General features: G+C 28.5%; 3 protein-coding genes across 6 annotated transcripts; all 3 read left to right on the top strand.

The window, feature by feature from the left end:
- Positions 1–28,446: 28,446 nt before the first annotated feature.
- LOC127278551 (mucin-17-like) lies at positions 28,447–97,651 on the top strand (the record flags this gene model as incomplete). Its single annotated transcript, XM_051300313.1, has 7 exons — positions 28,447–28,570; positions 76,444–76,660; positions 80,642–84,171; positions 86,109–86,273; positions 89,024–89,156; positions 91,664–91,922; positions 92,720–97,651. Coding segments are annotated over 7 exons (4,675 nt in total), but the record flags the coding sequence as incomplete, so codon positions are not given.
- Positions 97,652–99,902: 2,251 nt separating this feature from the next.
- On the top strand, positions 99,903–106,673 carry LOC127278548 (mitochondrial sodium/calcium exchanger protein-like). 4 transcript variants are annotated; one of them, XM_051300309.1, is made up of 10 exons: positions 99,903–100,285; positions 100,721–101,093; positions 101,781–101,847; positions 102,423–102,748; positions 103,479–103,559; positions 103,705–103,818; positions 104,469–104,795; positions 105,105–105,223; positions 105,444–105,597; positions 106,312–106,673. In XM_051300309.1, exons 2-10 carry the CDS (start codon positions 101,057–101,059, stop codon positions 106,668–106,670), a joined length of 1,584 nt encoding a protein of 527 aa, XP_051156266.1. In that variant the 5' UTR covers positions 99,903–100,285; positions 100,721–101,056; the 3' UTR covers positions 106,671–106,673. The 4 variants fall into 4 exon arrangements, with proteins under 4 accessions (XP_051156266.1, XP_051156265.1, XP_051156267.1 ...); XM_051300308.1 differs by having other exon boundaries at positions 100,718–101,093; XM_051300310.1 differs by having other exon boundaries at positions 99,913–99,950; positions 100,718–101,093.
- A 1,756-nt stretch (positions 106,674–108,429) lies between these two features.
- Positions 108,430–134,065, top strand: LOC127278550 (protein timeless homolog; the record flags this gene model as incomplete). Its single annotated transcript, XM_051300312.1, has 16 exons — positions 108,430–108,644; positions 108,996–109,146; positions 109,208–109,361; positions 109,712–109,892; positions 110,088–110,219; positions 110,323–110,418; positions 110,512–110,675; positions 114,167–114,284; positions 115,525–115,639; positions 115,909–116,056; positions 118,357–118,489; positions 118,602–118,756; positions 121,483–121,607; positions 122,099–122,258; positions 122,352–122,432; positions 133,945–134,065. Coding segments are annotated over exons 2-16 (1,986 nt in total), but the record flags the coding sequence as incomplete, so codon positions are not given.
- Positions 134,066–144,179: the final 10,114 nt, after the last annotated feature.

The raw sequence follows: 144,179 nt of genomic DNA, 5'->3' as shown, positions 1-144,179 counted from the left end.
AAAAAAACTTTCCGTCTGTACTCGTCCAATTATTAGAAATTGAGCGTTATATTCACACCTGTCGTTATTTTTTTTATAACGAACGCATGTAGTACCGGACAACGATATTATTGATTGTTTTATTGACTTCGAACGAGGAGGGGGGGAGGAGAGGGGGGCGAATATAAGTATTCTTTAATGGCAGCTGTTTTGTTACGGTTTTTTGCACAAGAACAATATTGCGTTACTGTTCATTGATTGGTGTAGCATTTTTCCAGAATAGTGAGCTCAGTTCCCATGGTAATCTGTTCTTGCTGTCTATATATATATATATATATATATATATATATATATATATATATAGATACAAAAAAACAGATTACCCTGGAATATATACATAAAGAATTTTTTACTTTTTTAATGATTTGCAATTTAAAAAATGAAACAAATCGTCTTTTATATGACGAGCAATTGATTTTTTTTTTTTTCATGTTTTGCAATAGTAGAAGCGCATTGGAGTGTATCTCTCGAGTGAGAAGGACGTGTGCTTGAAAAATAAATAGAGGGATAAAGAAGGTAAAGCTTGCTCCGACAGCATTCCATCTCTTTGGTTGTATTGGAGAGAGAGACGTAAGAGTACAAGTAACAAGCTTAAGGGCCACGACACACTGAAAAGTGCATCCTTATATATATATATATATATATATATATATATATATATATATATATATATATATATATATATATATATATAGATTTTGTTAAGTACCTATTCTAACAGGCAATAAAAGAGTAAGGATTGCAAGTAAACAAATAAAAGGAGTTTGGAGAAAAAAAATATGTTTCGAAAACTCTTTTTTTTCATCTGCATACCATTTTTTAGGTCCTATAAATATTTCTGATATATATATACCCTCTGTAAAACCTTCTGTAGAACTTTTTGTGGAAAGAAGTTGATTTTGCACTTTCCCCAATGGAAATAAAAAAAAAAATTCCCAGTGGAAATGAATATAATTTGAATTGATAAAGTGAGTTTCTTTTGTTTTATGGCGGATATTGAGCGCACTTAAATTGATAGGTTGAGGGGGATGGGATTAAAATCGTAAAAAAGAGAAGACGAGTTGACCTTCGAGGCGCCATTAAATCTAGAAGTCGTAAGAGTATATACTTTGACAGACGTATAGAACCATAAGTCAAAGAAAGCACAAGGCGTCAGTATGTGTTTAGCGATGAGATATGTATATATATATACAAATGCCCACGCGTTTCACGAGAATGAATTGAGAGAGCGTGGGCAGAGAGAATGGGAAACTGCACTCTATCGACCAAACGTGGACGAATTGTTATTACCAGTGTATATGTACCATGTCGTATATATATATATATATATATATATATATATATTCCTTATATAAAATGAGATTTCGATCTTGGCTATTAAATCGTTTAAACTTAGCCACACGACTTCCGTCCTCTCTCTCTCTCTCTCTTTTTTTTTCTCTCTTATATGCGCACTTCGTTACGTGCTGTTAAATTTTTACTGCCATATATACGCCATGATGTCTTGTACGATAGAATAAAATTGCAAGAACATTGATTCTTTCATTCTTTTTCTTTTTTCTCGTTCTTCTGTAATTTCTGATTAACAACAGTAAAACAAAGTTGGTATTATCAAAAAAAAAAATATCAGTTTCCATAGTAACCATTGCCATAGTAACCGTTGCTATGGATACTGTTGATGTAGAAATAGTAGTTAGGTAACCGTTGCTATAGTAACGGTTGATATTATAGAAAATTAAAAGGCATTTAAATAAGCTGCAACCCCAATGGGAAAAATACCATTGGCGTATTAATGGCCCAATAATGGGAGCCAGGGATGCCAATATAATTCCAATAATGGCACCCAATAATGGACCATTATTGGTAAAGTCATGGGCTGTCCACGCCGATGCCAATGATTGGCAACCATCATTGGCAAATTATTGGCAACCAATAATTAGCCAATATTAAAAATTTTAATAATAATTTAAAAAATCAATAATTAAAAAATAAAATTTTTATTTTTATTATTTTTTAATAGTTATTATTATTATTATTTTATTTTTAATAATTAAATTAAAATAAGAAAATGGTCATCAAAGTATTAGTGAAACTATTTCTTCCAAAACAGAGTTTGTCTCAAATCCAATTAATAGGAGAGACATCGGACAGAAAAAAATTTCGACGAGAAAAAAATTTTAGATCACTGCTTATATACCAATCAAGTGGCATCTCAACTGCGAGAAACAGTGATGTTCGCCCTCCCTTTGCGGCGTTGAGTGAACTAAAGTCCAGAGCTAAGCCATCAGCGCAGCGCGGGAACATTTGAAAAATTTGATTTTATTAGATATTTTATTTTATTTTAAATATGACAAATAATTAACTTAATAAATAATTAATGTCATTAATAATTATTAATAACATAATGTCATACTTAATAATTCGTTAATTATTATAAAATAAAATATCTAATAAAATCAAATTTTTTAAATGTTCCCGCGCTGCGCTGATGTCTCAGCTCTGGACTTTAGTTCACTCAACGCCGCAAAGGGAGGGCGAACATCACTGTTTCTCGCAGTTGAGATGCCACTTGATTGGTATATAAGCAGTGATCTAAAATTTTTTTCTCGTCGAAATTTTTTTCTGCCCGATGTCTCTCCTAATAATTGGATTTGAGACAAACTCTTTTTTGGAAGAAATAGTTTCACTAATACTTTGATGACCATTTTTTTATTTTAATTTAATTATTAAAAATAAAATAATAATAATAATAACTATTAAAAAATAATAAAAATAAAAATTTTATTTTTTAATTATTGATTTTTTAAATTATTATTAAAATTTTTAATATTGGCTAATTATTGGTTGCCAATAATTTGCCAATGATGGTTGCCAATCATTGGCATCGGCGTGGACAGCCCATGACTTTACCAATAATGGTCCATTATTGGGTGCCAATGGTTTTTTCATTGGCTCCCATCATTGGGCCAATTAATACGCCAATGGTTACTCGTGGCAGTTTCCCATTGGGACGCTTATTATTTTTATCCAATTTTGCTTATTTTAATTCATTTTGGTATTAAAATAAGCAAAATTGGATTAAAATAATAAGCATTGCAGCTTATTTTAATATCTTATAATTTTCTGTGATGGTAACGGTTACTAACAAAACTGTTGCTATAGAAATATATTAGTAGCTAGGTATCCGTTTCTATAGCAAATGTTGCTTTGGTAACGGTTGCTAAGGAAACAGTTGCTGTAGAAATCGTATAGTTAGGTAACCGTTTCCATAATATCAGTAGCGTTACTATGGAAACCGTAACTAGGGAACCGTTTCCATAGCAACGCTACGGTTGCCATAGCAACCATTGCTATGGTATCCGTAGCGTTGCTCCGGTAACAGTTGCTATGGAAACGGTTATTACCATTTGCTATAGTAACGGTTCCTATAAAAATCGTTGCTATAGAAACCATAGCTTGGTATAACCGTTTCTATAGCAATCATTGATATACTAAACGTTGCTATAGCAATCAATGCCATATAGTAACCGTTGCTATGGTAGACGACCTATATATAGTATACGACAGACTGAAATACATTAAAAATCATCATTATAAGATTGCAGCTAACGAAATAGATGCAAAAATAATTATATATTTTGAATCGATAAGGTAGATTTGATTATTATCAGTGTGTTTATTGTTCTTTTGATGAATCGATATAGAGTCTCGCGATAACGCGATACTCCTATACACTGTATATATTCGCATTTAGTGAAAAGCCATAGTTGGCTATGTGTCACAAGAGTAATCATTGAATCACATATAAACCTCGCACTATATATATATATATATATATATATATATATATATATATATATATATATATATGTCCTATATCTCATTTCCAGTTGAATTCATTGAAAAGCGGGTGCCACTGATGCAAATTAATTAACTTCAATGTTAATTACAATTCGAGAGGTATTAGAGCCTATTTGTTTATTTGCTGGTTAGTTTATATATTATAAAATCGTTGACTTTGCACTTAGAATTATAGTTTCTGTAAATTTAAAAATTTTCAATGCAAAGTTATCGGAAGGATGGAGGCTTAATATTGATAAAGATTTTTTTTTGATGATGATGATGATGATGATAATGATAACAGATATAACTAACGAAGAAAAGGGAGCATTGCTATTCCCTCATGATAATCCGATCGTATTTTAGTTGTGTATGTGTGTGAGTGTTTAATCAAGTTTTCCGCATTGTGAGCAGAAACATTGAAAGCCCGTCAATCTCACTCGCGGGCGAATGCTGATTTACTGCTTTTGCACGCTCATCACGCCCTGATCAAGGTTGGAGGAGGAAAAAATTTTGATGCATGTTCGCGCTCTATATGGGTGTCGATCACACTTGGACGCGATATACAACCGATCAAAGTTTTGGTTTTTTTTTGTAGATTTTAAAGAGAACTAAATCAAAGATGCGCAACTTATGTTTAGTTTGCTTTAGTTACGTTTACTTTAATTATGTTTACTTAAGTTACATTTACTTTAGTTAGGTTTACATTAGTTATGTTTACTTTAGTTATGTTTACTTAAGTTACGTTTACTTTGCATACGTCTACTTTAGTTACGTTTACTTAAGGTACGTTTACTTTGGTTATGTTTACTTTAGTTATGTTTACTTTAGTTATGTTTACTTTAGTTATGTTTACTTTAGTTATGTTTACTTAAGTTACGTTTACTTTAGTTACGTTTACTTAAGTTACGTTTACTTTGGTTATGTTTACTTTAGTTACGTTTACCTTAGTTACGTTTACTTTAGTTATGTTTACTTAAGTTATGTTTACTTTAGTTACGTTCACTTTGAATACGTTTATTTTGGTTACGTTTACTTAAGTTACGTTTAATTTAGTTATGTTTACTTTAGTTACGTTCACTTTGAATACGTTTATTTTGGTTACGTTTACTTAAGTTACGTTTACTTTAAGTATGTTTACTTAAGTTACGTTTAATTTAGTTATGTTTACTTAAGTTATGTTTATTAAGTTACGTTTATTTTAGTTACATTTACTTTAGTTATGTTTACTTAAGTTACGTTTACTTTAGTTAGGTTTATTTAGTTACATTTACTTTACTTACGTTTAGATGAGTTATGGATTAGTATACTTATGTTTAGTTTAGTTTTTCTTAGTTTAGTTTAGTTTTCCAAAATCAAGTTTAGTTCTCAGTTATGTTCAGTTAATTTTAATTTAGTTTACTTAAAAATTTACTCAAAGAAAGTTTGTCACCATCGAAAAAGGAAAAGCAAAAGAGAAACAGAGGAGAAAAAATTTAATCAGTGCGGTTTATTGGATGAAAAGAAATCCTTGACGAATCAATGATTACGCGGTGAATTCCAAGGATCTAAATTGTATCCTATATGTCTTTTCTGGAAAGTAAAAAGAAATTCTTTTTAGTTAGAAGGTGGTTTAGCAGAAACTTTCTTTTTTTCCGATTTTCCGCATTATAACTATCGACAGAGGACGAAGAAGAAGAAGAAGAAGAAGAAGAAAAAAGGACCTTTGTCCCTCCTGAAAAAGGTTCTTCTATAGCGATAAATCTCTCTTGCATTGTGTTAACAGGGTGCTTTTAGGTAACACCGTATGTCGCTTCCTTCTTCTTTGTGTCACGTCCACAAGAAGACGTGCTCGGACGATTTTATATTCCCAAATAACTGTTTCAACGTCCCTTCTTCTTTTTTTTTGACCCTCTGTGTCCCTAATCTTATATAACATATATTGACTGTATATTTCTAAAAAAAAAAAAATTACTTTTTTCATTCTCTAATTTTGTTTGCGGAAACATCAAATTTATCGTCTACCAAAGAAAATAGAATGTTATGATTCTTTTTTTTCATATAAGGTGCACTGAACAAATTTTTGGTGCAGCAGCTGCCCCTAAAGAAAAATTTTTATATTCAATTAACTTCACTCATAAAAAAAAACTCTTGATGAATATTAAGTATATGAAGTTAATTAATATACAGGGAGCGTTCTAGATTCCTGTTACCGACACTTGAGAAAAAAGTGGTTCTGATCCGTGCTAAATGTAAAGAGCCATAAAAATTAAAAGGAGAAAAATATTCAGCACTGTTTGTTTTTTCTTTACAAAATAGCGCTAAATATTCTCCTTCCTTTAATCTTTATGATTTTTTACATTTAGCACGGATCAGAATCACTTTTTTCTCATGTGTCGGTAACATGTCGGTAATAGGAATCTGTGCTTAAAACGCTCCCTGTATATCAAACTTAGATATTAATGAGTATAAAATGACGAGCTTATGAAAATAGAATCCGATTTTAAAGGCATATTGTGTATATACATAAATAGAAGCCTATATAGTGTGTAGAAAAGAAGTAGTTGTACCTCTCCGCTTAAATCCTGTGCAAGAGGCTTTAGCTTAGAAAAAAAGAGCAGGTTTTTTCTAGCGCGTTGTGTTGGCCATCCCGATTTCTTTTTGAACACACGCCACAGGTGGCTCAATATACGAGGTCAGAGAACTGTGTGCGAGCATGACGCTTGTCCCTTCCGTATTTTTCGTCCCTAGAGGCTTTTTTTCGAGCCCCGTTTGCCAACTTTCAAAAGATCATGGAAGGCCTTCCTTCATTCTCAACTGAAGTGTGCGCGACGCCACTCTGGAAACAATTTTTTTTTGTTGTTCATTCACAACTACCTTTATATGATATGTTCCATTTGGAGTTTTAATTTTTCTTTGATTAAAAATAACTCATTATAAATTAAGGATTTTTTGGTAGATTTTGAAGAGAACTAAATCAAAAATACGCAACTTCTGTTTGGATTCTTAGTTTAGTTTAATTTAGTTATGTTTATTTTAGTTACGTTTACTTTAGCTACGTTAACTTTATTTATGTTTAATTAAGATACGTTTACTTTAGTTACATTTACTTAAGTTACGTTTAATTTAGTAATTTTTCTTTAGTTATGTTTACTTAAGTTACGTTTAATTTAGTTATGTTTAGTTTGCTTTAGTTACGTTTACATTAATTATGTTTACTTAAGTTATGTTTACTTTAGTTACGTTTACTTTAGTTACGTTTACTTTAGTTACATTTGCTTAAGTTACGTTTACTTTAGTTACGTTTACTTAAGTTTCGTTTACTTTGGATACGTTTACTTCAGTTATGTTTACTTAAGTTACGTTTACTTTGGATACGTTTACTTCAGTTACGTTTACTTTAGTTATTTTTACTTAAGTTACGTTTACTTTGGTTACGTTTACATTAGTTATGTTTACTTAAGTTATGTTTACTTTAGTTACGTTTACTTTAGTTACGTTTACTTTAGTTACATTTGCTTAAGTTACGTTTACTTTAGTTACGTTTACTTAAGTTTCGTTTACTTTGGATACGTTTACTTCAGTTACGTTTACTTTAGTTATGTTTACTTTAGTTATGTTTACTTAAGTTACGTTTACTTTGGTTACGTTTACATTAGTTATGTTTACTTAAGTTATGTTTACTTTAGTTACGTTTACTTTAGTTACGTTTACTTTAGTTATATTTGCTTAAGTTACGTTTACTTTAGTTACGTTTACTTAAGTTTCGTTTACTTTGGTTACGATTACATTAGTTATGTTTACTTAAGTAATGTTTGCTTTAGTTATGTTTATTTTGTATACGTTTACTTTGGTTACGTTTACTTTAGTTATGTTTATTAAGTTACGTTTACTTTGGATACGTTTACTTTAGTTACGTTTACTTTAGTTATGTTTACTTAAGTTACGTTTACTTTAGTTATGTTTACTTAAGTTATGTTTCCTTTATTACGTTCACTTTGGATACGTTTACTTTAGTTACGTTTACTTTGGTTACGTTTACTTTAGTTGTGTTTACTTTCGATACGTTTACTTAAGTTACGTGTACTTTAGTTATGTTTACTTATGTTACGTTTACTTTTGTCACGTTTACTTTTGTCACGTTTACTTTTGTTACGTTTACTTTAGTTATGTTTACTTTAGTTTGTTTAGTTATGTTTAGTTGTATTTACTTTAGTTATGTTAAGTTTAGCTACGTTTAGATGAGTTATGATTAGTTTACTATGTTTAGTTTAGTTTTTCTTAATTCAGTTTAGTTTACCGAAATCAAGTTTAGTTCTGTTATGTTGAGTTAAATTTAGTTTAGTTTACTCAAAAATTGACCCAAATAAGTTTTGTTACTTTCAACAAAGAAAAAGAGCATTCAAGAGAACTTGGAAATAGATTTTAAAATTTAGAAAAGAAAAAATTTTTTTTTCAACTTTATATTAATTTTTTTTTTTTTTTTTTGATAAAAAATAGTTTTATTTAAAGAAAAACAGTCATTGAAAAAAGAGATATTTCATCGTCTTAAAATAGAGCTTCTATGTTCTGAATGAAATAACAACATAATATTTTCTTGTGACAATTTGTAATGACTGACAAGTGTGTGATGAATCGCCTTTAAGAAAAAAAAAAAAAAAAACTAAATATATATTTTTTCACGAATAAAAGACGTTAAATATAGAATAAAAGAAACGCTTTTATTTTAAATTACTAAAAATTTTAATTATTTTCAAGAACAAAATTTTTAATGAGAATATAATCTTTTGGGTAAAAAAAGAAAATCTTGAATGATGGCTCTTTTTTTTTCTTTAATTGTAAAAGTAACGTCTGGCGTAAATTAAATGGTTATCAGTAAGGAGCATTCTTGACTTTAAGAGAGAAATCTTGAAGAACTATAAGAGACTAGAGAGAGAGAGAGAGAGAAAGAGAGTAAGGAAGCTCATTAGCAGCAGACAGTTGACAGAACAATGCTGAATCTCAGATTCTTCTCTTTTCGTGTTTCTTTTTCTTCTTTTGCTCGTGCGGCCTTGCCAGTAAAGCATAGTATATATATAAACCAAAGAGAATCAAGAACCAGGTGCGTTTCATACATTTTTTTTTTCTGAAAAGGCGCTTTAAATCGTCTTTTACTTGGTTCGGTTTGTTACTTATAAAAATAGCCTTTGTCTCATCGAGCAATTCGTAAAGCTCCAAAGTGTCTTTATAGTCTTTAAAAAATGTTTCATAAATCGTTCTAAAAATAATTCATAAATTGTCATCACAAGAAATTTATTAGAAAATTATTTTTGTAACCTAAAAAAATAATTGATTTAAAAATAAAAAAATTATTTGATCCAATTAAATTAGTTTTCTATTATCCATTAAATATACAGTTGAACCAAATAAATATTTTATTTTAATGTAAATTATAAATAACTTTTTAATTTTCAAAAATTGTAATTAATTATATTGATACTAAAGATTCTTATATCTCTAAAATGAAAATAAGGTAGTTCAATGAAAATTAGTTTGCTTCCTGCGAGAGAGAGAGAGAGAGAGAAAGAGAGAAAGCGCTAAAGTCTTAAGCAAATAAGTCGTGCGACAAAAGGCGAGCGCACGCTAATTTATTAGCACTTGGAGACACTAGACATTGTCGGCAGACGTTTCAAGAGAGTTTCGGACAAGGGAACAACCAAAACGCATTAGTCACTCGTCTCATAATTTGTTCACTTCTATATTTAGACACGTCGCACTTTGCCAACGTTGTCGTGCGATGGAAAAGACAACCTCTTCACAAACATTGCACGAAATCAAAATAAATCTCAATTCAACATGAAAAAGCTTATACAGAAGCGTTAACCACTCATATTGTCAAAAAAAAAATTTTTTTAATTAGATTAAATTTTTATTATTTAATCATCTATAATTATTATTATTATTATTATTATTATCATTATCATTATTATCATTATTATTATCAATTTTATTATTACTATCATCATCATTATTATTATTATTATTATTATTATTATTATTATTATTATTATTATTATTATTATTATTATTATATATTATATTAAAGTAAAATATTTTATGAATACAGTATCCGATTTAACGTAGTTTTCAGAATTGTCAATTGCGCGCGCAACGCTTGAGAAGAACACTAAAGATGCGCGCGCAACGTGAGTGTTCTTTTTAAGCGTTGCGCGCGCAATTTAGGAACACTAAAGTTGCGCGCGCAACGAGAGTTTTATTCTCAAGCGTTGCGCGCGCAACTTATAACGAAAGCGATTTTCGAAAAAGGAAATGTAAAATCGATTCTTTCGGTATAAAAAAAAAAAGAAATAGAAATATAATTTTCAAAGCAGGCGAAAATTAATTTTTTAATATTTCTAAATTTTAACTTTTTGGGAAATTTTTTTGTGAAAGAAAAAATTTAATTATATTCCAAAGTTGTTTATATTCTTGGATGAGTTTTGTAAAGACATGTTTTTTTTTTATTTTTCTTACTTTATTCCTTTTTTTTTTTTTCTTTTCTTTTCTAAATCTTGCAATATAAAATTTAATCACATATAGGAGCAAGGGCAATTTACAAGTTTAATATCAGTTTTACTCAGTGGCATGCCTAATTGAAGTTTATTAACCACAGTACTTTTTCTTTCAAATTTCCTGATCATAACCTGTAAAATCATGTGAAATGGGAATAAGTATTGCGACAGTTATGGCCATTTGGCCACCCCTTTCTCGCGTGTGAGTCATTTGCGAAAAAAAAAACAACACACACACTCACGCAATCGCCCTTTCATTTTCTAGGTATTTAAACGACTTTGCTTTATGCCCTTATTTCCGAGAATTATGTTTTAATTTCACACAATATCATCCCCCTCGATCTCTTCATCTATAACGACACGTTCTTTTATACAGTCATATTGTTTTTTCATTTTTTTTTTTAATTTTGTATTTTTTTTTTAATTTTATTATATGCCTTTTTCAATTGAACATAATAAAAGTGGGGGAAAAAAAAATATTCATTTTGTTTTTTTTTTGTGACATAAACAGATTAAACATTTAATCTGTGTTTTGTCGGAGCGTTAAATAATTAATGGAAATAGTAACATTTTCAATTGGCTCACGCGAGTTAGCCGCGAAAAGTGCCATATATTGTGCAAGGACACGCAATCTCTATACTTGAAACCCACCTCTCTCTCTCTCTCTCATCCTCCTTTTCTTTCTCGTTTCTATCTTTTCTATTTTGCCCTCTCTTGCTCTTGTTAAACTAACTTAATAACCGCGAACACGCCCTCATTTAACCGCGTTATCTATGAGTCTATGGCACGCACCAATGAAATTCTAAACTTTTTTTTTTTTTTTTGTTTTTTTTTTTATATCGCAAAGGAGGTGCGAAAGCCTTCAAAATTACATTACCTATATAAAAAAAAAATAACACTTCTGTAAATAGATTCGATAAAAAAAAAGAAGAAACAGATAATGCCCTCTTTATACACAAAAAAAGAAATACTCGGCATATAAAAATTATCCGTGTGTGTGACTAGATTTTGACTGATCAGGAAGTCTGAATTCGTCCTAAGTAAACTTTTCCGCCAACTCAGGCACTTATGTTCTCATGTGTATACATCTCGGAGGATAAAGGGGTCTTTCCGGAAATTCAATAAGAAGTTGGCAAATGTAGCAAAAAAAATCGTCTTTCAATAAAAAAGAAAGAAAAAAAAAAACAAATTTACATCTCTATGAGTTTGCTTTTTGTGTCTGTTTAGAAAAAATGTTTTCAAACAAATCTAATTTAATTATGTAAATTGATAAATAAATTATATTTATTTATTTATAACAATAAAACATAATTTATAATTATTTTTTTTTAAAGTCCATTTACATGTAAATAAATAATTCGTTACTAATTTTTATTTATTCTTTATTTTTTACTTAGTATTATTATTATTTTCCTACGGCTTTATTTATTCTTTAGTTCTTACTTATTATTATTATTATTATTATTATTATTTTCCTCCGACTGTATTCTTTGATACAAAAAAAAAATTGTTATTTTATATTTATTTTCCTATTTATTTTTCAGTCTCAATAAAAAATAAAAAAAAAAAAATTGCTATTTTATCAGATTTCGAGAACAGTAATAAAATTATATTTCTCTTTTTTGTTGCAGGTGAGAAATCGATAGTTTTTTAAACATGTAGCCAAAAAAGGTATTTGGAAACCACCTAAATGATACACGCCCTGATGCGGTGAGAAAAAAAATTATTCTTTTTTTCCAATTAAAGTTATATTTGAAAGGAAATTATTTTATTATTTATTTAATTACTTTTATTAATAAAAAGTTTAATAGAATCTTTTTTTTTAAATTAATATTATTAAATTTTTTTTTAATATTACACTGAAAAAAAAATTTATTTGATTCAAATACCGGTGTATTTGGTTATTATCAAATAAATATTTACTTGAATCAAATATTTCTTATTTGAATCAAATATATAGTATTTGAATCAAATATTTCAGTATTTGAAGCAAATACCATTTATTTGATTCAAATAAGAAATATTTGATTCAAGTAAATATTTATTTGATAATAACCAAATACACCGGTATTTGAATCAAATAAATTTTTTTTTCAGTGTAGTAAAAGGTTTTTGATAATTAAAATTTTTTTTTTCAAATTAATATTACTAAAACGTGTGATAGGGAATGAAAAATGAATTATTTAAGGGTTTTTTTTTCGAAAATTTTTATTCGATAACTATGTGGTATAGTTAAGTTAGGTAAATATATATGTGTGTTCCCGACCTAGCGCAAGTAAACGAACCCAACCTAATCCGGTAGGTCAACTCTCAACAGGCACGAGCCAATGTAACCTGTAACCTTAGCAATTCACTTACATATATATACTTACAACTTGTTCCATGCAAGCACCTTTTCAAACCTCTAATGCGAATGCATTTATAAAATCAACAGACGCGCGACAGTAATTATTTTCCGTTTTTAATAGCTTTCAATATTTTATTACATTTCGTCCCTCGACAATTTTTTTTTTTTTTATATTAAGGAAAGTGGGATAAAAAGCGGTAGCCTCTGTGTTTGAGGAAAAATCTATCAGGGCCTTTTGTCAGTTTTCCTTTAAATTGACAATTTTTTTTTTATTTTTTAAAATTTTATTGTATTTTGTTTTTTAAATACAGTTTTTGTTTTATTTTTTTTTACTTCTGTTTTAAACATAAAACACTTGAAAATAATTTTTAAAAATCTCACACCCATGGGGGATCGAACCCAGGACCTTTGGAACACAATCCGTGTACTCTAACCGCACAGCCACGTTGACTTACAGATCTTCCACCTATAAAACTTCTTTTTGGATATTCAGACTGTACTAACTTCTTTTTTTGATGACAAAATAACAGTTTATTTGATGATAATAAAAAAGAAAATAAAAAAAATAATAAAAATAATACAAAAAAAATAATAACCTAGTCCCTAAGTAAAAAAAATTAATAATAAAAATAATACCTACTAATAATAATAAATACTAGTAAATAATAACAATAATACAAATTTGTATGTATTTTTTAATGATCATTAAAATCTTTCTGATTTTATAAATAAACTCGCGAATATTAAACGGGATAATAGAGAGTAAATTCTTTTTTTAAAATATATTTTCCCTTGGATATATAATATGATTTTTTATATCAGAGAGATGAAAAATTAAGAATTGAAAATGCAGAGAAATAATTCGGATTATATTCTTTACCATTAGGGATATATATTTGCGAGTCAGCTTTTTTTTCCTATTCGAGAAAGAGAGAGAGAGAGAGAGACGACGCCCCAAGCGAATGTAAAATTCAACCCTGGCGCGCAAAAGGAAGGGTAGGTCGCGTAATCTGATTGAGAGTGTTCTGTTAGAAGAGACAGCTGGTTAGTGGATACACATATACTTTTCATTGCTTCGTTGTTACGAATACATTTTTTTTCTTTCTCTTTTTTTTTTTATTCTTTTACTCATTTCAAATACAAATTTAATTCACTGCCTCTGACTAATCAATAGACACCTTTCTTCTTATTTAAAAAAGAAAAAAAAATAAATAAAATAGAAAAAAAGGAAAATTATTTTTTTTATTTTATTATTTAATTTATTTATTATTAATTTTTAATTTATTATAACACATTACACTGAGAAAGAAAAATTTATTTTATTCCAAATAATTGGTTATAAATATTATCCAACTATTTTTATTATTATTTTTATTATATTATTATTATTATTTTTATTATTATTATTATTATTATTATTATTATTATTATTATTATTATTATCAAACAACACCCAGAGAAATTATATATTTCTTTCAGAGGCAAATAAATTTTATTTTATTTAAACAAAAATTTTTATTTGCGTTAAATAAAATTTTTGTTTGTGCTAAATTAAATTATTTATTTGAAACAAATAAAAAAATGAGACAAATTTTGTATTTTGATTCAAAAATTTTTTTATTTGTTGCAAATAAGTAAAAATAAAATATTTCTCTTGGTATATATTATTACTATTATTCAAATAAATATTTATTTATTTACTCAAACAATAATAATTGTTTGATACAAAGAAATAAACATAATAATAATAAAAATATGTTAAAAATATATATTTATTTGTTACGAATAAATATTCATATGATACATATAAATATTTATTTGTTAAAAATAAATATTTATTTAATAATATTTTATTTTAATATTTATTTAATATTTATTTGTTAAAAAAAAATTTATTTGTATCAAATAATTATTATTTGAGTCAATTAAATAATATTTGTTTTAAATACAGAAATTATTGGTTCATATATAGATTACTTAATTCAAATAAAAATTTATTTGATTCAAGTAAATATTTATAGTGAAATCAAATAAGATTTTGTCTTCACTGTAAAAACCTACAATTAAAGAAAAATAATTTCATAATTAAATTACAGTTTAATAAACTATAATTTTTTTTTACAATTTTTTTCATCAAAAAAAAGTAAAATAAATTCAAACTTTGAATTTGTTATTTTTTTTTTTTTAATAATTAAAATAAATCTGATTTAAAAAAAAATTAATTGATTAGAAAAAGAAAAATGATACTTTGTTTTTTTTTCTCGAAGAAAAAAAGAATTGATTCGCGCACGTAACATATAAGGGAGTCTTGTAATGAATTTATATATATATACACGAGAATAATAAATTGAATTTTGACATTTAACATTTGTTGGATTGAAAAATTGATTAAGAAATAAGTATAGAGAGTTAATATATATATATATATATATATATATATATATATAACAAGCGCGGGAGTTCATGTCTTCCGTTTTAAATATTTATAGGGAATATAAACCGGTTGTGGCAGCTGTCACACAAGACAACTTATCCGAATTCCAATCTGTTCCATTTCTTTATGTTTCTACTTATCATAAATATGCATCGAGCAATTTAATTGAGTTCCTGTGAGAAAGTTCATTAACGTAAAACAACAGACCTGTCATTAAATTTTTACTCTCTTTTATATATATATATATATATATATATATATATATATATATATATTGGTGAATCATTAAATTGACATTAAAATTAAAATGAGAAATTTTTTTTGAAACAATTGATATTCTATTATTATTATTATTACTATTATTACTATATTATTATAACTATTAATATTGTTATTATTATTATTATTATTATTATTATTATTATTATTATTATTATAAAATTAAAATCCGTTGAGAATTTTTATTATAAAAAATGAAAGAAACATTTTTCTCATTACTTGTAAATGTTTTTTATTTGTTGCTTTTTTTTTTTTTTCTATGAGAAGATTTTCACCGTGTGGTTTAAATTTAATCTTCCAAGAGGTTAAAGGCAGATGATATATTCTGCGGCTGCGCAGAAGCTATATACAAAAATTCTGCGCAAACGCAAAGGCAATAGATATATTCTGCGTCTGCGCAGAAGCAAACATTCTGCGCAGACGCAGAATATATCTACTGCCTTTAACGTGTCTCAGAAGATTAAATTTATTCACACGGTGAAAATGGACTCTACATAATAAAATTGAAAATTACGCAACAAATAAAAAAAAAAAGCTATAATATAACATGCTTTTATAATTTTCATATTAGAAAAAAAATAGTTATTTCATTTTCAAATATACAATATTTTTGCATTCAAAAACGGGTTTTCCATTCACTCGCATATAATAATTATAGTAATATATAATATAATAATTTTTTATATAATTTTATATTATATTATTTATATTGTATTATATAATTTTAATATTTTATATATTAAATTATATAATATTTAATTAAATATTAAAAGTAGTGTTGTATTAATTTAGTAAAAAAAATTTAATGTGGGACAAATTTATTTTAATAATTATAATTTTTAAAAAATGCGAATCAAAAAGATTTTTATTTTTTATTATTTCTCATAAATAACACCTGAATTAATTATATTCACTCTCAATATCAATGAAATGTAATTGTTTACATTTTCAGGGGCAGATGTTTTACTTTCTTCCGGAAAAACTGTTTCAATAAGAAGCTTATTTGTCCTCTAATGAAAAGTATAGAGAGGGGTAGAGGGAATTTTCATTATGCTTTTATTTTAATGATGTTTTATTATATTTACGAATGTCTCACTGATTTAATTTTTAAGCTGGTTCATTAATAATTACTTTTTTTGAATACTTGAATTAAAAGAGGATTAGTTTTCAAAACTAAGAAAATTTTTTTTTTTTTTTTAATAAAAAATTCTTTTCTTGTTTCCTTTAAATATATTTAAAAAATCTTTATTTGGAACAGCTATTTGTTTCGAGAATAGCGAAAACTTTCTGTTTTAGCGAAACATATTGCTGTTCCAGTGTGAAACAATGAAATTATAAAAAATTACCGATATAGAAATCTACATTACCGACTGATTTTTTCCCTTTAAGGATAAAGAAAAAATATTTTTAAAATAGTTTCTTTTGTTTTTTTTTAAATAGGGTAAATGCACTAAATAATTTAAATAATTTAATTAATAATTGTTTAAATGTGCATCTTTATTAGTAATTGTATAAAAAAAAAATTAAAATAATTTTTTTAAATCATTTGGCAATAATTATATTAAATATAATAGTAATAATAGTTATTTTTTATGAACGCGCCGTAATTTATGCACTTACCCTATCTTTAAAAAAAACTTTTTTTTTTCATCTTTGTGGTATCACTTATTTATCATTTTATAATAAATAAGATTATTAATATTAATTATATAATTAATTAATTAATTATATTATTAATATATTAAATTAAATATAATATTTTTTTTAAAAAAAGATAAAAGAAAGAACAAATTTTTTTTTGAAAATCGAAATTGAATTTTAATTATATATATGTATAAAATCATTTTATTTTGCAATAAGACTCGAGGGGGGAAATAAAAAAAAATTTAAGAGGACAGCGGTTCCAATTTTTAAAAGTGGATAATCACAGGTTTCATATATACATATATAAAAGAATGGTATATGAAACGCAAGTTATTTTTAAAGTCATCTTAACACCCATTTCTTTGGTCGCATGCACACGGTATATAATTGCGCACAATGTGCGCTGACGATGTAGGAACATTGGACTGTACCATAATTACCCATGGCTATATAGACTTGCCTGGAAAATGTTAACCGTGCAAGATTGTTGTTTTTGTTCGAGTTTATGTTTTTTTTTTTCTTCTTCTTTCAATAGCATACACACAGTTAATTTCACGTAATCGTCTTTTTGAGAGTTCTCCAAGTTCACATGTCAGGAGAGATATGAGAGTGAAAAAAAAATTGCATAAAACAAAAAAATTTAGTTAAAAAAAAAGAATATATAAAATATGGAACGTATATAACTTTTATTGTGCCACATTTTATTTTTTTTTCGAATTTTTATTTACTCGACTTTTCGACTTTTTTTTTTTGGTAAAGTGTCTTTCATTTTATATAACACGTCAATACTGAATATTTATTTACTGAGGGAAAAATATTTTTTTTATCGATTTATTTAAATCTCTTTATATAAATATTAAATAAAATAAATATTGTAATAGATAAAAAAAATTTTTATTAATGCTGATGATTGTAATAATTAAATTATTAATAAAAATTAAATATATATATTAGTAAATAAATATTAATGAATGTGATTAGTGCGTTGTATTGGATTTAGTGGCTAAAAGCAAGTGTTTCATACTAGATAATGAATAATTGGGGAAAATATATGAGGGAACAGGGAATTTCACTAAAAACTCAAAATGAGTAAAACTAGATAATTTTTGCTACACTTCAAAATGAACTATGCTACTCATTTTGAGTTCAGTTTTTTTTCTGTGCTACATTGCAAATGCTCGAATAATAAAACGGCAAAAATATTTTGGCGCCAATTTTTAATTTTTGAAATTGGCGCCAAAATATTTCTGCCGTTTGATTATTCGACCATTTTTGCAAATTTATAAATGAAAATTCTGAGTTTTAAGATTTCTATATTAAAGTAACATTTTGTATTAATAAAAATTTGGAAAAAATAAAAATTCGTTTTTAATGAAAATGGAAATTATATTGAAAAAATATTTTGTTAAATAAAAAATTTGATTACATAGAAATCCTGTTAAGTATAAATTCCGATTAATTTAAATTTGATTAAATATATTAATTTGAATAAAGTAAAATTCTAACGTAATGAAAATTTGTTAAAATGGCGATATTATGTTAAATGAAAATTCGAGCAAATGAAAATCCAAGTAAATAAAAATTTTGATAAATGAAAATTCGAGCAAATGAAAAAAAAGTATTGACTTCTGTTTTTTTCTTTTTGACAATTAAGTATAGAAACAAAAAAAAAATTGCAAATAAAAATAATACGACACAGGAGATTATCGAATTTATACACGTGTGCGAGAGGGTCAGGTGAACAAGTTACTCGTCCCTTTTGTATAGTTTTTTGTGAAATGAGCAGGCTACAATTTAGGGGTAATTATTTCTGAAGGTGCGCAGGTAGTCCTTGTGAGCATATGGCGACCGCTCTCGCAAAAATACTTTACTGTATTTATTTTTCTTTTTTTTGTAAATATATATGTTTATTTTTCTTTTTTTGTAAATATATGTAGTACATACATATTTATTTTTTATTTAATTTTAATTTATAAAAAATTTTTATTTAAGTCATGACATAATTATAATTTTTAGATTAAAAAAATTTCGTTTCTATTTCAGTATTATTGATTTATTATTTATTCGCATATATATATATATATATATATATATATATATATATATATATATATATATATATTGAGCGGACTGTCCCTTTTGAGCTTCGAAACACGTACCACACGCGATGCGCGACTTAATTAAGGTTAAATGCTTATTCAACACAATGCATTGACGTCTCTCTTTTCCGATCTATTACACAGTGAGACACAGTAAATAAATCCCGACATTGATTTATATAATTCCCGTTTTATAAGTAGAAATCTATTATGTAAATGTTAAAATTAATCCTTCCTTTTTTTTGAAAAAAAATTTTTTTTAACTATATAGAAACATAAAGAAAGTATATAGAAATTATATAAAAATTATTGTATTACAAAAAAAAGGAACTATATAATTGTATAGACAAAATTCTTAATTAAAATTTTTAAATTAATTATATAAATTGTCATTTCACACTGAGAAAAAAAAATTTTTTTGATTCAAAAATAGAGTCAATTTTCACAATGTAGATATAAAATTTTTTTTGAGAGGTTAAAAACGCAGTAGATATATTCTGCGTCTGCGCAGAAGTTGTATACAAATATTCTGCGCAGACGCAAAGTCAATATGGATATATTCTGCGTCTGCGCAGAATATATCCACAGCCTTTGCGTGTGCGCAGAATATTTTGTATACAGCTTTTGCGCAAGCGCAGAATATATCTGCACCTATCAAAAGATAAAATTTAAATTTGTTTCAAAATACAGAAATTAATTGGTTCAAAAATTATTTATTTAATTTAAATAAAAATTATTTGATAATAATAGTAATAATAATACCTAATAATAGTATTTATAATAATAATAATAATAAAATAATAATAATAATAATAATAATGCAAATAATAATATAGTAATAATAATAATAAGTAAACAATTATTGGAATCAAATAAAATTTTTTTTTTTCACTGCATATAGGAAAACCAACAACTTTTTGTCAGCTATTTGTCTAATAAGGCGCCGACTGTTTGTAATTGGTTTAAAATAAATCTACTCTGTCTCTCTCTCTCTCGAAATCTATTTGGAGATAAAATTGTGTTACTTGCACGCATATAATTATAACTACTCTAAAAAAAAATATGCTCAGAAGCAACAAATAAATATTTGAACTTTTAACGCATTTGACTTTAAATGTGAAAGACTATTTTTTTTAAGGAATATATTGCAAAACCGGTTGCGTCATATTAAAAAAAAAAAAGAAAAAAAAACATTGGAATAAGGGGTATTGATTATAATACACACAGAATATGATATCGCTTGCGACATATATATATATATTTATAATCAAATCGAGGTTATAATAAAATACCAATCGAAATTGGCCGGCCCAACGTTCTCATGCGAATTCCAATGGACATGGCGGAATCGCTTCGATAATTGTCAGTCAACGGTAAATTTATGATGAAAATTGCCCCTTTATGAAAATGTTAATTCGAGCGTTCACACATGTACGGAAATTCCAATATACATATATATATATATATATATATATATATATATATATATATATATATATATGTATACCATGTAGATAGTCAAATAAATTCATTGAATTCCTACTTTTATTATTAATAGTGCCAATTACTATCTTTCTCTTTGATAGATGTGATTTTAATTTGTCTATTTGTAAAATAATTATATTTTTTACATAAATTTGAAATTTTAGAATTTTATATTTGTATGAATTTTTAATTGACAAAATTTTTAAGACTCCAAATTGTCATTTGTTCGAAATTACAAATTTGTCAGAACAAAACAATTGACAGAAAGATTTCGGAGCAAATTTTTGGAAAATTGACAAATCACGATTTTCTTGATAATATTTTTAATTAATAAATTTTAAAAGTAGCGCTGAAATCTTTCTGTCGATTGTTATTGTTCGGTCATTTGAAATTTCGGACAAATGAAAATTCTGCTTCATAAAAATTCTATCAATTAAAAATTCGGTTTATTTCATGTTTCTCTTTTTTTTTCAATTATTTTTTTTTTTTTTTTTACTAAAAATTAGTTACTTTTTTCTAAGAATTAGTGTTTATTTTACTAATTGCGGAAATAAAAATTTAGCCAAAAATTGTACTAACAATTAGTCATTTTTAACTAATTTAGATTTATACTAAAAAATTTTTTCTTGATTCAAATAATTGATTACTTTACTACTATATCAAAATAAATATTTACTTGAACTAAATAATTTTTATTTGCTCTCTAAATTTAAATTAGTAAAATTTTTAACTAATTTTAATTAGTCATTCACTTGTTGCTTTTGAATTAGTTAAATTTTACTAATTAGATAGTAACAAAATTTTTTTACTACTACTAATTAGTTAAATATTACTAATTAAAACTTTTACTATTAATTAGTTAAATTTCGCTAATTAATATTAAAAGAGTGTGTCACTAATTAAAATTAGTTAAGAATTTTACTAATTCAAATTTAGTGACTGAATTAAATAAATTGTATTCGAACCAATAATTTCTGTACTTAAAACAAATACAATTTATTTAATTAAAAAATATTTTTACTTTTTAATTAATTAAATTTTTCTAATAAGATAGTGACAAAATGTTTTTTTTACTACACTGAGAGAAAAGATTGATTGGGGTTACCATTTTTGACCATTTTTAGTTAGTAAACTATACTGAAGCTAAATTATTAGTTGTGGTTACTATTTTTATTGGTCGGCATAACTATTTTATTAGTTGGTTTTACTAATTAATTTGTTGGAGAACTATTTAATTAGTTACATAACTAATGAAATGGTTAGGCTGACTAACTAAATGGTAACAGAAATTAATTAAATGGCAACAGTAACTAATTAAATCGTAACAGTAACTTACTAAATAGTAACAGAAATTAATTAAATGGCAACAGTAACTAATTAAATCGTAACAGAAACTAATTAAATGGTAACAGTAACTAATTAAATGGTAACAGTAACTAATATAAATTAGCAAAAATACTCTTACTAAAGAAATGGTAATCGCAACCAATCGTTTATCTCAGTGTATTTGAGCCAATAATATCTATACTTGAAACAAATACTCTTTATTTAATTCATAAATAAAAATTTTTCGATTCCAGAAAATATTTATTTGATAATAATAAAGTAATCGTCTATTTGAATCAAATAAATTTTCATTGTAGAGAGTAGTACTTTTTTAGTGAAAAAATTTATAATCGTTTTCTAATTAAAATGAAACTTATACAATGTAAAGTATCAGGCTTTCAATATAGAATACTAGTATCACATAACTATAATATGAAAGCAGTGGCAGATCTAAGAAACGATTAAGAAATATCATTTCCTCCTTTCTACAAGCGAGAGAGAGAGAGAGAGTGAGAGAGAGAGAGGGAGACGTATATCATAATTCAGATTTCTCATTTATAATAAAGGCTACATTGTGTTATGACCTATCATGTAGTTTTGTAATCCATGAATTCTCAACTCGGCAATTGCAAAGTTTACATATATATACTATATAATATATCTATAGAGTGTCAGTCAGAGGTTATGGGAAAGCCTAGTCGCATATAATGTCACGCCCTGTCGGTCAATTGAACACATGTGTTTTATAAACATTTACTTACACACTTGTTCTTCAAAGCATGATAATATTTTAATACCAGCAACGCCCATATAGAGCTCTCTCCATGTACTTTCCAATCATTTTGCTTTCACTGTGCGCGCGCGAAAGAGAGTGCTGTTGATGCTCTTTTACCGCGTTTATTGAATCGACCCAGCCAAGCGCTATGACGTGTTTACTTTTACCGCAGCCATAAACAAGCAAGTTCAGAAATGATCAGTTTCCTCTGCTGTGGTCAATTTTTTTTTCCTCTCACACACTTAGATTATTTCCTTTCTTTTTTTTTTAAAAAAAAAAAATAATTTATTATTGGGGAAAAAAAATTTTTTTGGTGAAAAAAATGATCTGGACGCAGTTTAAAAGGGACAATGCGAAAAATTTTATTTTTACAAACCAATTTGCTTTGATGCTACCAAAATTTCATAATTCAAATAGTTTTTGGAGACAGAATCCAAAAAGTTCGAATAGTTAAAAATGGCATTAGTTTCCGTCGTAATGGATCCGCTATTTAAAATTTTAAAATAGTAATCATGTCTTTAATATCAGCTGCCATAGTAAAAAATTACTATAGTGATGGTTAATATGGTAACGGTTATAACAGCAATGGTTACTAAAGTAAAGATTAATAGGGTAATGGTTACCATAATTATAGTTACTACAGTAACAGTTAGCATAGTAATAGTTACTGTAGTAACGGTAACCATAGTAGTGGATAATTTGGTAACGGTACCATAGTACCATCGTTAGTTCTGCCGCACCAACAAGAATAACCGTATCTGCATTTAGGATGAGTCACCTACTTGCCACTGCCACTGCCACCAATAAGTGACTTAACCAAAATGTAGTTACTGCTACTCTTGTTGGGACGGCAGAGTTGTAGTATTACTATAGTACCATAGTAATAGGAACTATAGAAATGGTTAATATGGTAAAGGTTTCCATAGTAATAGTTACTATAGTAACGGTTACCGTAGGAATGGTTAATATTATAATGGTACCATAGTAATAGTTACTATAGTAACGGTTACCGTAGGAATGGTTAATATTATAATGGTACCATAGTAGTAGTTACTTTAGTAATAGTTAGTATGGTAACGGTTACCATAGTAATAGTTACTATAGTAATGGTAACCATAGTAGTGGATAATTTGGTAACGGTACCATTGTACTATAGTTAGTAGTAGTTATATTACCATAATAATAGTTAATATCGTAACGGTTACCATAGTATTCAGTACAATAGTAATGGTTATAAGGTGACGGTTACTATAGTAATAGTTACCATAGTTATCATTACTATATGGTAACGGAACCATAGTAACGGTTACTATAGTAATGGCTAATATTGTAACAGTTACCGTAGTAATAGTTACTTTAGTAACGGTTACCATAGTAATAGTAACTGTAGTAATGGTTACCGTAGGAATGGTTAATATGTTAACGGTACCTTAGTAATTGTTAATATGGTAACACTTACCATAGTAATAGTTTCTATAGTAATTGTTATCATAGTAGTAGTTAATATGGTAACGGTACCATAGTTAGTAGTAGTATTACTATACTACCATAATAATGGTTAATATCGTAACGGTTACCATAGTATTCATTACTATAGTAATGGTTAATAAGGTAACGGTTACTATAGTAATGGTTACCATAGTTATAGTTAATATGGTAACGGAAACATAGTAATGGTTACTTTAGTAATAGTTACTATTGTAACCGTTACCATAGTAATAATTACTACAGTTATGGTTAATATGGTAACGGTTACCATAATAATGATTATCATAGTAACGGCTATTGTTACTATGATCTTTAATGTTTACCGTAGTAACAGTACCAAACTAATGGTTATCATAACAATAGTTATCATAGTAATGGTTATCATACCAGCAGTTACCATAGTAATGTTTACCACACCAACAGTAAATCACTTCAGGAAAAATTTTTCAACCTTGCAATAGTGACACTTGTTCCATGTTTTACGTAGAGGAAAAATTCGACCAATTTTTGTGGTTTAACTAAACGGAAAAAAAGCAATTTAAACAATTTAGATAAAAGAGTAATTTCGCAGTTGTTATCTCTAAAGACCAATCTAAAATTTTAAGGTATCAAAAGACTCCTTAACGTCGTAACAATTTTAACGAATGACATTAAGCGACCAGAGTCTTGTGGAAAGAGAAGTAGAAGTAGAAGAAGGAAGAATTGTTATATAGAATAAGAGGAGTGCGGGAAGATGACTCGACGTCTGGGACAAGCATGATTACGTAATTTCGCGGAAGAAGGAAGCAGAGCCAAAGAAATGGTAGGTTGAGGGGTCCAACCCAAGGAGATGAGGAAATGGAGGTTGAGGATGAGTAGGAGAATGAGAAGTCGTATAGCACTGAAAGAGGAATGGAAGGGGTTCAAAAAGGGAGAAGAAAGAGGGACGACGAGGAGCAGAGGGTGGACTGAATAAGGCTGACACTGGTTTGTGTATAGTCGGTCGACTACTTTATGAGGACAAGCAGCTTAGGCAAGCCCTTCCTAAATATAATTCATTGCGCATACCTCGCTACACAACTACTACTACTACTCCGGAGGAAAGTGGAAACGGCGCTCCTCTCTCTCTCTCTCTCTCTCGTTATTTATGGAATCACAGCTGTATTCTGATTCGGTTGCGGCGTGTTTCGCTTGCGCGGCAGAAAATGGGTTGCCGCGGTTACAGGTATATGTGCATTATCTATATACACGAGATAAGAATCCCCTTTCCTCTCTTTTTCCCTCCACCACTCTTAAAAAAGATGCCCCCCTCTCTTTTTATTCCAATACCAAATCCGCATATTCACTTCAACGGAATGGGACACCCAATGAACGGAACGACGACTTATTTCGAGACCCGAATTCCCCTTTTTTTTTGACTTCAATTTGCCCTCTCGCTTCTTTTTATACTGTATTTTGTTTTATGCACGACTGCCACTTGGAGAGAGATCCTTTTTTCTGCCTCCACGTCCTTATACTATCGTTGCTAAAGTGGAGAATGGGGAAATTTATTTCAAATGGAAAGCTTACCGATTTCTTTACAATATCCTGAAAACTTTTGCTGCGACATCAAAAGCTCTTGTAGGGCAAATTTACTCATATTACATTTTAGTTGAATCAAATAATTTTTATTTGATACAATTTTTTTGGTATAACCAAATAATTACTATGTTACTGTAGTAATTGTTACCATATTAACCATTATTGTGGTAACTATTACTATAGTAACCACTACTATAATTCCGTTACTTTATTAACCATAACTATTTTGGCCTTTACTATAGTAACCGTTACTATTATAATCGTTACCATATTAACCATTATTATGGTTAACGTTACTTTTATAACCACTACTATGGTACCGTTACTATTATAATCGTTACCACATTAATCATTACAATGGTAACCGTTACTGTAATTAATATTACTATGGTAACCGTTACCATATTAACCATTACTACAGTTACAATTACTGTAGTAACCATTACTATAATAACCTTTACCATATTAACTATTACTATTGTAACCGTTACTATACAGTAACTATTACGATGGTAAACATTATCATAGTATCGTTTTCATAGTAACCATTACTATATGATAGTATCGCTATAATAAACATTGTCGCAATAACCGTTACTATGGTTACTGTTATTTGATAACCATTACTATGGTAACCGTTACTTTGATAACCATTGCAACAATAACTGTTACTATTGTAATGGTTAGGTATGGTACTCATTAGATTGGTATTCGTTGCTAATGTAACTATTGCTACAGTAACCGTTACTTTGTTAACCGTTGCTACATAGTAACATGAAAAGTCTGACTGAAATATACTTTTACTACTGATATTTTAAATTGCAAGTAGTAAATTGTTCTATCTAATTTATAAATTAAAAATTAGATATCAAAAGTAATTCCCTGAAAATTTACCTCTGCTTTAATGAGTAAGTAGTAAAAATCGGTTTTCAGTCAGACGATACTTGAAAACTCTAAAAATTAAAAGTATTTAAGTAGTAAAAGTCAACGTCAGTCAGACAACAATTTAAATTCTTCTGACTTAAAATATCAGTAGTAAAAGTGTATTTTAGTCAGACTTTTCATGTTACTATGTGTCAATGATAAATATAGTAACTATCATCGTAGCTATGAATACTGTAGTAACAGATACCACAGTAATGATTACCATACAAACCATAACAATAGTAATGGTTATTATTACAATGTTTACCAAAATAATGGTTACCAAAGTAACTATTACTGTAGTGACTGTTAGTATAGTAATGGTTAATATGGTTACGGTTACTATAATAATGATTACTTTAGTAATGGTTAGTATGGTGACAGTACCATTGTAATGTTTAGCAAAATAACGTTAACCATAGTAATGGTCACTATAGTAATGGTTAATATGATAACGGTTACGATAGTAATGTTGACTACAGTAACGGTTACCATCGTAATAGTTACTGTAGTAACGGTTAACATTGTAATGGTTAATGCGGTAACGGTTACAATAGTAACGGTACTATAGTAGTGGTTATCAAAGTAATGTTAACCATAGTAATGGTTACTATAGCAATGGTTACTACAGTAAAGGTTACTATAGCAATGGTTACTATAGCAATGGTTACTATAGTAATAGTTATTTTAATAATGGTGAATTAGGTAACGATTACTACAGTAACGCATACCATAATAATGGATAGTATGGTGACGGTACTATAGTAACGGTTTGAAAAGTAACGTTTACCATAGTAATGGTTACTATAGTAATAGTATTAAACATATTATATATCAGCTACTTGGAGGGAAGTGAAGAAGAAAAATGGCCCTTTAATTGACATCTAATTATCTTGTTTTGATATATATTTATACGAAAATACGCTGACTATTATATATATATAGTGTGATGCGAGGGTAACAAATCCGAAACCTGTGAAAGGGAACTGAAAGGGTGGTGGTGGGGGGGATGATGATCATAGGGTGTCGAGACTCAATGACCGACTATAACGCCAGAGGTTATTAGTTTAGGAAACTCTGAAAGTGCCTCATCCCAAACAGAGTGAGTCCCTCTGCATCTAACAATCTTTCGCAAGTCGAGTGTAATCGGTATAAACAGGCAAGAAGCCAATGAACCCGTGTCTGTTTTTTATCGCCTCCCTCTTGCCCTTCGCTTTATCCTCTCGTCGTCGGCTTTTTTTATAACCCCCTCCCCCTCCCCCTACGTCTTCTTACAATTTTCCACGTCAAGGGAAATCTTTTTCATGATTATATATATATATATACTAAAGGGGGCTACGCCCATGATTTTCCACTTTTTAGGGTTAATTTTTTTGAAAGCTTGGAAATATTAAAATTATTAAATTTTTACCTAAATTTTTAAGGTTATGTTCGTTTCTTGATTAAGGAAATTTAAGGTTATGTTTGTCGGACATAGTCTTGAATTCAATGGTCCCTGGGAACTATATCTTTGAAATTTTTTAGGTTATGTTTGACCTATGACATTGAACTTTGAGGTTATGTTTGAACTATTTCGATAAATTGCATTTTTTATTTTTTTTCTACTTCGATAAATTGAATTTAAAAAAGAAATTATGATTTTTAATTTGAAATTATTTTTTTTTTCTTTTTTATAGTCCAAGCAGTACGGCGCTGGGTTCGCTGGATCAATTGAAGGAGTACCTGACAACAGCGGGAACTTGCAAATGCGGTCTTGAGTGTCCATTAAGGCCTGAGCAGGTCTTCAACTTTGACCCCAAGGTACGTTTTCTCAATAAGAACTTTTGACACTGCAATTAAATTATTCACAACTTTCTGCTGTCATGGCTCATGAAAATCATTTCTGAGACGCGACTCTTGAGCTAATATATATCACAAACAATGCGGGGTGGGGGAGGGGAAGGAGAAACTTTATTCTAAATTTATTTTTATTTGCATATATTTTTTAAATTAATTTATAGAGCAAAGGATTTTTTTTTTAGATTTATTTACTAAATTTTGGGCAGAAATTTTAAATATGGGCCTAATGGGGTACTGGCTAGTTTTTTCTATTTGGTCCTTCGCTAAGAAACTAATTTTTAATTTCAATTTAAAATTGTTAATATAACTTTTTGTAACAGAAAGTTATTTTTTTTAAAAACTTAGTTTATTGGGAATTTTTTGAAACTATGAAAACTGTTGAGTCCCTGACTAGTGCCCTATTTTGAATCTAGTAAACATTCTGTTAGGGATTTCTGCGGGGAATTGTAATCAAATTTCTAAAATACATAAAATTAAATGAAATCTAAATATTATGACTATATTTTAGTTTTTTCCAAACTAGGAAAACTGTTGAGGCTCAGACCAGCGCCCTCTTTTGAATCTAGTTAGCACCCGGTTTCAGATAATAATTCTGATCAATTTTAAAATAAACAAAAATTGTTAAACTTAAATATTCTTTTAAACTTAGTTTATTTTTTGAATCTAGGAAAACTGTTTAGCCCCTGTCCAGTGCCCTATTTTGAATCTAGTAAACATTCTGTTAGGGATTTCTGCGGGGAATTGTAATCAAATTTCTAAAAAAAAATAAAATTACATGAAATCTAAATATTATGACTATATTTTAGTTTTTTCCAAACTAGGAAAACTGTTGAGGCTCAGACCAGCGCCCTCTTTTGAATCTAGTTAGCACCCGGTTTCAGCTAATAATTCTGATAAATTTTAAAATAAACAAAAATTGTTAAACGTAAATATTCTTTTAAACTTAGTTTATTTTTTGAATCTAGGAAAACTGTTCAGCCCCTGTCCAGTGCTCTGTTTTGAATTTCGAGAAATTTCTTTTTGAAATTTTTACCAGAAATTCTGATCAAATTTCTAAAATAAAATTAAATTATTAAACGTAAATATTTCCTTTTTTTTTAAACAAGGAAAACCTATCCTTGCCTTGATCCCATTTTAAATAGGATCAAAGTAGAAAAATTTCTCAACAATACATCACTTTGCGGTATGAAAAATTGTGAAGTGACAATAGTGATGTGTGTGTGTGTGGTTTTTTTTTCCTTTTTTTGAGGGGATTTGATGTAAATAGATTGGATGACAACAATGTTTTGGATTTTCTCCCTTGTTGTGTTCGTGTACCTCTTGAAGTGATCTCTCGCTCGTCACCCACAGTCCGGCTTTTGAAAATAAGCCTTGAAAAGGTGCTGCGGATTGATCCGATAGTATATATATATATAAAAGACCCTCGATCGAATTATTCCACTTAGAAGTGAAGGCACCAAACAGAAACATGTAATTATCAGCTTGCACCTGCTCTCTCACCTTCTGTCACCTTTCCACCTCTCGCAATTAGAATTATCACGATCAGGCCCTAACAGACAGACAGACAGACAGACAAGGGGTCTAAAACATTGTATAGTAACACATGTCTTACATGTTTATAAATTGCAAAAAAAAAAAAATTAAAATAGTTTTTTTTTCTTGATTTAATGAAAGTCAATTTATAATTGGATATTCTGGATAGTTTTAGTTTTTTTTTTCTTAATTGAGACTATTTTTTATTATAATTATTTTCCTCAAAATGTCAGTATTTGAAATGGTAAAAAGATTTACCTGAAACAACGAAACATTTCACTATAGGGAGGAATAATTTTATTTGTTCCAATGAAACCTTTCGCTATTCCAGTGAATTCTTTCGCTGTTTTAGATAAATATTTTTTTCCCTGCGCAATATTGTTTTTAAAGAGGATTGCTGTATATACGGGAAAAAAAAATTTACCTAGAACAGCGAAATGTTACACTTTAGTAGGAATAATTTTACTTGTTTCAGTTAAACCTTTCGCTGTTTCAGGCAAATATTTTTTTCCCGACGATAAATTGTTTTCAAAGAGGATTTTTGTATTAAATAATTGTTGTTTGTATTAATAATATTAATTATTATTATTATTATTATTATTATTATTATTATTATTATTATTATTATTATTATTAGTATCAAATAATTTTTATTAGCACACGGAAAAAAAATATATTTGGAACAGAGATATGTTTCTCTAGAATAGCGAAAACTTTTGTTGCTTTAGTGAATAATTTCTGTAGTAAAATTTAATTGTACGAAAAATTTATTTGGTTCAAGTAAATATTTATTTGATATAATAGTTAAGTAACCACAATTATTTGAATAGAAATAAATTTTTTTACAGTGTAGAAAAAAAGGTGTTAATTATTATTATTATTATTATTATTATTAGGTATTATTATTATTAATATTATTATTACTATTATTTTTATTATGTAAATAGTAAGATATATCCCACGCATTTGACCCCTAAAATCGTGCAAGTGTATCGTTGCATATAGGAAGTTTGATAATGAGAACATCACCATTAATCAGAAGGCAGAACTATCTCCTGATCTTATTATATATTTAAGATATATAATGCAACGTTTGCACTGAGACAAATGATGTCTTTTTGGGAAAAGAAAGAAAGAGAGAGAGAGAGAGTGTGTGTGTGAGAGAAGGACCCCTTTTATTCCGTCTGTTCTTTAGCAGCGGAACCTGCTCTTCCGTTGAATATTTATGCACCCCTAAAATTGACCTCTTATACTCGAATTAATGCCGCTCTTTTAGATACTTTACTTTTGGGAATATTTCACTTAAAAAAAAAAAAAAACAAATTATTATTAACTCAAAGAAACCGGATGGAAAAGTATATATTAAAAACAGGTTTCTTATTCTAGACTATATTCTACATTTCTACAGAATTTGTTAGAAACAACCAAATTTTTTTTTTTTTTTAAACAAAATTCTGATTGAATCAACCAAATAAATCAGTAGAAACTTTTACTAATTTTTTAGTAAAATATTACTATTTTATTTAGTGATAATTAACAAAAAAAAATCGTTTGTTTTGACAATTTTGGATGTCAAATTTTGGATGTCGTAACCAAATTTTGGTTGTCGTAACCAAATTTTAGAGTTATTTCAATGAAACATTTAGTTAGGCGAACAAAATTATTTGGTTAGATATTTTTAAATTCCTACCCAACCAAATGATTGTTAAAAATCAAAAATTTCGTTACGACAACCGAATAATTTTGTGTTAAGCATAAAAAAATGTTACTAAATCAAATAGTAATATTATGCTAATAATTTGTGAAAATTTCTACCAAAATTTTTAGTAATATTTTTTTTTTTCATTAACTAAAATAATTGGATTGTCGTAATCAAATTTTGGTTACGACAAGAAACGATCATTTGGTTGATTGGAATTTAAAAATGTTCAACCAAATAATTTTGTTGGTCTAATTAAATGTTTCATTGAGATAACTCAGCAACTTTGTTTCAGTCAACCAAATTTTGGTTACAACAATCAAAATTGTCAAACCAAACGATTATTTGTTAATTATTATTATTAATGAAAATAGTAATATTTTACTAAAAATTAGTGAAAATTTTCTACTGATTTTTAGTTATTTTCTTTACTTAACTTAATTATTTGGTTGTCGTAATCAAATAATTTTGTTGGCCTAATCAAATGCTTCATTGAGATAACTCAACAATTTTGTTTCAGCCAAAAAAAAATTTGGTTACGACATCCAAACGTAATAAGTAAATTTGGTTACGACATCCAAAATTTGATTACGACATTCAAAATTATGACTAATCTAACGATTTTTTATTATTAATTATGACTAATTTAAATAATAATATTTCACTTAAAATTAGTGAAAATTTCTACTAATTTTTAGTCTTTTTTTTACTTAACTAAATTATTCGTTTGTCGTAACCAAATTTTCATTAGGACAACGATCATTTGTTTTTTTAGACTAAACTATTTTATTGTGTTAACTAAATTATTTTGTTGTCGTAACCAAATTTTGGTTGGAATTTAAAAATATTCAAACAAATAAATTTGTTGGCCTAACTAAATGTTCTATTGAGATATAACTGTAAAAATTGGTTACGACAAATAAAATTTGGTTACGACAATCGAAATTTTGTTTACGACATCCAAAATTTCCTAACCAAACGATTTTTTTGCAAATACAAAATCTTTTTTCTAAATTTTTTTTCCCATATTTAAAAACCAAAATTTATTTTGGTGGTACGTTTGGTACATTTTAATCATCCTGTATAAAATGATATATAATATAGAAATAGAAATTTATATCCATTTGGAAATATGAATTGAAGTTGAAAACAAGAGCATAGTATGCGGTACAAATGTACAACGGATATGCGTCGTTATCAGACCTAAATTTTCAACAGGCTGAAATCCTATTGGACGAATGTTTTGGTATTCGATGTAACGAGAAACCGATAACTGCTTGATTTACGCTTTGACGATACGTTCCATTGTTTCCTGTTAGAAGGAAACAATACGAACGTAAAATGTATCTATATATGTATATATGTATATACAAAAGGCAATAGTAAATATAAACGTCACTTTTGTAAATGTATATATGAGAATTGCACACACACACACACACGCTTATATTATATTGCCAGGTGGAAAACGCTTTACTCGTTTTTCCTATCCTCGGAGAGTTATTTCAGTTCATTAGCATCCCTGAGAATGAGAATGACATGGACAAATGCATTAGCGAGAGCTTATAAGTAGGCGTATATCGTTGGAAGTTAACGAAACATATATATATATATATATATATATATATATACAACCCCTCGTTACTGGAAACTCCTCCATATATCTGTGACTTGTTTCAAAACTCATTCATAAACTCGCGTCACATTTTCTCTTTTATATTTATCAAAATGTGTTGCGAACTTTACTTCTTTTTTTTCGTTTCACATTATTATTTTTTTATTAATACAAAATATTATTTTCTAAAGTTTTAATAAATTTTTTTTTTAATACAAAGTATTATTATTTTCTAAAATTTTAGTATTTTTTTTTTTTTTTTTAATACACGAAAAAATATATTTATCTAAAACAGCGAAAGGTTTCACTATAATAGCGAAAGATGTTTTACTAAAACAAAGTAAATCTTTTGCTACTATAGTGAAACATTTCGCTGTTCTAATTTTGAAATATTAAAATTTCCAATTCACTGAATATTAATTTTTACAAATTTTCATTTGTACAATTTTTATTTAATAGAATTCTTAAAAAGCCGATTTGACCTAAATTTGCAAATGTCCGAACAAACATAACCTATACAAAAAAAAAAATAATTTCCTGCACGATTTTTAAAAATTCACTAATCACGATTTTCTTGATAATTTATGATTAGTCAATTTCAAAAATCGCGCCAAAATCTTTTTGTAGGTTATGTTTATTCGGACATTTTGCACATTTCGGTCAAATCGGCTTTTTAAGAATTCTATTAAATAAAAATTCGAACAAATTAATATAATATGGTGAATTAGAAATATTGACATTTAAAAATTTTTTAATCAGAAATTTTGTGAAATAAAAATTCTGCAAAATTAAAATTTTGGTAGCTAATAATTATGTTAAGTGAAAATTCGTTTTAAAAAGAAATTAAATGCTATATGCGAAAAAAGAAAATTTGTCTAAAAAAATTAATTAAATTTTAATAAAAAATTTTAAATTGAAAATTTTAAGTAATTTTTTTTTTTTTTCGAATAGCCATGCGTCCCAAAAATATTATTTTCTAAAGTTAATATTTTTGCTTTCAAATAAGAGAGATATGTCGAATAAATTCGGTTCTTTTTTTTTGACCATATAGCAAATATCTTTCCAACCCCATTGTTTCACAGGCTGTATAGATATTTGATCTACACTCTCGCCTCTTTCTCTCTTTCATTTTTCCCTGAATCGAAGCAATGAAAACAATAGGCCTTTTTTTATAGGGGGACACACCCTAAACTAACGTATATATATATATATATATATATATATATATATATAGAATAAATATTTCACTAGTTAATTAAAAGGGAAAAAAATGTTTCGTCATTTCTATTTGTATTAAGAAGAAAACATTAAAACCGGTGAAATTTATCAATATTTTAAGACAATAACTATGCAAAAAACGGTGTCTTATTTTGAGACATTTTCAATGATTTTTAAGACATTTTAGTGTCTTAGATTCCGAACAATTTAATTATTATTATTATTGTTTATGACTGTCTTATTTTAGGACACTTTTGTCCTGATTTTTAAGACATTTTTAGTGTCTTAGATTCCGATTATTTTACAAATTATTATTAATATTTATGACTGTCTTATTTTAAGACACTTTTGTCCTGACTTTCAAGACATTTTTAGTGTCTTACATTCCGATTATTTTACGAATTATTATTAATATTTACGAATGTCTTATTTTAAGACACTCTTGTCCGAATTTTTTAAACATTTTTAGTGTTTTAGATTCCGATTAATTTAAGAATCATTATTATTACTATTATTATTATTATTATTTACGAAAGACTTATTTGAAGACACTTTTGTCCGAATTTTTAAGTCATTTTTTAGTGTCTTAGATTCTGTATATTTTTCTCATAATCATTCTTATTTACGACTGTCTTATTTTAAGACACTTTTGTCCTGATTTTTAAAACATTTTTAGTGTCTACAGCAAAATTTCTTCTATGGGTATATATATTAAGACATTTACGAAATGTTTTAATGTTGTCTTATTATGAAAATATCCAACACCTTCCGTTATTGCTTGTTATTTAAGACACTAAAATATCTTAAAAGTGTCTCAAAATAAGACATTTGTAAAATTACGTGACATCCTTTTTTTTTACACAAATAAAATACAAGTCAATTTCACGAAAAGAAAAATTTTTCTCAAACCCCTTAATATATATATATATATATATATATATATATATATATATATATATATATATATATATATCTTAAATTGCAGCTACGCGTCTTGTGAAAATATTTTAGCTTAGAAATGGCTGTTTATAAAAATGACACCCTTCAAATGTAATTCAATGAAAGATATTGCTGAAGGATATTTAAATTTTTTCATGCGCAGAGGGTGAATAGATTTATTCCAGTCTTTTTTTTTCCTTTAATAAAATGTCGCGCGTATTTCATAATCCAAGAACCGCTGTGAAAACTCCGCAGGGTTTATATGTATATATATATATATATAGTATTGAGAAAGTTCACGAGTTCGCAACACAAGGCAAAAATAAGAGAAAGACAGAGACAGAGAGAGAGAAGAAGAAGGAGGGAGGAAACACGAAAGAGTTTCTGACAGCGGATCCTCTTTGTATTTGCTTAAAAAGGGGTCCTTCACCCCCCCCCCACCTTTAGCGAGAAGTAAGGGAACTATAAAAAAAGCTCACAGAGAGGGTAAACTCGAGAGCATCCCACAAACGCAAAGGGATTTGAAATCCCGTATTCCTACCTCGATTTTCTTGAAAAACCCATGTTATTCTCTCGACTTCTTTTCCGGCGTTTTACGCGATCAAACATAGAAAAGTTATACCGAGATGGCCAACCAGAATGAGATAAAATGGCAATAAAAATTTACTTAAAAGTAATTTTTCTTAGGCGTTGGACATTCTTTTTTGTAATACTATTTTTGTGCAAAAAACTGTCCAATTATCTGAATGATATTAGGAACCAGGTGAGGGCCACACTAGAAACTAGTCAGAGCCCGATTTGAATGAAATTGAGGCTCTTTCTCTTTCCCGAGTGGATTTATTGATACACTTTTTCAATTTGGGGCTTCGAAACTTGAGCCCTATCAAAGCCCCAATAGAGCCCTACTAGAACCCTACCAGAGCCAGACCAAGGCTGACAATAACTTTAAATTGATTTTCATTGGGTTAAAATAGAGCTTGCTTTGTGGTTCTGACTGGATTAGGTATTTCATGCGGATTCGAGACTTCCCGACGTGAGCCCTGACAGAGCCCCACTACACCCAGGTTGTAACTCAGTTTTACATTTTTATAGGGCTAAAATAGGTTGTAATTAAGCTAAAATAGGAATTCTATTGTGTCCCATTCCGGATTTAGTGTTCAATGCGAATTTGAGGCTTCCTGACGTGAGCCCTGACAGAGCCTCACCAGGCCCATAACAGATCTTGACCGGAGCAAAGTTTGCATATCTTTTAATCGGTCTGAAATAGAAACTATTCTTTGGCTACGAATAAAGTGCGTGTTTATTTTGGATTTGAAGATTCCCTAAATGGGGCCTTGTTAGAGCCCCACTAGACTCTAACCGGAGCCTTGTTAGAATTGTTTTTTAATCGGGCTGGAATTGGTATTATTTTGTCGCCTCTAACGGATCGTATTTATAAGGAATTTGATGTATCTCGGTATGAGCCCTGTTAGGGCCACATCAGGTCCTGGTCTGGGCCAAAGTTTAAATCGATTTTAATTGAACTAAAGTAAAGCTTTTTTCTGCTCCCGAGTGGATTTATTGATTTATTTTCAAATTTAAAGCCTCCTAAGGCGAGCCCTAGCAGAGCCCCGATAGTCCCTGACTGTGGCCCCATTTAAATAGACTTTAATCGTACTAAACTAAAGCTTTCTTCTTGTTCTGAGTGGATTTATTCAAATTTGGATCTTCCTGACGCGAGCCCTATTACAGCCCCACTACAGCCCCGACTGACTCTGACTGGACCTGTTTGCATAGATTTTAATCGGAATTTTTTTTGTTTTCTTCGACTTAATTTAGAGTTTAATGCAAATTTTGTGGCTTCCCCACTTGGGCCCTATCAGAGCCCGTTTAAAATTTCCACACAATTTGCTATAAATTTATACTCTTCGCATTTAATTTCATGTTTTTATGTATAGTATATATATATATATATATATATATATATGTATTATCCGCTGATAAATAGAATTCACTTGTTAGGTTGATATGAATGACGTATAAACGATCTGGAAGTTCCGCTTTGGGTCCCGTTTCCATGTTGAACGCACACAGGCATATCCGATAATTCCGAAGATAATTTGATTTCCTTCGAATTGCGGAGGCTGCTCCACGGAAATTGAATTCCTATTAATAAAAACGATATCGCTCGTTTTCTCTCTCTCTCTCTCTTTCTCTCCTTCCGTTTTTCTCTTATTCCTTCTTTTTCCAACCGATCTGTGGCGCACTATAAATTTATTATACTCATTAAAAATGAAGTATAGCACCAACTCTGTAAGTGTTAATGCAATCGTAAGTTTTCCAAGCTAAATGCACTCAATTCAACGAATATTTATAGCGCGTAACTTCCGATGTTTGCCTTATTTAATATTACAAAAATACTTGGCAAAAATTCTGATGTTAATAAATTAGAATATTATTATTATTTGTTGTTTTGAGAAAAAAAATTAGTTTAGATAAATCTAATTCTTAAAAAAAAAAAAAATAATCAGAAAAACACACCCTTTTTTAGAGGAATGGGGGAAAAAAAATGTCGCACACCCTTATCGACGAACGTCGCTGCTGCAACTTCTTCACATCCCCCACCCCCTCCTTTCTCTCTCTCTCTCACACTCACTCGCTGAAGAACCCAATTAAAAGTCCGACGGCCTTCGTTTCACGCTCGGCTTTCTTGGAGGTCTTGAAAAAGCCGGAAACCAGCGAGAAAATGCTTCTCCTGCTGCGCACGTGGAGTGTCATTAATAGAATTTTAGAGGGCTGGTGCCGAGAACCTCTGGTTAGGGGATTGAAACGACACAACCGGGAGTGAGATCTGGCTCGTTGCCCTAGGGTTGCTTATCTTCACGCGAGTTTGAAACATATATATATAGCTCTCTTCAATATAACTGAAATTTATCATCATTATCGTTATTCAAATAATGAACAAGGAAAAACATCATTGTTAAACTTAATTTTGGACTCATTGTTTTGACTTTTGGGTCAAAAAATTTTTTTTTTTCGGGACTATAAAAGTTTTTTGGAAGAACGATATTAGTGGAGAAATTGGGTAGAACTAGACAGAGCCCTATTTCAGCCCAATTACACACAGATCAGAGACTAGTTGCCAAAAACTAGATAGAGCCCTATTTCAGCACGATTACACCATGACGAGAGGCTGGTGTGGCTCTGTTGGCAAAACTAGATAGAGCCCTAGTTCAACCACATTACACCCCGACTAGAACCTGGTAAAAAATTGTTGTCAAAACTAGATAGAGTTCTATTTTATCCCGATTTAAAACTAATCATAGCCTAGTGTGGCCCTAGTCGGGTTACAGGACTACTTCTGTCTCCATACCAGGCTCTAATAAGGCCTTGTTTTAGCCCCAGTTTAGTCCAATTAGGTTCTGGTATGGAAACAGAAAGAGTCCTATAACCCGACTAGGGACACACCTAGGGTATGATCGGTTTTAAATCGGGCTACCTCTGTTTACATAACAAGGCCTGATTGTAGCCTCTTTTCAGCCTGGCTAGGACCTGGTTGGGCCATAGAATTAGCCCTATTTCAGACCGATTAGGAATTGGTGTGGAGATCGAACTATACCTATTTCAGCAGTTAGCACCTGATGTACAGACCAAAGATGCCCTATTTTAACCCGGTTAACACCCGATTAGGGCCACTTCAGGCTCTGGTCGGGTTTTAACCAGGCTCTATCTAGTTCTGGAAATAATTTTTATTAATATAGTTCCTAAAAACGAAATTTGACAGGGTATAGGACTAAAATTGAAAATTATTTCTCTCTGCAATCGAATTTAGTGTTTTATATGGATTTTTGGCTTCCTGACGTGGGCCCTGTTGGAGCCACACTAGGCCCTGCCTGGATTCAACTTTTTTATCGATACAGTAGTGTATCAGTGGACCAGATGTAGAGACCGAAGCAGCCCGGTTAAAATCCGACCAGGGCTACACCGGGCTCTAATCGGGTTTTAATCGGGCTCTATCTAGTTCTGCCAAATTTATCCACCAATATAGTTCGTAGAAATCAAATTCGATGGTTTCCATTATATCATTCGCCCACCAAAAGAATGAATTTACCAAATAAACCTAATTTTAAGATCAGAATAGAGGGTAAAAAACAAAAATGTTTCCCAACTTAGTTTATTTAATCGAGCGAGGACAGTTGAAGTTAGTTCTGATCCGAACCTTAACCGCCTTAATTAGGTAGAAAAGTAATTCAGAGCTCGAGTTTCAAATTGGATTCCCTGGGTTTGAAAAGAGGGGGGGGGGGGGTTCCGCGCATTGCAGCAGCAGCAGCAGTAGGAGCAATGACAGTAACAACGTATCGGATCTAGAGGGTGGTGGCATTGCCGGGGACACTTGAGGTGAATGTTTTGCGAATGGTCGGTAGATGTCTGGTTTGCTCGAGGCTGATATCGACCTAGGTCTCGGGTCTGGAGCCGTATTCTCTCTCTCTCTCACTCCTCTTGCCTCCCTTCGACCACCGTCTCCGTTTTCCTCACGCGCAACCCCTTTACTTCCCTCTCTCTCTCTATTCTCCAACGCTCAAAGTTCATGTCCGTTTCATATGTCTCACCTCGTCCCATCTCGGATTCTCAACTCTTCGTGTCTCACTCCCTCGGGAGCCGTGGGCGATCTGTTCTCGTTCCTATATACGAGTCCCGGGACCCTGTTCCGCCCTTCCTTATACCAACTTCACCCCTTTCTCGCTTCTCTTTCCTCTGGGATCTCAACCCCCCCCCCTCTCTCTCTCTCCTCTTTTAACTCCCGCGACTGCTCCTTCCAAGGGGTAAGGGGGGTGGAGGGGGGGGGGGGAATTCTCGCCTTCGTCTTCAATCCATTCGCTTGTCTAGAACAATACGACCTCTACAAAGCGAAACCAACTGAATCTCTGCGAGGATACATGTCATCTCATTCTCTCTCTCTCTCTCTCTCTCTCTCTCATACTCTTTGGAGATCATGCGCCCTTGCCGTCGACTTTATTCGCTTGAATCGACATTTTCTATGTTGAAGGCATCCGGTGTATGGCGTCTCACGCAAATATTTGCAAAACCTTTCCTCGTATATCGACTGTTCGAAAAGAGAGATAAAGAGAGAGAGAGAGAGAGAGAGAGAAAAAAAAGAACATCGGAAAACAGTTGGCGTTGTCGTCATCCGCTTTTTTCACCGACCCTTCCCTAAGGGTCAGAAAATAGGGTTTCTCGGGTCACTTGAAGAACTAGAATGATGGTGTTTTCGCTTTATTGGAGAACAAATAGATTTTAGTTTTGTCGAGGGTATATATATATATATATATATATATATATATAAAAGGAGGCTGTATTTTCCACATCATCGCTTTTCAATTGTCCTTTATGACCATCACTTTTTTTTGGCTTGTTTATTTTTTTCCGCTTATCTATTATTTTTTAAAACAATTTTTTCTTTAATTTTAAGAACAGGTGAAAAGTAAAAATAAAAATGTAATTTTGTCATTCTTTTTCTTAATATAAAATAAAAAAAAATTTTGTTTATATAAAAACGGAAAATTGATATTTAGAACTACAGAATAAGAATTATTTGGCGAATGATAGATATATTAATAATAAGTATATATTCTAATTAGGGCCTCTTTTTAAGCCCGGTTAGAGCCTGGTCTGGGCATAGATGTAGCCTTGTTTTAGCCACATTATGTCCTAGTCGGGTTCGGATCGAGGTTGCTTTACTACATAATAAAACGCCGGAACTGATGTGACCCTGATTAGGAAATATACATTTTCTGGTCGCCCTGATCTGGCTCTAATCGGGCGTGGCGTTTCATTGCCTACTAGGGCCCTGGTAGGCCCTGCCCTGCCAGGGCCTAGTTTGTACTTGTTTTGAATCGGTATATGAAATAGGTCCTCTTCTATTGCTCTAGCTCGTTTTTTTTTGTACGGAATTATGGCTTTCTGACGTTAGAGCCACACTAGGCCCTAGTCGGGGCCTAGACTGAATTGACTGTAGTCCAATGTAATCGGACTGAAATGGGCCATTTTCTGTGGCTCTGGCTTAATTTAGTGTTTATTAACGGATTAACGGCTTCCTGACGTGCGTCCTGTCACAGCCTGACTTGGTCCTGATCGGGGCCTAGTTTGAACCGATTGCAATTGATTTCAATCGAACTGAAATACGTTCTCTTCTGTTTTTCTAGCTGGATTTAGTATTTGATGCGAATTTTAGGCATGCCGACGTGGGCCCTGATAGAGCCATAGTAGGCTCTTGTTTGGGCCTAGTTTAGGTAAATTGTCGATTTTAAACGGACTGAAATAGGTTCACTTCTATTGCTTTGGCTTGATATAGAGTTTTTTTTGCAGATTTACGGCTTTCTGACGTGGGCCCTGACAGAGCCACACTAGGCCCTGGTCGGGGCCAAGTTTGGGCCAATTGTAATCGATTTTAAACGGACTGAAATGCGTCGTCTTCTGTTTTTCTAGCTGGATTTAGTATTTGATGCGAATTTTAGGCATGCCGACGTGGGCCCTGATAGAGCCATAGTAGGCCCTTGTTTGGGCCTAGTTTGGGTAAATTGTCGATTTTAAACGGACTGAAATAGATTCACTTCTATTGCTTTGGCTTGATATCGAGTTTTTTTTGCAGATTTACGGCTTCCTGACGTGGGCCCTGACAGAGCCACACTAGGCCCTGGTCGGGGCCAAGTTTGAACCCTGGTTAACGCAGTAAAATAGTATAAATTTTTATAATTTTTTTCTAAAAAAAAACTAAAATGATCTACTATTGTCCACTCTCAAACAGATCTAATATAATAAATCCCGTGGCAAAAAAGTGAATGCAAAAAATGTTTTACTGACTATAATTTCTAATTGATAATATAATTTATAAGAGAGCGTAATAATATGATAACTTTTTGAGTAATCCTTTGTAAGCCCCTAATCGAGTCAAGGTTAATGGGAAACGAGAAGTGCGCGGCGTTGGACCGCAATGCTGTGGGCGCTGAGACACACAGAGTCAGAGAGAGAGAGAGAGAGAGAGAGCGAGAGGTACTTTAATGCTCCACTATATAGCGAATAATTTATAGCCTAGATGAAACTTTTGGGAACTGAGATTGTTTTTACGGAAGTAAAAAACCATCATCTAGCTTATTAAATTTCCCCTTTTATTCCCTCTATATTATACATAAATAAACGGTAATGCAATTTTTTTTTTTTTTTTTTTTTTTTTTTTCTTCTTCTGAAATCGCAAAACACTCTATCAAAAAGTGTCGGAATTTAATGGGGAATATGCAAATCGCGTAAAACCGGAATGTTAATTAATGCAAATTATTCAAGAGGCTCGGAGACGTTCTGAGAGACTCTGACGACATCTTTCAACGTTCACGGCTCGCTAATTCCTTTTTGTGTGTGTGTGTGTGTGTGTGTGTGTGTATGCCTCTCTTGACAAACCTATATATTTCATGTATTATATATACTCTTCAGACTCTTGAGATCGATTTATAATTTTCTTTATTTTTTTCCTTCATCACTAAAGCCATATATATGACGACCACCAAAAAAGCTGAATGAAAAAAAAAAAAAAAAAAAATTAAGTAGCATAAATCTTATCTATAGACATGTCGTAAATTTATTCACGGCTTTCATCTCATTTTTAGTAATTATAAATATTATAGTTCGAAACATTCAATTTTTGATAAATTATTTTTAACATAAATAATCAAGTTAATGAGGGGGGTGCAAGTGATAATGATGCGATATGAAAATTTGGTTTTGGTTGTTGATAAGTCAAAAGGGGGCGAGGGGGGGGGTGGGGTGGAGGAAATTTTTAATTTTCATAACCCCGCGAGCTCACCTAGATTCATTTTTCGATCGAGATAGCCGAATGTGCAAAATCCGGATTCTCTCTCAACGTACTGGGATAATTTATGATGAGCCAGAGAGAAACAGTAACAGTCTGCTTCCGCTCGTGAAATATAATTCCCTGCACATTTACGGTTGGATAATCCTCGTTCGCTTTACATGAAAACTTATTACGAAGCCGGTAGCACACACAGGTCCGACCACCCATTGTTACACATAGCGCTCCACTTCAGCATGGAGCATGACAAGAGCAATTACATTTTTAAATTACGTTACACGATATTAAGCCCTTTCTTTCTTTGCTACTATACCACCCCCCTTCTTCCCTAGCACCGTTCCCCTCCCCCACCCTCATCATCAACACCCCACCCCATTACCCCATCCTTACCAGCAAACCCCTTTTCAAGCGGACCTGACGCTTTCCTCCCGCACACACACTCTGTGATAAAATTACTGCGCTACCTTCGTTTCTCTCTTTTGAATGCTGTCACACTTTTCTCGTTTGAAACGTTTCACCCTTCTTTATTTTTTTTTTCTCTCTGTATTTTACAAGAACAGTCCTCGACTTTCAATCTTGTGTGCGACACTGTCTTGTGCGCCACGAATAATAATTACATTTTTTAACGTCATTTGCACCTTTTTTTTTTGTATCTCTTATTTTCATCTTTATTTAGTTTCCGTGGAGGAATTTAAAACTGGCCCCGACGAGGCCCACGACAAGCTGAGCGAAATTTTTCACTAAAACGCTAAACTGTCCTGTGTAGAAATTAAGCTACTAGTGACCTAGTAGGGAATCAAACGCTGATTAGGGGCAAATCAGGACGACCAGAAAATGTGGATTTCCTAATCGGGGCCACATCAGGCGTGGCGTTTCATTCCCTAATAGGACAGCCTGATCCCCGCGGCTCCGGTCTGGGCCCTAGCAAAATTTTTATACACGGGTTAACAAGAAACGCGCTAATAGGGATACACAAAAAACTTATTTTAGCCAAATAAATATCAACTGAAACTGTGCCCCGACTAGGGCCTAGTGTGGCCCGGCAAGGCCCACGTCGAAAAGTCCGAAATCCGTATGAAAATCCAGTTGGAGATGAAGCCCTATTTCGGCCCGATTCGAACCAGGGCACGATTAGTATCTGTTGTGGCCCCGTTTGTATGCCCTGTTTCATCCAGATCAGAGCCAGGTTAGCGAATTTCTTCTAGGAATATTGAATGTATTTCCGTGACATAAATTCGCTAACCTGTCCCTGATATTGATGAAACAAGGCATACCATCGGGGCCACATCAGATCCTAATTAAAAAACCCTGTTTTAGCCCGATTACAATTACCAAGTAGGGCTGTGACAGGGCACACGTCAGGAAGCCCTAATTGTGTATAAAGCACTCGGACATACCTGTCTAGAAATTTTGCTTGGGCCCAAACCGGGGACGGATCAGGCTGCCCTATTAGAGAATGAAACGCCCCGCTTGATGTGGCCCTGATTAGGAAATCCACATTTTCTGTTCGCTCTAATTTGGCCCTAATTAGGTATGGCGTTTCATTCCCTACTATGGCCCTGGTAGGGCAATTTCTACACGGGATATACATATAAAACCTTTTTTCATCTCGATTAAAATCAACTGAAACATTGCCGAGACGAGGGCTCAGTGTGGCTCTGGCAGGGCCCACGTCAGGAAGCCGTAAATCCGTAAATAAACACTATATCAAGCCAAGAGTAACAGAAAACGACTTATTTTAAAATTCGATTACAATCGGTTCAAACTAGGCCCCGACCAGGGCCTAGTGGGACTGTGACAGGGCCTCCAAATCCGCTAATTAAAATGTTTGCTATGTTAAATAAAATTCTTTTTTTAAAATAAATAAAAAAAAAAAAATGATTAGACTCTGAGACAAAATTATTTTCATTTTCAAATAAATTGTGTCTTAAATAAATGCAACTAAATTTATATATGTACATAGGAAATTCTTGAACATAATATCAGATAATTTTAATTCATCATTATCTATTTATTATATTGTGAATGTTGAAGTTGAAACGTTGCAATTTAAAAAAAAAATCAATTACTCCCCTCTTTGATAATAATTCACTATTCCAATAAAACGACTATATATATATATATATAATGCGCCTTAAGAATTTCCCCGAGAGTGATTGTGTATATGTCCATATAGGGGCAATGACCAGTACTCAACCCGGATCGATTGCCCGTGAAAAAGCGCTTTAGCTCAGCGCATTAAATTACAGACTATATATATATAAATAAAGTAGAGTATATAAAAATAGAGTTCAATCTCTACTAAATCTAAATTTAAATCAGTAAAAAGGTCATTGATGTCAAATCAGTCACAAAATTCCAGGCATTTGAATTAGTGCATAGGTATAAAGTAACTTTTACTATACTTTTAAAATAAAACCTTAACTGTCCAAAGTTTCTGCGCATTTCTGGTAATTTTTACTCTAAAAGTAGTAAAATTTTCTATCCAGAATAATTTTTACTATTTTTTGTAGTAAATTTTACTATTTTCGGAGTGAAAATTATCAGAAATGCGCAGAAACTCCGGACAGATTAGGTTTTACTTTTAAAGTATAGTAAAAGTTACTTTATTCGTTTTTCAATTTTTCTTCGTGTACTAATTGAAATAGTAGTCTTACTAATTATTACCAGTTTTAGTAGTTTAGTAATTAGTAGTTTAGTAATTAGTAGTTTAAATTAATAAAAAATTTCATTAATTTTTTTAGTCACTTTTTACAAAAACTTTACTCTCTAAATCTGAATTAGTAAAAATGTTTACTAATTTAAATTAGTGACTCACTTTTTGCTTTAGAATTAGTTAAATTTTACTAATTGTTAGTAAAAGTTACTAATAATTAGTAACATTTTACTAATTCAGAAGCAAGAAGTGAGTCACTAATTTAAATTAGTAAAAATTTTTACTAATTCAGATTTAGAGAGTAGTACACTGAAGGATACGATTGGTTGCAATTACCACTTCGTTAGTAAGAGTATTTTTGCTAAATTATATTAGTTACTGTTACCATTTAATTAATTACTGTTACTATTTAGTTATAGTCAGCCTAATCATTTTTGTTAATAAGGTAACTAATTAAATAGTTAATCCAACAAACTATTTATTTAAACTAACTAATAAATTAGTAGCAGTATAGTTTACTAACTAAAAATGGTAACCCTAACCAATATTTTCTCAAAAAAAATTTAAAACTACTAAATAAAATTACTAAAAACTACTAAAAAATTAGTAGAAAATTCTTACTAATGTGAAATAGTACATTTTACAAATTTTAATTTAGGGAGAATATTCTAAATTACAGAATATATATTATTTCGCTAATGAAAAAACAATTATTTTCTAATCATTTTTTTTTTTTTTTTACACATGAATTTTAAATGATTCCTGTTTGATGTCACATGAAGATAACCGGAAGTAAAAAGAACTGTTCCACAACACAGTCTAATAAATCAGGCAGACGCGATGTTCATAGTATGAGGTTGGTGGTAGTGGTGCGGGAGGGGGGTAAAGGGGGGTTTATTCGTTGGTTCGTTCCGTCGGCATTTCCTGTAGCTATTCAATTTGCGGGCGTTTCGCGCCCGGTAGACCACCGCACCGTCCCGGACAAATGATTTCACGGTGGAATGACCCCCGCTTGTAGATGTCGTATACATAGTGAGTGAGAGAGAGAGAGAACGTGTGGCTGCGCTTTAAGGTGAGGGTTTGGGGGTGGGGTTGAAAGGGCTGCCGGGAGGGTGTTTCAGAGAGAGAGAGTGAGGGAAGGGGTAGGTACGCGAAACGAGAAAGAGATGCCGTCTATCGGATTTCCACGAATCGGAGAAGAATGGATGGTATATAGTTTGAGAGAAGAACGGTTGCTGGCGCGACGGAACGTCGTTCTGTCTCGTTGCGAATGTTACTCGATCAATACCGATCCTTTATCCGCGCACAGACAGGATTTTCGCTGCGACTTGAAGCATTACCTCCCCCCCCCACCCCAACCACTCCGCGACATCTTTACCCGAATTCAATGGAGGTATATTGGCACTTAATTAACGGTTTTGCCTCTACAAACCCCCTACTCCTTTCTCTCTTTTGTCTTTCGATCCGTGAAACTTGATGTCAAATGCCCTCTAGATAAATGCATTTGTTAGTAATCGAGATGGCTTTTATTGTTTTATCTCAGAATTAGAGGAAAAATATGTGCAGAAATTTTTAAGAAGGAAGCTTTATTTAAAATCGATTTTAATTGGAGCCTGGTTTGGCCCCGGTTTTCTATATTAGCCAGGTCAGAGCCAGGTTGGAAAATTACTGCACGGGACTAACTTCAGTTGAGATAGCCCTATTTCAGCTCGATTAAAATTGATTAGAACCGCAGCCCGATAAGTGCCATGTTTGGCCCCGGTTCTCTGTTTCGGCCAGGTCAGGGCCAGGGTGGAGAACTTCTACACGGGACTTAATCCAGTTAGGGCAGCTCTATTTCAGTTTTTTGAAAATTGATGAGGGCCTGGTGTGGCCTAAGTTAGGTTCCTAGTTTCAACCAGTTCTGAGCCAGTTCGGAAATTTCTCCACGGGACTACATCCAATTGAGGCAGCCCTATTTCAGCCGGACAAAATCAATTGGTACCGATGCCCGACCAAGGCCTGGTTTGGCCTCGGTGTCCTGTTTCAGCCAGGTCAGGACCAGTTTGGCAAATTTCTGACTAAATCCACTTGAGGCCAGCTCTATTTCAGTCCAATTAAAATCAATTATAACAGAAGCCCAACCAGCGCCTGGTTTGGGACCAATGCCCTGTTTCAGCCAGTTTAAGGCCAGGTTGACGAATTTCTGCACGCAGTAGTAAAAAAGCCATTTATAAGTTAGACTTTTAAATGTTCCCATTTGTAAGTATCGCGTCAGTAGTAATAGTCAGCTTTAGTCAGACTTTTGAATTCTTCTAAATTTCAGTCATACAAATAAAGTTCCTAAAATTTTTCCTCCAGTATAGTAAATTCAACTTTTATAGACAATTAAAATTCATAAATTCAGTTTTCTCCTTAATAGTAAAAGTTATTTTAAGTTAGATAACGAATTTAAAAAATTTCAATATAAAAATAATTCCTTCTAAAAAAAAAAGAAGGAAAATGCGAGTTATTTAAGTAAATTTTTTATAGATAATTTTTCGTAAAACAATGACCATGCGGATAATATGGAAATGTTCTTATAAAGCAGTTTTTTTTTTTTTTTTTTTTTTTGATGAAACCCCTCGCTTGTTTCACAGTTCACAAAAGCTATCTTTGAAAAGCAGCAGCTCTCTTTCTCTCACTCTCTCATATGATATTTTATACCAAATGAAATAAAATAAACGCGAGCATATTTCCCATAGAATGTTGAATATCCGAATACAAAAAAAAAAAAAAAAAAAAAATGAGAGAGAAAGAGAGGGAGATTGAAAGAATGGCTGGAAAAAAAGTAAAATAACGTTGGCATAACAATTTCCACCCTTCCGTGAAACTGTTCTATTCAGTATTTTTTTTTCAGTTGCAGTATCGTAGCGAGTTCATCCAACTTAAAAAGCATTCACTCTCCCACAATGAAGTTTTACATATATATACACACACGTTTGCGATTTTAAACTGTCATGCTGTTTTAAAAACAAGTTTATAGGTCATATATGTGACGTTCCACGAGAAAGGGGACTTTATGTTAAAAAAATTTTTAGGTTATGTTTTGATAATAGTTTTACTTTGCCAAAAAGTTTCTTTTTCTCTAGATAAAATCAAAATTAGTTTTTATTGCATTTTTCGAATGTTAATGGAAAATTAAACATAAATGTTTGGTATTAATAGTTAATTCTCTGTGAGTATTTTTACTTTAAAAATCAAAAACATTACCAAAAAATTTTTTTAACATATAAGGTCGTTCCTTTTCTCGTGGAGCGTCACACTAATTTTTAGTCAATTTTTACAAAAACTTTAATAAAAAAAAAAATTTTTTAACTACTAAATCAAAAATAGTACACGAAGAAAAATAAAAAAAAAAAAGAATAAAGTAACTTTTACTATACTTTAAAAGAAAACCGGAATTGTCCGCAGTTTCTGTCAATTTTTACTCCAGAAATTTTAAAATTTACTATTTTCGGAATAATTTTCACTCTTTCAGGAGTAAATTTTACTATTTTCGAAGTAAATTTTACTATTTCTGGAGTTAAAAATTGCCAGAAATGCGCAGAAACTGCGGACAGTTTAGATTTTATTTTTAAAGTATATAGCAAAAGTTACTTTATATGTTTTTTTATTTTTCTTCGTGTACTAATTGAAATAGTAGTCTTACTAATTATTACTAGTTTTAGTAGTTTGGTAGTTAGTAGTTTAGTAATTACCAGTTTAGTAATTACTAGTTTAGTAGTTTTTTTTTTACTAAAAATTACTCATTTTTAACTAAAAATTACTTACTAATTTATTCAATGAACGAATCGTATTAGAATTAGTCAAAAGTTACTAATTCAAATATAGACTCTCTAAATCTGAATTAGGGAAAAGAGAGCTTTAAATTGATAAGAATTTTCACTAATATTTAGTCACTTTTTAGTAAAATTTTAGTAAAATAAAATTTTAAACTACTAAATCGAATAGTAATATTTTACTAAAAAATTAGTAAAAAATTCTAACTAATATGCAAATGAGTAGCTCACTTTTCACTGATTCAAATTCAAAGAATGTATATAAAATTAAATTTTTTTTTGTTTACCATTGTTACTAAATTTAAAAATTAAAAATATTGTATCTAAGTTTAATTTAAAAAAATTTTTTTTTTTAGAAAAACCCATAAAACAGAAAGTAATATTAAAATCTGCATATATACACGAAACGAGAATATAACAATGGAATAAAAGTAATGAAATTGACAATTCGAGTTTTGATTCAGTTTACAAAAAAAAGCAGAGGTAAATTTCAATAACTCTGTTATTTTACTCACTCCTATGATTCTAGACTTCCCTCTCTCTCTCTCTCTCTCTCTCTCTCTCTCTCTCTCTCTCTCTCTCTCTCTCACCCCCTCTTTCCCATTTGACTTTTTTCATGCCCCGATTCTCCTCGACATTCACGTACATTTGGAATTAATTGAACTGTAGCGTGTATCCAAGCACAATGCAACATTGTACGCTCGAGATTAATAATACCCGGCGCTTTTCGTGAGGCGTGTGACGCCAGGGGCGTTTGGGATTTTCAGAGAGAGAGAGAGAGAGAGAGAGAGAGAGAGAGAGAGAAAGAGAGGGAGGGATGGAGAGCTTTGGCGAGAAAGGAATTAAATTGCTTTCAACCGTATAAAAGTGGTGTTTCGCGAGAGAATCCGCGCAAGATCAAGTGCGCTGGCAAGCTGCCACACAAGAGTCGACCGGTGTAATAAACGCTCATTCAAGAAAAGAGAGAGAGAGAGAGAGAAAGACCGGTCGACCCTGAGATGTTTTTCTCTCTTCCGATGCAAGATCCCTCAAGTATTATATATATGAATACTCGCGATTCTCTATCTCTTTCTCTTCTGTCTGTCTGCTTTTTGAAACGTCAAGACGTTTGGAAACAGGAGCTGATTTACGATTCCAATCGCTCAGAGACGCTATATATACGAGTAGAAGTAGGAAAAAAAAGCAATTTTAACTTGTCGCGACGTGAAACGAATAAATGAACTTCCAAGGGTAACAGAAATCACAGTTGAGAATTTTCTTCAATGATATGGACGCCATTTTTTTTTTAAATAGAATGATTTTTTTCGAAAAATTCACCCTGACATTTTGAATTTTAAAAAACTGACGTCAGATTTGTATTCAGCGAGCCAGAAAAATCCCCGAGTAACAAAGTTTCAAGTGAATTGAATCAATTTTTTAATTTTTCCGCCATATACTGGATTCGCCATTTTGAAATACTGACCTCGGATTCATATTCAGTGAGTCTAAAAAGCCCACGAGTAACAAGTTTCAAGTGAATTTAATTGATTTTTAAAAAAAATTTCCGCCATATTGGATCAGCCATTTTGAATTTTGAAAAACCGACCTCGGAGATTCGTATTCAGCGAGCCCGAAAACCTCCGGGTAACTTCAAGCGAATTTAATTGATTTTTGAAATTTTTTACGCCATTTTGAATTTTTGAAAATTAACACTGGATTTGAAATCAGCGACCCCAAAAACCCCCGAGTTATAAACGAATTCAATTAATTAAACAAAAAATTTTACGCCATTTTGGATCCACCATTTTGAATTTTTGAAAATTGACCATTTTGTAATACTCCAGCATTTCTAGTGCTCAATTTAGAGATAATTTAAACATTTTTTGTTACTTTTATAACGTTTTAATTGTAAAAAAAAAAAAAAAAAAAAAATGCATCTCATATAAACTTTCGATAAATGTTTCGAAAAGCATTCCAAAACAAAGTTTTGCTTTTAAAATTGAATCGTTGAATATTGCGAGCTCATAGCAAGTTTATTGATTAGTTTTCCCGCTGACGTAAACAATTTTCCAACGAAGTAATGATATGATAATTCAGTTATATAATGTACGCCACCCTCGATAAATAGATTACAAGAGGTGGTTGATCCAATAACGACCACTTTTCGCATATATAGTATAAGTGTAGATATACAAATTTGACGTATTCATAGATTCTATTATATATATATATATATATATATATATATATATATATATATATATATATATATATATATATATATATATATGTGGCTATTGACGCAAGCGAATTGGCGACAAGAGAAACTGGGATGAAGAGGACCGGTAATAGTGGTTTTAGGTTGGAGGGTGCCAATCTATTGGTTCGTCCATCAGTCTATCCGGCACTCAACTTACCACAGAGAGCAGCCGACTCCCAGGACAATTTCCCCGGATAATTAGATCACCGAGATGAGTTTCACAATACTACATATATATATATAGAGAGAGATCCTTTACCTTTGTGTTGTGTGCGGACAAAAACAAATCGAATTCAATATCTTTTTTTTTCCTTTGGACAATAAAATATATATTTATTCCAAAGACAATAATACAATGATGAAATTTGAGGCAAACTAGTTTGTTTCTAAAGAGGAAAATGGGGTTTTTAAAATATGTTTGTAAAAAAGGGAGTTAAATTTTAACTCCCACTCTATAAAAAAAGGAGTTGAATTTTAATTCCCTAGGGGATACTATAAAAGTCCCATCCTTTTTGGAGTTAATTTAATTATTAACTCCCTTTTTTGAGTTGATTTTTAACTTGAAAAATTTAACTCCCAACTATCGGTGGATATGTTCATATGAATTAGAAACATAAATATCGCAATACTATTTTGAAAATGAAACATTTTTTTTATATGATTTTCGCATATTTTCTCTCACCCTCGCATTTCAACTAGGATTAAGGACTGCGAAAATCGGTTTGGGGAGTAACTTGAACGTGATCTGTTGCCACGGTTTTGTTACATATATATATAGAAATAGCGCGTCCCTTTCACACGTGCCTTTACACAACTCCTGAGGGAGTTGTTTGTGTTGCTTTTTAGAACCCCTCCTTTGAAATTTTCGATTCACAAGGGGTTGAAAACAAGATTCAATGTATATATTAATACAAAAAAAAAAAAAAAAAAAAAACCTCTTCGAAAAGCGGTCAAAATAAAAAAAAAACCCCCCTCTTTATCTCTGGAAGGAAAAATGACTTATATTACCTTTAAATATTATCATATATACCCCCCTTAAGACTCATATTTTAAAATATTATTTCGAGAATGGACGATGATATTTTCCGTCATGTTTTCATTTTTGTTATTACTTTTTCACCGTGATAAAAATATATGGACAAAAATTAATTAGCTACAGATGCTAAAGAATATACTGGTACCAGTACCGCGCCACTACTACGCCAGTATTTAACCAGTACTATGCCAGTATTGACCAGTACTACGCAAGTATTAAAGCAGTACTATTACAGTATTGACCGAGTACTACGCCAGTACTGCGCCAGTACTGACCAGTATAACACCAGTACTGTGCCAGTATTGACCAGTACTACGCAAGTATTGAAGCAGTACTATGCCAGTATTGTCCGAGTACTACACCAGTACTGCGCCAGTATTGACCAGTATAACACTAGTACTACGCCAGTACTGTGCCAGTATTGACCAGTACTGTGCCAGTATTGACCAGTACTGTGCCAGTATTGACCAGTACTATGCCAGTATTGAACCAGTACTATGGCAGTACTACGCAAGTATTGAAGCAGTACTATGACAGAATTGACCGAGTACTACACCAGTACTGCGCCAGTATTGACCAGTATAACGCAAGTACTACGCAAGTATTGAAGCAGTACTATGCCAGTATTGACCGAGTACTACGCCAGTACTACGCCAGTATTGACCAGTATACCGCCAGTATTGAACCAGAATTACGCCAGTATTGACCGAGTACTACGCCAGTACTGCTCCAGTATTGACCAGTATAACGCCAGTATTGATCCAGTACTGCGCCAGTACTGCGCCAGTATTGGCCAGTACTACGGAAGTATTGAAGCAGTACTATGCCAGTATTGACCGAGTACTACGCCAGTATAGACCAGTATAACGCCAGTATTGAACCAGTACTACGTCAGTATTGACTTAGTACTATACCAGTACTGCGCCAGTAGTCAATTTTCTGACCTATTTTTAAAATATTTTATACTTAAATTCAACATGTAATATTCTTAAGAATAAAATATATATATCAAAAATATATTCTAACATTAAGAATATTTAAGAATATTAATATATTATTATTATTAATATTAATTTAAGTATATAAAATATTCTAAAATAGATCCCGCAAGTTAAATTTTAGAATATTATATTTTTTTCGTTGTATATTTTTGGAGTGAGATTGGGCATATTTGAGGTTTAATGATATTCACTTGATCCACCACACGTGTTTTTGTTGTGCAATATATAACATAAAAATCTATTGGTTCGCCAAGTGACTTGTTTTACGCAACAAAATGATTCAATGAAACGCGAGAAGCTGCGCAACCAGTAACAGTAATTCATATATATATATACACGCGCTCCTAATTGAGAACAGACGACTGGGTAATCTACGGATTTAAAAGGAACAATGTATGTCAATTGCACAAGAAAATCACAAATTAAAATCATTGAGTCATCATCGCCATTATATACACACACACACAATTAAAGTGAGATTAAAATTGGCTTTGTTATAACCAATTAGCCAAACTGGGGCGTATGATTATCCCATAAAAAAATCATTAGTTTTTTTTTTCATTTTAAAGAAATTTTTATTTTTTTTAGAATTTTCATTGTTTAAATTCGATTTTGCATTTGCTACAATACTTATGCTAATTAGAAATTATTGAAAATTCTGTAAAGAGAAATTAAAAAAAAAAAATCCGTTAATTGTACAGAAACAAATTGTGTTTAAATTTGGATTAAGGGTGTATAAAAGGCTTGTTTCCAATTAACTTCAAAAAAAAAAAAAAAATAAGCGAAATGAAAACAAAATAAGAAGAAAAGAATAATATACAATAAAGTTCTCCCTCTTCTCTCGCTGCGTAGACAAGAGAAAATAATTCTTCATGGTGAAATTAGAACAGTACAAGACTCTTTGAAATATTGTTTCATTAATTTCGTTTCTGGTTTGCAAGGAAACAAGATGGAGAATATATATTATCAGAGCCCTTAAAAGGCCTTAACGATCCCCTAAAGCATACCGCGTTCGAATCCCCCTCTTTTCTCTTCTGTAATTAATCGTCACGTTATTGTACAGTTAATTAATATCATCAAATACAAGCAAGATATTCCCCCTTCATCGGTGAAGGTTTTACCTCGTTATCTATATATATACAAGCTGAAAATTATTTGCTGTTAATATATCGATCTTTTGAAAATAATAAGCTTTATAGATAAATTTAGATTTTTATAAAGTATTCTTTTATTTGTAACGCTCCACGATAAAATCTTAGCTGAAAACCAATTTTAGGTTATGTTAATAATTTTACCTTAATTTTTAATTATGACGCCGTTTTTGATCGAGTGGGTTAAATTTAATTCTCCGAGAGATTAAAGGCAGAATAATATCTATTGTCTTTGCGCCTTCAAACATAACCTAAAATTTTTTCAGCGTGTAACGTCACAATTTAATTAATAATTATTTTTAATAAAGTATAATTTAATTAATAATTATTTTAAATAAACTAAATTAATCAATTATTTGAAAATAAAATTTCGAAATTTATTTTTAAATGTGAAAAATTTTTTTTTCTGTTTCAGGTATGTGTGTAATCCAGTGGCTTATATATATATATATATATATATTATACGCGAAATGGAAGTTCCGCCAGAAAGTGGCAAGGAAGACCCGAGAAATCCTAAGTAGGATCACGAGGAGTTAATAGTACAGAGGGGTTCCCCTGATCGGAAACCTAAACCTAAAGTGGTTTCTTCCTTCCCTCTTGAGTCACAGCACCTTTATTTTTTCCTTTCCAACTATATATGTTAGCGCCTTCTTCTATCCGGCTTGAAAGCATTTTTTGACACATGTTTTTTTTTTCTTACTTCTTTTTCTTCACTTGAAGAAATTCCATTCTCATAACACAACAACCCCTCTTTTCCAAATCAGAAAATATTCGTCTGATTCAAACCGACAACTTCCAGAAGAATACGCATATTCCTAATTCACGCGGAGGGGAAAAAAAATACAGATAAATTCTCAAAAACATTGGTAAAAATAAAAAAAAAATATAAAATAAAATATTTTCATTATAAAAATTTCAAATTTTAACTTGAAATCAGAGAAAAACAAAATAATATTTTTCTGTCAAATCTGGAATAAATTCCATGAAATGAAAAAATTCTAACAAATTTTAGAACTCATTCATGCATGCTCTATATAAATGTTTCATGTGCAAATAGCCGTTAACAATCTTTCTCTCTCTCTCTCTTGCGATTGAAAATTGAGAAAGTATAAAAAATGCAGTGCTTTCCAGTATTATAGAATTGAATCGATCAAATTCTCCGAGTGGAATTGGATAACAATGGATAATGAAATTGGATGGTTCATTGTCGAGAGAGAAAGAGGCATATATACGTTTTATTATCAAAGAAGAGAAGTTCTCGCGTGCACGCTTCAATGTGCTACCAATCACGTCAAGGCGTATCCATATCCGCAATAGTTTGCAGCATTGAACGATTGGTGAATAAGGGCTTTCATCCCCCCCCCCCTCTCTCTCTCTCTCTCTCTCTCTCTCTCTCTCTCTCTCTCTCTCTCTCTCTCTCTCTCTCTCTCTCTCTCTCTCTCTCTCTCTCTCTCTCTCTCTCTCTCTCTCTCTCTTTACTACTTGGTTGCACGCGGTAATAAGTGATAACTCTCCTTTTGCTCCAAGAACCACTAAGATTAAACCCAGACTTTCCAACCAGCTTCCACTCTGCAATAAAGAGATAAAGGAATGTGTGTCAGAGATTACTTAGTTCCCTCTCGTCTCATAATTAACTTCACCACACTTGGATTTGCATTTGTGCGAGACTCATTTTTTTCCCGAGATTTTTTTTTCTCATCATCACTGTCACAATTAAATTTGAAAAAAAAAAATTTACCTTTTCCCATGATGCATGAAAATGTTCGAAAAATCAATTTTTAGAATTTTCATGTAAAAATACAATTAGTAAATTTTACTATTTCGGTATAGTAATTATTTCTTTTGGCAAAAAATACGCAAAAGTTCCGAACAGTTTAGATTTTACTTTGTAAGTACAGTAAAATTTACTTTGTAAGTATACGGAGAGAAATTTCTAGGAATATTCACTATGCTGCCACCTGAAAATGAGTGCAAAGTAAATTTTGTCAATTTTTACTATGCTGCCTTTACAAACTATAATGCAAAATTATAGAGGCAGCACAGGTAAAAATTGTCAGAATTCACTTTGCACTTTACTTTCATGTGGCAGTACGGTAAATATTTGTAGAAATTTCTCTCCGTATAAACAGTAAAATTTACTTTGTAAGTATAGAAAATTTACTTTCTAACTATAGTAAAATTTACTTTGTGAGTATAGTAAAATTTACTTCTTTCTTTTTGTGTAACTGATTTAATTTGAAATGGCTATTATGGGTATTTTCCCCTTTTCATTGTATGTATATATATATCTTGTTAAGAAGAGTGAATTGCTTCGGCTAAAATCACAGTATGTCAGAGGCATGTATATAATAGGAATGCCAGTCGCTTCTCACTTGCGCATATTGGAAGCACCCGTGTAGTTATTGCATCCAGATACGATAGATATACCCTATTCAAACCTGTTCTCAATGCAACGTTAGAGCAATTCACGTTCCGGAACCAAAACTGAATACGGTATTAGGGTGGCAGCGGTTGTTACAAACTATATGTATAGTGATCTCTCTTGTCTAACTTGAAGGGTGCGAACGTAATTGTAATTTCAAAACCCTTCTTTCATAAAAACTATTTTTTAAAATGATTTTTAATTCAATGAATATTCCAAAAAATTAAAAACATACAGTACTTAATGAAAATTGATTTGCTAGTCAATTTCTGATTCTACTAATCAATAATTAAATTATAAATTAGCATTAATTTTGAAAGGTTTCATTTATTGTAATTTATAATAATAGGCTAGGGATTTCCATTTTGGAATCACAAGTATATAACTGGTGAATGTTATTTCAGGATAAGCTCCGAATAAACCAAATGATTGCTTCTAAATCGACTGGTTTGTGGATTGGACTCTAGAATTTGCAACTAGATTTCAATGTAAACTCTCTTGAGTTAATTACAATTCGACTGATTTACACGAGAACACCCCTTTTGCGAGAGAGTGAGAGACTCGTGTCCCAATATAATGAGAGTCTATTCGACTCCCCTAGCTGCGCAGGGGACACAAAATATCCTGTCCCATTAATCGACAGTCATTTGTATCTTGTGTTAGAGAGAATAGAGAAACCAGAGCTTAAGGGATACTTTTTCTCAAAAAATATTTTTTTTATAAAATTTTTAATTAACCATTACAAATTATGAAGAACAATAATGAAAACTAATTTAGTAATCGAAAAATGTAAATTTAAAAAAGGTATAATTGACATTACTCCTCATCTCGAAACCTGCTTGACCATATGAAGAGATGATTCTAAGTTTATGGAGGAGGGTTAGCAAGTCCCCTTCAATGTTGCCCTGGCGATTAACCTCAGACAGGACTCTTGAACAGTATTACCACACGATCAATAAGAGAGAGAGGGAGCTCTATTCAGTTTTAGGGTTTGCTAATCCATCGATTTTTGAGATTCTCTAAGAAGCTTACAAGAAAAAAAAAAAGAGAGAAATTCTAACAACAAATCTCTGCCAAAAAATAAGAGTTTATATTCTCTAAAAACGTATATTTCTGTATTTTTACGCGTGTTTGCACTATTCTTTTGAAAAGGAACATTTATTTTTTTACTGATTATTAAAGGTCCGAACACCATAGTTCGTCTACCATAGCAACAGTAACTATGGAAACCGTTACCATAGCAACCATTAACATTCCAACGGTTATCAAGGTAACGAATTCCATAGCAACAGATTCCATAGTAAATGATTCCATAGTAAGGGATTCCACAGTAACGCATTACATAGTAACGGATTCTACAGTAATGGATTCCATAGTAAGGGATACTACAGTAATAGATTCCATAGTAAGGGATTCTACAGTAACAGATTCCACAGTAACGAATTCCATCGTAATGGATTCCACAGTAACGGATTCCACAGTAAGGAATTCTACAATAATGGATTCCATAGTAAGGGATTCTGCAGTAACTGATTCTACAGTAACGAATTCCACAGTAACGCATTACATAGTAACGGATTCTACAGTAATGGATTCCATAGTAAGGGATTCTACAGTAACAGATTCCACAGTAACGAATTCCACAGTAACGGATTCGACAGTAACTAATTCCACCGTAACGGATTCCACAGTAACGGATTCCATAGTAACGGTTGCTATTGTCATAGTTTCTATAGTAACTAATGCCATCGCAGATGTTGATATTGTAACGGATTTCAATCAACCGTTACTTTGGAATCCGTTACTGTTGTTATGGTAACCGTTTCTATGGAGTCCGTTACTGTTGCTATGGTAACTTTTACTATGAAATCCGTTACTATGTAAAATAAAAATCAGTAATTTGTATCAAGAATTAATCATCTTTTCGTAGAATTACTTAACAAAAAACACAAACATAACCTAAAATTTGTTTTTATCTAAGGTCCCTTTCATCGTGAAGGGTCACAATATATAGACAGAGTGATTTTTGTGTTCCGGACCCCCTAAAAATTTCTTTTTATTTCATTTTTTTTGTTTAAAAAACGAAAAAAAAAAATTTTTTTTGATGGTCTAGAACATAAAAATCACCGTGTATATATTTTTGTGATTATAAACGATCAATTACCTGTATATATTTAGTACAGTACCATAAGACTGACATGATTGGAAACTGTATTCCTCTATTGTAATCCCATTTACGTCGTATTAGTCTCCATGTCACCCTGCAGCAGCAAGCAGAGCCTGCAAAATTAATCTCACACATTGCTTGTGTGTTCCGATCGTTGTTGATAATTATTGTATATCGTCCAATTCACAATTTTCAAATCCCCCCCCCCCACCACCCGTTTTGACTGTTATTAATTTCACAAATTTGTCATTTTTCATGCTCTCCTGCAGATGAAATCAAATTGAAAACGATAATTAACAAATCAAATTGGTAGAAAGGGCAAAATGAATAAATCAAAATTGAAGGTCGATTAATGTCCGCATTTTTCATTTTCAATATATAGAAAGTAGAAAAAGTAATTTTTTATTTTATTTCATTTAGAATTATTCTCTATATCACGAAGAAAAATGGAATAATGAATAAAGTAACTTTTACTATTTTAAAACTAAAATAACTGTCCGCAGTTTCTAGCATTTTTTACTATAGAAATAATAAAATTTACTATTTCCGGAATAATTTTTACTATTTTTGAAGTTAATTTTACTATTTCTGAAGTAAAAATTGACAGAAACTGCAGATAGGGGGTTTTACTTTTAAAGTAGTAAAAGTAACTTTTTTCATTTTTCCATTTTTCTCCATGTGTCAATAACTTCTTAGCAATTATTGCTATATAAACGAGAAAACGTGATATTCACTATATAGTATAATGATTACATTGTGCAACGATTTCAATTGAATGTGTCAAGATTGGGATCTTAAAATTACCTTCCAAGAATTGTTTCTCTCTGTATATATTAAATAGAGGATTATGAACTACTGATTTATCTCCATATATAACACCATGTGAAATCTGATGTATTTACATTCACCTTTAAATATTAACTTTCAAATGTCATATTATTTTCTAAAAAAAAAAGAAAAGGGAAAAAAATGTTTTAAACTTTTCAATAGAAGTTATACCAATTTTCGATACGGTGAAACATTATACTACAGATGAAAACAGGACATGCTAATTTCTCCCTAAAGTATATATGTATATATATATGTATATATAGTCGACCGTTGAAACCTATTAGGAGGAAGAAACAACATTTCATGACAGAGAAAGAGAGGGGAAGCTGTGCGAATTAAGGATGCGCACACGAGGAGAAGAATCTCTTGCAAGGGGTTGCTGACACGGATGCGGCTGTTACCTCTCGTAAAGCCTGATGCGTGCTGACACGCGGGGTATACAAGCGGAGAAACATGTCCTTCCCGTTCATCCATTCCCTTCGTATCCCTCTTCTCCTTCTTCTCCTTTATCTTCTCTTTCTTCTTCTTCTTCTTCTCTTATATACGCTACTAAAAACCAACTGCACTGTGTGCGAATAATTTATTGAACCTTTATCTATTTACGCGACAAAATTCGATGCCAATCTTCAATACACCATATAATCAATTTGCCCATCGGGAAAATACCGCGTCAACTCACGAGATAAATCACTACTGCCATTATGACCATAAAAACTTTCTCCCTGTACCATTATTTCCATAATGAATTCAACGATAGTGCACTCAGATTAGCTACATATATATATATATATATATATATATATATATATATATATTGGTTGCATTCGTTAATGTCGGTGCTTATATTCGAATATGACTTTCATAATTCACTTATAGCTCGACGAAATGACCATATAACATCATCTTGAAATGAGAATTAAAAGATTAATTTATGAAATATTCTTTAAATTTCCTTGCTACAGCAATATATAAATTTAAAACGATTATTGAAGGGTTAAATTGTGGAACGAATTCTTAAATTATATGATACGGTAATTGAAGATACAACTCTCTATATATTTAAAAAAAATGAGATTCGAAACAGTTGAAATTTGAATCAATTTATTTATATTTCCATTGAAATTCAGTTATAATTCACTGAAAACTGATAGGATTCTTTATTGATTGAAATAAATCAAATCTGCTTTATTGATAAACAATAATGCAGATTTAACATCTGCATTACCATTGATCGGTAAAGTAGATTTGATATCTGTATTATCGTTAATCGATAAAGCAGATTTTATATCTGTATTATCGTTAATCGGTAAAGTATATTTGATGCCTGCATTAGCGTTAGTCGGTAGAACAGATTTGACATCTACATTATCGTTAGTCGGTAAAACAAATTTGATACGTTACAATCAGTAAAGAATTCTACTAATTTTCACGACAGGGAGAAAAATGAATTTGCTAGGTTTTAGCTATGATAAAAAATAATTAGCTAGTACAGCAGAATACGTTAATTATAAAAGATAATTATTATCTGTATTAGCTAACAAGGTAAATGTCAAATCTGCTTTCCCGACTAACAATAATGTACCTGCCATATCTGTTTTACCGACTAACGATAATGTAAATATCGAATCTGCTTTACCGACTAACGATGATGTAGATATCAAATCTGCATTATCGTTAGTCGATAAAACAAATTTGGTTCGTTTTAAAACATAAAAAGTTTTACCAATATTTAGTGAATTATAACTAAATTTTAGTGTGAATATTACTAAAATTATTCAAATTTTAATTGTTAGTGATTCAAATTTAAAGAGTAATAAAGTGGTAAATTTTACAATAAACAAAGAATGTGCGATGGTTAAAAGTATTTTGTCACTCTCCACGGTGCGAAAAGGACCTTAGCTTCAAAGAAATTTTAGGTTATGTTTGTGTTTTTTAAAGTGATACTGCCAAAAGATCATAATACCAATCAGTGCTGTTTAAATCTTCATTAAATTCAAAATATTCCTAAAAAAAATTCGATTTTATGAAATAAGAAATGAACATTTAATCATCAAAAACAACTAAACATAACCTAAAATTTCTTTGGAGCTAAGTCCCCTTTCACCGTGGAGCGTCACAATATATACAATAATTGAGAAGAACGTGACGATCAATTTTCACTTCACTATTATTTCTATTTCAATTCACGAACAAACAAATTCGTGTCGGCAATTTGTCATCACACGTTATCCATAACTGTCATCTGAATAATCCTGAAAGAAATTTGACAAGCTACAAATTTATTCTCCCGCCTATATATATTTACTCTTTCAATTCGTAACTTATGAAAATAGCTGGATTTTCTTTTATTCACCCGCAGTAGCAACACATACATGAATCATGTGATCCATCTCTATTTTCATATGTGAAAGCAAGGCCAGTAAAATAACTCCAAAAAAAAAAAACGAAAACACAAGAGAAAGAAATCTCTCCGAAGTAAAGTATTTGGATTGATTTACGACAGACATGGATGGGATCGAATCGAAGAATCACGAAGAGAGCGTGAGGTCATCGTTCTAGGAGAGTATAATGCCTTGAGGCTAGATCATCGACAGGAGTGAAAAAGAGAAAAAAAAAGAGAGAGAAAGAGATGAGGAGAAGAAGAAGAAGAAGAAGGGAGAGAGTTATCTCAATGTCAGAAGTTGTTGGGATAAGTAATCCCGGTGAAATCGAAGCACATTGAAAAGATTGTAAGTGTGAATTAAGAGGCGAGTTGAGCGCCACTACGACGGCATTCCACGAGGCTGTAAGTCCGTTGCATCGGATCTCTCTTTCTCTCTCTTATATTCGTGTTCGTGCACGAGCACGTGCACGCGAATTCGATGTGAATATACACAGTACAGCGGCAAAACCATGTCTTGGAACCACCCGTCAGAACCTTATAGTGCCTTATAGTCAATACACAGCGGCCGCAGTAAATAACGCGCGTAGCCTCTTGCCAAGCCTCGGACCTTCTTCTTCTTCTTCTTCTCTTCTTCCACCATCGTCGCGGTTAACATTCATTATATATGGCTCGATAAATCACCAAGAATGGCAAATTTATGTGAAAGTCAAGTTAATTTTTCTCCATATTTTTCAGGGCACATTTCTCAAAAAGAGAATTGCTCTTTATCTAGAATCAGAAATTTCAGTTTTGTTCAATTTTCGATTTTGTTTTCAATGCGGAAAGAAATTTTTACAGTTTTAATTCTGATTAATCCAAACCATTTGGTGATTTTAAAGCATCTGTACTGTTGTTTTAGTTTAGTACAGTTAAGTATAGTATAGCTTAGTTTTAGTTTTAGCCATACGGATGTCGTGGTAAGGCTGTACAAACAAAACAATAGGCAATAACCTAATAATAGGCTAACACAATTTAAGAACAGATTAGAATTGTTATCTGTTCCTAAATTATATTAGCCTATTATTAGGTTGTAATTAGGTTATTGTCTATTGTTTTGTTTGTACAGCCTTACCATGACATCCGTATGACTAAAACTAAAACTAAACTAAAAGTAAGCTACACTAAACTAAACTGTACTAAACTAAAACAACAACAGTACGGATGCTCCAAAATCACCAATATAATATAGATTAGCCAGAATTAAGGCTGTAATAATTTCTGATAGCGAACACAATTTGTCTAACATGTTCTTAGGTTGTAATTAGGTTATGTTAGTCTATTGTGTTGGCAGGAAGTTTAGAAATTATAATTCCTAACCATAAATATATGTACGTCTCTGTATCTCCATACAGAAAGTAATAGAAGAGAAAACGTTAAAAATGTTAAGAATTCAAGTATACAATTTGAAAATTTTTGAAGACAAACAAATTAATGTTGTTGTTTTTTTTTTTTGGTGGTATTGTTCTATATGAAGTTGCGCTGAACTAATCCAGGTCACGCAAACGCTAAACGGTTAAGAAACTGCAAAAACCCGTTTGATGGGTTAGCAAACAGTAGTGCGAGCAGCAGAGGCTCCACGAAATCGAGAGTACGATTGGTTTCAAGTAAAACCAGTCAAACGAGAGTGCCTATCTTGTGTATAGGTTGTATGGTGAATCATGTTTCTGTTTTGCGACGAACTCGCTTTCAAGAGCGTGTTGTGTGTGTGTGCGTTCGAATGCAATATCATGCTCGCCGTTTCTAAAAACAAGAGGAGCAAATATATATCCATTAAATTCAATGTGCGCGCGCGGCTTTTCCGGACGAAAGCGCGCTTACTTAGCTGCAATGCGGTTGGCACCACAAAAGGTTTCACCCGCACCAGTAATCAAGTTGAGAAGATTTCCTCGTCAAGACGAAATAGAAAAAAAAAAAAACTTCTTTTCAACAGAAAGAGAAAAAAAGAGCATTTCCTATTCTATACGATTTTAAAAGAAACTCAAAAATCACTTTTGGAAACTTTAACTTTAAGTATACAGCCACAAGAAAATAATGAACTTTTTAACTTTTCAAAAACTATAATATGACAAGAGACCGCAAAGCTGACAGCAACAAAAGAATTAGGTCTTGAAATTTTTAATATAAAAGTTACGATTCAATATGAAAGTTTTAAAATTTCTTTCAAAGTACAGGATAATGTAGTGTGTGAAAATACTTAATAATTATAAGAAAATCAATAAATTAAATTAAATTTCATATATATATATATATAGAAACAAGTAGTAATAAAAGTCAGTTTTCAAATTGATGCGTCTAGGAGACGTATCTATAAAACTTCTTATTGTGTGACATGTAAAATCCCGAGTTATAACATCAATATTCATCGCGTGGGGTTCGAATATACCGTGATTGTTACTCCAACTTGTAACCGCACAAGACTCAAGTTATCAAAGTTATATTCTACTTGGAGTGAGGAGGGTAGGGGGGGGGGGTGGATTATAGCATGTCCAACCGCGCAAATACTGCTCTCCCGCGCGTTCATATATAATTTGAATTGTTCACGCGAACCTGAGACGATTAGTTATAAAGATCTATATAGATTTAGCAAAGATATAGAAGTTTCCCTCTACTGAACAAAAAATAATAAGAAAAAAAAAAATAATAATCTTAATGGTTACGAAAATAATTTTCTGAGCATTACAACAACAGTTACTATAGTAATGATTGCTATACCAACGGTTTTCAAAGAAAAACGTCACCATAGCAACGAATACCATACTAACTGTACCCATCATAGCAATAGTTACTACAGTAGCAGTTACTATAACAACGGTTTCCAAAACAACCGTCACCATAGTAATGATTACTATACTAACTGTTCCCACCATAGCAACGGTTACTACAGTAGCGATTACTATACCAACGGTTTCCATAGCAACGTTTACTATACTAACTTTTCCCATCTTAGCAACGGTTACTATACCAACGATTTCTATAGTAACCGTTGTCATGGAAACCGTTACTATAGTAACTGTTGCTATGGAAATCGTTACTATAGTAACCGTTGCTATGGTGGGAACAGTTAGGATAGTAATCGTTGCTATGTAAACCGTTGTTATGATGGGAACAGTTAGTATAGTAATCGTTACTATGGTGACGGTTGCTATGGAAACCGTTGCTATAGTAACCATTGCTATAGAAACAGTTAGTATAGTAATCGTTACTATGGAAACAGTTAATATAGTAATCGTTGCTATTGAAACCGTTGATATAGATTTAAAAAAAAAATTTAAACATAAATTTTCATAAAGATCAACGTGCTTGTTATAAAATGAGAAATTGATGTAAATTGGGTCAAATAACTATTGGTCTTTGTGGTTTATTAATGTGATAATATTAACTATCATGTAAATAAGTCGAAAGATGAGAGAGAGAGAGAAAAGAGATAAAAATCCGAACACCCACGGTTTTGACGTTGTAACGGGAGCATTTAAGTCAACGCGATTGTTAAGGTTATATAGCAATCCAAGGAGAGGAGAATAGCTCGCATTTGCCAACCTACATAAAGATGTCTCATTAAACCGCCCTTCTTCTCACTCCGAATTCCCCTTCGTCTGACAACGATCATCTTGTCTTCTCTCGAGCCAGTGTTGTATATATATATATATATATATATATATATATATACAAGCGGGAGATACAGGTTTAGACTCTCTCAGAGCTCCAAACAACCATCATTGGTTTCTTTTTCTTTTTTCTTATTTTCTTTTGCCTGCAAATTATACTAATTGCCATGGCCTTCTTCAACATTTTCGCGTGATTTCGCTTAAATCTACTCTCTCTCTCAATTTTGATAATGGTTGGTGTTTGTTATTTTGGTTTCAGAAGACGAATAGAAATTGTATATAATAAAATTATGATCTTTTAATATTTATATTTTAGAATTTTGAAAAAGAAACGAATAATACAAATAGAGAGGAAGTTGTTATAAAAGTTTGTAAAAGTGGTATAAAATAATTGTTTTTTTTTAGTGGCAAAAGTGGAGAAGCAGAAATCGAAAGTCATGCTCTGCTGTAACGTTAATTAAAGGTTTCTGCGAAATCGTAGTTCCGATAGGGAATTACGATGAGTAGACGCTCACTATAGTGTATTATATTGCGAGCATTCACCGAAGCATCATAAACATGAGCCTCGTCAAATCAATTAAAAAGCTTTCAAACACCTTTATTCGTAATTCAAACTTTTTCAATTGAAAAAAGTTTATAAATATCTTCAATCTTTTTAATCTTTAGTTATTATAATGCCGTTTTCTGGGTTAAATTTTAAACAAATTAAACGAACCGATTTAATCAGCATGGAGTTAAAATTTAACCCAAACGGTTAAAACGGCATTCAAAATTTTTGTGGTTTCAATTTTCAATAAATATTCTTTTTTTATTATAACATAATAAGAATGTATAAATTCTTTTCGTTTTCATAAATTTAACAATTTTCTAATTTATCATTTTTTTTCCCTCTCCTTCGCCAGTCCACTTTTAATAATTGAAATTCCACGAGCAGCTTAAATGGAAAATTACTCAAACGGCAGGATGATTATTTAAGAAAGGAATTAATATTGTAGGCAAAAGCTGAGATACAAACTCGTATAAATGAAGAAGAAGAAGAAGGTAATGCGTGAGTTGGTGACCTTGAGTCACGCACAGCAGCTAAGCAAGGAAAGAGAGTGAGAGAGGTAGGAGGAAGGAAGAGGATAAACAGGAGACCAACGAGAACATACAGAAAAGGAAGGGAGACTTAACAAACTCTACATAATATTGCGTGAATATGTATCCTGTGTTTTGCTCTGTTGCACCACAATGTGGATCAGAATTTTATATATTTATTTCACTAGGATCTACATATATATATAATTCCTTGGATTTTTCCCCTCAAAGAAAAACCCTCTGGAAAATCCTTGGCTTTACCTCTCAATTTCGTTATGGAGAATGAAAAAGAATGAAACGGAATATGGATTATCCCATTTATGTGATTTGATACTATTTGCGTTTTTACAAACGCTTTTCAAAAAAAAATATTACGTTTTCCATTTACTAAAAAAAGAAATAGAAAAACTCAAATGGTTGTCAGTAATGGTAGGATGTAAAATATACAAAACGCTGCCACTATGATTATATGAGGTTCATTTAGATAAGAGGGTTGGCACTTAAGAATGAAACCGTGTATATATATATATATATATATATATGCTCGGGCTTGATTATCTTTTCGGAAGACTCATCCATGTGACGATTCTTCTCCTAATGCGAGTTCTTTTGTTAATCCAAAAATTTCTGATAAGAAAACTTTATCCGATGCCGCTGCTAAAACTAATTCCCATTGAATGTGTTTCTTTTTGTGTGGATATGCTTTTTATTTATATGTCAACTTCTAACGAGACCTGATAATCCCTAATCGCGAGTACCGAAATTATTATGAGAAAAGAAATTTAAGAACATATATATTTAACTAAAATTTATAATCGAATTATTTTTTGTTGTAATATAGAATTTCTAAAAACAATTTAACAAAGTGTCAACAAATTTTTTGTAGTTTCAATCTAATTTTAATTGGTACAATCAAAAGTTAGTTGTTTTAATAGAATTTTACTAACAACAAAAATTTGGTTGCTAAAATCAAGGATCGGTTGTCCCAATCAAAAGTTGTATTACCCAATTAGATTTTAGTTGGCACAACAAAATTTTAGTTGAGCTAATAAAATTCTAATTGGCACAACTAAACTTTTGTTGCCTCTATCCAATTTTAGTTAACACAATAAAATTTTGATTGTTCTCAAAAAATTGTGATGTCCACAACAAAAATTTTGGTTTAGCTAATCAAATTTCAATTGGCAGAACCAAATTTTGGTTTTCCTAATCAAATATTACTTGGTATAACCCAAATTTGATTGTTTCAATTAGAGTTTAGTTGGTCCAACCAAATATTAGTTAGTACAACAAACTTTTGGTTGAGCTAATAAAATTTTAATTGGCACAACCAAATTTTTGTTGCCCCAATCAAATGTTAGTTGACAGAACAAAATTTTAGTAGGACAACCTCAATTCTGTTGTGCCTACTAAAATTTTGTTCTGTCAAACTAACATTTGACTGGGGCAACAAAAATTTGGATGTGTCAATTAAAATTTTATTAGCTCAGCCAAAATTTTGTTGTACCAACTAACAATTGATTGGGCCAACTAAATTTTAATTGGAACAATCAAACTTGGATTGTACCAATAAAAAATTATTTAAGTATGGCTACTAAATTTTGTTTAGATCAACTAAAATTAAATTCCGATCATCTTTTTGATGATTCAGCATGACTTGTAGATCGTTACATAATTTAAATCCGAATCTTTTATTTAAAATTCTCCATACTTGAATCATTTGGCATTTATGAAATCAATTTTATCTCTCAGTTTTTTTTTTTTTTTTTTGATCAAAGAAAAAAATCCCTGTGCTATAGATTTCTAGGAAAATAGATATTGAACTCTAGACGGTAAAAGGGACAACATATATGTATACATTAGTGAATGCGATTTCGGCGAAATGTTTTGGTGCTCTGACTATAAATCCCGCGGGGGAGCGTGCCGTGTAATAGAATGACGGAATTCACGATGAAATAGAATCGGCTTGTTATTAGCACGTCCACACATAACTTGAATTCAGCAATGTGTGTGGTCATACATATATATAGTCTCACACAGTGTGGCCAAGGATATTTATGGCCTTATATAGCGACTGTGTCCTATAATTTTCTCGTTCCACCCCAAAAAATAAAAATAAAATAACTCTTTTCAAGTTTACCGACTTGTTTTACAGTCACTTCGATCAATATTATTGACGACTTTATATCTTACTTCCTAGGAAGAATAATTTTTTTTTTTTTAAATTGATCAACTTTATAGGGTCATCATTATTTATTATTCTTGAGTTTATTACTTGTAAATGAGCTTATGGGGGTAGGGGTTTATGTTAAGACTGGTAAAAAATTTTGCCGTAAATGTTATGGGGAGATTTTTATAGAGAAGCTGGGAGGGCGAAGATGACAGGCAAGGAAGCTGATGCTACTGTCAGTTAATTGGGCTAATGAAGTGGTGTGGATGTAGGTTTCCTGATGATGAGATGTTGCCTGGAATAATTCAGATGTTCAAGAGGGGTTTAGGTAGATTTCACAGTCAGGTTTAATCCATGTCGCTCTTGATTGATGGGGTCATTAATGTGTCAGCTATTCCGATGCTTTCGAATTATACCACTTCAAGTGGCTTTTCGACATTATGTGCTTCCTAATATTGTCTATCTAAAATGTATTATGCTCTATTAATTTTTAATCAATGATACGCTTATTCAAATCAGTTTCACTTATTACACAGGTTCTGTAACTGAAACATTTGTTGGCATCGACAAAATTTTGGTTGAGCCAATAAAATCTTTACTGCCTCGGCAGAATTTTGGTTGTTCCAACAAATATTAATTGGCATTCGTTGCAATTTGAAAAAGATGAGAAATCCTTGAGATGAAATAACTAAGGTACAACCTTAGTTTTTTTTTTCCTTAGGAAAGCTCCATAAATATTCTTATGCTGGTAAAGTAAGTTGTTGCAGGTGAGATTTTTCCTCTTTTTTTCGCTTCTTTATCATCTTCTATGTTGGGTTCTTAGAGAGTTCCTCATCCTTGTCATGTGAAGGACGCCCGAAGCAATTTTCACGTTTGATGGTAAGTATTTTATGGTCGATTGAGCGCCACTGGTGCGAACGAACGAGATTCCTTGGTATGGAAGGAACGATATGGGGTAGTATGGTATATGGTACTGTATAGGGTGTATAATACGTACGTATATACAACAGGAGAGAAGCAACTTTCGAGTTATGCTCCGGTCGTTGCTATATAGCCGTGTCAAGGTACACACTCGTGTGCAAACAAACACGTGCACGATACTCGCACCTACAAGGTTGCATACATGCCAACCTGATCTCGCCTCTTTGTCTATAGGCCCTCTCTATCTCGTCGTCTCGCTTTTGTAATAAAACGATTTACGCCTTGGTGAGATGCGCAAGGATGCTTTGAACGCCTCCAGCCACCTGGTCGCAAAACGATAACTCCATTTCTGATTTTAGATATTGCTAGATCATTTTCAACTTTGCTCATATACATTGATTTCATTTGGCACTAAAATTAGATATTAAATTCAAAACTGAGGAAATAATTTTAAATTACAGGAACAAATTCCATGAAAATTATGCTGATTGACACTTTGAGAAACTTGATGTATACAATTTTTTTTTTTTTTGTGAAAAGGAAAATATTCAAAAGGAACTGAAAAGGAGAATGATTCAGAATGAATGCACCATTGAAAAGGATATTCTTATAAAGATTATATAATCATTTAATGTATAATGATTGCCCACAAGGATTCGACTTGATTTAACTTCTCAATTTCTGAAGAATTTAACTTAATGACAAAAGTGTAAAATTACATACACATTAAATGCCTTGGGCTGTAAAATAATTTACATTCCAAAACAAATAAAAATAAAATACGTTTACTTTTAAAACTAAAATTATTGAAAATCAGCCAATTTATGTGGATATAAGATATTATTTTTAAAATTATGCTATTAAGGTTAAAATTTATTCGAAAGTTTCTTGTTTTTAGTTTATACACTAAAGAAAAAGGGTTTAATTTTGACAATAATACGTTTGGTTGGTATTTAAGCAACCATTTTTTGCGTCAACAAAATTTGACCAACCAAATTCTGGTTAAGACAACAAAATACCTTCTTAATTCTGGTTGTGTTCCTTCATATATTTTCCCCAATTATTCATTATCTAGTATGAAACACTTGCTTTAAGCCACTAAATTCAATACGATGCACTAATCACATTCGACGAATTTCTTCTTCATTCATATTTTTTTCTCATTTTGATACAGATCTCATAATGAGATGCAGCAAAAATGAGTTCAGTTTTTTTCTGTGTTCTGAAATAGTAAAAATTATTCCGGAAATAATAAATTTTACATTACACCTTTTAACAGTCTTCAAATTAATTATCGAACTTTTCCAATCGCAATTTGATTTACAATAAAAAAAATAGAACAATTAATTAATACAATTTAATTTACACTTTATCTGAGAATCATGAGAAAGAAACTAATGTTATAGTGAAGCTGTATATAGGGACGTGACATGTGTAGATTGCACTTGATTAAAGAAGAAATAGTTTCATTTTTTTTTTTCTTTTCAAAGGGAATCCTCGGCCTTTTACTAAGTAAACGCGCGTTAAATGAGTGCGGTGCAAATAAAATATTTGCCCTCTGGGACTTATTGATCTTTGCGGTCTTTATGGGGAAAATGCCTCTCTCATTTGTCGACTCAGCGAGAGAGGAATTCTATCAATAATTATTTGCTCTAATTGCAGCGTTTATTCATTGCTCTTTAATTGTGTCATTTGAGCGCTTGATTCATAGTTATTCCAATCGATTAATTGGTGAGTTATAAAGGCGCGTAAGTTATTGAGAACGTGAGTTTATATTATTTATTATAACACTTGCAGAAATTGTCTTTTATATAATAGACAAAAAAATTGGGTTTCTTTTAGAATTTTCATTTAATAAAATTTCATTATCTACAATTTTCATTGAGACGAATTTTATTTTTTCGAAATTATTATTTTGCAAAATATATAATTCGAATAAATAAAATTCGTCACAAAGAAAATTGTATCTAATAAAATTTTAACGATTTTTAGAATTCATGCGTAGCATTAAAAATTGTTTAGAAAAATTATTATTCCATTAGTTTCAAAATTGCAATATGAATTCAAAACCATTTTCCAAAAGACATTTCAATATATTTCTCGCAAGCAAGTTGGCAAGATTACAGATATTTCAAGTGATTTCAGAATCTTCCAATAAATTTCAAAAGCTTTTAAGAGAAATCAAACACTATATATATATATATATATACTTTCTTGGGAAATATGGATTTATTTTAAAAAGAGTGATTTTTTTTTAATGGAAAAATTAATTTTGTATTGAAAAAAATGAATTTTTTTTTTAAATACAAAAATTAAGTTTTCCTTTTTTCAGGGGAGAGAATTTTTTTATCTCATTTAATTTATACAATTAACTGTGAGTGTTTTATAGTACTATAGGGAAAGAGATATTTTTTTTTTTACCGCAAAGATAGAAAGATTACGATTTCGTATTGGAATCAAAGAACGAGGAGTGTCAATGCCAGATAAATGGCCTAACGAGACGTGGAATCGTCATCGCGGTGACATTAAAGTCTGAAACAAGTCTCTGTAAATGCTGTTCGCGTAACGCGATAATCCGTGAGACCAAAGTCGGCGCACCATATAACGAGACTTGCTTAAAGAACATTTCCCCCTCCCTTCCCCCCCTCCTCTCTTTCCTTGGCGACGCTCGTGAATCACGTGATCGATGCGCAATGACCCTTTGTTAAAAGTCTCTCTCTCTTTCTCTCTCTCTCTCTTTAAGAAAGGCCAGTTTGATGCCATAATGGCTATGGACTTCCCTGTGTAACGTGTCAGACCTGCAGACATTTCCCTGGCAATTTATGGTTACAAAGTTGTTGCGCACACATACATATACTTTTCGCAATAAGTGAGATAACACCGACGAATATAACTTAGCCAAAGTCATAGGGAGAAACACTCAACTCACTCACTCACTCGACGACATGCAATCATTTCTCTTTATATCCAATATGAACAAAAAATAAACTTCCTTAAGTAATAATTCAAAAATTATTTCTTATATACTTTATCTAGATTGTTAATTCTGTTTTGATCTTTTGTACAAACTTGTTTTTTTTTTTTACTAATCAATATCAATTTGAATTTTTTTATAGTCTCGAAAAAACTTGTCCCGTCAAATTATTTAAATAAAATAATAATAATAGTATTTTTTAGTAAAAAGATATGAATATTTATGACGAGCGTTGAAGAAAGGAATACACAATTCCAACGACCGTTATGAAACGCAATTGCGCTTGCGCTATTACAACTCTGTCATTGGTTGAAAAAGGCGCTCCTATTTAAAACGCATATTTATAAAAAAAATCTTTAGAACATAATTTTAAAAAATTGTAAATGTTTTTATGTTTAATTATGTTTTTTAATAAATATTAATTTTTATGCATTTTAACATTTATAATTTTTTTTTTGTTTTCTAAACATTTTTTTTATAATAAAACATTTTAAATAAGAGCGCATTTTTCTACCAATGAGAGAGTTAAAGTAGCGCAAGCGCAGTTGCGTTTGGTGGAAATTCTTGGCATCATTCAAGGTACCTAAGAAGCAAATTTTTAGGTTAAATTTGTAAAAGTTGTACCTTAATTAAAATTCTTTTTTAAATCATCTAAAATCAAAATCAGTTTTTATTGAATATTTCGAACGCAATAAAGGCGTAAGCAACAATAATTTAAATTAAAAATTGGTCCTCTGTGTACTTTCATTTCAAAAATTACAAAACATAATCTACAATTTTTTGGTTCTTAAGATACCTTTCTTTCTCGTTTTTTTTTTTTTTTTTTTTTTTTTTTTATTATTTTATTTATTTTAATGCAAAAAAAACTAAATTAAACGTAAAACAATTTTAACAACAAAAATTATGCGATGAGCGCGAATGAATTTTATTTTCTAAAATGCACCACCCTCTTTCTCTCTCTCGTCTTTATCGGTTCGCTTTTGCAATTAAACTCGTAAATCTGCAAACTAACGGCCGCGCGCGATCGTTCCCCCTTTAGCGCCGAACAATAAAGATAAACGTAAACATAACATACGAAACACTATAAAGCTGACATAAATTTAATTTAACGATGCGTGGGGCATAATGCCCCGTTGACTATATGGGTCTCATTTTTCTCATGGGCCTAACGACTGCAAATTTCCATCATTATAACATTTTAAGTAAAAATAATAAATTTTAAATTAATATAATAATAATATTAATAAAAAAAAAAATAATAATTAATAATAAATAATAATAATAATAATACCTATAATAAAAAAATGTTTTTTTGTTTATTATATGATTATTATTGTTATTATATTATTATATTTGAAAAAAAATGTATAATATCGCACGTAAAAATAATTTGATTTAATGTTCATAAGAAAACCCTAAGAAATTGTCACGATTCCCTGTTCTTGATTGCTGTGCGCGCAAAATTTCTATTCCCCAACCGCAACAAAGTGGCAAAGAACAGTTGACACTGAAAATGATTAATGGCCTTATGATGATGTTGGATTGTTTTCTTTCTATACTCGTAGAATTAATGACTTTGTGCGGGGAAATAATCATCTCTTGAATTGATATTAAACGAGAAAATAATTTTAACGTTTTAACATATATGTGCGCCTATTTTTTTTTTTTTTTTTTTTTTTATTCCTTTTTATCCTTACAATGTTTATCCGTTGAAATTTATTTTCAATTATATTTTATTATTAATCTGATTTGTGTCAAATGCGATAAGAATTTATTTATCTATATATTTGAAATAATTGATTGTATCTATTTTTTTTTCATTAATTCACCCTAAATGGATTAATTTATATTCTAATCGAAAAAAATACAAAAAAAAAGTATTATTTTGACAAGAAAATTTTTGTAACAATTTTAACAAATATTATTAACAAATATTTATTTATTTTAAATAATTATTATTTGAGTCAACTAAATCATATTTCTTGCAAATACAAAAATTAGTTCAAATAGAGAGATTATTTAATTCAATTTATTTGGTTATTCAAAAGTTATTTAGTTACTTTTCGCTGTTCGAGATGAAAATTTTTTTTCCTAATATAAAATAAATATTTTAGAAAATTGTTATCAGAAAATAGAAAATATTAAAAATTTATTTAAATTTCCTTGAATGAAATTTATTAGTTTATGCAAAAAAAAAGTCTGCAGGTATTAAGGGAGTCGTTTTACTAACTAATTTTAAAAGGCCCCTAAATTAGATGAAACCTTGTATAGCGCGAACCTTCTAAATTTGCTCGGGAGTTCATAAATTATTGTGCTACTGAAGTGTGATGGGTAGGAAGGTAATCTCCTTTATTCCTAGCCATTTACCACCACTGTAAATCACCCTGACATTTACGTTGATTGAAAAAGTTGTCTATTTGTCAAAAAAAAAAAAAGAAAAATAGAAAAGGTTTTTTTTTACCTTTTTTTCCGGTGTTTCTTCAATGAGGTCTATAATGAGAAATATTTTTTTTTCTAGGTGGCGACACGACCTTGGAGCCCAAATCAGGGCAAAGTTCAAGAGATGACAAAACTCTGTAATCACAAGAGGAAACTTCTAATGCCCGCAACAGCAGCGAGTCCTGTTGCATCGACAACCCCTATTGTTTCATCATCGACGGCGCCAGCTGGACCTGTGATTCCTAATGTTCACGCTACCGACGATGCTCCAACTTCAACAGATAAAACGAAATCAGGTAATTATTTGAACTATTTCAATTTATTACAGATTTTTTATTTAAATAAAATTTTGTTTCAAATAGCCAAAAAAAAAAAAAATGTGTTATCAAAAAAATTGTACATTTGTTTTAAAGAAAACATTTTCTTCCCAATGAAATAAATATTATTTGATTCAAGGAAATATTTATTTGATAAAATAGTAAAGTAATCGATTATTTGAATGGAATTAATTTTCCTTTTTCAGTGCAGATTTTTTAATGATAAATTCTTTTCATTGCAAATTTTTTAATTATCGTATAGATAAAATCATCATCTTTTTCCAACTCTTGTGGAGTAAATGAATTGTAACCATCATAACAGAGAAAACTTTTCTTAATTGTTTATCCGATAAGTCAAGAAAGATCGTGGCTTTAATTTCACAGTTTTCTGGAATCATAGTATATATATATATATAGTGCTCATACAGAAGTGGAGGATGAGAAGGACTCGAGTTTTCTCGCCACCTTGTGCTGGATGGTTAGAGGAAAAGTACGTTGAAAGAGAGTAAAGATAAGAAAAAGAGACCAGTGCGACGATGAAACTCTGCTAAAAGTGTTGAGGAAGATGGGAAGGGGAGGGGAGGCTTCTCGTCCACCCCTGTAATAACGTTACGAAGCGATGAAAGTTTAATACTGCTCTCACGGAAATTTAATATCCTTTTGCTCCTCTTATTTTTCTTCGTTACCCCGCAGTTAGAATTATGGATGATGAATAGGTAGTAGTCGGAAAGTGGAGAGAGAGAGAGAAAAAGGAAAGGTTGCTCGAATGAGTTTGAATTGCTCGCTCTCTATGACTTGAAATGAAACTGGGGAAGGGAAGAGCCACGAAGATGGGACAAGTCAATTAACCAAAACGTTAAACTTACTCGAAAAAAAAAATTACGCTTGAAAGCTCGTATATGGAAGAAAAGTCAACATTTCTAGTATTTGATTTGAGTTTTAAAAACTTGGCACATATCGAAAAATGTATACCACAAATATCTTATCAAATATTTCTTGGCTCCACTCAAAACTACATAAATCAGATTGAATAATCCTTAGAGAGAACAAAAGTTGAAAAATACAAGTAGACATCTCAATCTCTCTTTCCTTTCCTATCTCTTAGAAAAAATTCGCCAAGACACTCGACGATTGAATGGACACAAGAAAAGTTTTAGTGCGAATTGAGAAAACTGTTGCTCATATTTTGTCAAACTATCGACAAACTTTTTTTTCTCCCAGATATAAAATTGGCAAAGTGTACATGGATGGACTAAAAAATAAAATAAACTGTTTTCTAAAAACAACTTTTCGATCGTACCTCCATATAAGGAATTACTAAAAAGTTTTCCACAGAGAAAAAAAAATCATTATAATGGTCGAGAGACATTTATTCACCATCGGGTACGTGCGAGCCAACTTTTACTGGAGAAAGACCAAATGTTTCACTCGAGAATTTCGAAACGAGGGTTGGAGAAGAAAAAAGAAGAAGGGAAGCGTAATCATTAGGAAAAAAAAAAAAAAGTCGCCGGGAAGAAAAACGACGAGATTGCGGTATTAGCAACGGCTCTTGCGGTGGTGGCGTCACCGACGACGATGTCGGCGTCATCCCCCTTTTTTTCCGACCAATCTTCCACCTTCATCCACTCTTTTTCTTTTCTTTCTTCCTCCCTTTGGATCCGTTAAACTAGCGATAATAATATATATCCCCGAGTCTTTGAACCATTCTCCTTTTACCTCCCTTCATCTTCCACAATCTACAAAATCCTATGAAGATTCTCACTTTTCTCCAACCAATTGATTTTCTCAATCCACCTTCGCGATTCATCAATAACCTTTTTTTCCTTAATCATCATCGAAAACAAATTCTTTTCATCATTATAAAAAAAAAATTCTTTCCGTTAGAAGGATAATTGTCTGGAAAAGTTTTTTCCCATCGAATCAAAATCGAGGCATTGTATTTCTAAGATTACATTCTTGCAAGAGACCATTTCAAGTAGATGCACCGCAGTCGTGACTCTCGCGATCAATCACTTGAGAGAAGAACAAGAAGAAGAAGAGGGGAAAGAGAAAACTGGTGCGCAAGACCGTTTATAGAGAAAGAAAGACTATATGCACTCGCGTCGACAATGTCGTGACTCTCCTGCGCCATCGCTTCATGATTCCCATTTTTTCCCCCAAGATTTCTGTTTATCCCATTAAAATATTCTACGAAATAATAAAAATTATTTTTCTCTCTCTCTCTCAAAAAAAATCGAAACCCCATCAAAAAATTCGAGATTAATTAAAAATAATTTATAAATACAACCACTATGAAATGTTTTTCTGTTCTCTCATAAATTTTTCCCAATTATTCATTATCTAGTATGAAACACTTGCTTTAAGCCACTAAATCCAATACGACGCACTAATCACATTCGACGAATTTCTTCTTTATTCAATTTTTTTTCTCTTTTTGATACAGATCTCATAATGAGATGCAGCAAAAATGAGTTCAATTTTTTTCTGTGCGGCGACGCGACCCTTCAGCAATAAAAATACGTCAGCAGTTGGCTTTGGATTAATTCCAGAATGCGATACCCATTTCCGGTGGAAACCCTCACCATCTCAAATCGAGGATAAGAAACTCGAAGGAAGTTTGATTGCTGTCGGCATTCCCTGGAAAATAAGATTTAAGACCAATTTTTTCCGTGTGCTATTATCAAAGCCGGTTCAGATCTCTATTACAAAGCGATATAACTAATTTTCAATTATTTTTTTTTCATTTATTTGAATTCTTATCTTTAAAAAAATCATTATTCCTTATCATCGTTTGAAAATTTATGAAGCATTTTTGGAAGATCTGAGAGCTATTTATCTTCAAGGTGCTTTATTTTATCGAAGATGGGTTGTAAGAACAAACCTAGGATAATATCATCTTGGGGAAGGGAATTTCCTCTCTTTCTCTCTGTGCACTTCATCCCCCCATGAAAGCTCGAAGGAGACCAATCGGTCGTCGGCTCGTGTCTTCTTATCGCCCTGACGATCAATAAGTCCCGGGAGGAGGAAAGAATCCACTCACTATTCGCTACCTCACCGCGAATAGTGGAGGTGGTAGCGGTGATGCTGAAGGCGGTTTTTGAGAGGAGAAGATACGTTGATAAGGGTTAATTTCATACAAGGATATGAGCACCGTTGAACCTTATGAAGAAAGGCTGCAAGGAGAAAGAGGGATTACATGATCCTACTGCTGTCTGATTTTGATTCCTGCGCGCGCTTTCTGCGGCTGCGCTTTGTCATTCAACTCTCAGTCCACACTTCTCAAAGGAATGCTTTTCACAATTCACTAAAGAAACTTTTGCCTCTCTCTATTCGATTTACTCAAATTTACTTGTCAAAAAAAAAAAAGACGGAATTGAGTTATACAAAAAGAGAATAAAAAGTTTACGAAATACTTCATTAATCTTCCATATATGCTCTGACCACAAACCTCTAATTTTCGAATGATGATTGCATCCTTGATGATGAATGGTTTCTACTGGAATGGTAAATAAAACTGAATGAAGACGTTTTATAGCTTACAATTAGCAAATCTAAATGGTTGTTTTTATAACCGGAATACTTTGAAAAGGAAGAGGAAAAAAAGGATTTTCACTAGAGAAACATCATAGATTTACGTTTCTTACTTTAATGATCGGTAATGGATGTAGAAAGAGACTACAATGATGACAATTCCCTTAAAAGCCTCGAGTTTATGGCAACAGAAGCCAGGAAAGTATAAGGGCTTTTATACGGTACTAACGGAGGAATTCATTAGTGTCCTGAGTTATCTTGTCTCCTCGCGTTAGAGAATAATTATCTACTTCATACTCACATATAAAAGAAGAGGAGGAAAGATTCCTCCTCCCAGAACTATTAAAAAAAAACTTCCCTATCCCTTTTTTTTACACACCGATTTTGAATTGTTAGAAATAAATTATTTATTTTTTTCTCTTCTTTCAGATGGCTTTAGCAAGAAAAAGAAGAGGAAACTGGGAAATATGGGACCACTTTATCCAGGAGGTCCTGTACGTTTCCGTAACGTAAATTTGGACCAGTCAACACCAAGTTCTGGCGATGAATTCGCAGAGAAACCTGGCTCACAAATTGGTTCTACAGTTAACACCACTGGACCATCGTTTCTCGACGATCCCAGTGGCTATCTAGCTCAGCAAACAGCTCTTCTAAACAGCACAATATCACGACAAACGGGCGTCAGTAGCTCACAGGTCACGGTACACAATTCAAAATTACCACAAACAACATCAAATTCTCATGTACCGACAAATGTTTATCTTCCACAACCAAAGCCTTCCTCAATCACTAGTCCCACCAGTTCGCGATGCTGCGACATGTACGACAACAATAATTACTCATCCCGAGTATACAAAAATAATCCAACATCACCCGTTGTCGTTCACAGCAGTATGACCCCAAATTCAGGTAGCAATACCAGTGATTCCGATTCATCGCAACGTTGCGTATCGAGTGGCGATACGCAGGACCTTTACAAATATCAAAATCGTCAGTACATGTTACATTCCGATCAATGCGAAGATCCGATCTCTTCAACTTTTAGTGAGAGATTCTCCGATTCGAGGCCAATTCAAGGGGGAACCATTAGTACAAGCCACGGATCACCGATTGGTACAAACAGTCCTGAAACTCCTACTTCTCTAACCTCTTGTATTTCACAACCTGCAACACCGCAGAGTCTCATTTCCTCCCAACCATCAACTCCTCGCAGTTATTCCCAACCTCCCACGCCTCACTCTCTATCTGCTGGCCAATCTTTAACCCCGCAATTGACTCCCCAATCTGTACCGCCTCAATCTTTGACACCTCAATTGAATCAATTAGCACCTCAATTGAATCAGTTAACACCTCAATTGAATTCTCAGTTGAATTCTCAAATTCCACCTCAATCCGTATCCTCTACTCCACAATCTTTACCTCCTCAGTCATTACCTCAAGGACAACAGCCATCTCAGTCTTCGATTTGCACCTCCGAAAATCGTTCGGCAACGCCCTGTCAAATGACAAACGAAATGTACCAATCTTCCAATTACACTTCCGTCTCGGAAGTCTCAAAGAAACAATCGAGGCATTCTCTCGAAGGCTATCAACCACATCCTCACACTTTAAATCCAGGAACGAGATTGCCAATAAACTACAATGCCTCGTCGGTTATTACAACAATGGCAAGCGGACATACTGTTAGCAGTAATACCATCACTTCTGTCCTAGCTGGCAGAGCCAACACAGCTACCGTTTCCGTAAATACACCATCTGGAATTCCAAATCCCGCGATACCGAATATCCTCTCCGGCAAGACTTCGCAAGCCACTCAACAATCCGTCAATGTGCCATATACGTCAGCGGCTCTTTATCATCAGAACTCAATTCCAATTGTCCATAGTCAGCCACCAATGACCGTTTCCAAATCTCCTTTGGAAATGGTTCAGAGCGTCGTTAGCAGTATTCAGGTTCCTCAAGCGAGTCCGTCTTTGCAACAAAGTCAGAATCAAAATCATCATCATCAGCAGCAGAATCATCAGCAACAAAACCAACATCAGCATCAGCAGCAGCATCAGCAACAGAACCAACATCAGCAGAATCAACACCATCAGCAGAACGTTCAGGTTCATAATGTATTAACATCCGGAGGGATTTTAAAACACTCAGTAGGCTCAACCCTACCACCGGGTCATATTTTAGTATCGAGCGGAGGACAACTAATAATGGCTAGCAATGGTTCTGGAATTGGTGGCGTTATGGCGCCACCACCACCGAAAATAATATCCAATTCAAGTGCCATGCCTCCATTATCGGTGTCGCCAATGGTTACCAATGTCACCGGCGCTGTTAGTCAAGTGATACCAGCCGTTGCCCAACAAGTAATTGGCCAACCAACCGTTCTTGTCAATACAACAATTCAAACACCAGTTCTCATACAACCCGGCGTTATGACAATGGACGGTATCAATCAAAATGTACAAATTCCCCACTTAGCCGTTGCCACCGGTAATGTTCTTCAAAATGCCCAATCAATTATTGATGCAAATCAAGAAGTCACAAGGAATGTAAATCGACAAAATTCCCTCCTCTCACCCGAATCAGTAACTAAGAAAAAATCCTACAAAAAACGTAAAAGTAATTCCCAAACAGTTGCATCAATGTTACACATTGCATCATCTCAACAAAATACAGGTATGCTGATGCAATCGCAATCAAATTTTGCCCAACAAAATTTCCAAACACAAAGTCTTGGTGGACCAATGCTACAGGCGTTGACTATCGTACCTGGTAAAGGTGGAGCACCCGCTCAGCTAGTCATGAATGGACAAACTGGTGCAACTTCACAATTCAATACCCAACAAATAATCACCAATCCACAACCAACGCAACAAATTAATCTCCTTCAACCAGTTAATTTACTCAATGGTACAACAGGAATGGTACAAAATTTCCCGACAATTCAACAGTACATTGTTCCTGGTTTAGGAAGCATGGTCATGTCTGCCGATGGTACTGCAACACTTCTACAAGACCAAAACATGGGAATGCAATTACAAATACAAAATGTAAATGGACAAAATGTCCTCACACCAGTACAGAGTCACAGTGGAATATTTAGTCCAAGTCAAAGTATCCTTGCTGCTGGACCAGCGGGTATGGTGATAAGAGCAGGACAAGCAGGTGGTAAAATTATACAACAACATAGTCCCGGTGCACAATTTCTCTCGCCAAATAGTGGACAATTTCTCGTTAATGGAACAACTTCATTCAATAATCAATTGAGTCCAATTTTAGCGAATGTTAATCCAAATCAACAGGTAACATTCAACACTGCACAAGTGCGTCCACAAAATATTCCAAGTCAACAGAAATTTATACAAATGAACGGACAAACCCTGATGGTACCATGTGGTACAACGCAAAATATTGCCGTGTCATCGGCACCAAATCAACAGAATACAACATTCGTTCAACAGAATACAACAATTGTTCAACAACAAACAACAATGGTGTCCAATAATCAAATACCTAATTTTCAATCAACAGCAACGAATAATGGAGCGAGCATTGATCAAACAATGAATTTGGATCATAATCAATATATTTTGAGTGCGGGAATGATTCAAGGGAAATCACCATCGCCAAAGAGTACTGTTAATTCACCAACATCGGATCAAGGACTGGAGCAACAGCAACAATTTGTTCTTGCCAGTAGTAGTACGACAGTTTTGGAAAAAGCAGGACAAGGTCAACTTTGTCCACTGATGGCAAGGCACTCGGTTTCAACGCAAACGGCTGGCAATCAGGCGAATGTTGCACAATCAGCGATGATGAGACAGGGATCACCTCCCGATACAACGACACACAGTCCAGGGAATAGTCAAAGATCCAACAGTCCTGCTGTGGATACCACTACCCATGGTGCTGCTTCGCCTGCACCACCGATCAACACCAGAAATCAATCTTATTCTACGGTAAAGATTAATTATTCCTGTGCAATGAAGTTAGCAACGTTTTGTTTTTTTCAAAAAAAAAAAAAATATTTTTTGCACCAATTTTGTTTTTTCAAAAAAAATTATTTTTGTACCAATTTGTGCTGCAAATAATTTTATTTTTTAAAATAATAATTAGGACATTTTTACGTTCACGGACCTCTTCTATTTGAAAAATAAATATACAAAACTAGAACAAAAACAAATTATTAGATGTTTTTTTTTTTTAATTTTTGGCCTAATTAATAACAAAAAATTAAAAAAAAAACATCTGTTAAGATATATTGGCTTCAAACAAAAATTTAAAAAATAATACAATTTTCAAAATCGCTAATGTAAATTTTAATTTAAATTCAAAAACGATTTTTTAGTACAAAAATATTCAAAAATTATTATTATTTTCAAAAAAAAAAAATTTTTTTTGCTGAATTATGCTAATCGATCACAAACAGAAACAAACAGCATTTACGAAAAAATCAAAATTTGATTAAAATAACTCAATTTTAAAATTCAAAACCACTTTTTTCATCAGAGAAATATTTCAAAATTATTTTTCAAAATTAAATTTTTTGCTGAATTCTGCAAGCCAAGCACAAAAAAAATTAAAATATTTCCGAAAAATTAAAATTTTTCAATATAAAAGAATTTTAAAATTCAAAAAAACATTTTGTTATTCAGAAATATTCAAAAATTTATATTTTTCAAAAACAAATTTTGTTCTGTATTCAATAAGTCCAGAACAAAAAAAAAACAATCATAAAATTTACGAATAATGTAAGAATTTTTAGAATAATTCAAATTTTAATTTAAAAAAAGTCATTTTTTAACACTAGAAATATTCAAAAATTATTATTATTTTTCAAAAATAAATTTTGTTCTATATTCTGTAAGTTCAGAACAAAAAGAAACAATCATAAAATTTACCATCAATTAAAAATTTTCAAATTTTAATTTAAAAAACGCTTTTTTGACCCAAAAAAATTCAAAAATAAATTTTGTACTAAATTATCTTCTTATAATGAACTATAACAATTTATATAAAATGATTTTAATAAAATGTCCTCCAATTTAAAAAAAACACCTATTTCCAATTCAGGCAGTCTAATAATGCATAAAAATTAGTTTAAAAAGACAAAAATACAAAGAAATTAAATTAATATGGGACGAAAATTAATAAGAATAAATAAATTAACAATGAAACAATATAAATAAATATTAAAATAAAGACAAATTTAAAGAATATAACAAAAATACAAATTAGAACAAGAATAGAAACAAATTTTGAAAAACGAAAATATAAAAGGAAATTATCAAGATAAATAAAATAAGTACAAAAATTATACTAAGGACACAATTTTTTTTTTTGAATTTTAAAATTGAGTTATTTTGAATAATTTTCAATTTTTGGTAATTGTTATGATTGTTTCTTTTTTTTTTGATCGATTAGTACAATTCAGCACAAAATTTGTTTCTGAAAAATAATAATTTTCGAATATTTATGGGTTAAAAAAATGGTTTTTTGAGTTTAAATTTGAATCATTTTGAATAATTAATTATTAAAAATTTTGAAACTTTTAATAATTTTTTTTTTTTAGTATTTTATTTTTGTTTTGGCCCTGTGTTTATTTTCACATAGAAGTGAAATTTTTGTGATTAAAAAAAAATATATAATTTTTTTAATTCGAGTCCTAATTATTATTTTTTTAAAAAAATTTTTTACATCTAAATTAGCACAGAAAATGGTATAAAAATTATGTTTTTTAAAAAAACAAAATAGCGTTTGCTAACATTTTGCAAGAAAAAAAAAACATCTTGCACGTTAATTATTCTTGTGAATATAATTGACAATTTTTAAATATGAAAATATTTGATTTTTTTTTTTTTTTCTAAAACTAATATAAAAAACCAATAATTTTCAGCCAATGGTACATTGTGTATCGAGCAGTGAGCCAGATTCCGGTGACGGGACAATGATGACTGACGAGTGGCGTATTCAAGGGTCAAAGGAAATTCGACTAAATCAAAGTGGTGGCCATCATCAGAGAAAGACATACGTCGAATCAACAGTGACAACTGGGATCCAGGTTGGTAGCCATGTAGAACAGGGCATCCATCAACTAACTCTCACAGATATGCACCATCAGCAAGCCGATACGACACACCCTGAAAACACATACGTTGACTCACAAGAGCATATGGACACATCATCACCAAATCATTCCACTTATTCAGACACAATGGACCAATCACCACAGGAGGAACAACAAAATACGAGTAAAGAAATCGGTGATGATATCTCATTGGAAATTGGTGATGATGATAGTTCGTTGCCATTAGGGCAAAATCATTATCAACCTATCCTTTATAGTAATCATCAATATGTTCCCGATTTGTACCGACAGCAAACATTATTGTCAGACAATGAATATTTAACAACACCAACAATTGCACCAACATCACAGACAGAAAATTTTCTTGATATCGAAGAAATACCAAATGAACAAATTCAATTAAATTCAAATGAAACTAAAATCTTAGAAACACAAACCTATGACATTCCTTATTATTCCGATCAAGTTGAAATAACAACACCCGAACTCTATCCACATCTTTACAATTATCGTTCTGACACTAATGAAATTGCTGTCGTTGATTATCAAACCGATAATTACAATTCTTACGTTTACAATAACATTGCCTATATCGATCAACGAAATGACTACGAAGACAGCGAATCCTCCTCGGAGGATTAGAGTTTTCTTCGCCAAAAAAAATTCGCAAATTATTGCATTCATTTTTTTAAATTAATGAAATAAATTCGCAAATTATTCCATTAATTTTTTAAAATTAATATGCAATAATAATGAGCACGAATGAAAAAAAAATTACTTAACCAAAATTAGAGTCCAGTGACGCCTGCATAATAATCCCAGTTAAAAAAAAAAAAATAACGCTACGAAAAAAAATAAACCATGTTTTTCACGTGTTAATATATTAAGTTTGTAATTAATTTGTATTTATAATTATTCGCTATTCACGTTTTAAAACGCGTGAAAAATATTTACAATTATTCATAATTATTATCATTATTATTATTATTTAAAAGAAAAGAAAAAAACGTATATACATTGCAATAAATGTAATTCGTGACGACTTAGTGTATTAGATGCTGAATTCGAAATTTAATTATGAAAAAAAAAAAAAATTAATAAATTCTTTGCTGAAGATTATCCTTCTGATAATAATTCTTAATATTCGATTCTAAATCCTTGCCATGAGCATGAGTAATCAGAGTTTGAGAATATTGTTCAGTCTTTTTTTGAAATTTCGAGTTGCATGCAATACGTGCTAAAAAAAAATATATTTTTCTGACCCGATTAAAGGTGATTGAAAGAGAAATCAAATTATTTAAATTATATTAGTGCAATAAGTGAAAATTAGTAAAAAAAATTAGTCCAAATTTGTGAAGTGTGCGAATAATTTTTTGAGTAGAAATTTTTTCATGAAATTCACGTTTTTTTTTTTTTTTATTCAAAACAGGGATTGAAAAAAAAGTTAATTATTAAAATTTAAAGATAAAGTTATTTTTTATAAATATTTTTTTTCTGAACTAGCAAAATTCAGTACAAAATTTATTTTTAAATAATAACAATTTTTGAATATTTATGAGTAAAAAAAGCCTATTTTTGAATTTTAAATGTAAATTATTTTCAAAAAAATTTTAATTTTTCGTAAATATTTTAATTGTTTCTTTTTTGTACTGGATTAGCACATTTCAGCACGAAATTTAATTTTGGAAAAATAATAAATTTTGAATATAGGACACATAAAAGACAATTTTTTTATTAAAAATTTTTAAATACAATTCCATTTTAAAATTAAAAAAAAAGATGAAAATTGAGAAAAGCCGCATAATTAAACAATTACCAAACATTTTTTTACTCAGAAATATTCAAAAGAAATTTATTTTTCAAAAATAAATTATGCTCTGAATTTTGCAAGTCTGGCACAAAAAAAAAAACAATTAAAATATTCACGAAAAATTAAAAATTTTTTGAAAATAATTCACATTTAAAATTCATAAATAGATTTTTTTACTCAAATATATTTAAAAAAAATAGAAATTAATCTAACTTCTCCCTTGATTTTTCAAATATTTTTTGTTGCGCTTATTATTCCTAAAAGTAACTAAAATCTCTTTCCAAAAAGAAAAAATAATATGCAACAAAAAAAAAATTTTGCATAAACGAGGGAGAAATTAATTTCTATTTATTTAAATAAATTATATATATTTTTAACAAAATTACATAATTTAAAAAAAATATTAATCAAAAGTGGTGTTAAAAAATAATAATGCCAAGCACCAAATTGATTTTAATATTTATAAAATATCAAAAATTTGTAAAATCACGCACAAAAATATTTATAACATTAATTTGTATAAATATTCAAATTTGTCAAAACTGTGCAATTTTTGTTTTTTTATTTACTGTTTTGAATAGAAAAACTAATAAATTTCGAATATTCTAAATATATTGGTACACTTTATAAATTTTGACTCAACTGTAAATTGGTTAAAAAAAAACTTAAAAAATAAAATTTTGTTTCTCTAATATTGTTTCTGTAATTTTGTTTGAAAAAGAAAAAGTTTAATACAATTTAAAATTGTAAAATTTGATTTCACTTTTTGTAGCCAAATCGAGGCGAAATATTGAATTAATAATGATATGAAAAGCAGGGTTCATTGAGACCATTGAAGTTGACGCTCAAACAACCTAAAAGCATGCAATTATATAGTAAAAAGCTTGTGCCTGAGTTGAGTTGTATTTGACAGATCTATACGAAGCAAGCCGAAGGTGCAGTGAGCACAATGAGGTGCGAGGGTAAGGATACCCTCGGCAGGGGAATCAAGCGAAAATTGGACTCCATCCACTCAATGCATTCTACTCTGCATGAAGACCAAGATGGTCAGTATCAGTATTTTAGATCGCAAATTTTCTCATTTTATTTTCATTTTTCATTTTTAAAACGCTTCAATCCACATGGAAAAGCAAAGTCAATATTTTTTGTAATTAATATTTTAAAAATAATTATTTTGCCTCCAGCATCCATGAGAAGCTTTTTAAAAAATAATTTATAATTTTTTCTTATTAATCCATTTGGCTGTATCTAACAAATATTTATTGCTTTATATTTTATGGTAAACTAGTGCGCACATAATTTTGCTTTATTTCAATTTTAATATGTGTAGATGCATGCTCTACTTTGGATTAAGATTATTTTTCTATCTCTTGCGAGTATAAAATTTTCTGCTTTTGCACCCACATACTAAAAAGCGAATTGGTATTCAGAGGGAATATTTTCAAATGGTTTGAAAGTATAATACACACGTTTTCATCGAAGCATCGGGATCCTGATTTTCAAAGAGAAAAATTTTAATGCCATATCGATTCTCTAAAAGCGTTTCTAATTTGGCTTTTTTTTCTATTTTTCTTTCCGCCAGACAACACCGCAATGAAATCAAAATTATTCTTCTTTAATTTCAATTTCCCTAAATTATTATTTTATTTGTATTTAACTTTTTTTTTCTTTTCTATTTAAAATTATTTTATTTTCCACGACGATTTGATAAAAATTATTAACGAAATTTTGGAAATTTAATTTTTTCAACCAATAAGAGGAGACAAAAAAAAATATATTAGTGAAGAAATTCGAAACAAAACGGAAAAGCAGTTTTGTCTGGATGCAAATATCAAAACAATTAATGGAAAGCACAATTAGAAAAAAATCAGAGGCTTGCAGAAAAAAAAAATTTTGCACATATTCGCACCATTATTAACAAGTTTTTTTTTCGAAGGCAGGTAAGTGAGCTGGAATTATGATGTTTATTGTGTATCGAAAAAAATGCAATTAAACGTTGACAACGCTTTGGCAAAAAGGTAATTTATATTAATAAAAAAAAAAAAAAAAAAAATAATTAAAAGTGATTAACGTAACATACGCAAAACTGTAAATAATTGTTCATTAATAATTTTGTTTTATCGCCTTGACTAATTGGCTGTCAGGTTTGTTAATACATCGACAAGTTTTCTCATAAATGGGTGACTCACGTGACAGCTTGAAAATGTCGTTACAAATTTTATTCACATATAATCGCCATAGGGATGGAAATCATAAATGTATATAAGAAAATTCAACAATTTGTACGATTAAGGTTTTTTTTGAATTTTTTAACTTTTTTTTAACCTTTTCATTAATTTTTGTTTAATTAAATTTATTTCATTATATTTATTTAATTTAATTAATGAAAATAGAATAAACTAGTTATTGGTTCAATAACCTTAATTATTGTTGCATGATGTCCCATTCCATTTTAAAATTACATTGTTTAAAAATCGCAAATTATAAAAAGTAGTCGTATTGATTTAAAAAAAAAAATTTCTTTATCATTTTAAAATATTCAATATTTATTATTTCATTTTGATCTAGTTGCATCAGAAATAAAATATTGAAACAAAAATTTTTTTTTTACCAAAAGCATCAAAATTTAATAAAATTTATAAATAACAAATTTAAAAAAAATAATAATATTTTTTTATATTTATTTTATTTTTATATTTTTCTGTATAAATAATTATTGTACTTTTTTTGATAAAATTGGAATAGTAAATTTTTCTCAAAAAAAATTATTTTTTTCTCAATTTAATACAGAAATGAGGAAATAAAAATTAAAAAATAAATTTAAATTTTTAAAAATTCAATGCTACTACTTTTTTAAATCATTTTTCACGGTTTTTTTTTTAAATTCACGCACACACGTTGCTTTGTTGCTATAGAAATATCACCAATCGCTAGAAGTTAAGTCCATCCTTGTATACATTAATTAATAATTGTGTTTGGGTCGTTATTTAATATGGGTTTTGTTTTATGTGAAGATAACCAATTTTTGTTTCTAATCGAAAGAAAAATTTTTCAGTATATAAAGAAATCAAAATTTTCAAAAAATGTTTACAATTTTTTTGTCTCTAAAATATTTTTTATTATGATTAATTTCTGATTTTTTAAATAATTATTTGTATTTAAATTTATTAATTATTAATTATTATTTTATTATTAATTAAATTTATTACAAAAATAAAATTTACAAATATAGAAATGTTTCAATAATAATTGGTAAAACAGAAAAAAATGTATAAATCGAAAATAAAAATTTTTTTTGAAAAAGGAAATTAGAATTAAAAAGTATTTGGTATTTTTTTGGTGAAAAAATACCAACAGATGGGAAGTTATCATTGGTCGGCAAATTCTCTTTCTATATTCAAATAAAAATCGATGAATTGTAATTGAAATTTAAAAAAAAAATTTGCTGAAAATGAGAAAAAAAAATTGTAAACAAATTTTGGGATTAAATTTTTAATGATAAAAAAAAAAAAAAAAAAAAAAATTGAGAAAATTTATTTTGGGCTCTCAGTAGTACCCTCCAAGGATGAGGGAGATGCCGCGAAGCCGTGGAAACTTGAAGTCGGTGAAGTGGTTTGGGGTGCAGCTCGGGGAAGTACAGCCTGGCCGGGAAAGGTTGAATCATTAGGAGCACCAGGAAGTCTAATCGTTTGGGTTCGTTGGTACGGGGGCGGGGGCAATGGCAACAATCTCAGTCAGGTCGATGTCAAGACACTGAAATCCCTCTCTGATGGCCTAGAAGCGCATCATCGCGCACGAAAAAAATTTCGAAAGTGAGTCCCACTGAACCCTCGAAAAAAAAGAAAAATTAAATTCAAATCCCAGAGCGAAAAAAGAGATTTAAAAAAATTTGTCCGCAGGCTAATGACAAAAAATTCATTTTTAAAAAAATATATTTAAAAAATTTAAAAAAATTTTTTAAATTTTTCCTCTATATTTATTTATTTTTAAATTTAAATTGAAAATTAATAAAATCTACTAAATGAGAGAATTTTTTTTTTATATTTGATATAATAAAAAATCCCCAAAAAAAGACCAATATTTTAGATTTAAAAAATATTGATTGAAAAGTGGAAGATTTGAAATTGGCAAGGTTTTAATATTAGCAAACCAACAGCCAATTACAGTTTAGTAATAACTTTTTTGAAATCGTTAATATTTTTTTTTTCTATATTTTATCTGGAATTTTCTTTTTAAGGTGACAATTTAGTCCTTCAAAAATGTAGAAAACAAAGCTAATTTTAATTCTTTTTTTCTAATTTTATTCAATTATTATTGCATGATGTAGTTTGAATTTTTCACTTTTAAATCTCAAATTCTATGTTTATTCTATTTTTTTTCACTATTTATTTAGTTTATATTTTAATAACAAAGAACTGATTTTTGTCAGAAATAAATTATTTATAATCGAATTTAAAAAAAAAAATTTTAGTTGATAAAATAAAATAACTAACAAAAAATTAAATTGAAAAAAAAAAATAACGAGAAAAATCAGTTCTTGAAAAAAATTATAGAAAAATGCAAATAAAAAAACTTCACAAACAATTGACGTCTTGTCATGTGGTTATAGAAGTCGTAAACTGAATATGCAATTGGAAAACGCCATCCAAGAGGCAATGGCAGAACTGGACAAGGCAAGCGAGTCTCGGACAATTTCGAGACAAGAAGAGAAGATCAAAATGGTGAATAGCAACGGACAAGGTTCTAAAGGGTCCAAAGCAATCCCTTTAATAACAACCTCGTCCAAAGTCGAGGCAAGGAGGACGAAGAAATCCGCAGAAAACTCCACAAAATCAGAAAAGAAACAATACCGGTGACCTTCAAAAAAAAAAAAAAAAAAAATTGTAACCCGGTGATGACGCGTCCAAGACGTGACTGATAGATTTATATAATTATAATACCTATTGTTTTATTTTCTCTAATTATTGTCATTCAAATCGTTATCATCGTCATTATCGATCTCATTTTTCTTTTTCTTTCTTTTTTTTCTCATATTTTATTTGTAACTACGACACATCTTGTATATAATTAGGCCTAATATGATGTAAAGGAGAGAATTCCATTTCCCCCCCCCAAAAAAAAAATGGAAACAATACTCACGAAAAATTGTTAATTAAAATCGTCGACAAATGTCAATAATTTTTTTTTTTTTGCTTTGAAAAAAAAATTTCCTTTGAAAAAAAAAATCTCGATTAAAAAATTTTTTATAGAATAAAATATACAATTAGAATAATAATAATAATAATAATATAGTAATAGAGTGTTAATTAAAATTTTTCTTGGAGAAAAAAAATTGTGGTAATTAAAAAATCGGAGATTATTTTTCAAATGAAATATTGCGAGCAATATTTGCAAGTTATTAACATTTATTGACGAATTTAATTTTGATTAGAGATAGGGAGAGGGAGGGGTTTTTATTGTTGTATCATTGTCATGAATTGTAAGATAATATAATAATACTTCGGTGGGAAAAATGATTGTTAAAACTCAATTTTTTTTTCAGTAATTTTTTTTTTGATTTTCAAAATTTCAACGATCTGCTTAGAGTTCAAAAATATTACTAAACTTTTGAATTAAATTAAATTCTACAAAAAAAAGAATCAATTTTACAAAAAAGAATTTAAATTTCCGATGTTGGAAATTAAAATCGCTTAGAAGCATTAATTAAATATATTTTAACTGTTTTTGTTTAAATACTGAAATTAAGAACTCAAGAAAATGAATCTGCAGGTCTTTCAAATTTGATAATCAAAAAATAATTCCGAAAAATATACATATAAACGGGCAATTCAAAAATAATATATATATATATATATGCAGATAATTAAGTTCCTAGATTTTGTAAAATTCAAAAAAAAAAAAATGTCAAATGATTCCTCGCCAAGTATCAAAGTTGTAACGGGTTGTATATATATTTTTGAATAATTGTAAAATTATACGCTATTTCGTTGATAAAGAAACGATTTCAAGTAGCAAATTTATATAGTGATGTACATATTTTAGCAATTTTAATCAGAACATTAAAACAGATTTTTAAAGTGATTTGCTACAACAAAAAATTCAAAATGAAAGTGTATCGCACCAAAAGAAATTTAATTGCGTTTTTTTTTTTTTTTTTTTTTTTTTTTTTTGTTCAAAGCTGTATTAAAAAAACAGATATCAATTTTATAACGTGACTATAAAAAAAAATCGGTTCTACTACAGTAAATCGGTATTAATAATAATAAAAAAAAAAAAGATTTTAAAAGTGATTTTATAAAATGATTTTATCGTAAAATAATTTTATGGAAAAACAAATTTTTATTTAATAACTATTTTATTGTAAATTTTATTTTATTGTGAAACGATTGAAAAGATTCTCGTATTTAAATATTGAATGAAAGAATTTATAAGAAAATTCTGATTATATTTAAAATCTCGAGATTCGCTATATACATATCTTTATATTGCCGATATTAAAATCTGTGGAATTTTCAATACAGCTTTGTACGCATAATAATGTAATTTAAATATTACGTGCGCTTAAATCGTATTAACCTCTATTAAATAGAGAGATTTGTATTACACACACACACACACTTTTAATAGGAATATTTTTTTATGATCAAAGTAATTCTTGTAATGTACAAATTTCCAATAATTGTCCACTCAAAATATAAGATAAAACTCTACTCAAAATATTGATATTATTGGAAATTTTTTCTAAACGAGAAACGTAGTTTACAACGTCCACTCAAGCAAACAAAAAAAAAAATCGTCTCCTGAAAATTTCACAAAGTATTTGAAATTTCTCTTTTTTCAAAGTTTATGAGAATATAAGTGGCTTTTTTTAAAAAAAAAAATATTTAATGTTGTAATAGAATTCATTGATTTGAAAGTTTCATCTCGAGAATTAAAAAATAAAAATGTGTCACTAAGGTAATCTTGTAAAAATCCGATGTCAAAAAAAAAAAAAATCAGCTTTAAGAATTATGAATTTCAAAAATTAAAATGAAATTTATAATTAGATGGAGTGGAATTCGAGAAGACTGTGACTTTTAATCAAAAAGAAAAAAAAGTATTTTGGTACTGCAAACACTTTGAATAGTTTTGTAACAGTAAAGTTTTATACAAACTTTCTTAAAGGAAGGTCAATGCTAATTTGCGAGACTCTGAATCCAAGTTCATAATAATATTTTTACAATTTTACCAAAGCAGTGCAAGAGTAATTTAACAAGAAAAAAAAAAAAGAAAAAAAAGAAAGAGATTCAACATTTCACTGAATCAGTTTCTCGATTTTTAATCCCTGTAAGTTTTATACCACATTTTACGATGTTTTACCATATTAGCAGTAAAATAATAATAATAATAATAATAATAATAATGGAAAAGAAAAAACAATGCATGAGCAAAAATAGTTCAAAATAGCATAAATAACAAAATATCGAATCAATACCGATTTTCAAAATACAAATTTTATGTACTTTCAATTTTTTTCGAAATCTTAAAAAAAACCGAACAAATTTCAAATTATAGAAAATAATTTAATTACAAAGAGACACACGAATATTGCCGAAATTCTGCTTGACTCTCTTATATGCCAGAAAAGAATAATTTTGATTAATTTAAAAAAAAATTGTGTCGAAAAGATATTTTGAGGAATATTTCTTGTAACTCTTTTTTTTAGAGTCAAGAGGAAATGACAATAAGCGAAATAAAAGTATCAAAATCGAATATAATTCGTAAATTCGCTAAAAATATTTCTGAAGTTTTAAACGTTTTTAGTAAATTAAATTTTTATAAATTAATTGATTTTTTATTTAAAAATTAGTTTTTAGTCTTTCTTTTTAAAATATAAATATTTTTAAATTACCTAAATTTTTAATTTTAATTTGATTTCAAATTTCTTTAAAAAGAAAATATTTTTTTGGAAAAAAAAAATATTGTTTTATGCACCAAACATTTTAAACTTCATGAATAAAGAAAAAACTCGAATTGGTAGGAAATTTGTAATTTGTATTTCGACGTACGGGTTTTTGAAGATTATTTCTTAGTTGTTGTAAATACGATGATAATCAATGTATGGGCCCTAAACTTATGATAACAAGTAGTCATCATCGGTACTATATCAAAATGAATCAAAAGCTACGACCTAACACAATATTTTTCCTATTGGCGTTTGACGTTCGTTCACAACCATCTGATTCTTCTCATTAACTTCCTCCCCCCCCTCCCCAAATATTTCAAAAAAAAAAAAAAAAAAAAAAAAAAAAAAAATCAACGCGTTTTTCAAATATATAACTCAACATATCCAATTGTGAATTGTATAAAGAAAAAACAAATTTAATGGAATTTTTATTGAGACTTTTTCGAAGGGACATAATATATAATCAAAAATCTTTTTTCAAAAGGATTTGAATCAAAATTAGTCAAAGTGATAAGAAAATTAATTAAAGAAGCCAATAATTAAAAGGATGTTAGAATTTAAGAATAAATAAAGAAAATAGAAAAAAAAAGTAATAATAGAAAAAGTAAATGGAAAATTAAATTATTAAATAACGATTATCAGGAAAAGGAAATTGATTTTAATATAAACATTTTGAAAATTTTATTCAGCATAGAGAATATTAAAATCTTTGGAACCAAATGTATGTAATTTAAATTGCTCGAATAAAATCAAATTTTATAATTAACCCCCTCTAAAAAAAAAAAAAAAAAAAAATTAAATCGGGAGCAATGTTCTGTGTCAAAAGAATTTTTTATAAAACTTATTGACTTTGAACTTAGTCGACTTTAGAATTTTGAAATAAAATAATTTTCATAAATAGGCTTTTGCTAATTTAATTCAAAAGAAAATTCAATTGTGAAAGATGAAGACTAGAAAAGAAAGAAATAATATTTGTTATTGAAGAAATGAGATAAAGTTGTGACGAATGTTTTTTTTTTTTTTTTTTTTTTTTTGGCTGTAAAAGAAATATAATAACAAGAAAACACGTAATAGATATTGCAGACACGCAAATTTACAGTTAAATATAATACGAATCCGCAATCGGTGGTACGATAGTAAGAGATGATAATTTTATATTTACAGATAAATGAAAAGAAGGTTGACCCTAACCTAAAATTAGTTGTATAAATAATATTGTATTATGAAACTCCTCGCCTCCCTGCTCCGCGATTAGATAAATTAGCAAAGCTACAATTATTTAATATCTGGCATAATATTTATATATAAAAAAAATCTATATATATATAAATATAAATATATATATATATATATATATAAGAAGATAGAGCATGAAAAATAAAAAATAAATGGAAATGAAAAGAACATGGACTTGGGACGCAAGGAAAATTATTGCTGGCCCAAGAAAAATATGAAGCTATGTGATCTATTACAATTAGTAGCTTTTAGCTGTAAAGTTATACTTTATTTTGTAAATTTTGTTTATATGATGTTTGATTGTCGCATAATACTATTGTATGTGAAGATAAGTTAATAAATGATTAACATGCGAAGTTATATCTTGATTATATATTTTCAAAAATATCAAATGATAACCATAGAACATTTTTTTGCAGGTTTTCAAAAAAAAGTAGGCAAAATTTTTTTTTTATTATAAAAAAAAATAATTCCAATTTTGCAAAAAAAAAATTTCTGTTAATTATTGTAACAGCTAATATATAATTTTTTTTTATATAAAAAAATCCCAAAAATAATCTTTTTAATAAAATATAAATTTTTATTGATTTTTATGATTCAGTATTTTTTTATAATTATTTTTACGTATTAGAAAAAATTACTGAAACAATAGAAGAAGAAAAATCGAAATAATACAAAATTTTGTACTTTTAGAGTTGAAAAATTTTTGAAAATTTATTTACCGCCAAATTTTTATTTTCAAATTATCTAACGTACCGATATTTGAAAAGACAGTGAGAAACCGATAAAGGAGATTTTCCTATTGGTAATACAAAAAAAAAAAATAAAATAACGATTAATTTGCGGAAATTTATTTAACAAATTTTACTTTATGAATTGTTGAGAAATTTTTCTCAATTTTAAAAATGTTTAAAAATATAATTTTAAATTTTTCTGAATTTACACAGTTGATTTTCAACCAGTTAGATGGCACAGCAATGCAGAATATTCAAAATCAATATTACAAAAAAATATTATGATTGAAAATTTTTCTACAATTTTTTTTTTTTTTTCGGTAAATTGAATAAAAGAAATTTTTACTCCATTTATTATTAATATTCATTTAGAGGGGAAAATCGCGTTTGATTGTGGAAATTAAAAAAATAATTTGCAAATCAAAAAATTTTTTTAAAGAAATAAATGATGACAATTTTTTTTTGTAAAAAGAAACATATTTTAGAAAGAACAAATTGAAAAACGTATTTCAAATCCCAGATTTACTTTATCGGGAATTTTTTTTTTATCGTTTTCTTTTACAATGAAAGTATTAAGAACATTTTTTTTTTTATGGTACGCATGAAAAATATAAAAGCTTTTTATTGAAAATGGAATTATACGCGCTTAAGCTATAAAGAAAAGAAGATTTTGTAAAATTTTCTTTACCACTTTATAGTTTTCAGTGTGGCACACAATTTTACAAGGACATATATACACTTGTGTGTATATATATATAGTTATCAAAGTAAAATGGCCACGGAAGCGGAAGAGTTTATTAGGGGTAGCCTCTAAACTTTACTAGAGTGACTCATTGTATTCTAACTTATACGATTTCAGGTTTCCTGCTCCAATGACTTTTCAACGGCGTAATTTACCTTTATGAATTTATTATTCCATTATAATTACAAAATTGTTTTCAAATTAATGTAAATATAAAATTTTACTTTATTTATTTTTTTTTTTATTGTAATTATAATGTTTTTGAAAAAAGAATTTATTGCGTAAATTTTTTAATGTTTTTTTGTTTCTTAAGAATTTAGTAGATATATAGTACTTTGTACAAAACATCGTCTTAAAGTGCAAAAGATACAGCAACCGGAAGTGCTTGGTGCAAAGCTACGAAGGAAGTAAAATATACTGTGTTGTAAATCATAATGTTAGCTCATACGTCTTTTTTACTTTTCTACGACGCAGCTTATGAATATTTTCAACTTTTGTAGCTCTCGCTATACTTTCCATCTCGCGGGAAAAATATATTTCCAACTTTTAATATACACATACGTATATAAATAATATATATTCCTAACTATATATTTTATTTTTAAACATATATATATATATACGTCTTTTTTACGAGTTAATATATATTTTTCTCTATAATGTTTTATTTTAAATTATTTGAAAAAATTTATTACACTAAAAAAAAAATTATAGGTTATACACTTACATTTTTCTGATATTGTTCTCCTAACCTCTTTTGGTATTTTTTGTTTTCATAACCAAATTTTTTCCTCGTCCTCCAGATATCAGGAGCGTTAAACTATTTAAAAAAAACTAAAAATTAGCATTCCTCTGCTATTAAAATATACATATACATATTCGAAACAGAAAAGACTTTATATTTACCAAAAAAAAAATTTCTGTCGAAACATTTTTTGAAGCAATAGTCCTGGAGCTTATTTTTCAATTAGTCTTATGAGTTTCACTGTCAATATTACTTTATTAAAATAATTTTTTTGCTTGTAAACAAGAACACAGAGATAAAATGTAACATTGCGGAAAGAAAACGATAAACAACACTTTCAACGGTTGAATTCAAAAAGCAGTCGGTAAGTTAGAAGTTACTCATCGTGTTTTAGTTCCCCCTTAATTCCGTGGCGCTAGTATCAACTTTTGTTGACTGGTATATATTATCGTTTTTTCAATTTTTATTTTAAAATTAATGTAAAAAATAATTAATTAAAGTACTTAGGAGGAAAAACTTGTTTTAAATTTATCTTTATAATTTACATATGACTAAAATATTCGTTGATCTTCTGTGTGATTAGATGAAACTCGTTATGAAAATGAGGTTATGTTTATAAACTAATTGTTTTTTGCTCTTTTATAAAAAAAACAGTTGAATTCATAATTTTAAATTAAATATTAAGAAAATGACAATTGAACTGTGTACTTAAATATACGTTAGTAATTCGAACTTTTGTTCAAACTTCTATTTGACTCGTTTTTTTGGAACAGGTATATTTTTATTATTTACAGAAACTAATTTTACGATTTAATTTTAGTAATTTGATTCACAGAGATTCAATTTTAATAATAACATATATTTGTAAAAACAATAATTAAGAAACTTTTTAATAGTTTATTTGTTAACATTAATAATTTGTAATATTTAATAAATTAACACTTTGTTTTTTTTTCTTCTAAATTTGCTGAAATTTTACGTTAAAATTATTATATTTAAAAGTAAATTTTTTTTTACATTTATTTATTTATTTTCTCCAATATAAAGTTTTACAATTTTCTTTTCCGCAAGCTTAAAAATAAAAAAAAAAAACTTTATAAGAATAAATATTTTTTATATCGACTTTAATGTGACCTATATTTAACATTTTTATAAAAGTTTTATCATCTATTCTTTTTTTTTTTTTTAACTATTTTTATTTTTAGCAGATAATTACAGGAGAATCTTCCTTGGAACGGAAACACGATTCAGTCTCTTTCCTTCTTGTTACTGATCGTCTGTCAAGCTTTACACGAGAGCTGGCACAAGCAGAAGCACTAATGAGCTGGGCATCTCTTGCTCTGGAGCACATTGACGAGTGTCCTGTTGAATTCAACCTCAAGCCACCGCCACCATCGTTGCATTGATGCCTTCTCTCTATGCCTAGAATATATATATATATATATAATATTATGCAAATATGAAAAGTATTCGTGGAATATATTTTTGCTGCAAAATCATAACGAAATATCTTAATTAACTCGAATTCATTAATCAAAAAAAAAATGATGAAAATTTATTCACTGGATGATTTTATTTACGGTAATAATTTACATTTAATTATTTACATAATATTTAATAATTAATTCAAAATAAAAATAGAAAATAATAAAATAAAAACTAAAAATAGAAACAATGAACGAAAATTAATAAAATAAATTTTATTTTATTATTTTCGTAGAAAATACAGATTTATGAAAAACAAAATAAGAAAAAAGTGGATAACTTCAAAACGATTAGTAGAGAAAATTTGTCTTAACCTTGAATTTGTTGAAAATAATTAATTAAATAATTTTACAATGCCGTTTTTTGAAGAAATTGTGGGAGAAACATATATGCGATATGGGGGTTTATCAATAAGACAGGTAAATTCAATTTTTATTTATTTTTAATAAAAAATAAAAATACAAAAATAAACATTTCAATATTAAAAGAAAGAAAATATTTAAAAAAAAAGACAAAAATAATTTTCAAGGCAAAATTAAAAATTTAAATCAATATTTTAATTTATCTCGTAAATATTTATGAACGATATTTGATTATGAAAGAAAAAAAAAAAAAATGGTGAAAAATTGTAGGACGATTGTTCGTACGTCTGGCAAATACCAGCAAAAGAACGATGCGAATGGGTGAAGAAAACTCCAGATTGTGATGCTAATTACGGATTTTCTTACACGCAAATACTGTTTTGCACATTCACTACTGAAAATCCACCTTTATTTATTCTAGGATGTATTTTACTGATACTCTGGCTACTTTACCTTTTTCTAATTCTCGCAACAACTTCCGATAATTTGTAAGTTTAATTTTATTTTTAGAAAATTGGAAAATAAATTAAAAACAGATTTTTTTTTTAAATAAGAGCAGTTTTAAGTTTTTAATTAATTTTTCAATTTATTTTTAATTTAGTTTTAATGTATATTTTAAATTGGTTTTAATTTATTTTTATTTTAGATTCGATTTAAATGAAATAATTTCAAGAAAAAAATCGAATTAACTATTTTTTGCTTTTATTTATTTTTATTATAAAAAGTTGAGCAATAAAATGTATATAGCTTCTGTGATACTAACACAAATCAGTACACAGCAACCCAACGCACACGAAAGTCAAAGTAAAACCACTGATAGGGGCATCGCTCCTGTTAGAGGGCTTTATCTCAACTTTGGTGTACAGCAGGTGTTTGTGTGTAGTAAAGTTTAATTAATAAATAACAAAAAAGAAATTAAAACATAATAAAATGATAATAAATATTTTTTAATTTAATTAATAAATTTTAATGTTTCAATTTTTTAATATTTTAAATTGTTTATTTTCTATTCATTGTCTAATTTTTTTTTTTTTTTTTATATAAAAATTGTTTTTAATTTTAGTTTTTGTCCATCTTTGGGAGTAATTTCCACGGTATTTCGACTTTCTGATAGTATTGCTGGAGTGACAATTTTAGCTTTTGGAAATGGAGCACCTGACATATTTACTTCTTTGGCTTCCAGCCCAGATGACAGTATGATCATGTTCACAGAATTAATAGGAGCTGGAGTTTTCGTCACTGCTCTCATTGCTGGCTCTGTGGCTGTATTTGCGCCATTTCAAGTGCATTGGAAGTCCTTTTTGAGAGATTGCTCTTTTTATATCTTAGCTACCGGTTGGATATGCTATCTTGTCAACGATCAAATTATTCATTTATGGGAAGCTTTAAGTGAGTTGGGAAAAATTTTTTTTTTCAAAGAAGATTACTACATACATAGTTAAAATTTTTTTTCTAATTTAAGATTAATAATAAAATATGAAATAGAATAATTTTTAAATAATTTTTTATTAATTTATTTATTAATAATTTGTTTTTTAATAATAATATTATGAAAAGAAGATTGCTACATATATAGTTTAAAATTTTTTTTTTAATTTAAGATTAATAATATAATACAGGCCTCGGATTATACGACTTTTTTCGACTTATTTTAATAAAACGCGACTTTTTCTACTTTTTTTTTTACAAAATTGTTAACCAAAATTCTTCATTAAATTAATTATGTTTAATAATTTTAATCAAATTCTTCACAAATTCAATTATCTTAAACTAGTTTTCAATTAAAATTTTTATAAAATTTAACAATTGTTTACAATTTTAAAAAAATTAGCAAAATAAAATTACCAAAAATTTTTGATTCAAATCACTTGAAATTTAATTATTTACTAAAATTAATAAAATGAATTTAATATCTAATAACATTAGTTATTTAAAGTAAAATATTCATTAAACAATTAAATTTTATTAAAATAAAAAAATCGACTTTTTAGACTTTTTTTGGAATATAAATCGACTAAGACGACTTTTTTTGTACCTTAAAGACGATCTGAGGCCTGATAATACGATAAAATAGTAAAAAAAAAATTCAATGAGTTATAAAAATTGTTGATTTTTTCAGGCTGTATTGTACTGTATGCTCTCTTTATTATAACTGTCGTTTTAATGCAAGTTTACGATTCAAGAGAGGAAAACATAAAAAGTGAGAGTAAATTTCATTAATCTTAATTATTCATTTATTTTAATTTACTTTTGTTCTTTTAATTTATCAAAATTTGATTTTTATTTTAAATATTTCTATTTCAAAAAAAAGCTAATTTAATATAAATTTTCTCCACAATTTATAGATCGTTTTCCAAAAATGGTAGACGTAGAAATTTTGAGAATGTTTCTGACGAATAGAGACATAACTTATCATCCACAACTTCGATCTCGTGCAGTTAATCTTCAAACAAAACTTGGTGAGTTTATTTATTCAGAAATAATGTAAATTTTCGAATGCACATTATTATTATTATTATTATTTATTTTCCATATTTATCATAAAAGAGAAAATCCAACTAAGGGTTTTCATTCATAATAAGGCAAACCTAGTTTTCAGTGAATTTCGAGGTAAAGCCTTCTTACTGGCTGTGGGGGGGGGGTAATGTTTTTGTTATGATGGTTTGCATGTAAAATAAGCAAACCTAATTTCCCTCTTGTGGACAAAAGCAACAAGAACTTAATTAAAAAAAAATTCATAACAGTTAATAAAACATTAAATGTTTAAAATTTTAACAATATTCATCTAGTTGGTAAATTTGAAATTAAAAATTAGATTCATTATTACTAACTAAAAATCTGAGTTTTTAATTAAATATTAAAATTGTTAATTTTTTAAAATAGAAAATTTTTTTAAATTAATTAAATAATAATTAAGTACAGAAAAAAAAATCGAAATCTTTAATAAAAGAAAAAGAATTGTTTTAATTGAATTTTTAAATGGTTTTTTCTTAATTAAAAACTCTTTTACGAGTTTTTGAGTTTTTTTAAAAATTTTTTTCAATTAATTACTTAAAAGTGTGATTTAAATATAATTTAAAAAAAACTATTTTTTGTTTACGCAAATTAGACGTTGCCATTGCAAAGGAAATGGAAAGAAATAAATTGGATCAAGAGCCATTAGAACAACAAGTATTGCAAGAGAAAGAAAAATCCTCACGACCTAAGGGTCTTTTTCGAGAGTTTCTTTTCGACGTATCGCCAATAAACATTGACGACTGGAGATCAGGAAACGTATTTCTCAAGACTGTTCTTGTAATTCGTACACCATTTATGTTTTTCCTTCAGTTATGCGTTCCAGTGGTTAATGAAATTGCTGAAAAAAGAGGATGGTCAAAATTGTTAAATTGTTTGCAATTATTTTTGACGCCAATTATTGTTCTTTTTTTCTTTAAAGGTTAGTGTGTGAAAAAAAAAAATTTTCTAAAAATTAATTTTTTTATGAGAAAAAAAATAATTTCTAAAAATTAAATTTTTTTTATGAAACAATTTATCTTTAAAAATTAATTTTTTATTTCGATATATTGGTAGAATTTAGAATTAATTAATTTCTTTGTTCAGATGATATTCCTAATTAGAAATAATGTCAATTATCACTTTGAAGTTTCTGAATTGTTATATAAGTTAATTATATTGAAAATGTGTGAATTATTCAGTCATTATTTTCTTTTATGCGTTAATTAAATTCTAATTATCAACGTTTCAGCGTGGAATTCGAAGATTTATATGGTACCTTCAATTGCACTAGGGGTGCCAATTTTTGCTGGAATTGCCATAATTGTGTTTTTATTGACTTCTGCGGATAGAATTCCATACTTTCATAATGTGAGTTTTTTTTAAAAAAACTTTTTATTAATTTTTATAATTAAATTATCTTATCATATTAATTATATAATAAAATAATCATATTAATTTTTAATACTTTTTATAAATTTTTATAATTTATTTTTGTATTTAATTTTATTGTAAAATAATTTAAAAAAATTTTTTTTTTTTTTATTATAAAATAATAATTCTGGCTAATATATTAATTTATTTATTAAAGGGTTTTGCTTTTCTGGGATTTGGAGCAGCGATGTTCGTTGTTTATTTCGTAGCAGGAGAAGTGATGTTAGTACTTCAATGTATCGGTTACATTAGTGGAATATCAGATGCAATGCTGGGAATAACATTTCTTGCATGGGGCAATAGTATTGGTGGTGAGTTGAAATTTATTTCAAAATTATTTCTCTTATTATTACAGGCATTACATAAATTAAGAAAAAGGGAAGATAATTTTTAAATTAGTACATAAAAATCCTTAATTTTAACTAAAAGTCCAAGTATCCATTTTATATTTTTTAACAAAATTAAAAAAATCAAATCTCTTTTTCGACTTTTATCCATAAAACCAACTTTTAAAGTATAAATTGAAATTTTTCTAAAGTCAGATTCATTTAAAATTTTTTTTATAAATTCAATAATCTTCAAAAAAGTTTCGAAAAATTTTACTGAAATTAATTTTTTTTTTAAGTTTAAAAAGTAATTTTCACTGTCGAAAACGCCTTTGCTCATTAAATGAAATCCAAATAATATATATAAAGAGAAAATAAAATGTAAAAAAAAGAAGTATTTGAAAAAGTATCAATTCTAACACAATCGTAAAAAAAAGTACTTGTCTGTGTAAACGATTCCACATAATGTTCAAAATAAAAAAAAAAAGTTTATTCAGAAACAGATTGTAAAAGCGGTTAATTTGAACGTTAAATTTTTTGATTTAAAATAAAAATAAAATGAGCTGTTAATTTTTTGATTTTCTGATGTTAAAGAAGTATAATTGGATTTTCACTGCGAAATTCTAAAATATAAGATGAAACAAAAAACGTTTTTTTTTAAGAAATAAATTTTTTTAAAAATTGTATTTTATTTTGCAGATTTAATATCGAATGTAACAATAGCAAAGAAAGGTTTTCCACGAATGGGTTATGCCGCATGCTTTGGTGGACCGATGTTTAATACTTTATTGGGGTTAGGACTGACTTATGGAATAGCTGCAGCCCGTGCCGAGGGGAACTTAATTCAAATTCGAATCAGTGATATGGCCCCTGGATGTTTAGCATTTCTCTTTTGTTCATTATTGGCATCTATGATTTATTTAACTGCCACTGGTTTCCTTGCCAGGCGCTCTTACGGCTTTTTGCTTTACACAATTTATTTTTCCTTTATTTTAATTTGCTTTCTCAGCGAATTTCATATTATACATCCCCTCGGCACCGATCATCGTCCTGAGTAATTAACACAAGTAAGTTTATTTATTTATTTTTTTTATTTATTTTATAGTTTATAATTTATTATAATTTATTATATTTCTCCTGAGAGGAGATTTTTCGTTTCGATTTTTAACAAATTTTATGAAATGGAATTTTTTTGAAAACATTATAGGGATTGCCATTTTACCGACTAAAATTATCTACCCTCATTTAGACAGTTCTACATTCGCTCTGATAACTCTAATTGTGGTTTGTGAACACTACACTGACTTTCGAAGGGTAGATCGACCAATTTTAGGGGAAAGTCTAATTCTATTTAAATTAAGGCTTGCGTTAATTAATCCACATTATATGCAGCTGCGTATCATTCATGCCTGCTAAACTTGGTATACATATTAATACTGCCTAACGATTTAAACCTGTTTCAATATTATAAATTATTCCGAGGCTTGTTTTACAAACCAAATGTTGACATTTAATTACATCTAATGAATGATATTTTTTTTTTCTTTTATTTTTTATTTTTCCAGTTCAGGCCTTGGATTATACATTTTATTTACATTTTTTTTATAAAATTTTTAAACAAAATAAGTTTTTTTTAGTATACAATGTAGATCTTCTTTATTGTAATTATTTAACAAATTTTTAACTAAAATTCTTCACTATATTAATTATTTTTAATAATTTTAATGAAATTTTTCACAAATTCAATTATTTTTAATGATTTTTATAACATTTTTAAAAATTTCAATTATCTGAAAGCAATGTTCAATTTAAAGAAATTCAAATTTTTTTCCGTTATTTTTTAATAAATTTTTTAGAAATAGAAATCATCACAAATTTCAATTAAAAATCATTTGAATTTCAATTATTTTCAAAAATCTGAATTGTAAACATTTGAAAATTTTGTTAAATTTCAAACAATAATTAAATATTTTATAGAATTGAAAATAATTTATTACATTATTTTATAAAACCTTTTTTTTACAATTTTAATTGAAATTTTTGATGATTTCTGTTGGTGAAGAATTTATTAGGAATTATAGACAAAAATTGAATTTCAAAAGTTTTTAATTTAATAATGTTTTCAAATAATTGAATTTTTTGAAAAATATTATAAAAATTATCAAAAACAGTTTGGAAACTTTTGGAAAACAGATGGAAAATTTTAGAAATAATTAAATTTTATGTTTTAAATTAAAATTTTTAAAAATGTATTGAATTTCAAGTGATTTTGAATTGAAATTTTTGGTAATTTTATTTGGTAATTTTTTTTTTAATTTTAAACAATTATTGAATTTCATAAAATTTTTATTTGAAAAATAGTTTATAATTTAAAAAAAAATTAGTAAATAAAATTACCAAAAAATTTTTAATTCAAAATCACTTGAAATTTAATTATTTGCAAAAATTTCAATTATTTTTAATGATTTTTATAATATTCTTCAAAAAATTCAATTATCTGAAAGGATTTTTCAATTAAAAACTTTTGGAATTCAATTTTTGTATGTGATAATATTTTTGAAAATTTTTCACTCAGAAATTCTCAAAATAACTTTATTACTAATGTAAATCATTTTTTTAAAATGTTTTTTAATTAAAAATAATTTTTTTTAATAATTATCTATAATTATTACTAAAAATACGATTTTCTAGAAATAATTTATGTGAAACTAATTTAAATTCAAATTATTTTCCCTCTCAATTCTTTATTGGTGAATTCCTCGTCCAATAGAATGACGCGATGGAAAAATATTCAATATGGCGGCAATTAATTTTTGCGCGCGTTTTTATTCATTGTAACTTGTTGCTGCCTGCATGTAAACATGTAAAATACACGTGTTGATATTCTTTGTTTGTTTTTTCGGGCAATAAGTTATGTTGTACGTTTTAATTCAGTGTGTGTATGTTTTTGCGAAGTATATATATATATAGTGTAATAGCGGTAACGTGTCAGTGAAAAATGTGCAGCGAGTTTGCAGTTGCGTAAATCATTGGTATGTTTACCATTTTCTTTCTCTTTTGACAAATTGAACTATATAGTGAAAGAATTTAGTTAATATTTAGAAAAAAAAATCCAATTTTTCAGTTTGAAATTAATATTTATAATTTCTTTTGATTATTTACTTCATTTTCTTTCTTACACCGGTAACATAACCTAAAAACATAAACATTGATCAATCAATCTAAATCCAAATATCCTTATTTTTATTCGAATTTTTTTATTGATTATGTGTAAATAGGTTTTATTTTTTTAATTTTTATTGTTTCATTAGCATAATATGAAAATTTATCACGTTTATTTTTAAGATACATGTTTGCAGTAAAATTTTGAATATTTTTCAGAGACTAATTAAACAATTAGATTAATCGAAAAGTACAAGGAAAATAATAAAATGACGGATTTTACTCCATATATTTCTGCTGAATTGGCAGCAACTTGCGATGCTTTAGGTTATTACGATGGTTATAAATATCATTTGGATAAAAATTGTCTTGGTAAGTTTCTCAACAAATTTTTTTCATAATTACCTTTAATAATTTTTTAATTTTATTCCAGAGGTGATAAAAGATTTAATAAAATATTTACGAAGAGATGACAATACTCATGTTGTTCGTCGTTATCTCGGACACTCAAAAATTGTTCAAACTGATCTCATTAAAATATTTGTCGAACATTCCGAGAAACAAGAACTTTGGGATGTTCTCTTACGGTAAGAAAATTTAAATAATTTAATATAATTTCAATAAATTACTAATTATTAATAATAAGATTTAAAATTTTTATAAATAGTAAATAGTAAAAACATTTTTCTGTTTTCAATTAAATTTTTTTTAAAGAAGGTTTCAAATTAATTTCATAAAAAGGTGCACTAATTGCATTTTACAATTTCCGGTCACAATATATATATTTGCTAACAATATTGAGGTTTATGAATTGTGAATAGCAATCAATAAATAGAGAAAAAGCTTTTCATCGCATGTCTTGAAAATTTAATATCGATTCTCACTGTGCAATGAAACGAAAGAAACAATTACCTACAATTGATATATTTCCTTTTAGGTTGATGATAAATTTAACGAGTTCAGCTTTGATGTTTTATAATGAAGAATTGCCTACGGAGAAAGTCACCCGAACCCTTTATCAAGAAATCGTTTCCCATTTGCAAGGCTACAAAATTGCTCTTACCGAAGAAGGAGTTTGGAATACGGTTAGAGATCATCTTGGCAAATTATTGAGTATTGTGAGTAATTTTACTTTTCTTTTCGTTTGGTATTTAAATTAATAATATTTTTAAAAACAATTTTGGTTTCAAATAATAGTCGAATAAAATTGTATTGTTTTTTTTTGTAATTTTATTATAAAAGACAAAAGTAGATTTTATTCAAATATAAAATAATTACTTTTTAACTCACATTTTTAAATTATTTTAAAACAGGATACAGCGGAAAGAGGAGAGGAAAATGAAATAATAATTGAACGTATTCTCACGTTTATCAGGAATGTTTTACAAATTCCACCACCTGATAATGATTTACGAACTGATAATGACGCAACTGCACATGATGAGGTAATAAATCTTGTACCATTTCACTTTAATAATTTTTATTTACAATTTTTGTAGCAATTTTTCTGATATATTTTTTTTCAACTTTCATTTTTTTTTATTACAGTTATTATTTGCTCTACATTCGTCCGGAACTGTTGATCTTTTACTTTTCATTGCAAGTAATAGAAGCGAACAACATTATCATATGCAAATTTTAGAGGTAGTTATTTTTAAATTATTTATTATTATTATAATAATATTAGCGTTCATAAAGGTAAATAAACGTCGTATAAAATTTTGCACCTATTTCTAGATAATATCATTGATGTTGCGTGAGCAGAATCCAAGTAAATTAGCCACTGTTGGAGCTCAGAGAAGTACCTTGGAAAAAGAAAAAGACGAAGAAAAATTATTGATAATTAAAGAAAAGGAGAAAATTGAGAAAAAGGAAAAAATGCGAAAAATCGCTGGCTCAAGGTTTGTCATTTTTAATAATATTTTATTTTACAGAATTGTCACAAGTCAGGGAAATTATTTTTTTTTTTGCCTTGAAATTAAATCACTTTGAATTTTTGATTATATTGAATTTAAAGAATTGTAAGTAATTGAAATTTCGTAAAATTTTATTAAAAGCTTTAAGAATAATTGAATTATTTTTTTTTTTTTAAATTTAACTTTTGAAAATATTATGTAATTAAATTTTTTTGAAGAATTTAAATTGTTCTTCATACAATGTTTGTTTAACATAATTTTCATTTGATCGAATTTTTATTTATCAAAAATTTTGTTTTTAAATAGAATTAAAATTTGATAAAAAAATAGAACAAAATTCGAAAAATACATAAAATATTATCTGGAAATCAGGGAAAATTATAATGAAAATTTTGTGGCAATTCCATTTTATCTAATATAGAAAGCTTGAAATTTTATTCCTAATAGATTCTTATTTTAGTCAATACATTTTTATTAAAATTAAGAAAAATATTCATTTCTTCGATATTGATTAAATTTTTACATGAAAAAATTAAAATTAAAAGAAAATATTTTCAAAAAATTTTTAATTTAAAGAGATTTTTTTTATAAAAGCAAAAAGAAAAAAGTATTTTAAATGAAAGAAAGTAGATAAAAGCGTTTGAATTTTTCTTCAAAGTAGTTTTTTTTTTTCTTTTTTTTCTTTTGGTTATTTTTGCAGTAATTTTTGTTAAAAAAGACAACTAAATGGAACGTGGAAGTGTTTAAATTCAAATGGAATGTTTCCATTAACATGAGTCGAGCATTTGTTCGTTTAATGAAACAAGCGTTAACCAGATCGTGAGGGGAAATTTGAGGCAAAAGTAATTCTAGATTTAAAGAAAGAAAGTGTAAGTGTTGGGGTAAAAGCATGACGGAAAGATGGGTTGTGTGGTTATGTGAAAGTAACCCTTAGGGATCCGACATTCTCTCGACCGCGTGAAATATAATGAATGTGACCCAGTTTTTAAAACAGAGCTTCACATGAGTGGCGAGCTTTTTTTTTTTTTTTTTTTATCTTCTAAAAGAGAACATAAGTCTCCCGCTTCCGTTAATGTCGACGTCATAAATTCATTTCTGATTGCAATCTATTGTTCTTTTTTTCCTTTTACTAATTTTTTTTAATGAAGAAACTGGATTTTATAATTTTTAAAATACTCAAAAAACTAAATTTCAAAAATAAGTGGCAAAAACATGAAATAATTTATTAAAATTTTCAATTTAATATTTTCTTGAGAGAAAATTATATGAACTTTATAAATTTCCCTTTTTTTTTCTCTTTAGAAACACTTGAGATTTTGCGCGTTTTATTAAAATTCATCTTCGTTAAGATTTTTCCACTAAAAGTAAATTCAGATGGAAGTAAAAGAAAAATCGATTAAAGGGAATAATGAATTAATTCTGGGGAGGGGGGAAATATTTTTTGTTGCAGTACACTTTTTGAATAATAAATTGCGAGAAATACAGGTCCCTTATATTTCGTAGACAGTCTTTGGGAAGCCTTTAATCCTGAATTTGCTATAAGGTTTCCTTCAATTCTTCGTAGTTGTTTTAACACGCGAAGCTTAGCCGATCAAGCTTGAATAGAAACACCAAGCTATCTTCCTGCCGTTAAATTTTAATCGGATTAAGTCTTAATCCACGACTGTGGTGTCGATCCACGAACTTGATTTTTAATTAGCGAATATTTAAAATGTAATTATTTCTCAATGAATCATTTTTCAATGTCTCTTTATTGGAAATTTTTTTTTAAAATAGAATTCGCGAAGCCAATTTGATTTTTATTTTCTTCTGAAAGAATTTTTTTTAAATGAAATTATTTAAAAAAAAAAAATTTTTATATTAAAAATCAGTTTTTTTATGCAAAGAGAAATTAAAGTAATTTGTAAAATTGAAATAAAGATAATAAAATTAATAAAACGGATTTTATTAAAATTTTTTTTGAAAAATACAATGAAAATAAAGAATTGGATTTTAAAATACTTAAGATAGAATATTGTGGGAGTTTGACTGTGTTTTGTTTAAGTTTGGGTTTCTTTACTCTCCAGTGAAGTTAGATTTACTTAGTTTCTCCCTTCTAAATCTATTATTTAAAATAATACGGCACATACTTTTCAACGTAGAAATACAAAGTAGATTAACATTAGGATAAAGTTTCAAGCTTTTCTTGTATTTTATATACTTTAAAAATGGAAGTTTATTATTTTGTCGCTTAAATTGACACACCTTGGATTTTATGACATTTTCTGACTTGTTTTAGAAAAAGGAGAGTTTTTCCGACTATTTTAAAAAATAAAATGAAAAATTAATTAATTTATAAAATTAAAAGCAAAATACCAATTTATTTTTTAGTACAAATTTTAGCTTTTCCAAAATTTAATTATTTTAAAAATTTGGATTTTAAAAGTCTGAGAGATTAATTATTTTCAATCATTTTTAATGAAATTCTTCGAAAATTCAATTATTTCAACAAATTTTCAATTAAAAATACTCGAGAATTTAATTATTCCTAAAAAATTTTTTAAAAAGTCTTTAGAAATTCAAATTTCCAAAATTTCCAAAATTTGATAAATTAAAAAAATCTGGACTGTTGCTCTTTCGTAATTTGTAAAAAGAATATTTTTTTTAAACGAAAATTTCTTTTTAAATCCTCTTGAAATTCAATTAATTCTAAAAATCTTAAATTAAAAAAAATAAATACAAATAAATAATATAAAATAAAATAAAAATTAACAATTAAAAATTCTCTAAAATTTAATTATTCTTGAAATTCTTTTAAAAAGGTCTTTAGAAATTCAAATTTACAAAATTTCCTAAAATTTAATAAATTATAAAAATCTGGACTATTTCTTTTCTGTAATTATATATATATATTTTTTTAAATTTCTATTTAAATTCTTTTGACAAATTAATTATTTGAAATAATTTTAAAAAGTTCTTCTAAAATTTAATTTAAATATTTTTAAATTTTTTAAATTTATGCTTCTAAAAATTATTGTCTTAATTTTTTATAATTTAAAACCCCTTGAAATATTTTCATTAGAATCAGGGAAAACAATTTAAATTCTGACTGGAAATCAAGAAAAAGTCATATTGAAAAACAAAATCAAATTTTTGTTGCAACTTCTTGAAAAATTTTTTTCAATTTTAAAAATATTGTCTAAATAAAATTTCTTGATAAATTTTTATTCAATAATTTTTATTGAGGAATTATTAAAATTTATCTTCAATATCTAATATCAATGGTTAATAGAAATTATTTATTTAATAGATAGGTAATATTAATAGAATATATTATAGAAAATATTAAAATAGGTTAATAGAAAATATTTATTTGAATTGAAAAAATATCTTTATTTTCAATATTTTTTTTTTTTTTTTTTTTTTACTCTATTTGAATATTGTCAAGCATTTATTTTCCAGAACTGATTTAAAAAGGCTTTCTATATTCTTTGCAGGCACTCAAGATTCGGTGGCACTTACGTTGTGCAGAACATGAAGGCAATCGGAGAAAACCAGTTGATCTGCCACAAGCCTTATCAGAAAATCGAGGCACTTGAATTTGGCACGGAAAAGGTATGAAAAGCGAAAATTATAATCGGATAAGAAACGAGAGTTTTAATATATTTTCTTCATTGCTCTGTTTAACTTTTTTTTTTTTTTTTTTTTAATGGTTATGTGAGAGGAAATTGAGAGGTGGTCGGAGGATTCAATTAGACGTGCGATATTCGCGATAAGTTTTCATTAGTGGTCTGAAAAATATAAAGAAATATATGACTGTTAATTAGATCTATCCTTGTGTAATTAGAGTCTGCTCTTTTCTAACGGCTTTGAAGCATTTTAAAACTAGGTCAACATCGTACTATGAGTTTTTCGCATTTAGCGACCCTTGTCGAGGCATCTTTGTCTAGAGACTGTGAAAACTTTTAAGCGGATCCATTTCGCGTTTCATTATATGGTCTTCATATATTTCACTTGTAATGTCCAACGATTGTAACATTCCCAAGGGTTACATTCTTAAGTTAATAATTTATTGTTACTTTCTAAAGACCCTTGGAGTTTATTTCGTTGTTGCATTTCGCCGCCTTGTGCAATAAGTTTTGTTTTTATTTTTCTCCTCGACGTGGGTTTTTTGCTTTTTTTCTCTGGCCGAAATTTAAATTTTAAAATAGTTGATGCTATTTAGAATGTGGGTCAAACCCTTTTGGCGAGGAGTATAAAGAGAAGGATGATTTCACCGACAAATAGGTTTTTCTTTTTTCAGATAACGTGTGGTTTTTAATTAAACTTCTTGTTGAAAGTTCAAAGTCCCTCATCTCTTGAAAACGTGAATAAAATGTATTATCTTGATTTCTTTTTAAAATGCGAATTACTTTTTTTTTTATCAACTGGAAATATTTTACTATTTACTCACTCAACTTTTGTGATTTCTTCGAGTTTTGGAAATAACTTTTAAAAGCTGAAAAAAAGAAATGCAAATTTTTAGAATTTTCAATTATTGACATTTTATTTGAATAATATTCTAGAGTCTTTACTTTTATAGGAAAATACAATTTTAATACTTGATACTTTTTTTCTATTCAGTTTTTTTTTAATTAAGTTTTAAATAATTTAAAATAAAATTTTTCTAATTAAAAATTTTTTTTTTTTGCAATTACAGGTAAAATTGGACATAAATATTAGAAAATAAAAAAAGGATTTATAATTTATTCTCGTTTAGTTACAACGAGAAAAAAATTCGATAAAAAACATTTTTATTCTAAAAGCTTCTGTAAGAGATAAAATTTTTGAGTTGATTTTGCTCGATTGATTTCAGGTGAATGTGAAAAAACCGAAAAACAGGAGAGCCATGGCAGATACGATGGTAGAACGCGTTTCCGCTTTCAGTGTGAGGCTATTCCTAAAGGAATTTTGCGTCGAGTTTCTGAATGGTGACTTTTTCCTTCAATATTAAAATTCCATTAAAGTTTAGATATTGAGATAATGAAAATGCTAAAACGATGAGAGAAAAATATAATAAAATTAATTGAATTTCAATAAAAAAAAAAAAAAAAAAATTGTATTTCCTATGAGATTAGATTGTAATAGAAAATTGTATTTATTTCAAATAAGATTGAAAAAACTATAATCATAATTTTTGATTTTTATATTTTTCAAGAATATGAATTTTAATGGATTTTATTTGTTTTGTGTTCTTTAGGCGCTTACAATCCTGTGATGAGATACGCGAGATCTTGTATAAATAATGCCAGTTCTGAAGGACATGTGGATGCACGTTTCTATCTCTGGGCAATGCGTTTCTTTATGGAGTTCAATCGAAATTACAAGTTTCATGTGAAATACGTGAGGTAGGTTTCATTCGTATTATTCCCACGATACTGCGCGGATTTTCGATAGTTCGCAAACTCGTTTTACGCATCGATGCTTTTTTCCTCGATGCTAGAAAGAACAACAACAAAAAAAAAAGTAAAATAAATAAACGAAATTCACAGGGTTAAAAAAAAATAACCGCTTTCCATTTCATTTTGTGCTTTCAATTCGAAATTCAAACGATAAAGAGCAAATATCAAAAATAGTTATATTACTTGGAGAAAACTTGTGAAGTAAGTTTTTTTTTTTTTTTTTTTTTGAAGAATTTTCGATTAATATTTGAGACGGTAAAATCCTTTTAATGTTAGTTTAAAATATTTATAGATAAGTTGTGGAGTATCAAAAAGGGAATTTATAATATAGAGTAGCAAAAATTTGGTAATCATTGAATATAAAAGTTGTTTAACTCGTGAAGAAAATTAATTTAGTTTTTTATTTTTTAAATAAAATTTTTAATTAATTCAGGACTTGGATTATACGACATTTTCGACATTTTCTTACTTTTTTTTTAACTTATTTTAATAAGATGCGACTTTTTCGACATTTTTTTAACATTTTTAAATTTTTTACAAAATTTTTAAACAAAATATACCTTTTTTTAGTACTAGTACAATGCAGATATTCTTTAGCTATTTTTTAATTCATTTATTTAACAAATTTTTAATTAAAATTCTTCTGTAAATTAATTATTTTAAATAATTTTAATGAAATTCTTGAAAAACTTTAATTATTTTAAAATATTTTTCAATTACGATATTTCTGAAATCGGATGATTGTTTAAAATTAAAAACAAAAATAAGCAAATAAAATTACAAAAACTTTCAATTTAAAATCACTTAAAATTCAATTATTTTCAAAAATTTCAATTTTAAATATTCTAAAGGTTTTTATATATTCCCTAACGGTCACCCATCCAAGTACTAACCGCGCTCAATTGTGCTTAACTTTGGTGTTCGGACGAAAACCAGTTTATTCACAGTGTTGTAAGCGTTAGCTAAAAGCAAGTGTTTCATACTAGATGATGAATAATTGGGGGAAATATATGAGGGAACAGGGAACAATTTCAAAGTGATTGTATTTATAAATTATTTTTAATTTCTAAAAATTTTAACTGTAACTCTTCCAAAATTTAATTATTTGAATGCATTTTTAATTAAAATTCAATTGAACTTCAATTATTTTAAAAAATTTGAATTGTAAATATTTAAAAATTCAATTACTTTAAAAAATGTTATGTAAAGTTATAGTATTTGAAGAATTTATCACTCGGTGGTATTAATTATATTTAATATGAAATTAGCAATTTCTCCGTGTCATTTTTGTTAAAAACTAAGTAAAAATAAAAAAAAAAAAATAATTTTTATTAATTTTTTTCGATAAAAATAGTTTTATATTTGAACGTAACGTAACGTTAAAAAGTATAATTTTTATTTTCATTTAATTATCGTCAAAAATGACTCGAAGAAATTGATAATTTTATTTTAAATATAGTTATCTAATATTATTAGATAAATAATTTGCAAATTCTATAAAATTTAATTATTCACTAAAATTTCACAAAATTTTTTTGAAATTCAATTACTTTTAATAATTTTTAGAATATTCTTCAAAAATTCAATTATTAAAAACATTTTTCAATTAAAAATTTTAGAAATTTAATTTTTCTAATTACTTTTAAAAGATGTTATCTAAAATTATTTGTTAAATAATTTTCAATTCTGTAAAATTTAATTGTTGTTTAATATTTAGCAAATTCTTTTGAAATTCAATTATTTCTAATAATTTTAATATTTCTTTAAAAATTCAATTATTTAAAAAAGTTTCAAATAAAAACTCCAAAATTGAATTGTTAGCTGAAAAAAAATCTACAGCAGTTTAAATTTTCAGGAAAATTTATTTCAAATTTTCTGCAATTCAATTATTTAAAAAAAAAAATTAATTTAAAAATTTGTAAAACTTAATTATAGTCTGAAATTTGTTTGACAATTAAAATTAAAAATTATGCAAAAATTTTTAATTCGAATAAATTTTTTGAATTAGACTTCAAAATATTTTTAAAATGGAATTATTTTCAATATTTCTTCTGAAAAATATTTGAAATGAGAAAAAATATATCTTTTTTTATTCCTCTCCGGTTTTAAATAAATGTTTTATTACTTTGAGTGTTGAAAATATTTTTCTCACTTGATGTCTAAAACAATTTATTCTCAATATTAGATATTAATTTACAAAAAAGAAAAAAAAAAAAGATTAATTTTATCTGACATTAATTTTTCAGCGAGACAATATCAACAGAGATATTTCATTTTGTCCAGAGACAAATGGAGGAATATTACGAGATATTGTCGTTGGAAAAGAAAAAGACCCAACTTTGGTCGGGAAGATTGCATCTCGCTTTGAAAGCGTACCAGGTGAAGAATATTTCGTTTTCTCTCATCTATATTTTAAATTAAAAATTTATTTATCTCACCTTTGTCGAAGATGAAGGTATAGTATAGTAAAGTGAAATTACTCGTGTTCCAGGAGTTGCTTCATACATTACTGGCGATGGATAAAAGTCCGGACAAAGGCGTTCAAAACTCTAGCAAAGTCATCAAGAGTAATATATTCTATGTTCCTGAATATCGGGAAACGATACTTTCCCAGATGCTGTGTTTCAATGAACTAAAAATGTCGAGGTTCGTATTTCCAAAAATCCATTTCATTAGAATATTAAATAATTTTACATTTCTAATTTAATAATTTTAATTTAAAAGTATTTGCAGTTGTTTTATATTAATAATTTCGTTGACAATTCTTATCTTTGGACACGATCCACTATATTTATTTAATATTCCGTTGACTCACTTATCTTCAGCCACGATTTTGGAATACTGGGTCAATTTGAAACGAATGGTACTTTATCCTTTCTATCCATTTTATTTATGTCCCAAGATGTTTCTTGAATTGAAATTCGATGAAAATAAAATTAAATTGCAAGCAGATTTACTAAACATTCATATTTTCTTTTAAATTTTTTTTTTTTTTTTTTTTTTTTGAGAAAAATTTATTCAAAATTAGGTTTATTTAGTTATAATTGGTAATTTAATTTATATATATTATTTGATTGATTGCTGAGTCTTGAATATATTTCCCGATGTTAAACTGATAATAATTAAAAACATTTCTGGTGTCAAGGGAACGCACCCTTTGATAACGAGCTTTTGAAATTACTTTAGGGGTTGTCTTTTCAACCCTTGGCAGTTGAAGCGAGGAAATCGTAATCTCTCAACAACTAATGCAGTTGGAGATGTTTCGATGAAACCATTCAAACTGAAAATCACCCTAGAATGTTCTCAGAGAACATTTGCGTCTAAAATCAGCTTGGCATATTCTCAAAGCAAAACTCACCCCCCCCCCCAGCCATCCCCTTTTCATGACAAGTTTTCCAATACCAGAGGTGTAAAAGACAAGCCTTGGGATAATTTCAAGAACTTGCGTTTTATGAAATTATTTTTCTCTTTAAAATATATTTATTTATTATTTTACTTATCTTTAAGAAAAATAATAATTAAAATCATATTTTTTATTAACTTTTTGTTAGTAATAAATTTTAAACTTTGATTTGATTTATAACAAAGTTGAAAATCCCATTTGTAAATCTTGGTAAGATTTTTTTTTTTTTAAATTAAAGTTAGATCAATGTCGGTGGTTTCTCATATAGAAGTTCATAATGATTGGCTGAAACTTGTCAAAAGAAGTAACTGTTTACGAGAAGTTTTATCAACTGCAAACACATTGAACTAACTTTGGGTCAATCGTCTGACCGTCTGAGTTTTCATCTCATCCTCTTTTCTCTTTTACCCCACTGTCAGTTCTTTTTTTTATTCCTTTTTTACTCTCTCTCGCTCTCTTTTTCTCTCATTCTCGCCTTTTCCTATACATATTCATTCTTTATTCTCTGTACGCCTTTCCCTTTCGTTTCATCCTGGAATAAACAACTTCTGTCTATCTTCCGATCTCGGGGCATTCAACTCATTTCGAGTTTGACAGCTTTTAGTATTTTCGAGACGACAACACAAAATAAATGGAAATTCCAAATCACTCTGGGAATTTAATGCGTTCCCATTTCAACTTCCGATAATATGTCAGAGAGAATATTCCGTTCGTCTTCATTTCTTGAAATTTAAAGCATTCCCAAGTCACATTCTCTGCACTTATTCTATTACAGTTTTATTCCCACTTAATCATGTTACGAGTGATTTTTAATAATATCGAAATAAAATTGATATGTTTGAAAATTTTTAAATGTAAAATTATTTTATTTTATTTTTCATATCACAAATTTAAAATGAAAATTCTATTTTTAATAAAAATTTCAGGATGTTCAGCGGACATTGAAGTTCTTAAAAAGACCTTGCATTTTTTTTTTGAATTTTTTGAATTTTATAACAAAATTTTGAAAATTTTAAATTTTCTAAAGTAGGGTCATTTATTTCTTAAGGGATGGACAGTACCTTATTATTTTTAACATTTTAAATTTAAATGATCGTGAGAATTTAATATTTTTTTTTATGTCATTTAGGTCCTAAGAAACATACGTCAGCAATAGAAAATATTAATTTTTGACCAGTATAGAATTTATAATCGAAAATTTTTTCAAAATTATATTTTTTTACTATTAATGATTTATTAATTATTATTATTAATGATTTTATTTTTATACAAATTTTTACATACAAAAAATTTTTAACCGAATTTGTTACCGAATTTTTATTTCTACGAATTTTTAATTAATAGAATTTTTAAGGCGCCGAATTTTCAATTATCTGAAATTACAAATGTCCGAAAAAAACAATCGACAGAAAGATTTCTTCGCAATTTTCAAAAATTTACCAATAACTATTTACTTGATAATTTATAATTGGTTAATTTTTGAAAATTGCGCCGCAATCTTTTTGTCGATTGTTTGTTCGGTCATTTGTAATTTTGAACAAATGAAAATTCGGTGCCTTTAAAATTATATCAATTAAAAATTCGTAAAAAATACAAAATTCGGTGAATTGGAATTTCTGTCATTTAAAAATTCGATTGTAGGAGAATTCTGTTAAATTTAAATTCGATTAATTAAAAATTCTCTCAAATAAAAAGTCATGTAAATTAAATGACTAAAAATTCTGCCAAACAAAAATTCGTTAACTAAAAATTTTGTTAAGTAAAAATTCATATAAAAGGAAATTTTGCCAAATGCTAATTAGAAAAATGAAAATGCGTCTAAAAAAATAATGATTTCTAATAAAATTTTTTAATGAAAATTCTATTAAGTGTAAAATTTTCTCTTTAGTCAAAAAAATAAAGTTAATAATTTTATTTATTTCCATGAAATAATAATAATTGGTTTAATTTATTTTTTTTTTTGTTTCAGGGCATATTTGGTTGATCTAACAGTGACGACACATGTTTTTTTGAAAGCCCTTGAACAATTTTGCGGTATAGGAAAAACCGTTATTGTTCAAACAAAAAAGAAAAAATCTCAGAAACGCAAGAAAAGTGAGTTTTACTTTTGAAATCTTCTATATATATTTCTGCTTATAAATATAAAAGTTTGAAATTGAATTTTTCGATTTATTTCATTTATATTGAGATTCTAGTATATCAAATTTAGAAAATTTTATTTTTACTTTAAATTGCAGTTCAATTTGCATATTTACATATATCATGCGGATATTGATTTCGAGATCTTTTCTAACAAAATTTCAAGACTACTATAAATTGACAGATTCATCTTAGGGAGAAATGAAATTCGTTTAGGAAACGAGGTTCGCGAATTAGATTTATCGTGGGTGTATATATATATATATATTTGCACAGAGAAAAAAATCAATAGTCTTGCGTTGCTTTATTTCTCTCTCTTTCTCTCATTTCTTTTTCATTCCTGATTTTTTTTTTTTTTTATCACTGAACAGTGAAGATCTTTTGACTGCACAATAATTTATCAACTTTCTTTCTTGTCATTTCATTTTTTCCACATTTTTGTATAGAGTCTGTCAAAGAAAATTCACAAGCTCCGCCAGTTGTACTGAGTTTGGAAGATCGATGGGATGATGTTGGACCAGAATTGTCAGCTGTTATGCAATCAAATCAGATTCCAGTCGTGATGCCTTTTGATGCGACTCTGGACACTCCAATAGATGAGCAAAAGTAAATTAAATTTCTCTTTGATGTTTATTTTTTTAATATAAATTTTTTGATCTGTTAATTAGTGTAAAATATTAATTATTTATTTATTTTCAGGAACGATGCAATGAAGAAAATACAAATATTGATGCGAAAGAAACAACTCGAGGAGTCAATTGGTCTTTTTCGTTCTGCGAGGTAAGTTTTTCTTTGTTTTTTTTTTTGAAATTAATTTTCTAATTATTAGAAAATTTTGAAATGACTTTTTTTTTATGGAAATACGTAACGAAAAATTAAAAAGAAATACGCGTGATAAAAAAAAAATTAAAGCTTTTAGAATAATTGTCGTTTTATTCTGCTTTGACATTTTTCTAAATATTTTTGAAAAAAAATACGTTCATCAACTATAAAACTGTGTGTATTGAAAATTTTTTGATAAAATTTGAAAATATTTTGATAAAATTTGAAAATATTTTTGTAATTTGCAAAAAATTCTCATTTTTATAAAAAGTCAAACAGTTTTTTTCGATCTGGTTGGATGAAGTCAATTTTAGCTGACGGAGTTTTTTTTTTTCGTTACTGAATACGATTGAGAGAAATTTAAAAAATGTATTTTAAATATTTGACATATTTCATCAATTTTTTTTTATGTATAAAAAAAGGAGACAGGATGTATTTTTTTTTTTTATTAATGAATATTTTTATATTCTAAATTTTCCCTCTTTCGTATTATCAGTTATTTTTAATGGAAATGAAGAGGTTTAATGCAGTTATTGTTAGATATTAAAAAACGGGCGATTCTTGGACTTTTATTTTGCCTTTTTTGTGTGTGATTTTCGTTGAAAAGCTGCGTTTTATTTTGCCTGCGGGCTTGCAATACATTTCGACGGTCAGATGTGAATTATACTGAGTAACCCGAACGTGGGCGCGGGACGGCAAAAACCCTTTTGTTTTAGTCCACAAAAGCGTTTGTTGTAATGGGGTTAAAGAGTGAAGAGAAAGCAGGGATTTATCGAAGCGAACAGGCACGCATGCGAGAACCAACTCCCGCCACAAATGCAAACACAGTTGTACCTATGTAGGAGAAACCTATTTCTTTAATTAACGAGTCTTTGTTGATTCCAATATCATTTGCTTAAAAAAAAAAAAACTCCCAACTTGGTTTTCCCAGATGTTTACAGTTCGTCTTTTCATTAAATTTCGTTTATTTTTTCCAAAAAGGAACTTAATTTTTAATGTTTATTATTAGTTTATTTTTCTCTTTCTTGTCCCCTGGGGCGAGATTTTCATTTTTCCACGGAATGAAAAAAAATACGTGATTTTCTTTTCTCTCTTGATTGGCATAACATCTGTCGAAAATTGTGTTTTCTACTCGTTTCCAAGTTATGGATTTCTGTTTTTAGTATTTTATTATTTTATTATTTCTATACTATGAGTGAAATATTACATATTTTATACACTGGAAAAAAATAGTATTAAATAAAAAAAAAACCACGTTATAATATTTTCTAACTCCAAGAAAATTTTGCTATTTTGAAGTAAATTAAGAATTAAGAAAATTAGTTTATACGGACAAGTAGTGTAGGAAAAGAAATAGGGTTTAAAATAAAATATTAATTTCTCGAACATTAAATAATTGAAAAAATTTTCATTTACATTGATTAAATATTTAAATACTTTTTATAGTGGATGGAATAAGAAAGGAAAAAATAATAAATTAAATACTTTTACATTCTTTTTTTTTTAAATTTTAATTCTTATCTTTCTTTAAATTAAAAATGTTAAAAATAGAGTAATTTCAATTATATAGGAATTGTATTCATTAAAAGTATCCATTGTATGAAAGTGACAAATTAAAAATTTAAATTGTGTATTTTCTGCCGTGTAGACTATATATATGTGTGCTAAAATTTTGCCCATTCACAATTTAACAAATTGATTGTCCATTGAAATTTTTTTTACCTTGAAAACAGTTTCATTTAAAATACTTCATTTATTTTTTAATTTTCCAATAATTTCATTCGTTTATTATTTTTATTTTGTGTACAATTAAATTTTAAGAGGTTTTTTTTTATTCGGATTATAAGAGTTAATCTGAATTTTTTTTTTCGAAAATACGACTTTCTTCGGATTTTTTTTTTTTTTAATAAGATTTAATAAATTAAAATTTTTATGAAATCCAATATTTGTTCCAAATTTAAAAATTCAAATACTTTTAAAAATGTTTTTTAAAATTATTTGATAAATTAGTGTCAATTCTCTAAAATTTAATTATTGATCGAAATCTAACAAAATTATTTCCAATTCAATTATTTCTAAAAATTTCAACTCTAACTCTTCTAGAATACAAAATTTTTGCAAATAATTGAAATTTCGAAGAATTTGTGTTGTTAAAATTTTTTCAAATTAATTAAATTTGAAAGTTTAACAGTTACATTTTTTGTTAATAATTAAATTATTAAAAAATTTTCAATTGAAAATTTGAATAATATTTGAAAGTATGTAAAATTTAAAAGGTACAAATTTTTTGTAAAAATTTATTTTCGATATTTGGAAATAATTTTTATATCTCGAAAAGTTGCAGTCAAAGTTTTTTAATAATATAAGGAAATTTTTGAAAAATTTATAATTTAACTTTTTGAGAAATAAATAAATTTTTTGTAAATTAAAATTAATGTATTAAAATCTATCATTTTAATTTAGTGATAAATAATTAAATTATTGAAGAAGTTTATTGAATTTTTTTTAAAAAATGATAAAATTTGCAAATAGTTTTATTTAATTTACTTTATACATAACATAATTAAATATGGATTTAATAGAAATATAAAAATCAATATTCAGAGTTGTAATTAGAAGTTTTGATTTTTTCTATTTTTAAAAAGAAATGAACTACAAATTTCAAAAATAATTCAATTATCAAAGAATTTATTCAAAATTGTGAAATAATTCAGTTTTTTTTTACATATAATAATTTAAATTATATTTTTGAAAATAATTGAATTTTCGAATATAGTAAATTAAAATAATTGTAATTGAAATTTCGTAAAATTTGATTAAAACTTTGAAAATAATTGAATTTTTAACAAGAATTTCATTAAAACTTTTGAAAATGAGTAATTGGATTTTTTTTAAAGAATTGAAATTGTTTTTTTATACAATGTTTGTTTGACCCAATTTTCATTTGATCGAATTTTCATGTATCACAATGTTTTTTAAATAGAATTTACATTTGATAAAAAAAAAAAAATTCGAAAATGTCATGAAAAATCACAAAATACTGTCCGGAAGTAAGGGAAACGTCAGGGAAAATTATAATGAAAATTAGGCCATTTAAAATTTGGAGAAAATTCTCTCGATAAAATCATATTTCATTGTGTCGTATTTGTGTTTAATTTATATTGATTCTATAGTTTTAATGTTGATTATGAAACTCGAATTAAGGAAGTCTTGCGCGACTAAAATTTCCTCTCTCTCTCTCTCTCTCCTCTTTGATGGTAAATTACACGAGATAAATTGTTGAGTAAAACCACAACTAAACCTCGACAGATATCTAGGCTTCAAGTCGAAGATCGTGGTTGGAAAGCTGGAAGTGGAGTATTTGCTAGGCAAACTAACCACGAGTACAAGGATTCTGAATCCTCATTCACGTTGATATATATATATGTGTAAGGAGCCAGAGAGGTATTATATTGTTTACCGTAATACCTAAGACTAAGTATTACCATAAATGTGTTATTAATAATATCGGGCTAGATAAGAGGAGGTTGTATGCCAAGCAGCAGTATGCTATATCCTTTTATTCCGTTGTGTATACATAAGGCGAGGTATAACGTTGTCTGGAATCCCATTGTGTGCAAGGCGATGCAATCCCCCTTTCGCCCCCCCCAGTAAAATAGAGGTATAGCGACGGTACAGGGTGCGACATTAATACTGTCGGAAGTTATTAGCATGAATATCGCTGCTCAACCCTTTGCTGAAACGCGATCTCCTTTTTTTTTTCTCCAACCGCTCTCTATGCAACGCCCTCACTTTTAATGGGAATACACATAGACGCGTTATTCCAATATTCACAAAAGCCTCCACCTCCAAACACAATTTTTTTTTCCTCGATTCATTGAAATTTTCGTTTTTCCCCAAGAATTACAAACTCCTTTTTTTTAATGCTCTTTTATTGTTCGAGAAAGCTTTACAGGAGAATGAAATTCTGATTTAGAAAAAAAGCATTTTCAAGATCCCGGTTTAATTAAAGTACTTTTTCACTACTTTTTTTCGCCAAAGGATCAAATTTACTTGGTTTTTTTTTTTTGTTTGGAATTGCTTGTTAGGTTGAGGAAAAAAAAACAAGATACATTTTGTGAATTTTCATGTTAGGAAGCTTTTAATAAAGTAAATATATTTTATAGTGGTTGCGATGAATTTTTATGATATGCAAAGAAAAAATAATTTTCTCTCCACCGATGGGGGATATTCTCGAAAAAATTGAATTTCACCAATAATAAGTTTCGGAATTAAAAAATGTTTTTTTACTACACTGAAAAAAAATCTTTTATTTAAATAATCGGTTATTTGACTATTATCAAATAAATATTTATTTGCATTAAATAATTATTATTTGATTCATTGTAAAATTTTATAAAAGTTCACAATGGAAAAAATAAATTTCAATCTTTAAAAAAAAAAAAAATTTTAAAGTTTATTAGTTAAATTTTTTGTTAACGATTAAATTTTAGAAGATTTTCAAATGAAATGAAATTTTTGAAAAATTTATACTGAATTAATAATTATTTGTTACCTACAAATAAATATTTATTTGATAATACATAGTCAAGTTACCCATTATTTGAATAAAATAAATTTTTGTCAATATATTTGTTTCAAATACAGAAATTATTGATCCAAATACAGTTTTATTTAATTCAATTATTTGGTTTCAAAAATTATTTAATAAATATTTATTTGACAATACTCAAGTAACCTATTATTTGAATTAGATATGAAGAATGAAGAAGAAATTCGTTGAATGTGATTAGTGCGACTTATTAGATTTAGTGGCTAAAAGCAAGTGTTTCGTACTAGATGATGAATAATTGGGGAAAATATATGTGTGAAAAGGGAACAATTTCAAAGTGATTGTATTTATAAATTATTTTTAATTTCTAAAAATTTCAACTGTAACTCTTTCAAAATTCAATTATTTTTAATTATTTTTATAATTTTCTTCAAAAATTCAATTATCTGCAGTGAAAGAAAAATTTATTTGATTTAAATACTCGGTTACATGACTTTTATCAAATAAATATTAATTGGCATTAAATAATTATTCAGTCAATTAAATTGTATTTGTTTCAAATACAGAAATTATTGATCCAAATACAGTTTTATTTAATTCAATTATTTGGTTTCAAAAATTATTTAATAAATATTTATTTGACAATACTCAAGTAACCTATTATTTGAATTAGATATTTTTTTTCACTGTAATTTTTCTATTTCAATTTTTTTCCTTTCATTTTATGAATTTTGATTCTAAAATTTCTATTTAAATAAAATTATAAAAACAAAAATTTATTAACAATTAAATTTTAATTTTAACTCTCGCAATTGTATATTGAATGAACTCAACCATATTTTACAGTTCTATAATTAATTTCCAAATAAGCAGGCTTTTGATGTTCATTGACAACAATGAAGTTGGAAATGTTTGCAAATCTCTCGCGTGTATAAAATTTGAATAACTCTCGTGATATTAAAATATTGTAGCATAGTTACATAACGAATAAGGACTTTCGTTTTTTTCAGACTTTTATATTTGAATGCAGTTCATATTAAATAGTAATATGAAAAAAAAGTTTTATGGAAATAATAATTTTTTTTCACCCTTTTTCAAATGATAAACTACTTTAACAAACTCTGATATATTCTGCTTTAAATTCAGTGTAAAATTAAGCAATTTTGAAATTATGTGGCTACTCTTCCGTATAATTACGAAATGCTCTGCAGTCCTCTAGAGAAAGACGTGGGAGCTTGTAATGGAAAATTGAATTTATGCTCTGTCATCTGACAAAGCCATTATACCTATTGACTCTCTATTTCCCAAAATAGCCAAAACATTGTTGTTTCAAATATAGTTTTTTTTATATAATATAAAAAAAAATCATAAAAAATTTTTTTAAATTCTAATTTAAAAATATATTTTTAATTTGAAATATTTTTTCAAGGGGGAATTTTGGAGAAAGGTTTTTTTTTGAATTCAATTGCTGGACTTTTTCAAGTCCGTTAAAAATTTTGAGCCAAGATGGCTCAATCAGAATTCGAGTTATTCCTTAATGGAATGCTCGAAATTTGATGGCCTCTTCAGTGGCCAACTGATTAACGAAGAAGGCTTTAAATCCTTTAAGGATTCGCCTGCCTAAAGACTTTTTGTCCCTTTTGGCAGGCTTACCTTCTTCTGGAGCTTCTGCTGTTTGTTTCTCGTAGGGAAACATGTTGACAGTTATCAGAATCAGAGAAGAATGATACATTTTACCACTCACTGCCCTCTATTTATATTGTTTCCACATTCATCTTGACTTTGAGAAAGGGCTGACATCTGCTCTCTAACGACAGGTGTATGACTTAATCGTATTCAAAATTGTGCGCGCGCCAAATTTTTGAATAATTCTCCTCTACTCTTAGGTGGGAAAATTTTATATTAATTGGTAAATAAATTTATTTATTGCAATTAATAAAAAATTAATATTAACTATTTTTTTTCATTTGTTTTATAATTTCATTGAAAATTTTTTTTTTTTTATTAAATTAAATCGAACGGGATTTTTGGGGTTATTGCAACCCTAACCTATTGGACAGGAAATTTTTTCTTTGAGTATCAAATAAAGTAAAGTTTAGTGAATATTTTATGTTTATTTATATTTATTTATATTTATTTTTATATTATTTTTAAATTTATTTATTTAAATTAGTTTTTTTTTTATTTTTCCCCAAAGTTTTAGGAGCAAATTAAAATTTTTTGTTGACAAATGCAGGATTTTTTAACCTAAAAATAGTTTTTGTGGGTGTAGTTTCGTGTATTTATATAATAATAATGTAAATTAAATTGTTTTTATCATTTTTTTAAATTATGAAACAGTTGCAATAATTTACAGGTTATAAAGGTGCTTAATTTTTTTTTTATGAGAAATTGCAAATTGAATTATTAAAAATGTTAGTACTAAGAAAACTTATATGTTTATTTTAGTTTATTTGTGAAATAATATTGCTTTCAATATTTTCAAATTTGTGTGATAAAAATTATTTTCAAAATCTAAGACTGAAAAAAAATTTTGATTCAAATAATCGGTTACTTGACTATTATTAAATAAATATTTTTTTCAATTTATTATGTACAGGTTAAGAACTGGATTAATATTTAATTATTGTCTGAAATTTAACAAAATCTTTTGAAATTCAATTATTTCTAAAAATTTTAACTGTAACTATTCCAAAATTCAATTATTTTTAATAATTTTTATAATATTCTTAAAAAATTCAATTTTATCTGTAAACATTTTTCAATTAAAAACTTTTGAAATTCATTTGTTGCCCGTAATTTCTAAGAAATTTTTTTCAAAAAATTATTGATCAAGAAACGTTGCAAAAAATTTTTTGGATTAATAAATAAATAATTTGCATAGAAAAATATTTTCTCTTCTCAATCGTTGATCATAAACGTTGTGAAATTCACCGACGTTAAAACTTTCTGAAATTTAATAATTTCAACGATAACTTTTCCAAAATTCAATAATTTTGAATTATTTTTATAATAATCTTTGAAAATTCAATTATCTGAAAAAATGTTTCAATTAAAAATTTTGTAACTCAATTTTTGTTTGTAATTTCTAATAAATTCTTCAGCAACGGAAATTATGAAAAATTTCAATTAAAAATCACTTGAAATTCAATTCTTTTAAATAGGTATGAATTCAAAATCATTGAAAATCAAACATTTTTAAAAAATTTTATCTAAAATTATTGAATAAATGATTTCACATTCTGTACAATTTAATTATTGTCTGAGATTTAACAAATTCTTTTGAAATTCAATTATTTCTAAAAATTTCAATTTCAACTATTTCAAATTTCAATTATTTTTAATGATTTTTATAATATTCTACAAAAATTTAATTATCTGAAATCATTTTTCAGTTAAGAATCACTCAAAGTTAAATTATTTTTAAAAATCTGAATTTTAAATATTTCAAAATTCAATTACTTTCAAAAAAATTTTTGTAACGTTATCTGATAAATTATTTTCAATTCTGTAAAATTTAATTATTTTCTGAAATTTTACTAAATCTTTTGAAATTCAATTATTTCTAAAAATTTCAATTGTAACTCATTCAAAATTCAATTATTTTTAATAATTTTAATAATATTCTTCAGAAATTTAATTATCTCGAAGAATTTTTCAATTAAAAACTTTGAAATTAATTTTTTGTCCGCTTTTACGAATAAATTCTTCAGCAACAGAAATCATCAAAAATTTCAATCAAAAGTCACTTGAAGTTTAATTATTTTCCAAAATTTGATTTGTAAATAATTGAATATTCATTACGTTAAAAAAATGTTTTTTAAAATTATTTTAAAAATTATTTTTAATTCTGTAAAATTTAATTATTATCTGAAATTTAATAATTTCTTTTGAAATTCAATTATTTCTAAAAATTTTCACTGAAACTCTTCCAAAATTCAATTATTTTTCGAAATTTGAATTTTAAATAATTGAAAATTTGATTACAAGATTTGAAATTAAAATTTTTTGTAAATTTAGAATTGCTGAAGATTTTACTTTTTACATTTGGTTTAAAAAATTATTTGGTAAATATTTATTTGATAATAGTCAAGTAACCGTTTTTTTTTAATCTAGTAAATTTTTTTCCAGTGTAAATTTTTTATGTTGGTTTTTTTTCCTTTCGTTTTATGAATTTTGATTCTAAAATTGTTTGATTTTTTTTTGAAAATTTTTGAGTTTTAAAAAATTATTAATGAATTAATTGTTTTTCAATTTTCCATAGTATATTAATTCTAAATATTGAAGAAAAAAATTGACAACCTTAAAATTTCGGAAGTTTGAAATTTCAGCGGTCTTTAATTTTTTTCAAATTGAAATATTTTCATTAGAGTTAGGAAAAAAAATTTTTATTCCGATTGGAAATTAGGGGAAAATAAAATCTTTGTGGTAACCCTAGAATCGAAATTTTCGCACCGGTAAAAATTTTAATGAACGATATTGATTGAAAAAATTTATCAAGTTCAACAAAATAGATTTTCGAAACACGTGTTGATTTTGATATTTTCAAATATAAAGATATAAAGAAAGAATGTTGAAATCGACTCGTATAAATAAGAAAATCCATTGTCGGCTAGGATTTAAAGTTGTAAAAATAAAAAAAAAAAAAAAAAAAAAAAAGTAGTCGGTATGGCAGTTGGATTTCTATTCAGAGAGTTTGTGACACGCACGATCCACTTCTTCCGATCAGAGTCTGTGCCTCGAAGTCTGGAGGATTATTGGGTTGTCGCGTTCAGAGCTTTTCGCAATTTAGCGATGCCTTTGTATTGCTCCAACCTTCTAAAGCCCTGAATTCTAAATCCAACATGCACCTTTTGAGTAGGCGTTTCCAGACAGTTTTGTTTCCATTATTCCAAGAAATAAACATAGGGGGAATTGACGCATCGATTTTAAAGCCAGTATTTATTCTCGTGTTGTTGATATTTGTGTATTTCTCTAAAATCCCTATTTTTTTTAAACTAGTAAATTTTATTTTATATTTAATGTTTTTTTTTTCCTTTATTTATTTATTTTCTAGATTCGATCAATGTTTACAAAAAAAGCTGAATGAATATTTTTGCTTTACAGAGTGGCAAAAATTGGAATTTATTTTGGGTAAATTGAAAATTCCTGACTGTGATTTCGTTATTGTTCTGCTGATTTCCAGGGAGACTGACTTTTTTTTTTTTTCATCATCATCGTTGAAGGGATTCTAGAGCTGTGCTCTTGACTTGTACTCGAAATTCTGGAGATGCCTCTTGGTCGACGGCGTTACACTGCCTCGAGAAAGTGGTAAAGAATCGAGACTCTGGTGTGACTATACTTGAAAGAAGAAGAAGAAGAAGAAGAAGAAGTTGGTGTATGTCGCAACGAAGCACTCATGCTTCGAGGGATCTCCTCCGAGACTCATTGAGTTTGCTTCTAGGATCCGCTTTTTTTTTTTTCATTTCCCCTTGGCTTCATTGTCCCCCCTTATAACTATACTCACAAGTTATTATACATATATACCCCGTGTGTCTTTTTCGTTGAAAATGAAAAGCACCAAAATGTAATCCTCAGTCTCCGAGTTCACTCTCGACTTCCATCTCCAGTCATATCCGGATTTTCCACTAGGTTTCTCCAGTTCCGTTTGTGATTTCAAATTCTCAGTTATCCGACCGAAGAAAATGGCGACTAAAAGCTTCGTAAATCGAAGGTTGAACGACTTTCTATTTTTTTTTTTTTTTTTTCTTTATATAATCCTCCTTTTTCGTTTCGCTTTCAAACATATCTAATCTATCGTTTGACCAAAAGTTTATTTGGTTTCAAGCTTGGAATACTGCGGAAATTGGATGCAGTGGAAAAGTGAATTTTGTGTCTTGAGAAAAGAACGAAATTTCGCATTTTCTGTAAAAAAAAAAAAGAGATGCGGCGACACATTTTATCACTGTGGGAAAAATTTATTTTTACTTGTTCCGTTTATTGTCAAATAAATTTAAATCAAATCGTTCACGGAAAAAAAATTCACCAGAAATAGCGAAAGATTTTACTAATATGGAAAAAAAAATTTCTATTGTTTCAGTTTTTTTTAACTATTTTAGCAAAAAATTACTGTTTTTAAATGAAAATTTTTTTCCTTGTTTACTTGACAGTTAAATATTTGTCTTTATCAAATAATTAAGCGATATTTATTTCCATTTTGATTCGAATGAAAATTATTTGGTTGAAGTAAATATTATATTTGATTGAAGTAAATATTTTATTTGGTTCAAGTAAATATTTTATTTGATTATAATAATAATAATTAAGATTATGTGAATCTTATAATTATTCTGGGATTGAAAAATTTTAAATTACTTACTTACTACTTTACTTGAATAAAATGATTCACAGAAAAAAATTTACCTGGAATAGCGAAAGGTTTTACTAAAATATCAAAAAATTTTTAATCGTTTCGGTTTTTTCTTTACAATTTTTGTGAAACCTTTTTGCTGTTTCCAAATGAATTAAGCGTTATTTATTTTAAATTGAAAAAATTCAAATTCAATTTATTTTACTTTGAATGAAAATTATTTGGTTAAAATTTTATTTGATAATATAATAATTATATGTGATGTATTCTGAGATTTAAAAATTCGTTTTGTAAAATTCTTTCGAGTATTCTAAAAAGATGTTTGAATTTTTCTTTTATTATAATTTTTTATTTATATGGAATTCTCAAAAATATTTTGAATTTTGAGTTTAAAAAAAAATTGTTTTTTTATTTTTCTGTGGAAAAGAATATATTTCTGAGAATTTTTGAACAAATTGAGAGTTATAGAATTGTCAAGATTGTAGGTGAATTATTTTTATAGCATTTTTTTGTGGTAAGCTTTAACATTTTTGTTGCGATTCCATTATTTATTTGACCATTTGTTACAGGGATGTTTGGCCTCAAAACGACCATTTCGGAAGTAAGGATATGCCCGTGGAGGAGGAATTTTTGGCACTACGTGAAATTTTCTTTGCTGATTTGGGTGGTGAGTACATTTTTAAGAAAACTATTTTTTATTATTCTAATTTTTAATTTAACTTGAATTTGCATTTATTGTAAACATTAATTTGACTAAATCAATGAAATTTGGGAATTACAATTGAGAAACTAGAAAATTAGGAAAATAATTTTAAAAAAAAAATAACGAATATAGTTGGAAAAGAAAATTCAAAGCTGAATTTGCATTTATTGCACATTAATGTGACTAAATCAATAAAATTTGGGAATTACAATTGAAAAACTAGAAAATTACGAAAATAATAAAAAAAAATAACGAATATAGTTGAAAAAAAAACTCAAGAAGAAATTAAATATCAAATTGGATTTAAAAAATAATAATTTTCGAAAATATTTGAAGAGGAAAAAATTTATTAAAAAATATTTTTCATAGATAATAAATGAGAAAGAATAAAAATAAAGTGGAATTATTTAACAATTTATGAAGACAATTTTAATGAAATTGAATTTTAATAATAATTTCTAATGTGCCAAATGTGATAATATATTTAAATTGAGATAATTTCAAATTAAATGAACAAGTTCATTATGGTTTTAATATACAATTTCATTATTGATTTCCCCATACCCAAAAGTCTTGGAAAGTTAGCTAGGGTGTTTCAAGTCTAAAATAAATATGCATGAGCACATTTGTGTAGTCATATCGCCTTACACCGCGCCACTCGCTTTATTTTTCACAATAAATAAAAATGACGCACTAGAGTGCGTTATGTCTATATTTTGGATCGTTGCTCTTATTTCTTATGGAAAATAAAAAAAAAAAATTTTTCCTCTCTCTCTCTCTCTCATAAACTACTTTATCTGCAGAATATACATTTTCTGTTTAACTCACTGCCGAGTACAACTGTATCTAAATATTTTTAAAAAATGAAGAGAAAGATAAAATTTGTTTTTAATTTTTTTGTTTCTTATTTATTAAAATCAGTTTTTGCGATAAAAAATTTTTTTTTTTGGATAAATATTTGAATAAAATTTTGAATTGAGTAAATTGTATTAAATTTCCTCGAGATTCTTGTGCAAAGATAGTTTAATATTGACGATCTCGGCGTGTCTGACTCTGACGATGTTTGCGTCAACTTGTAAAAGAGAAGATCGTTAATACTTCTTTAGCTCCCGATGGAATGTATTATCTCTAGTTTGCAGAGGAAGTTAGTCTCGAGAGCTGAGTGAAATGTTTTTCTCGTTATTTGCTCTCTTATTCAACTTTTCGAATGTTGTCTCTATTTTTATAAAACTCCATTTGCATTTCTCGTTTTTTTTTTTTTCCTCCTAAAGACTTTCATTATCTCGTAAAAATATAGAAAATATTTATTTTTCTCTCTTTGTTTTTTCTTCTGATTTTATAAATGAGAAGGTAGTTAAGTAATTATTAAGGGAAGGGAAAAAATGTCAGTGCTACTTTAAAATTTTTATCTTGTGATTTTAGTCACGCGATATGTCACGCAAAGTTGAAAATTTAATAAACTTGGAAATAAACAGGAGAAAATATTTTATTTAGATATTAATGTTATTTTATTTCATTAAAATCGGTAAAAATAAAAATTTTTCCTGCTTTCAAAAAAAAAGGATTTATTTAATTCGGCTATCTATTTCAGATTATGTCTCAAAACTTTTTAATCTCCACTTTTGAAGGTTTTGATAATTATTCTCTTTTTAAATTCCACATTTTTTATTCCATTAAAATTTTTTTTTTAGTGAAATTTTTTGTTTGGAAAATTTTTTTGGAAATTGGAACATTATTTTTCAGAGTGAAAAAAATATGGGGATATATAAGTTATTTGAACTTCGTATAGACATACTTGGCAGTCTTTCTGTTATGAATTATTTGTTTTCGAGGAAAGCTTTTTGGATAAAATTAGGGTCAAAGTATTGAATAATAGAGCAGCTGGTAGATTTTGAATTATTTATGTATTCTATGAAGGATATCGAGAGTGAAAAACTTGTACAAACACGTGATTTTCGTTGAGTAAGGAATATTGTGTGTGAGATCTTTCAAAAGAGAGAGAGAGAGAGAGAGAGAGGGAGGTTTGTAATATGCAGAGCATATATCATGACACAAATTTAATTAAACGCGCTACTGGGATTCATTTCATGCTTCTAATTTATGTATGAATAACTACGTTGTTTACCATAGAGCTTTCAGGAAAGCCTTACATTTATGTCCAATCTATGTATACAAGACGTTTGTGGTTCATCAAAATTTTCGTATATTTTCAATTTCTTTTTTTACTTTTTTCATCAAAAGAGTTGCCACGGATCATGGAAAAGTCAAAGCAAGTGAGATTGATCATGAAAATTTATGAAAAGTACTGCAAAAAATGCTACTAAAATTTTTTGAAAATTTCAATTCAAACTTTTGCTTTTAAAAATTGTCTTACATTTTTATAATTGTAGGCCTCGGATCGAATTTTGAAAGAAAAAAAAAAGTCATTTTAGTCATCTAAAAAGTCCATTTTTTTATTTTCAATAAATGTTTTTGTCATCAGTCAAAATGGAAGAAGAAAAATTAAATTACTGCTCTGCAATCTAAGTATTAAATAATAATTTTTTTTAAAGCAGAGATTGTCAAAAGAGACAATTGCCTTAATTCAATTAAGGTTGCAATATAATTAAATGCCAGGTGTCTGCTTTTTCTTGACGATTTCTTCTTCTTCTTCTTCTTTTTCTTCTTCTTCTTCTTCTCTAATTACACTTTGTTTTGGACTTTCGAAGATCAAAAGAGACTTTAAGAATTGTGGTCCTGAATCTTTAAGATTAACCTCTGAACTTTCAAGATCAAAACAAAAGTCTCAAACTTGAGAAAATTCTCATTCAGAAGATAAATGAAACTCAACTTAATTAGGGAGTTAATGTTTTGGAAATTTTTTTTTCTTTTTGAAATTGGGTCTTTAGAATTTGCTATATTAATTGCTCGCATTTGGTTTGTTTTCTCAATTTTAATTATTCTCCTGAGAAACCAATTAGTTCTTTATTAATAAATATTAATAATTAATAATAGGAAGTAATTATTACTTACTATTATTATTATTTTTATTATTATTATACTTTTATAATTTATATCCTATTCAGCATGATAATAATAATAATATAATTTTATCAATTTTCTCTGAATCATATTTAATGGAAAAACGATATTCTGACTAGAGTAAGAAAGTTAGTGAATTATAAAGTAAGGGAATAATACATATATAAAGCTTCAGTTTATTTAAATAATTGTTTTAAATATTCAATATCCTGAAAAAAATAGCTCGATTTTTTTTGATAATTTTATAGCTTTTAGCTAATCAGTATTATAGTAATAACAGTACAAAATGTCCCGTTAGTACATAAATAAATAATATGCTGAAAGGATATGAAAAATATTAGTTGAAAAAAAAATTGGCAAATAGTAAGAGAATATTGGAATGCTTATATATAAGTAAATAAAGTTTTGAATAATTGTTCACTTGGATTTTAGCATAGTGATGAAGATCTCTAATGATTTTCCTTAATTTATAATTCACGGTTGAGTGGGAAGTTCTGTCTTCTAGAAGACCCCATTGAAAATCAATTATACCATCCAGCGAGACATAGTTCCCTCTGTTCATCACACTTTGCCCCGTATCACTTCCGTTTTGACGTTCTACTCGCGTTCCAAGCACGTTCTATTCGAAATTCCAGAATTCAATATAGGACTTCTATGTCGCATTTAGCATTGACGGAAAAGCAATTCAGTCATGTCTCTCTCTCTCTCTCTCCTTCTCTCTCGTACGCGCGCGCGCGAATCAAGTGCATATAAAAATCGTTTTAAGCATCATTTGAAACGCATTTTTTTTCAATTGCTTCTGATGAACTGATTGAATTATACCTTTGAGCTTTATTTGTGTTTCCTGTGTGAGAGGGGACAAAAAACTAGTCTAATTTTGTTTTATTCACATGGAACATTTTTTTTATACCACATTTTAAACTTGCATTCATTTTTATTGAAACGTAGGTATATTTTCTAAATTTGAATCATTAAAAAAGTCACTGATCAGTTACTAAATTCCATCTATTTGAATCAGTGAAAATTTAACAGGCCTCGGGGACAAAATCTTTTGAAATCCAATTTAAAGAAATTACAATTTTAATTCTTCCCAAATTTAGTTATTTTTACACAGAAAAAAACTGAATTCATTTTTGCTGCATCTTATTGTGAGATCTACATTAAAATGAATTAACAGACAACTTCACGTTACTCAAAATGAAATTGTATAGAAAAACTGTAAAAATGTATGTTATGTTCTACATTGTGATATTTTCATATTGGTAGTGCTGCAGAATCTTGTAAATTATATAAAATATTGAAAAGAGAAAAAAAATGCATGAAGAAGAAATTCGTTGAATGTGATTAGTGCGACGTATTGGATTTAGTGGCTAAAAGCAAGTGTTTCATACTAGATGATGAATAATTGGGGAAAATATATGAGGCAACAGGGAACAATTTCAAAGTGATTGTATTTATAAATTATTTTTAATTTCTAAAAATTTCAACTGTAACTCTTTCAAAATTCAATTATTTTTAATTATTTTTATAATTTTCTTCAAAAATTCAATTATCTGCAGTGAAAGAAAAATTTATTTGCTTCAAATACTTGGTTACATGACTTTTATCAAATAAATATTAATTGGCATTAAATAATTATTGAGTCAATTAAATTGTATTTGTTTCAAATTAGGAAAATTTTGGTCCAAATACAGTTTATTTAATTCAAATAAAAATTATTTGGTTCAAGTAAATATTTGTTTAATAGTCAAGTAACGAATCATTTGCATTAAATAAATTTTTTTTAAATTAAAAACTTTTAAAGTTCAATTTTTGTCTGTATTTTCTAATCAATTTTTTAGTAACAGAAATTATAAAAAATTTCAATAATAATTTAATTATTGTCTGAAATTTGACAAAATCTTTTGAAATTTAATTATTAAAAAAAAAATTTTAATAGCTGGAATTTAGCAATTGATTTAAATAAAAAAAATATTTTCTTTTTGATCATCTTTTTTTATAGACAAAAAATAAATAAGGAAACTATAAGAATTTTAGGGAAGAGTATTCTTATTTTTGTATTAAGGAGAATTCAATTAATTCCAGTTTATATGGCTTATTTCTTTACAGGGCTTTAATGGGATTTTTTGCTATTAATTGATTATTGTAGGCGATACTCGAAGATTTGTAGTGTGCTATTATAGTGAAACTAGGTTCTCAGAATATATATTTTTTTTATTATTATTTATTAATGGTTCAATTATTAATACTGTGAGGGATGTAATTTTTCTACTTTAAGTTCGAGCTAAGATTTATTTTTCGATAAACCCTTGAAATCCTAAAATCGATGGTTCGACATGGGGTTATCTGAACTATAAATAACTAGTTAGAAAGGAGACTTATTTCTTTGCTACATGCCCTTTTTTCTAGAGTTTAATACTTATTTTTAGGATCAATATTACTGAGAAATGTATTTCTCTTGTGAAAAATTGTTTTTTCAATTTTTAAAAAGGAAAAAAAAAATTTTTTTCACCCAAATTTATTGTTTGACAAGAAACTGACAGTTTAATATTTAGAACAATGAATATTGTTTTATTTAAAAGAAAAACAGCGAAACAATGCGAAAATTGTTTCTACTCTGTTTATTCCCTTTGTACGTCTTTTTTAAAATTCATTGATGTGGTACTTTTTTCAAATTTTTCTAATTTTTTGCCAGTTTTACATTTATTAAAATAAATCAATTTGATGAATCAATTTTTTTTTCTTTGAAATTCAAAATCAAACATATTTTTTAGAAATTAAATTAAACGCAATATATTAAAATGCATATTAGTTTAATCTTTACTCGGGAAATGAAGTCAACAGTATATTGAGAATAATATTTGGTTATTGCGGTTGTAACAAGTTAAACAGGAAAACTAGTAAAGATGAGTAGAATTCGTTTTTTTTTCATTTTTATTCATCTGTGTGATAAATTAAATTTATCCGCGAAAATAACTTATAGTGTCGCAGTGAATATTCGTGATATATATAGTGCATTACTTCCACATACTTGGGCAATTCAAAGCATCAACGATCCAAGTTTATCTCTCACATTTCTTCAACGGATACAATCTTTTCCGGCATTTCGTTAGAGAGAGAGGTACTGGCACTTTTTTTTTTTTTTTTTTGCCACCCTGTTTGACTGTGTCGAGTCAAAAGTGAGAAAAAAAGCAAGGATCGCTATTTAAAAAAGATATATATATATATATATATATATATATATATATATATATATATATATATATATATATATATATATGTCGAGAGCTCTAGACTGTATTTGCGTGCTTTTATTAAGTATACAAGAAGAGGGTTTTGTGTGCTTCAAATATCGTGTACATCCATCCTCTTTGCGCTCGTTAATAAAGTTATCATTCAAGGTTAAATTCCATGAAATTGCATCAGTCAATAAACGCCCTTTTCAAACACGATCCATACCGTCTACGATTCGAACATCATATATCCCCCTCAATCAATTCAATAATAATTTTCAGAGGCGACTGATTTAATACCATCTCGTACAATTTATTGACATCTAACGAAACTCGGATTAGTTATACACATTAGAATTGAAACGCTCGTTTAACTGTTAGTAATTAACTAATTGTTTGATTATTATTGTTTCAATTCGTGATGCATGAATAAATTCTAAAAATTAATTGTTAGAATTTTTATTTCAAATTTATTTTATCCAATTTTTTATTCATAAGAATTTAATCGAATTTTAATTTATAATTCTCATTCAACGAAATTTTAAATGATACGAATTTTTTTATACAAATGTTTACGTAAAAAAAATGTTTAGCCATTGAATTTTTATTTGACAGAAAAAACAACAAAGTTCTCATTTAATTGAATTTTTAAATGACGGAAATTCCAATTCGCCGAATTTTTATTTGTACGAATTTTTAGTGGATAGAATTTTTAAGGCGCCAAATTTTCGTTTATCCGAAATTACAAATAGACGAACGAACAATCAAAAGAAAGATTTTGGCGCAATTCTTGAAAATTCACCAATTAGAATAATAAATCAAGAAAATCGTGATTGGTCAATTTTCAAAAATGGCGCCGAAATCTTTCTATCAATTGTTTATTCGGCTATTTGTAATTTCGGACAAATAAAAATTCGGCGCCTTAAAAATTCGTATAAATAAAAATTCGGACAAATTATAATTCGGCGATTCGGAATTTCTGTCATTTAAAAATTCGAATAATATAAAATTCGATTGAATGAAAACTTTGTTGTTGTTGTTGTTGTTGTTTTTGTCAAACAAAAAATCGTTGGCTAAAAATTTTGTTATATTAACATTCAAGCAAATCAAAATGCTGAAAAATGAAAATTCGAACAAATAAAAATTCTAACTAGTGGAAATTCTAACGAATGAAAATTTTAACTAATGAAAATTCTATCTAACTAATAAAAATTCTAGCTAATGATATTTAGAACTTATTTATGCTTCTCTTTTATTGATTTTACGAATTTCGGTGAATTTTAAGAACAATTTTATTTCGGTGAATAAAAACAATTTATAATTTGAGAATATTGATATTCTTTGAAGATGATATTCTCATTTTTATGCAACCTCCTTTCTCTCTCTCTCTCAAATATGAAGAAAATGCAAATATTTGTACTGTAAAATTTTGTAGTTTCAAAATTGTTTCAATCATGTTAGTTTTCCCATTTTGTTATGTGTATATAGTTTGCTTACAAAGTTCGAGTTTTGTTTTGGAATATTATTTCTGAAACTGAATGAATTAATAAACGTTTTTCGAAGTTGCTTATACTCTATACTAGTGTTTGAGTTTGTATAACTAATAATCATAGTGAAGGGTTCAACCCCTGTCTCTAAATCAGAATTAGTTAAAAATAATTATTTAATTTAATTCAATTTTAGTGAAATAAATCCAATTGTCACATAGACCAATTACAGGATTATCAAATTACAAAAATAATACACAAAGAAAAATGGAAAAACGAATAAAGTAACTCTTACCACTTTAAAAGTGGTAAATAGTAATAAATGAAATATTAAAATTTACTCCTGAAATAGTAAATTTTACTATTTTTGGAGTGTAAAAATTTCCAGAAATGCGCAGAAACTGCGGATAGTTCAGGTTTTACTTTTAAAGTAGTAAAAGTTACTTTATTCGTTTTTCAATTTTTCTCCATGTAGAAAATGGCAAAATATTGCAATTAATAATTAAGGCATCGGATTTTCATTTATAAAATTATTAGTTTAATTTTGGATGACATTTGCTTCAGCAATTAGTAAAAAAAAATATGAGCCAAAAGTTTTGAACGTTCAAATGAACAAAATATTTTTTTCAATCTATAAATTATTAGAAATTATAATATCAATGTAAAACAAAACAGTAAATTAAACAAATATTAAATTAATAACTTCTTTTTATATATTTAAAACAATATTTTGTAATAAAATTCGTACTTAAAGAAGTTACAAAAAAAAATTTTGTTCATTTGAACGTTCAAAACTTTTGGCTCATAAAAAAATAACTAATTATTATAGTAAAAAATTAACTCATATTCAGTAGAAAAATAATAAATTGAATTTAGTTACAAGAAAAAATCACTAACATAACCTAAAATTTGGTTGACTTATTTCTATTTGTTTTTTGAGGTCCCTTTTCTCGTGAAGCGTCACATATTAAGCTAAAATTTTCTAGAGAACTTAAAAATAGTATAAACAATCGTTGTTATGTATTATTTTATTAAAAATAAAAATTTTGAAAAATTGCATATTTGTGATAATGTAACAATCACTAAGAAAAGAAAAAGAACTCCATTTTTTTATTCCTATCAAAAAATTAAGTATAGTTTAGAGGGTAATAGTTTTTGTTTTCGGGTAAATATGAACTTGAATTAGGAATTCTAAATAGAGGCAAACGTTAAGTTTATTTCGTGGTGCTCTTGGCGATGAAATAATAGTGTATATTTGGAACTCAAGGAGGAATTGAATAACAGTTGAGCTTGAATAATATAGCTATGTAAATTGGGGTGGGTGCTTTAGGGGTGGATGAAGAAGGAGAAGAGGGGATGAGAGAGAGAGAGTAATAGGGAGAAGGAGAGGGGATATATAACGTTATACCTACAACGAAGGGGAAGGTAGGAGAGTGTAGACGGGATCATTTATATTGTATCCAAACCGTCGTTTTCTCCTATCTCGAGCAGCATAGTACGTACCAACGTTCCAACTCGTTCTCCAAGCTTTCTCCCATCCTTTTTCCACTTCCGTGGCACTTCTCATCGCGTTTCTCGTTTTACGCGGTTGCGACGTTATTAAGGAATTATTTCCCCCGTCACTTTGCCAACATTGCGTTCTATCTTATACAATTTCAATGAACTTTTTTTTATTCCCATCGAACATCTATAAAATGTCACTCTATTTCGCATTTTTTTTTTTTTATAAAAATAATAAAATTATATTTTTTATTATTAGAAAAGGATGTAAAAAAATATTTTAGTCAAGGTTCTCATTTTATAAGTCTATTATTACTATTATGTAAATTAATAATTATTATTTAGCACAGAAAAAACTGAACTCATTTTTGTTGTATCTCATTATTCGATCTGCACCAAAATGAGTCAACAGACGTATTGGATTTAGTGGCTAAAAGCAAGTGTTTCATACTAGATAATGAATAATTGCGGACAATATATGAGAAAACAGGGGAAATATTTCAAAGTGGTTGTATTTACAAATACAAGATTCCTGACCTAAAAATTCTATTATTTAATTACGTTAATTTGTGTAAATCAACTTTGAGAATTAATTTTTAACGCTATACATTTGTTTATTAAAAACAATTATTTTATTTAATATTTTTCTAAGTAATACAAATAATACAAATCAAATATAAAAATATATTGAGTTGTATTATCCTCAAAATATGAGGTTAATTTTAAAGTTATTGACAATGTTTTCAAATAACGCTAATATTTTATTACCAAATTATATCGATTACTGTCTTTCTTTTTATAACATAAAAAATATTTAGATTCGTACACAAAACAAAATATTATAATAGTATAAAATTTTA

This window comes from Leptopilina boulardi, unplaced genomic scaffold (genome assembly GCF_019393585.1).
Source record: "Leptopilina boulardi isolate dan_hultmark-lab unplaced genomic scaffold, ZJU_Lbou_2.1 LbouV2_207, whole genome shotgun sequence".
Classification (NCBI taxonomy): Eukaryota; Metazoa; Arthropoda; class Insecta; order Hymenoptera; family Figitidae; genus Leptopilina; species Leptopilina boulardi.
Note: the sequence above shows the minus strand (reverse complement) of the source record. Positions and strands in the feature narration are given on the sequence as shown.

Bases quoted from the DNA above. Each gene is read 5' to 3' on its own strand.
- LOC127278548 (XM_051300309.1), top strand. From the start codon at position 101,057: ATGATGAAAATTTATTCACTGGATGATTTTATTTACG. The intron at 102,749-103,478 runs GTGAGTTGGGAA...TGATTTTTTCAG, and splicing joins TCATTTATGGGAAGCTTTAA to GCTGTATTGTACTGTATGCT. The intron at 103,819-104,468 runs GTGAGTTTATTT...TACGCAAATTAG, and splicing joins TAATCTTCAAACAAAACTTG to ACGTTGCCATTGCAAAGGAA.